This window comes from Ursus arctos, chromosome X (assembly GCF_023065955.2).
Source record: "Ursus arctos isolate Adak ecotype North America chromosome X, UrsArc2.0, whole genome shotgun sequence".
NCBI classification, from domain to species: Eukaryota; Metazoa; Chordata; class Mammalia; order Carnivora; family Ursidae; genus Ursus; species Ursus arctos.
Genome location: NC_079873.1, coordinates 117,952,887 through 118,097,065, shown reverse-complemented (window position 1 = coordinate 118,097,065; position 144,179 = coordinate 117,952,887). Strand labels below are relative to the sequence as shown.

General features: G+C 46.0%; 1 protein-coding gene across 19 annotated transcripts; it reads left to right on the top strand.

The window, feature by feature from the left end:
* The first annotated feature begins 45,866 nt into the window (after positions 1–45,866).
* On the top strand, positions 45,867–99,770 carry LOC113249099 (integrator complex subunit 6-like). Of its 19 annotated transcripts, none has more exons than XM_044380848.3 (19): positions 45,890–45,952; positions 46,288–46,373; positions 46,515–46,592; positions 69,203–69,352; positions 70,192–70,281; positions 70,511–70,694; positions 70,935–71,063; positions 73,224–73,387; positions 75,985–76,137; positions 79,034–79,166; positions 86,751–86,845; positions 87,814–87,924; positions 90,128–90,346; positions 91,198–91,321; positions 92,572–92,714; positions 94,453–94,555; positions 97,175–97,549; positions 98,333–98,426; positions 98,779–99,770. In XM_044380848.3, the coding sequence occupies exons 2-19, from the start codon at positions 46,302–46,304 to the stop codon at positions 98,885–98,887; spliced, it is 2,526 nt and encodes an 841-aa protein (XP_044236783.2). In that variant the 5' UTR covers positions 45,890–45,952; positions 46,288–46,301; the 3' UTR covers positions 98,888–99,770. The 19 variants fall into 19 exon arrangements, 16 of the variants coding, with proteins under 16 accessions (XP_026346433.2, XP_044236783.2, XP_057170905.1 ...); XM_057314922.1 differs by having other exon boundaries at positions 94,453–94,687; XM_026490648.4 differs by having other exon boundaries at positions 45,867–46,373.
* The last annotated feature ends 44,409 nt before the right edge of the window (positions 99,771–144,179 follow it).

Below are 144,179 nucleotides of genomic sequence, written 5' to 3'. Positions count from 1 at the left end.
TGAGGATTTACCATAGGTATCCCGAGACTTATTATAAAGCACAGTAATAAAGACAGTGTGGTATTGGTGCAGAGATCAGTGTGTAAATCAGCGGAACAGACTGAGAGACTATAAACGTAACCCTACATATATGATCGATTGACTTTTTCTTGTGGCAAAGTACACAGAACGTGAAATGTACCATTTTACCCATTTTCAGGTATACGATCCAGTGGCCTGGAACACTTTCACAATGTTGTGCAACTGTCACCAGTATCACGTTCCAGAACATTTCCGTCACCCCAGAATGGAAACACCATACCAGGAAGCTGTCGCTGTCCATTCCTTCTCTACCCCAGCCCTTCGCAACCAAAACGGTGCTTTCTGTCTCTCTGCCTCTTCTGGGCGTTTCATAAAAATGGAATCGTACAATATGTGACCTTTTCTGTCCGGTTTCTTTCCCTCAGCATAAGGTTCGGAGGTTCAGAGAGATTGTTGCTTGGGTCAGCACCTTGTTCCTGTTTAGGGGGTGAATTCTATGCCACCGTACGCATAGACCACTTCTGGTTAGCCATTCCCCCGGTGATGGACATTTGTGTTGTCTCTACCTTTTGGCTCTTATGCATAGCGCTGCGGGAACATTCGTGAACGAGTTGTGTTTGAACACCTGAGTTCACGTTTTGGGATCCATATGTGGGAGTGGAATTCCTGGATCGCATGGCTGTTCTCTGTTTAACTCACCGAGGAACCCCCACAGTGTTTCACAGAGAGGCCGCACCACTGTGTGTTCGCGCTAGTAACGTATGATGCTTCTGATTTTTCCACATCTTCTCTGATACTTGTTATTCTCCTGTTTTTAAATGATGGTCCTCCTCGTGGGTGTGAAGTGCTGTCTCATTGCGATCTTGATTTGCATTTCCCTAATGACTAAGGATGTTGAGCCTCTTTCCATTGCTTGTTGGCCATCTGTAGAATGATTCGTACCTAGGGATAAATTTGACAAACGATACACAAGACTGTACCGTGAAACCTCAAAAGAAATGAAAGAGCAGGTGTAAATGCGGAGCTGTGTGTGCTCATAGATTTGAAGACTCCGTATTGCTAAGTGTCAACTCCACGAAACTGACGTGTAGATTCAGTGCATTCCCAATAAACGCACAGCAGGACTCCTTAAAGAAATTGCCAAGCTGATCCCAACGTTTACACGGAAATGCAGAAGGCGGAAGACAGCCAAACGATTTTGAAAACGAACAGTTTCAGCACTTCACTACCTAGGTTCAAGGCTCACAGCCATCAACCGGGCCTCGTGCTATTGCAGAACGATGGAGATCAGTGCACAGAACGGAGAGTTCAGAATATACTCAGAACTACACAGACGATGGATTTTGACAGAAGCGTCAAGGCAATGCAATGGAGAAAGGATAATACTTTCAAGAAGTAGTCCTGGAAACATTAGAAAAGCGGGCCCGTGAGCATGCAACTTGACCCTAACCTCACATCACATACAAAAATTAACCCCAAACCAAGACATACATGGCAGAGAGGAAACCAGGGTATATGCCACCTGTGTTGGGGGGACTGCCGTTCTCAGCTGAACTGCGGGGTGGGCTCCTCCCCGATGTCAAATGCAAGAAAAAGTCAGACCCTATCACCCCGGGAATCACAGCCAAAGGGCTAAGGCAGATGCCCTGCAGGCTCACCTTGACACCTACGTCCCCCACCACCTTTTTGTGCCCCAAGACCTCCTTCCCTTCCGCTTAGGAAAAACTGCTCTGCGGGCTGCCTGGCCCTCTCGCTGAAGGCCAGAGCAACAGCCCCGCCAGGCGTTCTGATGTAGTTCAAGGGAGTGGCCAGCAGGTGGCGCTGCTCTCTCAGCGCAGCCCAGACTCGGGCCAGGGTAAAGAGCCCTGCACCCAGCTTTGGCAGAACTAGCTTCCTGTAAGTGGGTGCACAGTGAGGAGGAGAAGCACAGGTTTTCGAGTTACCCGAGATGCACGATCTTGAGCACAGAAGACCCGTGAACGGATGCTGGGCTTCCGATGCCATGCGTGCTACACCCGTGATTCTCAGGCACAGCGGGGGGAGCAGGGCGCCCCGTGTCCCCAGGGTCCGCTGAGAACACCATTAGTACCGGGAGATGGCTAGTCCCATCTTGAAGCGAGGCGCCTTGCGGTGCCAGCAGGCTTGCGAGGGGGAAAGCAGCTGGGTTGGAACCCTGGCTCTCCGGGTCACGAGCGGGTGCCAGGCCCCTCGTACTTACTCTCTGCCCTTCGCTTCCTTCGTGTGCACAGGGATTAGCAATTCCGAGGTTCTGCGAGCCATCAGGGAAGTCCTGCACGTCAAGGAATAAGCTCTGAGCACGGAGCCCGCCACCGGGAAGCCGGCGGTAACGGAGGCCTGGTCTTTATTAGCTGTGAGCCTCCTTCGTAGCTCGTCACACGGACTGTTCCGTCTCCGCGACGCCGAAAGGCAGCCCCGTGTCAGTGTCAAGGCCACGGACTTTGTCGTTGGGTACAGCAGCTGTAGCACTTCTCAGGGGCCGTGGAAACAGCCCCGGGCCTCCCTGAGCCCCAGCCTCGTGGCGGTAAAAGGAGCATGTGCCACAGCCTCCTTGCAGGCTGTCCCGGGGACCAGAGGCCGCCGTCTGCGGGCTGCGGGGTGCAGAGGAGGGGCCCGGTAGGTCACAGCTGCTGGGGCGCCCTGCACACCGGGGCACCGTCCACGGCGCGCCCGGGCCCGGACACGACTCCTTCCGTCCGCCGTGTCTGCACCTTGTCGGTTCCCTCTCCTCCGCCCGCGCTCAGCTGCGGGCCCGGGGTGCCGCAGGGATGCAAACGGAGAGAAAGGAGAGCCTAAAACAGAGGGGATTCCATCCGTCCACGTGTGTCCAGCTTCGGGAACGACAGCCGCCTACTATCTGACGGTTGTCCTGCAGCTGCGGTCCGCAGGGAGGTCCCCGAAGGTCCTGGGTTTCCTCTGCGCCCGGCTTTGCTGGAAACGTCCTGAGTCCTAGCGAGCCTCATCGTTGGCCCCCAGCAGCCACAGCAGCAAGCCTCTTGGTGCTCGCTCTCTCTCTCTCTCTCTCTCACCAGTGTCTCTGGGAGAACCGAAGCACAGGAGCCTGGCCTCATTCCGGCCCCAACTCTGTTCCTTCCGGTGACTTTGCCTTTTCCCCTGCCAGGGAGAAGTAGGCCTTGTCACACATCGCAGTTTCCTGTCCCCGCTTCCTGAGAGCTCTCCACACAGGGCCCGGTTACTTCCCACTTGTGTGTCCAGCCCAGCCAGCGAGGCTCTCCAGCCCGGCTTGTTTGTAGTGGGAAGAATTTGGAATCCCAGCATTTCAGAAACCAAAGATAATCTTTATGTTTCTTTGCTGTTGCTTTTCATTCGGGTTGGTTTGTTTTGGTTTGATCATCATCACTGATAATATTTATTGAAGAGGAACAACGCCCTGACCTAGGCACCTCATAGATGTGTTGGCTTCCACAGTGTTCTTTATGGACAATATAGGTGAGACCGAACAGCTTATGTCAGGCAAACATAAGGCATTCAAGAAATAATTAAGTTGTTTTTGTTTCTAATCTTTTTCATTATTTTTTTTATTTTTAAAGGTTTTGTTTATTCATTAGAGAGAGAGCACAAGCAGGGGGAGAGTAAGAGGCAGAGGGAGAAGCAGGCTCCCCGCTGAGCAGGGAGCCCCACTTGGGACTCGATCCCAGGATCCTGGGATCACAACCTGAGCCAAAGGCAGACGCTTCACCGACTGAGCCACCCAGGAGCCCCTGTACTTATGATTTCTTTAAAAATCTTTTTAAAAAAGGAATAAACGAGTCCCCCATTTAAAATATGGAGCTAATAAAAATCTATCTTATGAAGTTGTTGGGAGGAATCAGTGAAAATCATATATGTGCAATATCTTATGCATAGTAAATGTTCAGAATTTTACTGCTTCTTAGAATCCTAGATCAAGGGGCGCCTGGGTGGCTCAGTTGGTTAAACATTTGCCTTCGGCTCGGTGCTTGTTCCCAGGGCCCTGGGATCGAGCCCTGCATCGGGCTCCCTGCTCTTCGGGGAGCCTGCTTCTCCCTCTGCCTGCTGCTCTTCCCGCTCATACTCTTTCTCTTTCTATCTCTCTGTCAAATAAATAAAATCTTAAAAAAAAGAATCTTAGATCAATAAAATGTTGAATATTTTCTCAGATACATTCTATATTTATCATTCAGTAGTTCAAATGTCTGACGTTTAGAAATGTGAAGAAAACAAAGGCACAGCCAGTTTTCCGGGCGCGATAATGTGAGTGTACCTTAAAGTTGTTGAAGGACATTGTCCCACATATGTGAAAAATCCATTTTACCATGAAATCTGAATTATATGAAGTTGAAAACCTGAAAAAAGACTATCCCCAACTACCACTCATTTGTTTAACTTGCCTTTATATTCCATTTGAGTCAGAATAATCTTGATTCCAGTTTTCATTATATAAAAATAAAAAATCCAGCAAGACCAGAAATATGGATATATTTTCCTGGGCTTGCACAAGCAGGGTGAGGGGAGGAGGGGCAGAGGGAAAGGGAAAGAGAGAATCTCTCAAGCAGACTCCCAGCTCAGCACGGAGCCCAACGTGGGGCTCTATCTCACGACGCTGAGATCATGACCTGAGTTGAAAGCAAGAATTGGATGCTCAACGGAGGCGCCCCTGCAATCTCTTTTTCAATACAGCTTACAAACTCACCTCCATTTCCAATCTCATTATGCAGGTGCTCAATGGCAGAAAGATCTGCAATAAAAACATTTTTTTTAAAAGTCAAAGTTGTGAAACTAAGTCTCATTCAACAGGTTCTATGAGAGGGGAGGTAAGCATCTGGAAAATAAAATAAAGGAAGACACAGTAATTGGAAGTTTTTATCTGGAGTTTTTTTCAGAGCTCTTTGCCCCTTGCTTCATGTTTAAAGATGCACGTGAACTCAATGTTCTTGAAATTTCCCTTTTTGTCAATCGTCTCTGCACAACTCATGGACTTCCTTGTCTGGAAACCAATCTCTCATTGTTGTCAACAGCTCTCTCAGATAATGTTCCCGAATCGTGCCTGTTGCTTCTTCATCAAAGCAAGTGAAAGCATTTCTGATGACGGCTTCTGGATCTGTGCCATTCAACTTCTTAGCAAACGTCATGAGGAGCAAGGTGAAATTAACAGGCCCTAGGGCTCCTTCATCGCGGCATTGAGGTACGCCGGGTCCGATTCTTCCCTAGAGAAGTGAGCCTAGCATGCAAATTATCCTTGCTGATGAAACCGTCTCTGTGCTGAGCAGTCATGTTGAAGACTTCCTTGAATTCCTAAATCTGTGGCTGACCAAACACGGCAAACACATTGGATGCTACGTTCCCGGTGTTTGCCTTTTTGCTCCACATGCTGGCTGTTTCATTCCGGAGGTGCGTCCTTTATTTTTATTTATTTATTTATTTTTTCTTTTCAAGATCTTATTCACTTGAGAGAGAAGGAGAGAGCACCAGCGGAGGGGAGAGGCAGAGGGAGATGCGGGGCTCGAACCCAGGACCCTGAGATCACGGCCTGAGCCAAAGGCAGCCACTTACCCATCTGAGCCCCCCAGGCGCCCCTGGAGATGTGTGTCCTTTAGAAGCTATGGTTCGTGTTGTCTAAACTCAGTCTCATTACTGAGGATCTTCATAAATGAGGATCCAGTCAGCCATCATCATAGAAGTTGTTGACCTTTGGCTCAGGTCATGATCCCGGGGTCCTGGGATCGAGTCCACATCGGCCTCCTTGCTCAGCGGGGAGCCTGCTTCTCCCTCTCCCTCTGCCCCCCTCGTGCTTTCTCTCTCTCTCTCACATGAATAAATAAAATGTTAAAAAAAAAGAAAATTTCCATAACAAAAGTAGGTTAAAATATTACCTACCCCAAAAGGGCTGTAATCCAATGGTTTTCAAGCTCTGTAAAAAAAAAAATAAACAAAAGGATCCCCCTTTTTTTCAAATAAGATCTTAGGTGGAACCCTGATATGTAAAACACATCGAAGGCAAGCTGCTCTGGCTGAAGCTTGGATGGCTGGCCACTAGAGTTCGGCCTTTGGCCTTCCACCAGTACCAGCCAGTGAGCCACCCCCATCGGGCAGTCCTCTAGGCTTGCTCAGTACTCAAGTGCAGTCTGTGGACCAGTAGCAATAGCATCACCTGGGAGCTTGTGACTCTGAGGCCCCCACATTAGAATTTGAAAAGCGTGGCTCTGTGGTAGCTGGAGGCTCCAGGAAGGTTTTACAAATGAACTAAAGCGGGCTCATGGTGACAGGCACAGAGCCAGACAACAGGGAGCAGATGGGAGAGCCGAGGTGGGGGCTAGGTTGCCTGACCTTCAGCCCCACGCCTGTGCTCTGCTCTTGTCAATTGCGCCCAGAGGCACGTTTCTCCTCTGGTCCCAGAGGCCAGGCTCATGCTTTGTTTCTTTCTTTCTTTTTTTTAAGATGTTATTTATTTGAGAGAGAGAGATAATGCATGCACAAGCTGGGGGAGAGGCAGAGGGAGAAGCAGGCTCCCCGCTGAGTAGGGAGCCCAATGCGGTGCTGGATCCCAGGACCCTGAGATCACCTGAGTTAAAGGCAGATGCTTCACGGACTAAGCCACCCAAGCGCCCCTCATGCTTTGTTTCTGCCACCAAGCCCCAGCCTTCTGCCTGGTGCTGCTAACAGCCCCTGTCCCATGTCCTTGCACCTAAATCTATAACTTAATTCCTTACCTAATACCAAGTTCCTCCAGGACTGGGGACAAAAAGGTCCCCACTATTCCCCCCTCTCTACAAATTCCTCACCCCAGTCTTTGCTCAAAACCGTCACTGATGGGACGCCTGGGTGGCTCAGTGGTTAAGCGTCTGCTTCCGGCTCAGGTCATGATCCCGGCGTCCTGGTATCGAGTCCCACATTGGGGTCCTCCTTGCCCAGTGAGGAGCCAGCTTCTCCCCCTGCCTGCTGCTCCCTCTGCTTGTGCTCTCTCTCTCTGACAAATAGGTAAATAAAATCTTAAAAAAAAAAAAAAACTGTCTTTGATGAGTCAGGCAGCCTCATGGGAAAAATCCTAGGAGGGTACACATTTGGCATCAGGGTGTCCCCAGGTGGGTTGAAGTTTGAGATTAGAATTCCAGTTTCTGGCAGGTTCTAGGATGAGCAATGTGGGGACTTCTGTCTACTTCTTTGGCCATTCGATTACCAGTTGCTTCTGCCTCCGCCAAAGCTGTCTGTTAGGCAGGGTCCCTGCCACCGACAAGAGACATTTCAGCCCCGTTCCTTCTAAAGACCATTTAAAACCATAATGGATACACCAGAATATTCTTTTTTTTATAATGATTTTTTATTATATTATGTTAGTCACCATACAGTACATCCCCGGTTTCCGATGTAAGGCTGATGATTCATTAGTTGCGTATAACACCCAGTGCACCATGCAATACGTGCCCTCCTTACTACCTATCACCGGTCTATCCCATTCCCCCACCCCCTCCCCTCTGTAGCCCTCAGTTTGTTTCTCATAGTCCATAGTCTCTCATGCTTCATTCCCCCTTCTGATTACCCCCCCTTTCTTTATCCCTTTCTTCCCCTACTGATCATCCTAGTTCTTATGTTCCATAGATGAGAGAAATCATATGATAGTTGTCTTTCTCTGCTTGACTTATTTCACTTAGCATTATCTCCTCCAGTGCCGTCCATGTTGAAGCAAATGTTGAGAATTCGTGCTTTCTGATAGCTGAGTAATATTCCATTGTATATATGGACCACAACTTCTTAATCCAGTCATCTGTTGAAGGGCATCTTGGCTCCTTGCACGATTTAGCTATTGTGGACATTGCTGCTATGAACATTGGACACCAGAATATTCTTAAATAGAAAGCTTTAGAGTTTTGATTCCTGATCTCACAAGCACTCCCATGAGGCTGGAAATGCTTCCTGTAGCCCTTGTCTTGGGCCACGCTGGCCTGGGTAAAACCAGGAATAGGGCTTCCTGGTGTTGTGGTGTGTTCTGACCCAGGACCGCAGAACTGGATCCCTCCGTGAAGTCCTGGTACCCTGGGGCCCGCCACAGGCCGGTGCTCTATATTTAATCGGACTCTCCATACAGCCCTGAAATGCAGCACTCTACCAGCAGATGGAGGTGAGGAGGGAAGGAAACAGAGCCAGACCTCCTTCCCTCGTCCTGGGCTTGGTCCAAGTCGACTACATCAGGGCTCTTAGAAGCCACCGAGCAGAAGGGCAGGAATGGGATGCGTGGGTCTGGAGCAGGGAGGAGCCCACGACCTCTTGAAATGACCTGAGGCATTTGGGGCATGATTTGCTGGAGGTGAGTGACTTATGTTAAGAAGCTGTTATGAGCGGTGCGCCTGGGAGGCTCAGTCGTTGGGCGTCTGCCTTCGGCTCAGGGCATGATCCCAAAGTCATGGGATCGAGCCCCGCATCGGGCTCCTTGCTCTGCTGGGAGCCTGCTTCTCCCTCTGCCCCTCCCCCTTGCTTGTGCTCTCTCTCAAATACATAAATACAATCTTAAAAAAAAAAAAGAAGCTGTTATGAGCATTTCCGAACTCAAGTCCCTGCACATCTCCAAGCGTGGCAGTAAGAAAGAAGGCTGGCAAGGTCTGAACGTTCAGGAGGTTCTTTCCACACCCTTCACGAGGTCTCGCGTGCAGCGTCCCTCAATGCCAGATCCGTGCCTTGCGTCCTTCTGCTTGTGTGATTAGGTGACTTATTAGTGAGGTTTGAAGAATGTGAGATAAATCTCAGGATCTCAGGTGTTCCTGTTCGAGAACAGAGTGTGTCTGGGGACAGGGACTGCTTCGAGTCGTCTGGGTCAGGTTATTGGAATAACACAAGTATCTGCTGAGGGAAGTTCGCGAACAGCGATCCCTTGACTAGAGTGATTTCTCCAGGCCTCTGTAAATTGTGTGGGGCTATTCACACCTGGGGGGCATAATAAGCGTGACTTTGAAAAAACAATTCTTTCCTTGCCACCTGGTCACTTCCTTAGAAGGACCAAGAATGAAAGACTTCGGGTTTCCCTAGGTCCTAGAAGGTATTTGTGCAAACAAGCTCCATTATCACAAAGCCCCTTCAATATTCTGGATTAAGGATATCAGTTCTGAAGTGGGGCCTTGGCACGGGAAGGGGCGGGTCAAGGATAAAAAGGACAAAGGTCAGGAGTCTGGGAGCAGGTTAGCTGGGTCCTCTGCTTTGGGTCTTAAACCAGGCTGAAATTTTCATTTGTGGCTCAGGATCCTTTTGCAAAGCTCACTGGTTGTTACCAGAATTGTTTTCCTTGTGGGTTTAGGGCATTCTTGCTAGCTGTCCACTGGGAGTCACTCTCAGCTTCTAGGGGCTGGCCACAGCTCCTTGCCAAGTGGCCCCCGTATTTTCTAACAATCGAGAAATACAAAAGGCTTGGATAGCAGCAAGGGGAAGTCTGCAATGGCAGCGTGAGGGCCTTCAAAAACCTGCCCCTCCAGAAAAGCAATGAACACACTGGCAGAAATGGTCAAGGTCAACGTGTTCAGGACTCCGGATGTTAACCCCAGGCTTGCAACCGCCCGAGGAGCTTTTATTCAAGAAAAAGTGCCGAATCACAATAAGCACACAGGGTTTGTGGCTTTTGAACTTGGACTATTCCTATCCCCTTCTCCCCAGCTTCACGGGAGTCTTCAAATCCAGCCTTGTGATCTCTGTAGCTATAAAAACCACGCACCTAAAAAATAAGCCTAAAAAAAAAAAAAGGCCAAAACGGAAAGCAGTCCAAATATCCTTCCGTTAATAGTGATGATCTGAGTGGAGAGTGAGATTTGGGCGACTTTTGTTTTTCACTTTATAGAATTTCTATCCAGTTAAATTGTTAGAAGAGTATTACTTCAATTTTTTTCTTATTAAGTAAACTCCACCCTAACATGGGGCTTGAACTCACTACCTCAAGATCAAGAGTCGCATGCTCTACTGACTGAGCCAGCCAGGTGGCCCACAAGAGTGTTATTTTAAAAATAAAAGACTAGTATCCAAGATCTACAAAAAACTTCTCAAACTCAATACATGTGAAACAAATAATCAAATCAAAAAATGGGCAGAAGATATGAACAGACACTTTTGCAATGAAGACATACAAATGGCTAACAGACACATGAAAAAATGTTCAAAATCATTAGCCATCAGGGAAATTCACATCAAAACCACACTGAGATACCACCTTACGCCAGTTAGAATGGCAAAAATGGACAAGGCAGGAAACAACAATTGTTGGAGAGGATGTGGAGAAAGGGGATCCCTCCTCCACTGTTGGTGGGAATGCAAGTTGATACAGCCACTCTGGAAAACAGTGTGGAGGTCCCTTAAAAAGTTAAAAATTGAGCTACCGTATGATCCAGCAATTGCACTACTAGGTATTTACCCCAAAGATGCAGACGGAGTGAAGAGAAGGGCCATATGCACCCCAATGTTCATAGCAGCATTGTCCACAATAGCTAAATTGTGGAAGGAGCCGAGATGCCCTTCGACAGACGAATGGATAAAGAAGATGTGGTCCATATATACAATGGAATATTAGCCATCAAAAAGAACGATTTCACAACATTTGCTGCAACATGGATGGGACTGGAGGAGATTATGCTAAGCAAAATAAGTCAAGCAGAGAAAGACAATTATCATATGGTTTCACTTATTTATGAAACATAAGAAGTAGGAAGATCGGTAGGAGAAGAAAGGGATAAAGAAAGTGGGGGTAATCAGAAGGGGGAATGAACCATGAGAGACTATGGACTCTGGAAAACAAACTGAGGGCTTCAGAGGGGAGGGGGGTGGGGGATCGGGATAGGCTGGTGATGGGTATTAAGGAGGGCACGTATTGCATGGTGCACTGGGTGTTTTACGCAAGTAATGAATCATGGAACTTTACATCAAAAACTAAGGATGTACTGTATGGTGACTAACGTAACATAATAAAAAATTATTATAAAAAATAAAAATATAGTACAACTAAAGATCAAATGGGAATGGAGTTCCTGAAAATGGTCTAGTGATTAAGGGATGGTAGATAGAAATTGCACAGAACTGTTTATGACTGTTTCTAGCTTAAGACCTCTATAAAACATTGATGTTCCTTTTATTTGATAGGCCATCTTTCACATTTCATTTTAGTGAAATCCAAAAAAACGTTTCTAAGAGCTTTTAGAGACTAACAATTTGACCTTTGGTTCCTGACTCTACTTTGCCTATAAGGTTCTAAGTTTGTCAGGTGTAAATTCTCTTCCCCTGGTGGTTTTCAGGGAAAACTCTTTGCAAAATTAACTGTGAGTTAACTCATCTTTAATCCTAACAGCGACCCAGAAGCTTCTGGTTAACAGCGAACCAGAAGCCATCATAAGCAGATTTTTATGCCCACTGTTACAGGCCAGTCGGGAGCCTGAAACTATTTTTGACTGTGCAGAATAATGCATCCTGGGCCTGCAAGTACATTAGAAGGAAGGCTTTAGGCACCCACCTGCTGTGATAACATCCCCACAATTATTTAGAAGGCCATCTGTGTGAATGAGCCAAGGAAAAAACCTGCCATGAATAAAATTCCCCACCTCCCACTCCAGACACAACAATTATTCATGTTTTGTTTGAGACCAGGAAGTAACCTGCAGGGTTCAAATTCTCCCACAATTATTGGAAAGTATCTCTGCTTAAGACCGGGAAGTAACCACTGTGATCAAATCCTCCACAATTATCTGTTGACCGTGGATAGGATTCGGATCGTCTTTGATGGCCCTAAAATTGTAGGTACAATTTTGTGCTAATGTGACTTGGGAGAGGGTCCGCTGCTTTCATCGGTTTCCTGCCGTGGCTTGTGGCCAAAAGAAATATAAGATCCACTGATCTAAGGGTTTACTGGATTGAAACTAGGAAGTACCAGACCGATGAAAGGCATTCCTTTCCCCCCACCTCCCCCAAGATTCTTCAAAGACGGCTCTCAGTACAGGGTAATCCCTGTACCTGCAGTTTTTTGGACACTATATCCAGACAGAGGATGTGTAGTGGCCAAGGGCAGGCCGCCCCAGAATGTTCCACTTTGGCACTTGATCATTTTAAATAAAAGTTACTGAAGAGAGAGCCTGCGTGAGGACACTCAGACCCTCCTCTGTCTCCTTGAAAGCAGAGACTAAATTTCCCATGTGGAAGGTGCCCTTCCGGGACCAGGAGATAAAGAGAAATCCTTGTCCCCAGAGGTGGGAAATTCAGAGCAGAGAAGGCTGTAGAAACAACCCTTGTTACTTTGCACTAATGTACGACCCTGGCCGAAATTCTGTTTAGAATTCCTTCCTAACCGAAGCTCCCAAAGTTAAGTTTTCTTTTCTTTTTTTAAAATAATTTTTTAAAGATTTTATTTATTTATTTATTTATTTGAGAGAGAGAGCGCACAAGCAGGGGGAGCAGCAGAGGGAGAGGGAGAAGCAGACTTCCCACTGAGCAGGGAGCCCATTATGGGGCTCGATCCCAGGACCCTGGGATCATGACCTGAGCTGAAGGCAGACGCTTCACCGACTGAGCCACCCAGGCGCCCCACAAAGTTAAGTTTTTTTTTGTCCTGCCAGTGCCTCACAGATTTATCGTCTCTGTCTAAAAAGGATAAAAACCACCTGCCTTGGTCATTTCTTTAGGTCTCAATTTCATTACTGGGCCTCCGTGCACATGTAATAAAATTTTTGTTTTTGTCTCCTGTTAATCTGTCTCATGTCGATTTAAATCTTAGTCCAGCTGGAAGGCCTTGAAGGGTAAAGGAAGAATTTTTCCTTCCCTACGGATGGAGCACTGAGGGGAGCGCTGGAGGGAAGAAAACATGATAAGACCGAAGGGTGCTTCCGAGCTCCTGACCTGGAAGGGTTTTCAGGAAGAAGGATCTGTCTCAGCTTTGAGAGTAACCCCAGTCTTAGGCTGTGGAGCCTAGAAGAGAGGACAGCTGGATGTTTCTGGAGGTGTGGTGTAGGCAATGAGTAACTGCTATGTTAGGAACCATCATAGATCCTGTTGCTATTGGATTCAAGGGAATTGCCCCTGGAGCCAACCAAGATAGGGCCAAGGGCCAGGGCTATGGGAGAGAAGCAGCCCGGCCTGCAGTGAAACGGGCTGGAACAAGGCAGCGGCATCACATACAGGGAGCGCTGACCGGCATCCCAAGTTCATGGCTCACTAACTGTGTGCACTTGGCCCTTAGCCTTTTGAGATCCCATTTCCGCCTCTGCAGGCTGTGAGTTTGGGACTAATGACACTCCCAAGCACACATCTTTTAGAGTTTCAGGTTTAAAACCTTTGTTTGTTTCCAAAAGTCAGAAAAGTATGACTTAGGAGCTAATTTGTGCCAAGTAAGATACAACCAAGCTGATTATCTATATAGTGTATCGACCTGGGGCCCTGAGATGCCTCATGTCATGCCACGCCAAGGTAGAGTAGATTCTGATGTCTCAGGTGCCATCTCAGACCCTCCTGGTTGAATGAAATGCTCGAGAGGAAAGGCTGGAAGTGGCATGATGCTCAGGGCTGCAGCCAGAAAATCGCTGCCAGAAGATGAGAAATAAATGCATGAATTCCTCTGGTGGAGGACGCAGAATTGATATGAAAGAAACTGGGAGAAGATCCTGTTTGGGGATGCAACTTTATCACATGGATCAAAAAAACCTTTGGGGGACAATTCTTTTCTTTTTTAAAAAGATTTATTTATTTATTTGAGAGGAGTGAAAATTTTCCATACTTCGATTTTACTTTTTCTGATGTCTGCCAGTGCTTATGCCCCAAATATTTAGGCAGCATGAAAGTGTCAGTGCCTTTCAGCCAATGACCAGCAGGAACACACCTGTAGTTGAACAAGTTGGGTTAATTACTCATTACAGGTGAGGAAAAATGAACACCATGGGGGGAACCATGAGGTCTTTCAGTAACAGAAGTGTGGTGGGATTCTTCCAAGCAGGTAAGATGAAAGGGTAAGAGGGGGGCAGAAATTGAGCAAGAAAGTAATAGAAGGACTGGATTCTATCCAGGCAGTCCCAGCCTAGATAAGAAGTCATGTCACAGGAAGAGAATTTTGAGGGCACAGGGAAGGAGGACAGTGGTCAACAGCATTCCATACCAGGGAGATGACCAGAAAGAAAAGGACTGAATTTTGTCAAGACCAATATCGATTGAGTAATTGGGGTAGAAGCAAGATTGCGGCAGTTGAGGAGTGGATAGGAGAGCAAGATTTCGAGACAACAAATACAGACAATTCTTTTGAGAAGCAGTACCATGAAGGAAGAGGAAAGGACAATAGCTAGAGAGGGCCGGAGTCAAGATGTTGATTATGTTGGTGTTGTTTTAATGGGAAAGACTTGGGTTTGTTTAAACGCTGGTGAGAAACATTAAAGGGCGGAGAAGAATGTGAAAATGAGGGTAATGGGGTGGAAATGGAAGGGAGGAGTCAGGAGAGAATTCAGTCAGTCAGTCAACAAGTGTTTGAGGGGCTGCCATATTCCCCGCATTATGAAGATCCTGAAAATGCCATGGTAATCAAGACCCAGAGCACAGGTGGACAGACTGGGCTCAGATGGAGCACCCCGTCTTCCACCGTGACAAGGAGAGAGGAGACAAGGATGGCTGCTGAGGTGGGTGAGTTTTTAGTGGCAGGAAGGTAGAGAGCTGAGGGGCTTCTTGCCCAACAATGTCGATTTTCCCTGAAGAGTAGGAAGCAAAGTCCTTTTGCCACAGCTGAGGGTTAAAAGTGGAGAAGGAATTGTTCTTGTGGGGCATGGAAAAATGTGGTGGTTAATTTTATGTTTCAACTTGGCTGGGTCACTGTACCAGGATATTTGGTCAGACACTAGTCTAATTCAGATGAGATTAGTGTTTCAGTCAGTGGACTTTGAGTGAAGGAGATTGCCCTCCATAATACGGGTGAGTCTCATCAGTCAAAGGCCTTGAGAGTGAGACTGAGGTCCCCCAAGAAGAGGGAATTCTGCCAGTGGACTGCCTTTGAACTCCAGTTGCAACATCAAATTTTCCTTGGGTCTCCAGCCTGCTGGCTGACCCTGTCAAATTCCAGCTTGTCAGTCCCCACAGTCATGTGAGTCCGTCTTACAATTGCTCTTTCTCAATAGATGGATAGATAGATAGATAGTAGAGATGTAGCCTATTGGTTATGTTTCTCTGGAGAACTCTGACAGAACCTGTGGAGAGAGATTGAGTCTGCTGACTTGGGATATGGAGAAGGATGGCTGGATGGCATCAAGGACTGAGTTGAGGTCGGAGACCAGGAATCTGTAGTTCACCCATCCACGTGGTTGCAGGATTTTCTCTTGCAGTGCTCAGCAGCCCTGGGTAAGGAGGCAGAAAGAAGGCAGAGGTATTTGGATGGATCCAGGATCGGAGTTATGGAGAAATGGAATGGAAATACAAGGGGGATAGGACAGGGAGTCATCGAATGATGTACCGTGCATTTAGTCTAGACTGAGAAAGAATTGAAGACAGAAAGGCGTTAATTGAGTAGGAGAACATGGAACTGAAACAGGGGACTGAAATCTGGTGAGAGTAAAAAAACCAAACCAACCAACCAACAAACACACCAAAACAACCACAAACGGTGTGTTATGGGTTGAATTGTGTTCCCTCCAAAAAAGAGATGATGAAGTCCTAATCTCCGGGGCTTCAGAATGTGACCTTGTTTGGAAATAGGATCCTTTACAGAGGTAAACCAGTTCAAACGAGGTCACTAGTGTGGGCTCTGGTCCAATAAGACTTTATGGGTCCTTATAAAACGGGGAAATTTGACACAGAGACAGACAGGCGCAGAGGCAAGACGACATAAAGAGGCAGGGAGAACGCAGTGTGAAGCCAGAGGATTGGAGTGATGCATCTATAATCCAAGCAACACCAAAGATTGCTGGCAACCCACCGGAAGCTACTAAGAGGCAAAGAAGGAATCCTTAGAGATTTCAGAGGGAACACGGCCCTGCTAACACTTGAATTTCAGACTTCTAGCTTCCAGAACTGTGAGGCAATAGATTCCTGTTATTTTAGGCCGGCCAGTTTGTGGTGCTGGTTACAGAAGCCCTACGAAACTAACCCTATGTATGTGGAGAGTAAGGGAGTCAAAGAGCTTGAAGGATCAGAGTTGATTAAAGAGTTGATTCTAATTGGGTCCAGACCCCGGAGGCAGTTAGGTAATCTTGAGGGGGGTGTATAGAATAGTCAGTTCCCCCGGAGTTTCTGAAAGACCCAGATTTGTGGGGGCTGATGTGGAGTAACTAGGAGGCTTCATTGGAGCCACCGGACTCTTTCCTATGTCATCCCAAGTCTCACTGGTGGTCCCAGGGCACCCCAGAGCAAACCAGAATGTAGGACCTCCCCAAGGAAACCATTTTGAGATCAAATGAGCCCTGCGTTGCTTTCAGCAAACCTCGCTACGAGGCCATTTTGTGTGAAGCAGTAATGGCAAACAGACTTGCGGTTCACCATAGGGTGACTTCCTTTGGCCGTCACTAGGCAACAAATCAGGATAGATCCAGCTGTAGCCAATTACATGCTCTCCAGAACAACGCACTTTCTTTAGGAAGCAAACCTAAAAGTCCTAGATTACCAAAACCACAGCAGAAATCCTTTACTTTGCTAAAAACACTTTGACCTCTTGGAACTGCTTCAAAATGAAGCCAAAACTTCACGCTGTGCGCTGGGTTCTCAGTTGTAGTTGAGAGAGTCATTATTGTCTGAGAAGTGTCTGGTTTTGTTTTATAAAGCTAAGGTGGCAGGTGACCCATTTCATTGACCTACTTTCAGTTTAAATGGAAAGTAAACTAAAACCCACCTCATGTCATTTGCAGGGATCTGTCGTTCAATCTCAATGTATTAATGGAACATACTACTTCAGGTTTCCTCATAATTAACAAGGAATGCCTATTGGACATTGGCTCCAAAGATGACACAGGTCCTGGCCTCAATGATATGTGCTACAACCTAGTTGGGGAGACAGTACGCACAGATAGAAAAATAATAATATAAAGTAGCATGGGGGACTATTTCACTTAAGCCTCACAACGATCCTATGAGGGAGGTACTGTTATTGTGGCCATTTTACGGATGGGGAAATCAAGGCACAGGCAGGTTAAGTAAATCACCTAAGACAGCATAGCTATCAAATAGTACCTCCAGTAATTGAGTCCAGGTAGTTTGGTTTCAGAGCTCATATTGTTACAAAAAAACTCGAGTAAATATGGAGGACCTTCTGAATGGCAGCCCAGGTATTCCAAATCTTGAGCTAGGACAATTGAGAGAGAAAAACCCTTTGAACATCATTTCACATTCCAGTCCCTAGTTAATAATATGGAGAGCTTTTTCAAAGTACATAAGGTTATCATAGAGAGCCAGTACCAATCAATTATTATAAAAATGCCCCACACAGGTGAGAGTGAGGAAGGCTCTCGGTCATTCATACCTCTGTGGGGATTCTTCTCCTCTCTGGCTTCTCGCCTTCCTCATTTCCTCTGATCCCACTGTGATGGTCTGCCATCTGGCCAGTTGAGAAAATATAATGACGAATAAAGGACATACAACCTTACATTTGCATTGAGAGAACATTAGCTCTTATGTGGTGAGCGCTGTGAGGCGGTTTTCCCAGGCTCCTGTGAACTACGACTTAAAACGTTCTATCCACTATCTATTCTTCTCCAGGCTCACCTCTGCCAGCCTAGCTCAGGCTGTCATTTTCTCCCGCCTGAATGATCACTCGCTGGCCTGGGTAACCACAGTGACTCCCACCTTCAGTCCATCCCACAGGACCAGATACCAGAGTAATGGTCCTTCAACATCACCCATGACACTCACTCCCCCGGGCTGAACTTTTCAGTGGTTCGCTGGATTGCCAATACCAGAAAGTGTAAACTTATCGGTTAGCCTATCAAGACCCTCCCCCATCAGGCTTCGCCCCAGCTGCCCCCACGCCTTTATTTCCTGTAACTCATAACATACTTCTACTCTGGTCAGGCCAGCCCCTTTGGTGCCCCATGAACCTAGCAAGCTCATTCATTCACGGATTGTCGTATTACGATGGAATATTGTATTTGTTTCATTCAAAAATGTATTGCAGATGTCCTCTGTGCCCGGATCTTGATGAGGTCCTAGATCCCAAAAGTGAGCAAGCCAGTCCTTTGTCACCGGGTGGCGGTGACCGGCCGATGAAAAGGCAAGCACAATAAGTAATACAGTGAAGGAGGCCCAGGTTGCTGCGGGAGCCCAGGAGAGAGGCACTTAACCCAGACTTGGGGCGGCAGGGAAGGAATCAAGAAGTGGTGTCATGATCCTGAGACATGAAGGATGAGTAAGAGCGAGGCAGGCCGGGAGTTGGAGAGGACAAGTGACATCCCCAGTCCAAAGAGCAGCACTGACCAAGGCCTGGAGAGAGATCCTGACCTGTGCACGGAACCGCCCGTGGTTCTGTCTGGCCGGAGTGTTGAGAGCGGGAAGGTGAGAGTGTTAGGGGAATGCACCGGGGAAGCAGGGAACCGAAGACAACAGAGACTGAGGAGTCCGACCACGGTTCACGCAGTTTGCACTGCGCATGCGCCACGCACTGTCCGGGGCACAGAAGCAGCGCTCACGAGGGGTTCTTACTTGACCCTTCTGCCTCTCCACCTGCGAGGCCACCTAACGGATTCATTTTGGCCAAGGGATACCGTATTAGTCATGCTGCAGTAACAACGCCAAAGTCTCAGTGGCTGACTACAATAGCATTTAATTTTTTGCTCTCACAAAGTCCCCTGCAAGGGGAGACGCGCTGGGGACCTCTCTTCCACGTGGGGACTCAGTGATCGCTGCCGCTCTGATTTTGTGCTTCCACAATCATTGTGGGAGCGCGGAGAGAAAGGGCTGGGTCTCCCACAGCCAATTCTGTGCTCTAGTCGTGAAATCTGTCACTTCATCTCACCATCCATTGGCCAGAATGAGTCACCTGGCCCCTCCCAGCAGCCAAGGGGCGTGGGGAAGGGGACTCCTCCGATATGCTCCGAAGAAGAAGAGGACCGGTTAGACCAACACCAGCTGAGTGAGCGCTCTACTTCTCCTAAGCTGATACTACTTTCGAGCATTGTGTGCTAAGCGGGTTTGTGGCTTATTGTGTCCAGAGAGCCAAGCACTCAAAGGTTTGGGCTTTAATGGTTTTGTTACAGTTGTTGTTTTTCCTGACTGGAAATCATGCCATCATCTGTTCTTGGGTTTGGGCCAGCAATGCTAAATCATCTGGCAAAGTGATTACACTGCTCGAGGCACAGTATTAGCGATGCTCTTGTCACCATTTGGAAAATGTGATTGCTACGTGGCGTAAAGGAAGCAGGACAAACGGCTTGGTTGCAGACCCGCTTTCGCTACACTCTCTAGGTCGTTGTTACCTGATACAGATTTTCTTCCTCTGTGTCTTTTGATGGCTGATTGGGCTCTTTCCTTGGATTGGGCCAGGGTGCACCCTGAGTCACACCTATTACCCATTTGGATCTCTACTTCCTAGCTACAAACTCTACGAGGTAATATATACCAGACATATGTCTCGGTGTGTGTTCCCAGCATGGGCACCCGACATGCCAGGCCCTGAGAAATGGCCCTAAGAACTTTCTGCAGATATTCACAGGTTATACAGAAGAGCGATAGAGACCAGGTAACTTCCTCAATAGTGATGTTTCCTAATTTGCCCTCAATAAGAGGTTTAGCATATATTGAGATTTGGAACAATAAGGTATCTTTTTTCCCCACTGTAGTAGGAAAGGTTTAAAACTTCGATAGTATTGAAGAGGATGGACAAACCAGCATCCTCTGACTCAAAGTGAACATTGGTATAACATTTTCAAAAGGCAATTGGATGGCATGTATTGAAAGAGAACTTTTCGGACCCAGTGATCCAACATTTCCAGGGCTGAAAATTTAGCACAAATGTGGTAAGAAGAAATTTGCCACAAGCTTGCAAAGGTTTATGTGCAAGGATGTTTATTGTCTCATTTGTTTGTAACAGGAAACGTGAAAACAACCCAGGTGTCTATTCACCCAAGAACTGAGAAAATATAGAACGGTGCGTTATTTTCACTTTTACTTTTTTAAAGATTTTTTTATTTCCTTGAGGGGGGAGGGGCAGAGAGAGAGGGAAAGAGATCTCAAGCAGGCCCCATGCCCAGGGCGGAGCCTACACGGAATCGATCTCACAGCCTTGAGATCGTGACCTGAGCTGAAATCAAGAGCTGGATGCTTAACCAACTGAGCCACCCAGGTGCCAAATGGAGCACTATTTTTAAAAACTTAGGTAGATCTACATGGTTTGGGACAATGTTCCTGCTATATAAATCAGCGAAGAGAGAAAGCTTAAAAGTGGCATGAACAGTTTGTTTAAAAACTGTTTTTTCTTAATAAATGCTACTACGCAGACAAGACAAAATGTCCAGAGGAATAGGTACCAACTTCACAGTAGGTTCTCTCTCGAGGGCTGGGACTATGGGACACTTTCACTTTCTCTAACACTCACATAGTTCCATAACGTTAGAAAATTTTGGAATCAGGAAATGACATTCATTTTTTTTCCTAATTTAAAAAAGGATGTAAAACCATCCTCCAAGAAAACCTATAATAAAGTTCTTTGAATAAACCCCGACTTCTGAGAAAATCCTGGTTCGCTCTATAGCTCAGGGAATAGATTTGGCAGCTCTTAACTTGACCAGCCAAGTGTAACAGACTAGAGCTTAGCAAAGGGCTCTGAGCAATTAAAGCCGCGGAATAATTCCCGGCCACCAGAGTTTCTGATGGAACCCTGGCCTTTGCACTGTCGTCTTTGATCTGTTCTCAGGACCTACTGTTCTAAGTGCTTAGTGCTTTTGGAATGAGAGCACAGTGCTCATCGGACCACGCGCTTTAAGACTTTCCATGGCTACCAGTTACGTACAGAATAAATCCAAATCATTTAGCATGGCGTTAGAGGCCCTGTGCTGTTTCCCAGCCCTTCATCCCAACCTAGTCAAAGGGCTTATATAGTAAATGTTTTAGAGTTCAGGCTTTGGATGTGTAGCCAGATCTAGGATGGAATTTTCTGCTTCCTCTCCATTTCAAGAAACCCTAAACCATTTGCCTTTCAAAGCCAAGTCCACCTGTCCTTTCTCCATACCCACCGCCCTTCCAGATCCCTCTTAGAAACCATCAAACTGTCTTTCCCCTAAACTCCTGCATGGTTGTGTCTCTACCGCCTTCATGGCACTGAGACTTTCTTACAAAGTAGTTTTTTTAATGACCTTCCTAATAAGAGATGAGCTGCACGAAGGTCCCAACCCCCCAGAGTGTGCAGCACACTGCTTACACCTGCCGGGCTGACAGTAAATATTTGAATCTTTGTGGAATTGAATGAATGAACAAATAAATACATTTCCCTTTTAACGAGCACCCCACCAATTTACATATGCCGCCAGCTCCTCTGCCATTCAGCACACGGCTGCTCATCAGAGCCTAAAATCCTTAAATAAAAGAAAATAAAATCCTTCTGCAAGGGGAGAATTTCCAGTTTAAGATGATTTGGCAGAGTTGAAAGTGTTGAACTCACAGAGTCAGGTAACTTGGCCTTATCGCCCCAGATCCGCCACTAGCTAGATATGTGACTTTCAATTTCCTTCACTTTCTGGATCTGTTTCCGTGTCTTCAAAATGAACAGCAGGATGGGATGATTTCCAGAATTAGACATTCCATGACTTTCATAGTCTGCAAACTGAAGATAACTAGAGCTATGAGATCCTTGGATTGTGGCCACCATCATTTCTCATCTATTCTAGAATATACTTACGATCACAATAGGGACAGAGGCATTTCCTTAGAAATTCTCTCCAAATGCTCTTTCCATGTTTGGACATAATGGGATAACCGGGACCCCACCATCCCAACTCTCTGACTGGTATTGACTTGAATGAGGAAACTGGGTAATGCTCTTTAGACGTGGGAGGAAGAGGAGGATGAGGAGAGGAAGTTCAGCTCAAGAACCATGGGATCAGCGAAGTCCTCTAACAGTGGGAAGGAAATCTGTTGTGTTTATTTTGCACCCTCTGTTTTTCTTCTGTATAAATGTGTTAAAAAAGTTCTGGTCTGGGGGAAAGGTGTAGTTACTTTCTATAATTACTATTATAATTAAGCTGTTTGAAAAATTTTCAAACTGGGGTGCCTGGGTGGTTCAGTTGGTTAAGCTGCTGACTCTTAATTTTGGCTCAGGTCATGATCTCAGGGTCCTGGGGATTGAGCCCCGAATTGGGCTCTGCACTCAGTGGGGAGTCTGTTTCAGGATTCTCTCTCTCCCTCTGCCCCTCCCCCTGCTCACTCTTTCTCTCTCTCTCTCTCTCTAAAATAAATAAATCTCAAAAAAATTTTAAAACACAGTTCTATATTTATCAGTAAAACACTGTCTCTGCCTTCCCAGGTGGGGAGCAGACAGCTGAAGCCAGAGAACCAAATGGTGCAAAGTTTAGAGGCCAAGGTGGGTGCAGGTAGGCATAAGGACAAGAGAAATTCTTATCACCAAGGTCAGGTTTTAAAAGTAAGAAAGGACAAGGGCAGCTGGGTGGCTCAGTCGGGGTTAAGCATCTGGCTTTTGATTTCAGCTCAGGTCATGATCTCAGGGTCGTGAGAATAAGCCCCGTGTCAGGCTCCCCGCTGGGTGTGGAGCCTGCTTAAGATTCTCTCTCTCCCTCTCCTTCTGCTCCTCCCCCCCCAAAAAAGAGAAAGAGCTGCCAAGTTACTTAAAAAAGCTGTACCTAATTAGTGTTTTATTTTTAATTTTTTAAAAGATTTATGTATTTATTTTAGGGAGACAGAGAGAGCTCAGGGGGAGGGGCAGAGAGAGAGAGAGATGGTTATTATTTATTTATTTATTTATTATTACGTTCAGTTAGCCACTGTGTAGTCCATCATTAGTTTTTGATGTAGTGTTCAAGGATTCGTTAGTTACGTATAACACACAGTGCACATCACAACACGTGATATTGAGGACGGGGTATTAAGGAGGGCACGTGTTGAGAGAGATGGTCTTAAGCAGACTCCCCGCTGAGCTCAGAGCCTGACCAGGGCTCCGATCTCAGGACCGTGAAATCATGACCTGAGCCAATACCAAGAGTGTGTGCTTATCCAACTGCACCACCCAGGAGCCTCTAGTGTTTTATTTATTTATTTATTTATTTATTTATTTATTTATTTATTTAAGATTTTATTTATTTGACAGAGAGAGAGACAGCCAGTGAGAGAGGAAACACAAACAGGGGAAGTGGGAGAGGAAGAAGCAGGCTTCCAGTGGAACATGGAGCCCGATGCGGGGCTCGATCCCAGGGACATGGGATCGTGCCCTGAGCCGAAGGCAGACGCCTAACGACTGAGCCACCCAGGCGCCCCTCTAGTGTTTTATTTTTGATCAACAGATTTAATGGGTATTGCGTTCAAACTTATAAAGCTGCAATAATTTTTAAAAGATTTTATTTATGTATTTGAGAGAGACAACAAGTGAAAGAGCATGAGCTGGGGGTGGGGAGGCACAGAGACAAGCAGGAGCCCAACACAGGCTTAATCCTAGGACCCTGGGATCACGACCTGAGCTGAAGGCAGACGCTTAATGGAATGAGCCACCCAGGTGCACCTGTAATAAATTAATTTTTCTTTCTTTCTTTCTTTCTTTCTTTCTTTCTTTCTTTCTTTCTTTCTTTCTTTCTTTTTTGATAAAGAGTTGAACTTGCTGTAGAAGTCTGGTTCTAGCTCCAAGGGAAAAATCTTCTCCCTTTCCCCATTAGTGGCAGAGGGTGCAAGTTACAAGAGCAAAGATGAAACTTGGGGAGGGAAACTAACAGGTGGAAAAAATGCTTCTTAGTTACAAGGAGCAACTAATTTAACTTTAAGTGAACCAATGATATTAATGCATCGAAAGAAATAGAGAAGACAGCAGGAGAGAGATTCTGTCGTTGCATGTGCAGCATAGTCTAAGGGAGAGACAAACTGAATCTTATATAATATTAAGTGGAATAAACCAGATTCCAACCTCTATACACAATATGATCCATTGTCTTTTTATGGAGGTGTAATTGACATAACATTGTATTAGTTCAGTGTACCATTGTGTTTAATTGTAGTGCAGACACATAGAAAAAATGAACAGCAGACGTACCTGGCTGGCTCAGTCAGAAGAGCATGTGGCTCTTGATCTCAGGGTTGTGAGTTCAAGCCCCACATTGGGTGTAGGGATGACTTAAATAAACTCGAAATACAGAAAAAAACAAATGGCAGAAAATACACAAAATATGTTCATAGTGGTCATGATGGAATTCTAGGCAGTAAGAGATTTTCATTTTCTTTATAATTTTCTGTATCTTCTTCTTTATGGAACTTGCAAAACTTATAATTTAAGACATAAAATTAATGCCAAGGTCTGTTACGTGAACAGGAAAAAGACAGGTATGGCGAAAGATCTCTGGATCCTTAAAGCCCACCTTGCTGGCCAACCCCCACAGATTCCTGAAGGTAGGATATAATCCCAAAGATGCCCCAGGAAAGAGCCTACTTAGTACCGCACCTCTAAGTAATTAAATATCCTGGGAAACTGGCCTGCACAAGTGAGGTCAAGGGGCACCTCTTGCCCCTTGAGCTTCAAGAAATTTAGGCTGGAGGTAGGGCTGCCTTTTTCTCCTTGGCCCACTCTGGTTTCCTCCCTGGGTGGGGTCAAGGGTGCCTGCTCAAAACAGAGGTGACCCTGGTCTGTCTTGTAGCAGGCACCTGAGATGCAGGGGTTAAGGGAGAATGCAGACAGAACTTGCATCACACTGAAGATCTGGCTTCAGTCCTCTTCTAACTAAAATCGGTTTACTGTTTCCAGAAAAAGCTCCAGCCCCTAGTAGGGGAGGGGAAGGGCAGAAGCAGGGGCTGTCACACTTTGGGGACCATCCCAGTACACACATAGCACACACTCTCACACGCACCCGTGAAACAAAGCATTCAGCAACAATACCTTATAATCGGGGCCGGCTTCCTAGGCACAGGACAGCCTGGGGCTCCGAGCTCAGGAGGGGCCCCCACACTTGGTTTAATGTTCTGCTGTTGCTGTCTTGACCTTCTTAATAGTTTTATTTTTGAGCTTGTGTTTTGCAAGTGAACTCAGGTGGAACGGGGGAGCATGCCTGAGAGCAGATGAGATTCGGGCAGCCTGCATGCCTGCTGATGCCCCACGAGCAGGGAGCTCCGGTGAGCCCATGAAGCGGGGGTGGGGGGGAGTTCAGCAAGACTGGGGGCCAGCGCGAGGTCAGTGTGTTGCATCTACAACTGAGTAAGGCGGGGGTGGGGTGGGGTTGGGGGAGCGCTATTGGCGACAAATGAGAGGCCACACTTGCCTTTCCAACCCGAGCTTGTTTCCAGTGCAGAAAGAAGGCAGCGGAATTCTGGGGACATGAAGACCAAGGAACCCTAGCAGATCTTAAGTGGGTTGCTTTCCTGCGTGAGCTGACCACTTACACTGAACATAATGACACAGAAGGCAAGGATGAACCCACCCTTTCCCTTTCCTCTGTCCTTACCCACCGTAAGCTGCAGGTAGAGATGGTTGGTGGAATGCACATGTTATCAAGAAAGGAAATAACGTTTTGTCCTTGTGATGAGAATGGCAAAGCATGATGTTGTGCACTGAAACTAGTATCAGGTTCTATGTCAATTACACCTCAATCACAGAAAAAACAGTAACTAAAAATTTAGAACATGAAATCAGAATAGTTGAACGCATTTTGTGCAGTGTGTTCACTCTTCTGGTAAGAACTGAGTATATATGCATGTATGAGCTACAAAATATGAATTGTGCAATTTTGGTGATTCTGCATTTGCATTTTATTTTGTATTTTTTTGAAGGTTTTATTTATTTATTTGACAGAATGAGAGAGAGAAAGCACAAGCCAGGGAAGCAGCAGGCAGAGGGAGAGGGAGAAGCAGGCTCCCCGCTGAGGAAGGACCCCCCTCCCCCACGCAGGGCTCAATCCCAGGACCCCGGGAACAGGGAACATGACGTAAGCGGAAGGCAGACGCTTCACCGACTGAGCCACCCAGGCGCCCCTTACATTTGCATTTTAATCCGGTGTTGCAAAACATAATAAAGTCTAGTGAAATTCATGTTTTAGGGGCGCCTGGGTAGCGCAGTCGTTAAGCGTCTGCCTTTGGCTCAGGGCGTGATCCTGGCGTTCCGGGATCGAGTCCCACATCGGGCTCCTCAGCTGGGAGCCTGCTTCTTCCTCTCCCTCTCCCCTGCTGTGTTCCCTCTCTCGCTGGCTGTCTCTGTGTCACATAAATAAATAAAATCTTTAAAAAAAAAAAAAAGAAAAAGAAATTCATGTTTTGAATTTTAAATTTTATTTTTTTACTTAGGATAACAAATAGATAAATAGCAAATGGAAAAAAAAAAACAAACAAACACCGTGACAAGTCAAGCCAGAGACTGCAGAAGAAAGGAAAAACTTTATATCTGAGTGCCTTTAAAAACACCTTTTTCCTGCTTTGTGATGAAGGAGCCCCACATTTTCCATATTCTGTAGCCAGTCCTGCCAATAATGTGGGGGGGGACCCTGGATGCTTTCTGCTCTGGTCTTCCTTATTTGTTCTTAAATGCTGCTGGTCATCCCCTAAATTGATTTCATGACCCCAAAAACGTTGTGATGGGCAGTTGGAAGAACACTGCCCTAGAGGTTAGAGTGCCTGGTTACCATTCCCCCAAACATTTTTCTCCTAAGCTAAAGCAAAGGACTTAACAGCCCAGCCTGGGGTCAATCAGAGGTGGTATTGCCCACCCCCCTCCTTGGGGTTGATAATCTGAGGTATCGGAAAAGTCCTGCCAGCACCTTCACAAGACTGCTTGATTAATTATTGCCATGGCTTCTAGAACCAATGAGATGGGTAATTTGGTCCCTCAAGGCCTTATACTTATGTCTCTTTGATCTTACCCCAGAAGTCTCTGCAATCCATCAAAGTAATGCTTCAATTAAGTTTACCCCAAAGCTATTCCAGGTACTAGGTCAAGAAGTCACCCCCGATTGTATTTCCCACCTAAAATCAGGCACGACTCTGTTATCTCAATAAGGTCATTAGAGGGGGTTATGCAGTGTGTGCCCCAGGAAACCACATTTCTAACACAACTAACACGCTGCTTCTTCGGAGCATACGCATGGGAGTCAATTAGACACAGATACTTATCCCAGTTCTGCCCCTCTCTTGGGCATGTGGCCATCTTTCTGAGTTTTGATGACCTCATCTGTAAAATGGGAATATTAATACTTACCTCGTAGTGTTGATGTGAGGAGTAAATTGGTTAATGTGTGTGAGGCGCCTAATAGCACTTAATAAATAGCTCTTGGCAATTGCATTCCCAACAGAGAAATGTCAGCAAAGTTATTGAAGTTCCTTACATAACTTTCATCTTGAATTGTTCAGTCCGGCCAAAAGGGCCTTTCTGGAGTGCCTGTTCTGTGGTTCTCAATTGGGGGGGGGGGTGACTTTGCCGCACCAGGCGGTATTTGGCAATGTCTGGAGACATCTTTGGTTGTCACAACTGTGGGGGAGTAGAGTAGAGTAGTGGGTAGAGGCCAGGCATGCTGGTAAACATCCCACTATGCGCCATCCCTCCCCCCACCCCAACACATGACAAGGAATGACCCAATACAAAATGTTGATAGAGCCAAGGCTGAGAAATCCTGCCCTGGTTGAAGCCTGGGCTGTCTATAGGACCATGTATAGCATCTATGGGAGAGTGTATAGCTCCTTCAAAACTTCCAAAATTAGATCACTCCAACCTCTTACCTTCCAAAGTTCCCAGAGCTATCAGAACACACGGCACCTGGTGCAGTATCAAAGAAAAATAGGCATAATTACATGAAAAAGTTATTAAAATACTCGTCTTTTTTCCAACTACATATCTGTATGAGTCCTGATTCTCTTTGCGTACTGTAACCAAAACAACATGTGGCAACCGATTGAACACAGAAGCCAATATGAGAATCCAGCCGTCTTTTATTATCCCAGACACTGAAGAGAATTTCGAAAATGCAAAACAATGCCATTTTTCTCACGAATTCTTTTGGTTTTGGAAAGTGTAAGGTTTTTAAACAATTCACCACCTATCTGGATAGCTGTCACATCTGTGAGTCTTCTTCCGGAGAATCTAGCCGACTTTCATCGTCTGTTTTCTAGGGATAGACACAACCCGAGTGAAAATACGTGGATTCCTGGAAAACATGCCCCTGAAGTGGAGATAAAAACACAAGTGCGTTCCCATGGACAAGGCTGGAAGATTGTAAGGTTGGGAACTGATGAATCGAAGGGTAAATACGTACAAATGGACGGAAATTCGAGGTAGAAAATGGGGAGGTAAACAAGAGAAAAGTGAGTCAAAGCTGTGCCTTACTCTGTAACGAAACTCTAAGGAAACTCAGAGCCACAGTTAGCCACTGGGAAACTATTCAAACGTCCATGAACAGAAGGATGGAGAAACAACTCGGGATGTATTCTTGCAATGGAATGCTACTCAGCCGTGGAAAGGAATGGTCTGCTCTTACACGCAACACGATCTCAACAACATTATGATGAGTGAAAAAAGCCAGGCACTCAAGAATATATACAGTATGATTCCATTTATAGAAAGCTAAAGAACAGGAGAGGGTAGGGACCGACTGCTAAAGGCACAAGGGGTAATAACAACGTGGCTGGGTACATTTTTCAAAGATCATAAAACTGGGCACGCAGGCTCTGTGCCTTTAATTGAATTAAATTCCGCCTGAGTGAAAAAAGTAAATTCACAAACCAATGGCTCAATTGCGTTTCGAAAGAATCGTTTGTCACTGATCTCTCCTAAGACGCTTTTCTTTCCAACTGCGATGGCTGGAGCAAGGCTGTCTCCGCCTGCGGTCCGTTCTTGCGCATCGGAGACAGTTCCCCCTCCCAGAGTATGTCTGGCCTTACATGTATGTGCGATGTCTCACTTGCAGAGTATGGAGAGGGCCAGCATGGGGAAACAGACTCCTTTCTCCAGCAAAAACATCCCAACCATCTACTTCCCACCTTCACTACTCCACCCAGAGCATTCTGGGAACCTCCCCTGCGGACTCCCTGCTTCCAGTCCTGCCCTGCTACAGTCCTTTGCCTACGCAGCAGCTGCATCAACCAGATCATACCATTCCCTTGCTCGAACCTTCCAGTGGCTTCCCATCATATTCCGGAAGACACCCGAGCTCTTCCCTCTCTCAGACAAAGCCCTGCTTGAACTGTTCGTGCCTTCCTCATCAGCCACTCTCCACTTACTATTGTGTTCTGGCCCCTGGCTTGCTTTCAGTTCAAAAGCACCAAGTTCTTTCCTGACTCTGGACAATCACCCAAGGCCATTTCTTCTGCCTGGAAAACTCGTTTCGGTCCCTTTCCAATGGACTGACTCACACATTTTGCAAATGTGCTCAATACAGCTTTCTCAGAGAGGCCTTTTCTGATTGCCCAGGCTGTTCGATTCTCCTGTTACTCATTCTTAGAGCACATCATCTTTCCTTTCATGGAACGTCTCGCGTGATTTATAGTTACATATTTACTCATGTAGCCATAGACTTCTTGCATATATTCCCTACTAGAATGTTGTTTCTCCAGAGTCTAGTGCTTATTCACCAGTAAGTATTTGGTGAATGAACGAACGTTCCCATCCTGCTAATAAGCACCTTGAAAGAGTCTTCTGCTGGAGTACTTTGGAGGCTGCTAGGAAGACGGGCCGAATGAGAAAGACAAGGGAGCAATCGTAGAAGTACTCTGCACAGATTTTTAGAAACAGCAGTGGGGCAATAGTGAAGGGCATCTGTTGTTTCCATGACGGCCCTGGGGGATTCGGAGGCAGGTGGTCCTAAAAAACTCAAGCTTTAGTTGATACTGCAAAGACTTAACGAGCACTGGGTGCTGGGGAGACTGCCGAGATCAGGATAGATAGCCCCTGCCTCCACGGAGTCCTGTTCCAGTGCAGCGAATGACTGCAGAATGTGCATAGGACAACGTCAGGGCTCTGCTGGTGGTCCGGGGCTCGAGCTCACAGCGGCTTCTCGGACTCCATCTCCACCCCTGCCGCCGTTAGCAACCTAGCCAGGGCTGAGAAGTCCCACCCCGGCCCAATCACGTTGCTTCTCTCTGCTGTCTCCCTATGTTAGACTACATCCTGACCAGGTCACTGCCTTTCCTGTTTTCACTGTGTTTCCCAGCCATGGCTGCACAGTGGGATTGTTTAAGGAGACTTTAAAAATACTGATATGCTGGGCTCCCCTCCCCCAGATACTCAGTTTCAATTGTTCTGGTGTGTGGTCGGGACAGGCAGATATTTTCAGTTCCCAAATGTGCAGCCAAGGTTGAGATACTGCATTAGGAAGAAGACTGCAAGGCACAACAAGGGTGGACGTCTGTGATTTTTTTGAAGATTTTATTTATTTATTTATTTATTTATTTATTTATTTATTTGAGGGAGAGAGCGTTAGAGAGAGGAGGAGGAGGAGGAGGAGCAGAGGGACAGGGAGAAGCGGCGCTCAAGGCCAGGACCCTAGGATCACGACCTGAGCCAAAGGCAGACGCTTAACCGACTGAGCCACCCAGGCACCCTGGGAGAACCAATTTCTTGTTTCATTGATTATATGTAATATTTTCCTATTTGAATTTTATTGACTTCTGCTTTTTATTATTCTCATCCTTTTGTTTGCTTTGGCTTTATTCTGCTCTTTTTTTTTCCTCTGGGTTCTTTTTTAATTTGGATTTAGTTGAGAGAGAGAGAGAGAGTGTGTGTGTGTGTGCACGTGCAATGCGCTCGAGTGGGGGGAGGGGCAGAGGGAGAATGAGAGAATCCTCAAGCAGACTCCCTGCTGAACGTGGAGCCCTAAGGCCTGCTCAGTCTCTTGACCCTGAGATCATGACCCGAGCCAGAATCAAGAGTTGGTTGCCTAACTGACTGAGTCACCCAGGGGCCCCTTCTTTTTCCAAGTTCTCAAAGTGGGGGCTTAGATTTGATTTGATTCTTTTCTTTTCTAATGTAAACATTTAGTGCCATAAATTTCCCCTTTAGCACGGCTGAAGCTGGGTTTCAGAAATTGTATGTCGGATTTTCATTTTCATTCAGTTTCAGGAATTTTTAAATTTCCCTTTGAAACTTCTTCTTTGATCTATGGATTATTTAGAATTGTGTTCTGTAGTTTCCAAGTGTTTAAAAGTGTTCCTGTTCACTTTCTCTTCCTAATATCTAGTTTGGTCCCATTGCAGTCAGAGAACAAACTGTGTTGCTTTCAATTCTTTTAAATTTGTTGAGGTTTGTTATATGGCCCTGAGTCTGGTCTATCTTGGTATCATGTGTCACAGGGGCCTGAAAAGAATGTGCATTCTTCTGTGGTTGAGTGGAATAGTCTATAAATTTTGACTAGATCCTTTTGGCTGATGGTTTGGTTCTTCTCTATCTTTGCTGATTTCCTGCCTGGTTTGCCTATCAATTGTTGAGGGACAAGTGTTGAAGTTTCCACTAAAATCGTGGATCTATTTTTCCTTTCAGTTCTATCAGGTTTTGCTTCACGAACTTCTCAGTTCTGCCATTTGGTGCATACATCTTCAGGATTCTTAGCAGATTAGCTCTTTTATCATTATGTAATGCTCCTCTGTGCCTGATACTTCTCTCTGTTTTGTAGTTCCTGCCTTCCTGTAGGTTATTTGAACATTTATTTTATAATTCCATTTTGAGGTATGTATAGTGGTTTTTTTTTTTTTATGTATCTTTCAGTACAGCTTTGTCGTGGCTGCTCTGGTATCAACATTTTACCAGTTCGGGTGAGTGTAGAAAACATAATTTTAAAAACTCAAAAGATGACAAGTTTTCTAAACCGTGTTTGAGAGTTGAAGCAAAAATGAAAACACTACCTTAGGTTGTCAATTACCTAAGACAATTATATTATAAGTGGGGGAAGATCCAGGGAAGCAACGTTTCTGGCTGGGGCGGCTCCTCATTAGTGCTCTGTAGGGACGGTACTTCTGGCTCCTCCTATGGTCTCCACTGATACCTGCTTGGCTGGGAGAGATTGGAATGCTTCGTTACTGCTCCTTACATGCTCTTTGCCGATGTTTGGGAAGTGTGGGTGGTGCGGGGTGCCCTATATTCCACCACCAGCAGTGGTGAAGTCCTAACTCTTCACTAGGCCTTTTCCTTTCCACCCTAGCCGGGGGACGAGGCTGCTCTGTGACAGCCTCTTGAAGGGGGAGTCTGGGTTCTACACTGGGACTTCAGTGGCATGGCTGGGTTGAGGCCACAGTACTTTCCGTGGAGTTTGGCTGGAGTAGAGTGGTTGCTGTCTAAAAGGTTTCTGTCTTGCTAGGCTGCCCCTCTCCTTGGTCTTGGGCTAGAGAGAGCTTGGGGCTTTTCTGTCTGTGCCTTTTGGCATTCGGGGTTGCCAGCTTCTCCAGCACCCAGTGCGGATAGAATTCACTGCTGTCGAGTTCCTTTGTATCCCGAGTTTTGTCCTCCACCTGTCTTTTCCTTCCCACCTTTCAGTGTCTTCTTGGGTTTGTTTTATAAGTAATGTCCAGACTTTTTAGCTATACTTCATGGGAGGACAGGGGAAAGCACCTCTACTCGATCTTTCTGGAAACAGAAGTCTGCAGATAGGTTTTGAAATTCAGAATTTGGGGGATTTGAAGATGGCAGTGTGAGGTGCAGTGGTTCTCACACTTGAGTGTGCATCAGAATTGCCTGGAGGGCTTGTTAAAGCTCGGTTTTCTAGGTGCGCCCCCCAGATATTCGGAATGGTTACATGTGGGGTTGGGCTTGGAAATGTGTTTTTCTTCAGGGACTGCATCTAAGACCACTCCCTTAGGGATATCTATTTAGTGACTCTCACCTCTGGCTTCTCATTAGGCTCACCTATGAGCTCAATTAAAAAAAAAATGTCCAGCCCCACCTATCCCCCACCCCTCAGATACTTTTCTCCCATTGGTCTGAGGTGAGACCTGGAAATTTGGTAGTTTTGAAGGCTTCCCAGACCTTACTCATAATAGCCAAAAACTGGAAATAACCCATACATGCCCCACCTGAAGAATGGATCATCGAAATGCGTTATATCCATACAATGGAACAGCATTCAGCCCTGGAAAGGAATGAAGGGCTGGTCTATGCTACAGCATAGGTGAACCTTGAAAACATTATGTAAAGCAAAAGAAGTCAGATACAAAGGGCCACCCACATATTATGATTCCATTTATATGTAATGTCAGAAATAGGCAAATCCATAGAGCCAGAACTTAAATTAGTGGTTGTCAGGGCTGGTGAGATGGGGAAGAAATGGTGAGTGACTGCTAAAGGCCACGGGGTTTCCTTTTGGGGTTGATTAAATGTTCTGGAATTAGACCTTGGTGATGGTTGCAGGATTTGGTGAATGTACTAAAATCCAATGAATTGCACTCTTTAAAAGGATGCATTTTATGGTATGTGAATTCTATCTCAATTAAAACAAATTCCTCCTACGTGATACCCAGTATGTTCCAATGCCTGGAACAATGCCTCACACAAAGTTACGAACGCGGACAGGAGTCACAGACATTTGTAAACGTCTAGGTATAGCATTTGTATTTATTTCTGTATGTCACAAATGTAGTGTCCTAAACTTGTCTGATTAGAAGACTCACCTGAGAGCATGTTAAAAAGACAGAGTTCTAGGGGCACCTGGTTGCTCAGTGGGTGGAGCATGTGACTTGATCTCAGAGCTGTGAGTTCAAGCCCCATGTTGCATGCATAAAATGCATAAATGCATAAAAAGTTAAAACATATATAGAGTTCCAGACTCCTTTGGTGAGGATTTCTGGGTTATAATCAAATTCAGGTCTGGGGCAGTGCCTGAGTATCTGTTCTTTTAATAAGACCTGGAGTGATTTTGTTGTTCGGCAAGGTTGGTAAACACCATCTCTCTCTCTCTATTTTTTTTTTAAATAAAACTTCCTTTTTATTAAATTTTTTTAAAATTGAAGTACAGTTGACATGGAATGTTACATTAGTCCCAGGTGTACAACAATAGTGATTCGACAAGTCTATACATTATGCTTTGCTCCCCACAATGAACAAAACACCATCTTAAGTGAAGGGAAGCCACTGAAGGTTTTTTCTCTTTTAATTGAGAATTGTTATTTTCTGACATGTCTCATTGTTTCAGTAGCTTATTAGAATAGAGTTAATTTAATCAGAATTTTGATTTACCACACGTTTGCCAAAGAGCTATTCAGTACCCTTATATGTGAGCTATGTTAAACAATGGGAAATGGCCGTGTATTTGTAAAGCCCATTTGATGCTGAGTCTAATTATGTCTCTGTAGTTGGTTCCCACAGTTAGCAGATGTGAATTGATGTCAACTGTAGATCTCTACTGCTTGCTCATTGTTTCCCTGTCTTGTTCCTTTTTTCTTTTATCCATGCATAGCACATTTCTAACATTTACATCATTTATGCAGTGTTTCTCAAAATGGAAAATATCTTTCCTGACAGTATTAAACACAATTTTTTAACTATAAGGGAAAAAAATTAAAGTTCTCCAGACTTGCCTACTTCCCAGAAAGAACTTCTGTTAATGCCATGTTATATATACCTCCAGACATTTTATGCATATATACAGAAATGAAATTACACTATGCCTTCTGTCTTTTTCACTTTGGTGAACATCTTCTCATGACAGTGCTTTCGAGAGCTACCTTGTCCATATTAATGGCTATATGGTGCAAATTTATATGGCGCTGTTTGGGCTAGAGTGGTACGTGGGTGAAAATTGGTCCAACCCCATTAGAAGGACAATCTTGCATTCCCTATCAGTATTTAAATTGTCCACACCCTATGATCCAGTGGTCACATACCCAGGATTCCAACCACTTCAACTGAAATAGCACAAGTGCATCAAGACGTTTGCACAACAATACTCACTGCAGCGCTAGTTGGTAGCAAAATGTAGAAACAACCAAATGTTTTTCAATAGGGAAACGGTTCAATAAATGATGGTGGAGTATACTGTGTAACTCTTAAAATGAATGAAGTAGATCGGCAGGTGCTGTCATGGAAAGATAACCAGGAAGCAATGTTAGGTAAAAAGGCAAAATGGAAAAAAAAAAAAAAAGCAAAATTACAGAACATAATGTGTGCTGTGATCCTAGTTTTGTTAAAAAAAAAATCTTAAACATATCTATTGTATATGTGTGTGTAGCATATACCTCTGTGCGTGTATATATTTTTATATACCTAGGAGACCTAGAATACGCACATACCTAGAATATGGACATGCACCCTTAGAAAAATGTCTGGACTATAACAGCATTTGTATTGTATTGTATTGTATTGTGACAAATCTGTATTGTAACAAATCTGAATTTATTACAACGAACAAGCAAAATGTAATTTCTCTAAGTACAGATATATTCAGAATATATGTCTATTTGCAATATATAAATTGCAGCTGGAATTGTATAATTCCATGTGGAAGCTGTGCTTTTGTGAAAGTTGGCAGTTTTTGAGGAGTTTGAACATGATTCGGGCTGGGCTTTAGGTTAATCTGGAAAGACAAGCACCAAGGGAAAGGACAGACGGCAGAGACACCCTAGAAAGGAAAATCTATGGGACCTAAAGGCTAGTTGTATGCAAATGGAGAGCTCAGTCGCTGAAAGAACATGGGGGTACCAATTGCCTGGGTAGGGAAGCTAGAGAAGGAATTTTTTACATTTTATGTTATTTTAAGTAAGCTCCACACTCAATGTGGGGCTTGAACTCACAACCCTGAGATTAAGAGTTGCCTGCTCTACTGACTGAGCCAGCCAGGCACCCCACTAGAGGAGTAATTTTGAAGGGGAAATTGTCACTTCAGAGTCTAGACAGATGTGTCAGTTATCTGTTGCAGCAAAGTAAGTTCCCCCAAAACGTAGTGACTTAAAATAACAATAATCACGTATCATCTGTATGGTTTCTGTGGGTGGGGAATTCAGACTAGGCACACTAAGGGAAACTTGTTTCTGTCCCATGATGTCTGTGCCCTCAGCTGGAAGATTCAGAAGCCAGGAGCTAGAATCATCAGGAGTGGCTTTCTCATTCACATGTCTGAAGATCGATGCTGGTGTTGGCTGGGGCCTAGCTGGGACTGTCTGCCAGAATGCCAACGTGTGGCCTCTTTGTGTGGCTTCCTGACAACGTCGTGACTGAGTTCCAAGAAGGAGCATCCTGACAGATCGAGAGAGAGCACGCGCCTGTGTGGGAGAGGTCCAGGTGGAAGCCATATTGCCTTTATGACCTTGCCTCGGACATCTCCCAGCACTGCTTTCACTGCATGCCATTGGCCAGTGCAGTCACAAGCCCACATCCGCAGATTCAAGGGCAGGAAGCATAGACCTTATCTCGCAGTGGGAAGAATGCTAGCCACATTGTACGAGCACATGGTGAGATCCATAGGTGTGGCCATCTTTAGAAAATACAATCTCTCACACCTACATCATACCTTAAGGTGAATTAGACTATTAATGTCTCAATGGATTATCACTTTCACAGAGCTCTGTATTTAACTAAGAACCCCGTAGTCCCCCATGCCTTGACCTAAATGAATAAGTCACTAAATGTGGGGAGGCTACATCATTAAAGGTGGGAGGCATGATTTGAGGAAGAGTGCTTTAGTCTAATATAAAAGGCTTAATAAAAAATAAAAAAGACTCAAAGGTCTTGAACACGGCACACAAGGTTCTCTATGATCCGGCCCTTGCCTAATTTTTGGGTTTAATTCTTACAATTATTCCTAGATTCACACTTTGAATACAAGGTATGCCAAATTTCTAGAAGTTCATCAAACATACTATCTTGGGTTGGGTTCCCCAGAAGCAGAGCCTGAGTGAGACAAGAATCTGGGTGTTTCCAGTTTACTGAGGGAGAGCTCTCAGGGAAAAGGGAATGAGGAAAGCACCATGGCGCGGGGAATGGGGCTAAGTAAGGATGCGGTCTCGTTTGGAGTCTGGCTCTGGCCACATCCCGGATCACTATGAAGTGTGAGTGACGCCACAAGGTGATCCCATTCTGAGGCAAGGGGGAGGTGGGCAGGGTGCCCACATGCCATAGTGCCTAACCTCTGGGCCAATGTGGCTCTCACCCCTCAGGGCAACTTTCCAGAGAAGGGAGAGAGGCTGTGAGCCTTTAGCAGCCCACATTCATAGCCACTGTGGGATGGATGCACTGGTCACGTCAAAGGCCATCATGCACTTTAATCTGTTTCAGGACCTCAGACCCTGGCTCGTACTAGTCCTTTATCCTGGAATACAACCGCCTCTTTTCTTTGTCATGGATACCACCTCCTCCAGGAGGCTTTCCCTGATAACTAGCTGGCTACACCCTACCCTTTCGCATTCACATAAAACCCTACGTGACTCTCCTCGTAACTCAGCATTTACCACGTTGTACTGAAAGTATCTGCTTCTATAACCAGCCTCCCCCGTGGAGGAGACACTCACCAAGGCAGGAACCATGTCCTGTCCATCTTTTTGCCCGAAGCAGTTAGCAGAGTCCCAGGCGGAGCCGGCCTAAATAAATATCTGGTGAATTGAACACCAGGGAAGTGACTTCTTAAGGTGGTAGTGCAGGGCCAGCCAGCTCTGCTGTCGAGAGCCCTTCCACCGCCAGGTAGCAGGAGGGGAAAATGGGAAATCTAGTTAATATATCTGTGACAAATGAAGTGATTTATGACAAACAAACTAGCTATAGGGCTTCTCCCTACACCTAAGTACAAATACTGTCCTACTATTGTTGCATTTTAAAGAATATGTTGTTTAAAAAAAAAATAGCGGGGACACCTGGGTGGCTCAGTCAGTTAAGCGTCTGCCTTTGGCCCAGTCATGAACCCAGGGTCCTGGGATCGAGCCCCGTTTTGGGCTCCCTGCGAAGTGGGGAGTCTGCTTCTTCTTCTCCCTCTGCCCCTCCCCCCACTCTTGTGCTCTCTCTCTCTCTCTCAAATAAATAAAATCTTAAAAAATAAAATTTGAAAAATAGTGTTACGATGAGGAGGGCAAAATGATGAAATCTCTGCTTTAGCAGGAAAGGAAGTAGTTTTTTTAAGTGGCTACGGCTTGGTGTAAGCTGCTGAAGAATTCCTCACAGCCCTAATCCTCCCCAGAGGTCAAAAAGGGAAACTGAAGCTATGTCAGTCCTATCGGATCCTCAGATGCAAAGGGCCTGAGCGGAGGGATAAGGAGAGACATGAACTTGAGTCATGTCTATAAAGTAAAAGCTCCCTGGGACTCCCAGGCCTGGTGGATGCGGGGGACGGCAGAGGTGGAGGGCTCCAGGGTGCTGGAGGCAGGAGAGGCCGGGGCGGGCTGCCCTGCTGCTGGGCCTGGGGTCCCCGGGCGTGTGGTGCGCTGCCCGGGAGCACTACAGACAGAGTGAAGATGCTCCTGCCTTGTGACTTTCTGACTGAGGGTCCACAGGATGGGGGAATGGGGCGGCGGCCTCCGGGTGGTGAGGTGGAAGGAGGGGAACACCCCAGAAGATCCCAGCCCCTCATCCCAGAGGCTCCTACGCCCTGCCTGGCGACAGGAAGTTACCCAAGTGGCAAAACCCGCTGGGGAGCTTGTCTGGGGGCTGCCCTGGGCCAAATTTCATCACCAGCTATTTTTACTTTTAGCTTCCGCCAACTCTCAGAGTACCCGGGTCTATAAATGTCTGTCCGACTTGCTGTGTCTGAGCCCAGGGCAGAAGGGAGCAGCTGACAAGGCCCGTGCTAGGCCCCTGTGCCGGGCAATCCGCTGCCCTCGACTGGCAGAGGCCTGGCTCTCAGACGTCCCAGGGTTACCTCACCGGCCCTCCTGCCATCAGGTTTCACAAAGAAGGTTCCCCGGGCCTGGGTAAATCAACAGGTATCAGGAGGCAGAGCACGGCAAAGCCAGATCCCACACGACCTCATAGGCTGGGTTATCGCAGGCCAGTGTTTGGGGGATGAGAGGCCAGTCTCCAGGCCTGTGGTGCTGCCCGGGCCGGGTGGACCGCTCACACCCTCCTCTCTCTGGCCCCTCTGCATCGTGCTGGTGAGCTCGTCCCTGCTGGGCTGCCTCTCACACGTGTCTGGGCTCTCCGGCCCTCCGCTCATACCCTCTCATCCCGCTATTGTTCCTGCAGAGTGGGGAAGGAGCGCTTGGGCTCTGGGGTCGGGTGGCTGACCAGCTGAGGGACTCTGGTTTCCTCCCCTGGCAGGATGGGATGAGAAGGCCTCACCTCGCAGGACTGCTCCCCTGAGACGAGGTGGGCAAAGCACCAAGTGCCTTGCGTGGCATGTAGTGAGTGCTCCAGAAACGAAGCACCCACAACTCTGATGTATTCCCCCCAAACCTGCCAGAGTGGGGCAGCATCTCCTCCCTCGGAGGCTTATTTTTATCCTTTCTTAGACCAGCTTGCCTCCTACTTACACTCGGGTGTCCCTCCTTTATTTCCTCCACAGCGTTTGTCTCGTGTTAGGTATTTACTTGTTTATTTATTCTCCATTCCTGAGGGCAGGGATTTTGGCCCTTCTTGCCCACCGACGTCTGTGTAACTCCTGGAACAAGGCCCGGTGCGTAGTAGATGTTTAATAAACATTTGTTGGCTGAGCCACCCCCAAATTCCATCTTTTCCTTCATCCCCAGTCTCAGTGGGTGGCCCCACAGTTGCCCTGTTGCCCAAGCCAGAATACTGGCCCTCCTTGGCTCCTTTCTTTTCCTCACACCCACATTCCATCAATGGATAAGACCTGATTATCCTACCACCTAAGGGTCCCTCGCACCCATGCGCTTCCCCTCATCCCCTTGTTAGCATGACAGCCTGACCCACCTAGAATAAAGAAAGAGACACCTAATTTGTCTCCTGGATTCCATGTTTGCCGTCATCTAACCCATTTTTCCAAGCTGAAGACAGAACGATAGTACCCAAACATAATCCCTCAATGGTGCCTCATGGCTCCCAGAATGAAAGTCCAACTCCCCTGGCAGGACCTACCAGGCCCCACGCGGCCCGGCTTCCGCTCACTTCTGCGAGCTCATCTCCAGCCACCTCTGTTCCCATCCTGCTCCCCTGCCCTCCCTCCCCTTTAATACAGAACTTCCTTTGTTTTTCTACTGGGTCTCTTTCTATGTCTCTCACCATCTTGCCCACCTCACCATTCCCTGACTAGAACGCCCTCCCTCGTCCCCTTGCGCCGTGCCTCACCTCCACCCGCCCTCCTTCTCCAGGCTACTTTGTTTCTTGTGTGTCAGCTTCAAAGTCATCTCCTCAGGGAACCTTCTCCGTGTGTCCCCCTGACCTCTCCACGCCCTCTAGAGCGTATGCTCCTTCCCCGGAGGCCCATGACTACATGCTTTGCCTCTCTCCCAGCACTTCACAGACACCACGTCTACTCTTTGGGTCATTTTCCCCACTAGAATGTCATCTGCATGGGCATGGACTGTACCTGTTCTCACTTTGGTTTAACACTGACCTAGAGCTTACTCTGTGCTAAGCCCTTCTAGAAAATATTCATTCATTTGTTCCTCGTAACAGTCATAGGAGGCATGACCCTATTGCCGTTCTCCAGACAATGAAGCTGAAGCAGAGAGAAGTCAAGTAGCTTGCCCAGGGTCACAGAGCTAGCTGACGGCAGACCTGGGATTTGAACCCCCCAAATCCAAACTCTAAACCCCTGCAATAGACTTTTTTTCCCTTGTTCACCAAGGGATTCTCATTGCCTGCCATATAGCAGGTGCGCCAAGAATTATTTGGAAAAAAGAAAGAATGCATGAACACCCACAGGGGAAATAGCCAAGTCTTCTGTGGGGCAGTGGGGGGAGGGAAAAGAGGTAACCGCAGACGGAGACGGAGACAGCGAGTGAGTTTAGGAGTCCGAGGAGTTGAAAGCAAGTCTTCCAAGGGGTAAGGAAGATGCCAATAGAAGTGGCAGGTGACGAAAGACAAGCTGGCCTGGGAGGGGGAGTTCAGAAAGGCAGGTGACAGATAACTCCACAGCTGACAAAGGAAAATATAAAACAGACCATTGGATCTGGCCAGGAGCTGGCCCCTGGGGACCTCGGGGCAGTTTCCAAAGAGTGCCGGGAAGAGAAAGCAGGCTGCATGGGCCAGCCAAGGAGGGAGTGGGAGCGGGAGCAGCCCGACAGATCTTACTCCCCTCTGAGCCATGACTGGGTGGGACTCAGGAACGGGGAGTAATCAGGATAAGTAAGGTCTTTTTTTCAAGATGCCAAGGTGATTAGGGCCTGCTTAAAGGCAAGAGGCAACAAATCTTTGGAGAGTCAGACCAGCTCTCCCCAAAACAGGGATGGACTGCACCCCACACCATGGCCAATGCCAGGAAATATAAACATGGGACAAAGCGTGCTAACATTTGGTGTGAGGGGAGTGAAGGCCAGGAGAGCAGTGCTTGGGAGGAACTTTTATCCCGAGAGCTGTCTGGTAACCCCAGACATGAGGTAGAAAGGTCTGGAATGGGAGGAGTATGGTGAGGCATTAAAGTGAATTGATTTAGAGGCTACCAGTGAATGAAAAGCAGATAAAGGGCAGAGACATGAAGAGGAAAGAGGAACCTATTTTCAAGAGCTAGCGAGTTCAAACAGCATGAGAAAAGCAGAAAGAAGACAGGACGGTTAGTGCTGGTCATACAGCTACCATGAACAAAGCATCCCGTTACCTGCAGAGGGCTGGCAGCGAAAATGGGCCTGACATCGGAAAGCAGGCGGGGAGAGGGTTTGGCTGAGGGAGGCAAACAGTGAGCAGTGGCCCAAAGAAGAGTCGCTGAGGAGGGAAGCCTGCGTAGAACCACGGGGAAGCAGCAGGGTTTTTGGTTGGTTGGTTGGTTGGTTGGTTGGTTGGTTGGCAGGGCAGGGTGGGGATAATCAGCTCAAGGGCTTGGCCCGAAGGGGCCCACTGGTGCCCAAACCCCAAAGGGACAGGGAGCTGTCCTGCTTGGGTGGAAGGTGGTAGGCAAGGGCCAATAGGCAGGCCCACGAAGACAATGAAGGAAGGGAGAGCCAACAATTTCTTTCAACAACCATTTGCTGAGGCAGGCGTTGGTTATAGGCTCTGCCTGCTCTCCAGGACTTGACATTCCAGAAGGGGGCAAAGCCAAGACACAAATTAACCTATAACCTGAGGGGACTGATGGTCCGGAGCAGAAAAAGATGGAGAAAGGGCTCTGGGGGGGGCGGGGTTAGTGTTGATGTGTGCCAAAGAAATGCGATAAAGGGGTCTACGCACGTGCCAGCATGACAAGCCCTTTACTTTCCACCAGGGAATGAGGAAGAGAGGTTTCACGCTGAGGGCTGGGGGTTTGGTTCGATCTGGATAAGCCAATAAATCCACTAGATGGTTATTTTTTTTATATATATATATTGTCACTTTCATGTTTTATAATGAGACACAGACAGTTTTCAGATTCTATGTTTACATCATTTCAATTCCATTTGCCCTTATGCCGAGAAAGATCGATAATGTGTCCTGGGAGGCGACAAAAAACCCCATGAAAAGGCATTTACGTGCACAGGGAGCACAGGCTTAAGGACGGTGCTGTGGGGCTGGCATGCCCTCTACCTCGGGAGCTCGGCCTGCTGGAAGTATGTGCTTCCCCAGCACTGGGAAAGCATTTCTGACAACTGTTTCAACAGTATTCACCTGGGAGGGATTGTTTTGAACACTCTGTATGTCATTTTGTAACATAATCTCTTAGCTGATTGTAAAAGTAGGGCACACTCATTGTAGACAAGTTGGGAAGGAAAACATAAAGATTTTTTATGCCATCTCAAAATGCCATTGGTGAATTGGGGCATAGTTCTGTCTATCTACCTACCGACCTATCTATCATATATAATATAATATGATATATGTTTATAATTAATATATTTATTATATTTATTACTATAGGTAAATGTTTTTATATAGATACAAATGCATAAATAAGGAGTGTGATATGCCTCAATTCACAAACGATAATTATATATCAATGTATTATAAAATATATTAAAATGTAAAATATACAATATATTATATATATATGATACAAACTCCTAATAGGAAATATTTTTTAAAAGACTTATTTATTTATTTGAGAGAGAGAGAGAATGCACGCGCTTGTGTGTGTGTGTGTGTGTGTGTGTGTGTGTGTGTGTGTGAGTGGGGGGAGGGGCAGAGGGAGAGGGGGAGAGAGACTCTCCAGCAGACTCTCTGCTGAGCCTGGAGCCTGGCTTGGGGGCTTGATCTCACCACCTTGAGAACATGACCTGGACTGAAATTAACAGTCAAATGCTCAGGCCCCCCCTTAATGGGAAATCTTGTACTTCTTCAACCAAAGCATAGTCTAAGGAACCAATCAACCCCATGCATTGATCTCGAGGTCTGGAAGTGGTGTATTATTACTTGGAGTTGACTCTAACAAAACTGTGAGCTAGACAAAGTTTGTTTCTAGGTAACAATCCCACCCCCACCTAATGCTAGGCGGAATTCGTAGATGACCCCCACGATCTCCACCCCCTGGGGTTACTTCCTGTATAATCTCTCCTTGAGTGTGGATAAGACCCATGACTTGCTTCTAGTTAACTGAATATGGCAAAGGTGACGGATGTCACTCACAGTTAAGTTACATTATGTCAGGCTATGTCTTAGCAGATGGGAGCAAGCAGTGTCCCTGAAGGGCCTGAAGAAGCAGCCTATGGAGGGGGCCACATGGTGGGGAGCCGCACCCACGGGTAGACCTCAGGGTGGCCTTCAGCCAAAAGACAGCCACAGGGAAAGGGATTCTGCCTCTGTCATCCTGACTGAGTTTGGAAGCAGATTCTTTCCCAATCGAGTCTCCAGATGAAAACCCAGCCTGGCCCACATCTTGACTGCAGCCTTTGAGACCAAGCAGAGAATCTGCCTGCTCCATGCCCGGATCCCTGAGTCATGGCAAGTGTCAGGTAATAAATATGCATGTTGTTTTGAGCTGCTGACTCTGTGGTAATTTGTTCTGATGCCCCAACCAGTCCTGCACTTTTAGTGCCCTGGCTCACGTAGACATTGCCTCTGTCCAACCATATTTGTATCAGAATGGAAATGGAAGCTTCTAGTGCCTTTTTCATCCTGATTTCCTTATTAATTCCCACCGGCTGTATGCCACCAGACCGGCCTGAAATGCCCAAGCATATTACTATCACTGGCTGAATTTTTGTTCATACTATTCCTTCCAACCCAGAATCCCTCCCTTCTGCCTCTGTGCCCCATCCATGAAACCTTCTGAACTTCTAGACTACTGGACCATTGCCTCTGTTGCACTTTTTACTGGCATTGCTTGTTTGTCCCTGGTTCAAATACTGCCATGTGGCCTCCTCTGGAATCTTATTTTTCTGAAAATGTTATTGAATGTGTATGTAGGTATATATACACACACATATATATTACAAAGAACATATGAAATGGTAGAAGCTCATTGAAGCTCAAGGATTCCATGTTGTTTATAGCATACTGCTGGGAATCACACCTCTGTATTTAAAAGTTGTGTTACATGAAGTACTCAGCCAAGTGTGATTGGCTCCCTCCTGTGCCTCTCCATAGAGCCGGGACCTGAGAATATTCCTTTAAAAAAAAAAGATTTTATTTATTTATTTGACAGAAAGAGAGAGCCAGAGGGCAGAAGCGGGGTGGGGGGATGGCAGAGGGAGAAGGAGAAGCAGGCTCCACTCTTGGCTGAGCAGGGGGTCTGTTGGGGGGCTCATTCCAAGGACCCTGGGATCATGACCTGAGACAAAGGCAGACACTTAACCATCTGAGCCACCCAGGCACCCCTATTTTATTTTTTAAAAAGATTTTATTTATTTATTTATTTGAGAGAGAGTGAACACACAAGTAGGGGGGAGAGGCAGAGGGAGAGGGAGAAGCAGACTCCCCCACTGAACAGGGAGCCCAATGCCGGGAGGGGGGGCGGGGGCGGGGCTGGATTCCAGGACCCTGAGATGGTGATCTGAGCTGAAGGCAGAGGCTTAACCGACTGAGCCACCCAGGCGCCTCCCCCTTTTTAAAGAGAGAATATTCCTCATTGTTGCCCTAATTCCAGCAAGCTGCACTTTCCCTCACTGAAAATGGAATATAATGCCATCTACCATCATTGTTTCAAAGATTAAATAAAGCTAACGTGGATGCCTGGCACTTCATAGGTACTCAATAAACGTGAGCTGAATCAGAATCTAGGTTGGCAAACCTCCCATGTGTAAAGGCTGTGCAGACGCAACCATGGGTGGAATTATCACTGGCAGGCCAATACTTAAAAAGCTCAATGAAACTGAAGAAGCTTGTGCATTCAAAAGGCCGGTTTAGGTAACTGTGTTTAAGCTTTAGTTTTCTTTCTAAGTGGATATAAGTGGAATGCAAGGCCAGCAACCGCCTTACAAATACTGATCAAGAGTGGGGAGGCACTGAAAGGAATGCGAGTAGGTCTTGCCAGGAAAGAAGTTTGCTGCTTCTGAAATGTTTTGGTCTTAGCCACTGGCAGGACTGATCGATTGCAGTTAGCAGAGCGTTTTCTGTGCAGCCTGTCCAAGCATCTGCTTCTGTAGTGCTGCGCAACTGTTGCTCCAATTCACTCTCCCTTTCGAATCATCATCTCTGAAGAGCCAGGGAAAACCCTTCAAACCGCCCTAAGTATCCTAACAGCTTTCAAGTCCCTTAAAGGAGGGTCCTTAACATTTCCCCTTACCCCCTGCCTGGGTTCAAACTTCAACTCCCAGGGTTCGCCCAAGTCCCTCCCCTTGCCCTGTCATCTAATGAATATGCAAATACCACATAATTGGCAGCCAATGGCGTGGGTTCTGGTCACATGGTGCCCATGGTAGGTGAGCGGACAGAAGTTGTGTGTCGGTGAACAGAGACAGCTCTCAGTCTGGGGCGAGCGCTTGAGTGAGCGTGGACGGATGCTTGGGCAGTAGTCCCTGCGGCGGCGGCGGCACTAGTGGTGGCAGGGGAGGGGAAGGGGGAGGGCCCCGAGGGCTACACACGCTCACACTTTCAAGTTCCCTTGGAGGGAGAGGAGGTGGGGCTGCAGAAAGAGGAGGCCAGGAGCAGTTCATCCGTCCCGTCCCGTCTCCCCCTTTTCCTCTTGCTCCCTGCACCCTGGCTCTGCGAGAGTTGAGGGTTCGGGTGGTAGTCCGCGGCAGTGAGGGCAAAAGGGTCAGGAGAGTGGGGAGCGGAGCCAGGGGTGCGGGGGAAGATGCCCATCCTGCTGTTCCTCATAGACACGTCCGCCTCTATGAACCAGCGCACTGACTTGGGCACCTCCTATTTGGACATTGCCAAAGGCGCTGTGGAGTTATTCTTGAAGGTAAAGGGAGGGGAGGGGAGAGCTGGGGAGAGCTCCCGAGGGGTGGGGGTGGTGGTGGATCTAGGTGCTTCTGTAACGTCCGTATCGCCCCCTCCTCCCTCCTTCCCTTCGCGGCCCCCTCCGTCATCCCTCGTCACGCAGCTGCGCGCCCGGGACCCGGCCAGCCGCGGAGACAGGTACATGCTGGTCACCTACGATGAACCCCCGTACTGCATCAAGGTAAAGGGGCCATCGAGGGCGTGGGCGGGCGGGAAGTGGGAGCCAGGCGCCCAGGGCTGCCGCCCCCTGCCCCCGCCCGAGGCGGTGCTGCGATGCCCGGCGGAGCGCGCGGGCTGGGCGGGGGCGCGCGGAGGGCTGGCGGAGCGGCGGCGGCGCCGGGGGCCAGGGGACGCGGGAGGGGCGGCCGCGGGGCAAACGGCTTCGGGGTGGGGGGCCGCCGAGCTGGTGGCGGCGCCGACCGCAGCGGCCTCGGAACATGGCGGACATTTTGCTTTTGTATGAGCCAGAGAGGGAGACTGAGGGCGCTGCTGAGATGGAAGGGAGGGAAGGGAGGGAGGGGAGGGGAAGGAGGGCCCGAGACCCGGAGGGAGGCCGCGGGGTGGGCCCGCCCCCTCGGGGCGCACCGGGCGCGGCGGCAGCGGCAGCGGCGGCGGCGGCGGCGGCGGCAGCGGCGGCGGCCGAGGGGCCGGGCGGGCCGAGCGACTCCGCCCAGAGGTGCTGCGGGAAGGGCGCGCGGGCTCTCCGGCTGCCGGCTCCTCCTCTGGCCCTGCCTCCTCCCCCCGCCCCCCCGCGCCTCCCGCTCTTCCTCCCGCTGCCCTCCCCTTCCTGCTGAGAGCGTGGCAGAGCCAGCCGCCGGCCCTCGGAGAGGAGTCGGAGCCTGTGCACGTCTGTGGTCTCTACCCCACCCCGCTCGATGGCAGATCTCCCCGCGGAGCGAGCCTCCCCACCCCCAGACCCGGAGAAACTTCTCATTTCGCCCCCCCCCCCCGGGGGATCGGTCCGCTCCAGCCCTCTCGCGGGCACCTCCGCTACTGTTAGTGTTTCATTGCGGACCCCGCCGCCGAAGCCGCGACGGGCTGGGGCGGGGACTTGCCGATCTGAACTCACACGGGGCCGAGCTTTTTAGGGACCTGGCCTACCTATTTACATCCTAAATTAGGTTGCTGTTAGCCACGTAGGGATTTGTCCCGGGAGAAGAAAGGAAGGAAGGGGGAGGACTTGACTGCGCGCGGCTGCAGTAGCCAAATTCGATGATTTGATCCACGGCATTCTGTCCTGCAGGCGAAAAGTAGGGAGGATTTAACCTCCGTGGAGTAGTTAATTTATGTTCCGAATGGTGAGGTGATAAAGAACTGCCTCGCCTGCAGTGGCCCGATAAAGTAGAACGCAGACTATTAAATCAACCTGCATAAGAGTCCTGCTTGCATGTTGAAATTTCAAAAATGTATTATTACCATAATCCTTGACGTCTTTTGCTAGACGCCTTCTTTTTCTCAGAATTATCTTAATAGTGCTGGGGAGCAGCAGTCTGGATGTGTTGTAATCCGTTTTCAGGCGAGGAAAGTGTTTAAAAGAATGGAACCTACCGAACCGAATAGTTGGCCAGAGAGAGTGCGCCTTCAGAAATAAAACCAAAGGGAAGCTTTAATCCTGTAACTCGTAGCTTGGGTTAACAGTTCGATTAGTGGGTTCCCCTTCAAACTGTTCTGGTTTGGAGGCTTTGTTTTCCGTTTTCGATTTATCTGTATTAAAAACTGCAGGGAGTAGACAGCTTTCAAAATGCCTTAAGCTTTTAAAAAATGTCAGTTTCCCAAAAGGGTGTGACCATTTTTTTCCACAGAGAAAAGCAGATGTTTGTACATCCTAAGTCTGAAAGTCTACACCCTTTGAGTACTAATGCAGATAAGAACCCACCATCTGCAGTGTGGCCATTGGAAATTCTCCCTAATTTGAAGGAGTAAAAAGGATAAGCCACAAAGCAGTGTGCTTTTCTTTTTCTTGAAAGGATAACTTATTTAGCATTTTTGATCTAGAAACATTTCATGGCAATATTTACAGAATCTTTGGGAAGGAAAAAGAAAGTCTCACCCCCTTCCCCCAACAACCATCATGCATCTTAACCACGGTATACATATTACTTTGCTTTCCCCACCTATTTTGTCCCATGAATTATTCCGGGTTGCCACATAGTCTTCATAGTTAACATTTTTAGTGGCTGCGTAACTTATCCATGGTATTTTGGAGGCTCCAGATAGTTCTGGGAACAGAGGGGAAAAGTTGGATCTTGTTTTTAGTGGAAATTTCATCTGTTAGCTCATTTTATCCTGCCATGTTATAGATCACATTTTTTCCCCTTAAGGGGAAAAAAAAAAAAAGAAGCATCCTTCCAAGTTGAATTTGATCCTTGTTTTCTTGCGTAGGTCAGACACTGGAAGGCACTTTGTGTAATGCTTTTAATTACCCATCATTAGTTGCCTTCTGATTTAGGCTTGTTGCTTTCCCAAGGTTCGCTCAGGTTTTTCATTTTCATCTCGCATGATAACTCCATGTGCTCGAAAATGATGCTTAATGATCTTGATGATGTTTCTGTCACGTTGCTGTGTGTACCTGAATCACTAATGCTCCCCATCTTTGGTAGCATTTTCTCTTTCTGAGTCTCCTCAGCCACTCCCTCCTGCCTTCCCTCCCACCCCTCCCCTCCCCTCAGCATGTGGTAACTATTTGTTCTTTGGCTTTTAGGATCTAGGCATTTGGGAAGGCCTGAAATTTTAGAACATCTGGTGAATTTTTCTTAAAATTTAGTCGAGTCTTTCATTAGCTAATAGCTGGGAGCCAGAAAGGTCTGTTTTCCGTCCCACGGATTATCAAAAAGATCCTTCTCTGATGGTCAGTGGACATCTTCGTTCCTCCTCAAAACTTCCCTCTTCATGAAGAGCCTGGGTCCCTTCAGCCAAGTGATGGTACACAGAGGGCTTTATTGGTACCTTCTTTTTCTGCAGAATACTGCGGACTGTTATTTCGCAGTCGCTCTACGGTTGGAGGGCTATTGTTTATCTCTCCTCAGAATAACTGCTAATTTCTCAGGTCTTGGTTATATACAGCTCGGAACACTGCAGAGCGATTTCTTTTCCTACTAGAAGATTCAGTTCTGTTGGTGGTGTAACAGACAGGAGTTGTGCATTTGGTTGGGAGGGTTTTTTCTAATAGGCGTGGAACTATTCCCAGTATATCCACTTACAGGCTCTGACAATAAATCTTGTGAAAAGTTCCAGTGACTGGAATTTTTCTCGAATGTATACTGGTGCGTACATGAATATAGTGTTTCACCTAGGACTTAGTAACGTCTTACTGCACATCCCCTAGGAATGGCTATGTGCTCTTTTAAAATTAGTCATACCTGTTACTTGCAGTCGGCTTGGCAGGGATGGAATGAGGTTGGATTTGGGGACTGTATAAAAAGCATATGGAATGCAAGCATTTCGTGCTACATCTGTTTCAAGCGTTGCTTTGTAGACAAGTTTTATACACAGTGTCCCAAGTGTTAACACTACTTTTACAAACTGGTATCTTCAGTGTGCACAGCTAGGATGAAACCCTGTTGAATATTTTAAAATTTCGAGTGTAACCGTGTAAGACGAATACGGGGATTTTAAAAAGTGGGGCTTGTTTTGCATATTGGTTCTTAATAGTTTTGGCTGAGGTTCTGCTGTCTTGTATGTTTTCTTTTGCTATGAATCATAATTTCCTTTTATTCAGTGAATAGCTGAGGTAAGCTTGTCGCTGCTCCTTGTTCGGAGCAAAGTGAGGGCTCCGAGAAGAAAGTGAACCAGGAGACTGGCGGATATAGTAGATATTCAAAATAGTTTGATGTTTGAAGCTACTTTCTTAAAATGATTTCTTTTTTATTGAAGGAAATGCTTTTTTAACACAAAACGGAGTCACTTTTCTAGAAATAGCTGAAACCCATGTATAAATAGTGGGCAGAAGTTGTTTTTTTTTTTTAATAAATAGGAAGAGATGTTTCAAAGAAATATCCCAAGTCTAATTTGAAAACAGAGAGCACTTGAAAAAGTGAAATTTTCCCTTGAGTGTTGCTTTTTCACATCCTGTAGCTAGTTTTGGTCACTGGTATGTGCATGCCCGAGTCAACATGTGTCAGCAAAGGCAGCCGTTTTGCTTACAGATTTAGGAAGTAAACTTAATGCTTTTTTTTTTAAAGACTTTATTTATTTATTTGACAGAGAGAGAGACAGCCAGCGAGAGAGGGAACACAAGCAGGGGGAGTGGGAGAGGAAGAAGCAGGCTCATAGCAGAGGAGCCTGATGTGGGGCTCGATCCCATAACGCCAGGATCACGCCCTGAGCCGAAGGCAGACTCTTAACCGCTGTGCCAGCCAGGCGCCCCAAACTTAATGCTTTTTAAACGATCTGTGTTCCAAACATGTATTGGTGTTTTGACTAAGGCATCAGTTTTTCCTATGCCCCTGACTATAGGGGATGGGCCTTATTTGGACAAAAGAGTGACTTAGAGGGGAGCCTTTCAGTGGTTGGAAGCTAAGGAAGTGCTCTTGGGTGAACCGGTAGCAACGGAGCCTGTGAGAGCAACCTGAGACAAAAAGGTGCCCTTGAATCTCAAAATGCTGCAAAGGAGGCGCATCGACTGCTGTGATGAACTGTGTCTCCCCCCCTTTGCTTCCTTTTCGGCTTTCATTGGCCATTGGGAGCTTGCGATGATAGGCATTTTGAAATAAGGAGAGGGGAGAAGAGCCATTCACAAAATGAAAAGGCAACCTACTGAATGGGGAGAAAATGTTTGCAAATCATATATCGGGATAAGGTGTTACTATCCAACATCTATAAAGAACTCATCCATCCAACTCAGTAGCAAAAACCCAATCATCTGACTTAAAAATGGGCAGAGGAGGGGGGCGCCTGGATGGCTCAGTTGGTTAAGTGTCTGATTTTGGCTCAGGTCATGATCCCGGGGTCTTGCGTTCCACTCCTTGCTCAGCGGTGGCCTGTTCCTCCTTCTCCCTCAGCCACTCCCCTGCTTGTGCATGCTCTCTCTGTCCAATAAATAAATAAAATCCTTAAAAAAATGGGCAGAGGATCTGAATTAACGTTTCTCCAAAGAAGACATCCAGATGGCCAACAGGTACATGAAAAGATGCTCAGCCTCCTTCCGCATCAGGGAGATGCAAATCAAAACCACAATGAGATACCACCTCCCATGTGTCAATGACTATTATCAAAAAGAGGAGATAACAAGTGTTGGCGGGGACGTGGAGAAAAAAACTTGTGCGCTGTTGGTGGGAATGTAAATTGGTGCAGCCACTGTGGAAAACAGTATGGAGGTTCCTCAAAAAATTAAAAATAGAAATACCCTACGATCCACTTTTGGGGTATTTCTCTGAAGACGATAATAACACTGACCTGAAAACACCTGCACCGTCGGCCCCTTGGTTTATTGCAGCATTGTTTACAATAGCTAAGATACGGAAGTAACATGTAAGTTTCCATTGAGGGATGAATGGATAAAGAGATAGTGATACATAAATTATGCAGCCATACAAAAGAATGAAATCTTGCCATTTGCAAAACATGGATTATGCTCAGTGAAATAAGTCAGGCAGAGAAAGACTAATACCCTATGATCTCACTTACATGTGGAAGCCAAAACAAAAACTAAAACCAAGCTCATAGATACAGAAAACAGATCAGTGGTTGTCAGAGGCAGGAGTTGAGAGGTGGGCAAAATTGGTGAATGGATCAAAAGGTACAGAGTTCCAGTAATCAAATAAATAAGTCATGGGGATGTAATGTATGGCACGGTGATTACAGTTAATAATACTGTATTGCATATTTGAAAGTTGCTAAGAGACTAAATCTTTTTTTTTTAAGATTTTTTATTTATTTATTTGACAGAGAGAGAGACAGCCAGTGAGAGAGGGAACACAAGCAGGGGGAGTGGGAGAGGAAGAAGCAGGCTCCTAGCAGAGGAGCCTGATGTGGGGCTCGATCCCAGATCGCCAGGATCACGCCCTGAGCCGAAGGCAGACGCTTAACCTCTGTGCCACCCAGGCGCCCCTAAGAGACTAAATCTTAAAAGTTCTCATCGTAAGAAAAAAAGAAAATAATATTGTAACTGTGTATGGTGATGGGTGTTAACCAGACTTATTGGGGTGATCGTTTTGCAGTATATACAAATATGAAATCAACATGTTGTATACCTGAAGCTAATATAATGGTTCATCAGTTACACATACATACATACGTATGAAGTAAATGCTTACAGACTTTTGTCCACCACTGAACCTCGCCTATATTCCAAAACCCCATCACATCCTATGAATTAAATACAGTTTACTGGAAAAGAATTTTCTTTTCTTTTTAAAAGATTTTATTTATTTATTGGAGAGAGAGAGAGAGCGAGCATGAGCGGGGTGGGGGGGCACAGAGAGAGGGACAAATCGACTCCCCACTGAGCAGGGAGCCCTATAGGGGCTTGATCCCAGGACCTGGAGATCATGACCTAAGCCGAAGGCAGACTGAGCCCCCCAGGCGCCCCTGGAAAGAATTTTCTGAGTGAGGTACTTGAGTGGTCACACTTTTCCTTTATACAGGAATTAGAACTTTAGTGGAAGCTTATACAGAAAACCCTTCATCACTCAAGTGTATGCCACTCTATCTGTACTTTTGTTGGTGGTTTTTTTTTGGGGGGGAGCAGTGAATAAAATATTCCGTGTTAAAAAAAACACAACAAAAACAAGCAAAATTTTTGGTAGAAGACCAGATCCTTGGGCAGGGGAGTTAAGTGCTATCTGCAGACTAAGCACAAGCTCTCAGATGACGAGGGAGTACTGACCGAATTGCAATTGCGGAGTCTGGTCTGTTCCTTATCCCAAACCTCTCCTCTATCCATTCATTCTTACCTGCTCCTCCCTTGCCCCACCCCTCAGCATTCCGCAGCTGGACCCCTACTTCCGGTCTTGCTCCCCATCCTGGCTACTAAATTGGTCATTCTCAAAGTAAAACAAAGTCAAGTCATCCCCCTACTAAAACCCTTCTTCAGTGGCTCCCCAGTACATTTCTGAGTAGCATCCAGACTCCTCCAAGGGCACCAGGTATAGCTTCCCTTCGCAGTTGTGCCTTTCCACTCTCTTGTCTTCTCCTGGCCCTCAGGCTCCAGCCACAGCGAGAAAGTGGGCTGTGTTCTCCAGACTCACTATGCCTCTTGCTGTTCCCTCTGCCCCGGACACACTGGTTGGCCTGACATGCCTCCACTCTTCATTCTGTATTCTCCAAAGTCATCCTGTCCCTCTGTCCTACCTCTACTCCCAAGGCCATAACAATTCCCACTGTGATCCCCCAACACTGTCCAGACCTCAGCGATAGCAGACAGCATGTCATATGGTGATTCTCAGTGCTCATGTTGGCCTCCCTAATGTGAGCTCTTGAAGGGCCCATATTTGAAGTGCTCTCTCTTTGTACCCCGTTACAAACGGTTCAGATTTATAATACGGGAGAATTGTGTCTTTGACAAGACCAATGTATATGCATCCCCTTTCTTTTGTTGGTTGAAATATAACTTACATACTGAGATACATCAATCTTAACGACCTTTCTGCGTTCACGCAACCACCGCCTCAGGCCCAGCTACAGAACATTTCCATCACCCCAGAAAATGCTTCTTGCTTCTTCCTGCGATCCCTTCCTCCCCTGCAGGTAACCGTTGGTCTGACTTCTATCGTGACTGTGGCGATAGGATCAAAGTGGCGTTTCCAGAAGAGAAGTCTGACAGTGGATTGCTACCACAGCAGTCTTAGGAGCCTGTGATCTAGGCCTGAAAGACCTGGCCCAGGGGGAGACCAGAAGGGTCAATCAAAGTCATGGTCCTAGTCATCAAGGGTCATGAGAATGGCCCTTGGAAAAAAGGTGACTGGAGAATGTGAATGAAGGTATGGGCAGTGTCAAGAACAGTGGACTCTTAACCAACAGATTGGTGGTGAGGGAGGGGGGTGGGCAAGATACAGCGAGAATTCAGTTTCTCCAGTCAGGATTCTAACTAGCTGCGACTGGATCACAAAAGGGCTTTGAAACCTCCAAGCTACAGTGTGTACATTTTTCCTGGGATGAAGAGCTAGGAGATGGAGTTGAAGAGAAATGGGGCCAGGTTTGTCTGTGTGCTTGTTTGGGGATGATTCCCACTAGGGGAGGATGACATGGGCAGGGGAGAGGGACGAAGGAAAGGTGGGAGGGGACCCAGAAGATGTGGTTGAAATTGCCTAGTTTTGCATTAGTGCTGACCACCTGAGAGCTCTTGGCCTTGAAGTTGGGATTGGGGTGGGAGGGATGGGAGAAGGGCAGGGCTCATGGAAGGAAAGGGCAAATCCTGCCCTCCTCAGGTTGCCTGTGCTTCAGGGAGATAATTAGAACTGCTTCTGAGACAGGGCTCTTAGTTTCACAGAGTGGTCAAAGATGGCTGCTTCCTGGAGAAGGGCAGGATCAAAGGACCCTCTGTATGGGGGAGCCTCTGTATGACAGGTATGAAGATGGGACCCCACTGATTTAGGTCCTTCAGTGAAAACCTCTTTGTAAACATGGTCTCCAGTTCCCTTTTGCCCAGAGCATAAATGAGAGATCCAGGCAGTCCCTTTGTGTGTGTGTGCGCGTTGGAAGATCAGAACACACTACCTCCTGGATACAGTGTTCCAAATGGTGATTAGGTTCCCAGACCTTCCTCCCCAGGAAAGCCTTTTTAACCCTTAATGTCACTTAGCCAGAGAACTATTGTGTTTGTTATTGTTTCTACGGGGAAATGGGTTTGGGTTTCCAGGGTGATTTGTTAAAAACACATCCTTCCCCTCTTCCTCACAACTCCTGGTGACTAGTGGTCCCAGGGAGGGGTGGGGACACTCTTAAGGGGTCCAGTAAGGAGGATGAAGGGCTGAGGTGGCAGTGAGGGTAGGCATAGCTCTTCAAATATACCATTCATGTTTTATTTTTTTAATCTTTTTTATTCATTTATTATATATATATATATATATATATATATATATATATTTTTTTTTTTTTAGAGAGGGAGGGAAGGGAGGAACAGAGGGAGAGGGACAGAGAGAATCTTAAGCAGTCTCCATGCCCATCAGGGGCTCGATCTCACGACCCTGAGATCCTGACCTGAGCCCAAGTCAAGAGTTGGATGTTTAACCGACTGAGCCACCCAGGCACCCCCACCATTCATGTTTCAGATTGGCCATATTTACACCATTCGGTACAGCACGCACTGGGCACATGTGGTGAAGGAGCACTTGAAAGGCGGCTAGTCTAAATCAAGACGTGCTGTAAGTGTAAATTAAACATTTGATTTTGAAGACTCAGTACAAAAATATATAAAATACCTCATTAACAATTTTTGTTGATCACAAGTTTAAGCAATCATACTCTTCATGTATTGGGTTAAATAAAATATACTATCACTTTCACCTATTTTCTGTATTTTTTAAATGTGGCTACTTGAAAATATAAAATGACGTATGTGGCTTGCACTGTATTTCTGTTACCCAGCGGTGTTAGTTGATGTTTTTTCTTAAGATACTTATGACGTTCAAGTCCTAGAAACTATTTGCTAAGGAGGTTCTTTTCTCTTGAAGGTCTGTTTAAAATTAACACCATAATGGACTCATTTGTGCATGAAAGGTTATCATACAGTTCAGAGTTGATGGGTTGATAACCCTTGGCCCTGGGGCAAAATATGAAAGCATCCCATTCTTGTTTAAATTGAAAGCCAGTTTGGTTGCTTAGACTTTTGGATGCAGTTGGTGATCCAACTGGTTGGGTTAGAAGTGTTTTCCTAGGCTAAGTACAATAGAATGTATGTGTGAACTCCTAATGTAACCACGGGAATGCAGAATTCTGCTTGTAATATGTGTTCGCCAGCGGCCCTAAATGTTGCATGCTTTCAGTGTTATTAGAAATATGTGACACAGCCCTGATTCGATTTATAGAGCTTCTTGGCTCAAGAATCCTTAGGAACAGCATTCATCAAGAAAAGTAGGATAAAGGATAAATTCTCTAGCTTGGCATAGTATAAAACCTAAGAAACAAAGGGGGGTTTGTATCCCTGCTCTTATTGAAGGCTTTCTCGATGTTTCCTAGCAGAGTCCTTGTCTTATATCATGGGGTGTCATCAGTAGCATTAAAAGGAGGGGGGAGGCCCCGGTCCACATGATAGGAGAGCTCGCATGGTTATTCCTCTCTCTAACCTTGGTCCTCCTAATGGGGGCTATGGAAGTGACTACGTTATTTTTTGCTACTGTAATGACTCCCATTTAAGGAAGAAATAGCCATGTTCAATTCCGAGTCTGGACGAAAGTGCAGAAGTACTGCTGAAGGGCTTGTATTGTATAGCCCTGGTTTTGGGTCCTCCTAAAACCCACCGTGTTGTCAAAAGTGTCATCTGGCTTTTACAGATACGATTGGCCTTGTAACTACTTTCTTGTAATTGTGAGCAATAATACAGTCGCTTTCTAATAATAGCAGCTGACGTTTATTGAGTAATGCCTATGTACAGGGCCATGTGCCAATGAATATAAAGCACTTACTTCATTTATCTTCCCAACCAGCCTAACTCAGGGAAACCGGGGCGCAGAGGTTACTTACAACACAGGCGAATCGTAACCCGGGTCTGTCTCTACTCCAGAGTCTGCAGTAAATGAGCCACTTCACTTTTCCTATCAGTCATGGGAGAACATTCCTTTGAATAACTTCTCACTGCTATTTTCTCATTATGATATACGTCCCAGAGCCATGTTTTTTAGACAGAATTATCATGCTCTTATTTATAGTTGTTCTTGATATAGCAGTGCTGGTATTAGAGCAAGCGCTCAATGAATGAAAATTATTACTAGTTTTATTTATTTGTTTTTTCCCCTGACTATTTCTAGGTGAATATCACGGTGCATCCGTTTGTGAAACAGTTTGGCTTGTGATGGGCCACGGTTCTGCCCCTACCCAGGACGGTGGGCGGAGGTGGTGGAGCCGGGGATAGTGGCTGTATGTTGGGGGTGGAGCTTGAGGGCGGGGCCTCCGGGCTGAGTCCGCCCTATAGAAAGAGCGGTGGGCTTGAAAAAGCAACCGGGTCGTCCTTGCCCATCTAGTGGCTTCCAGGATCCGATCTGCCGCTTTCACTCTGAATCTCCTGAAAACATGTTTTTCTTGTAAGGAAGAGAAAGATGTTCAAGATAAGCCACAGTAACCATTTCGTTTCTTCTAATCCATAACCTGTGGGGAGGTAGAGTGGTTTTGTAAAAGGCTGGAAGGCGCCAGAACCACCTTTGCCGTGTTTTAGGTGTCAGCCTGTGCCTTACCTAATGGTATCTTCTTCGTTCCCTCCACATCACCCAGTCTCCCCAGGCCCCCCACCCCTGCCAAACCCAGGTCGCTTGTGTTTCCTCCTGCTTAGTTAGGTTGGGAGAGGTGGATTTCAGAGAAGGAGTGGAGATCCCCCCCCTCCCCTCAGCCACTGGAATCTTAACCAGAGAAAAGGGGAAGACTTTCGTGCTGATGTGCCCGATGTTCACCCGATTATACTCGTCATTCATGGCATTTGCTCTTTCATTATCTATATCCTGCCCTGTGAGTTGAATAGTTCAGTAAACTTAGTACCAGGAGCCAAACTCTGGACTTGAATGCTAATGAACAAAAGACCAAAAGCATTTATGTTTGTGCAAGTAAAGAACAGTACTAGCGAGAAAAGTAAATATGATTTCTCAAGGCCTTGGGATTCACTATATAGCTACTTGGGCCAATTGACTCATGTTTATTCTCTTTGCCCTTGACTACGTTTGGAACTGTTAATACTCCTTCCTTCCAGAAACTGCCTCCTCTATATTCTTTCCCTGTCTTCCAAATCCACTCCCTTGGTCAATGCATCTGACCTCATTCGTGGTTTCCAATATTTCTTCCACATGGATGCCTCTGCATCGTCAGTTTCGTACCCAGGCATCTCTACTTGGCTGTCTGTCCTGCCATCAGCTCAAAGGAAGCATGTCACGGAGACCCTGTGGCCCTAAACCTATCCCCTCTTCCATACTCCCCGGCTTTTAGTCACCCAGGGTTGAAAGCCAGACATTATTCAGCTTTGACCCTGACCTTCCATTTCTTCTAAGACCTGTCCGTCATCCCTTTGAAATGTCTCTTACATATGTTCCTTCAGCTCAATTTCTGCTGCCTTCACTTGAGGCCCGGTCCTGACCTTTTGAGCTTTGACCACTCTAACAACTTTTGACTTGGTCTCCCTGGTGCCTCCCAAATTCCCACTCTTCCCACACTGACTGCTGACTTTCTAAAAAAGCTGGTTTCATCATACCCACTCCCTTCCCCCGCCCAGGCCTTCAAAGACTCCCCACGCCTGTGGATGGCATCCCGGGCCCTCTGGGATCTGCTCCGTTCGTGTGTATGAAACTTATTCCCCGTCATTTCCCCACAGGAGCTCCGCGCTTCAGCCAGACTGGTCTCTTCCACCCCCTGAGTTGGGTCTCCCCATTCCTGATGCCAGCCCTTAGAGCATCAATTAACCAAAGGAAAGGGGGATCGGAGCCCAGATAGCTGGAGGCTGGGGAGGGGGGAGGAGAGAAAGTGAACTGGCAGCATTCCAGGAAGGGTGTGACTTGAGGGGGAGGATGTGACGGAAGGTGCTTTATTATAATGATGAGAAGTTGCAAAAGGAAGAGGGAGGAGGGCGGAGTATGACCTTTGGAGGTTGATTAGCCTGAACTAGACCAAGATGTTGTGATTTAAATCGGCCTGAGATGCCCGGAGGCACGGCTGTGTCCTCAGAAGCCCCTGCTCTCTGCATTTGTCTGTGCCCAAGAGAGCCTGCATCGGTAGACAGTAGACAACAGGATTCTGGGGGGAGAATAGCTAGGCTTTAATACGAACGCGGCATTGGAAAGGGGGGGGTCCCTCCTGGTTTATTTCTTGTAGGAGAAAGCTGAAGACAGGGCAATGCTCTCCATTTTTCTTAAAAGCTCACACGTCTGTGCTGACATTGTGATCTCCACCTCATACCGGCATTTCCGAGCTGTTGTGTTAGAAGTCTGGTTAAGTCTAGGTGCTTTTATAAAAACCCGTTTCTAGAAAGTGGTCATGGTACATCCTGTCTGGTAGGTCACCCCACCCACTGTCACACAGCCGCAGTCTGCTGCTGATTAGATAGATACATGACCCTGGGCAAGTCACTTGCCTTTTATAGGGTCAGTTTTCTTATCATCTGTAAAATGAAGGGATTAGACTAGATTATTTCCACTTTTCTTTCCGGGAAGAAGTACAGACAGACTGTATAACCGAAAGGCGTGCAAAGTAATAACTGAGCCACGGATGGAATTCAGGGTGATTTCAAAATTGCTTTAAATTTTAGAAAAATGGATCCTGTCCATGCCTAATGTGCTTTCTCGCACACTTAACGTTACGTCCATGAATGTCACTCCATTTTATGGGTAAATGTCACTCCATTTTATGGGTAAATGTCACTCCATCTTATTGATGTCATTTCTGTTTGCTGCTAACAGCTCAGTGATTCTTGGCAATGGTTACCTCTGAAGAGTGTGGAACTGGGAGCTTGGGGGAGATATTGACTGACTTCGTATTTCTTCTTTTTTCTCTTTTTTAGATTTTTATTTATTTGAGAGGGAGAGAAAGAGCGAGCATGTGCATGCACGCGTGAGCTGGGGGGCAAGGGGTAGTGGCAGAGGAAGAGGGAGCAACAGACTTCCCGCTGAGTGGGGAGCCCGAGGTGGGGCTCAATCCCAGGACCCCGGGATCATGACCTGACTGACTGAGCCACCGAGGCTCCCCTTGACCATGTATTTCGGTTGGGATTTTCAACAATGAATGTATGTTACTTGTATAATGTAAAAAAAAATTGCATATACAATTTTTTGAGAAAATAATTTTTAAAAAGTCTAGGGGTGCCTGGGTGACTCTTGGTTTTGTCTCAGGTCTTGATCTCAGGGTGGGGGCTCTACGCTCAGCAGGGAGTCTGCTTCTCCCTCCGCCTCTGCTGCCCCCCTCCCCCATGCGCTCCCCCCCTCAAATAAATAAATAATCTTTAAAAAAATTAGTCTGGAGGAAAGAGATGCTATGTAATCTTTGGAAAGTCGTGAGTGGCCATTCTTCAGTCTCCTCTGTTCAGTTCTTTCTGCAGTGTTTGGGTGGCTTCCATCCTTGTGTCTTTCCAAGGCCACCTTTGTTATTTTTATTTTGTGCATGTGTTCATAAAAATGTCTCCTGTGGGAATCCAAAGTCTCAACAGTTGAACATGTGATCTGCACAGTGGCTTTTTTTTTTCCTGATAATAGGTCAATAGCTACAGTTGAAACCGTCTGAGAGTGAGAGGGGTAGTAACATTTAACACCATATCTGACCAACTTTGGCAAATTTTTTTGCTACTCTAAGGTATTTTTCCTTTAGTAACAATGCAGTTGAGTTTCAGGGACAATTTTCCAAAAGTTCCGTTTCTATGTGTTAGCATACTCTGGTGAGGATCAAGTTTTGATCTTACCGTGCTTTGAAGTGGGAGGTGTGCTGCTTCATGATTTCATCCTGATTCATGATTTCATCCTGATTCCCTGGGGTAAGAATTGAAAACTCATAAGTGAATTTTACAGGTATTGTAGACTAGTCTTTAGGATAACAATCCTATCCACTAAAAAATCCTATCCACTAAAAAAAAAACAAAAAACAAAAACCAAAAACCAAAAAAAAGCACATCTCATACTAGGTATTCTTAGGAGACCAGTGACACAAAATCGTGAACTTTGTATCAGTAGACTCAAACTGTGAATCATTTCTTTGCCTATTACTTAAAAATAGATACTCATGGTGGCACATGGGTGGCTCAGTCCTAAGTGTCTGACTTTGGCTCAGGTCATGATCTCGGGGTCCTGGGATCCAGCCCTGTGCTGGGCTCTGTGCTCAACACGGAGTCTGCTTGAGGATCTCTCTCCCTCTCCCTCTGCCCCTTCCCCTGCTCATGCTCTCTCAGTCTCTCTCTCAAATAAATAAATAAAATCTTGAAAAATAATAGACTCTCACAAGGGCCTTTAGCCATCTGCTGGGAAAACGGTCCTGCAAGCCACAGACTGTCAAATATATTTCTGCAATGCACTAGGGGGACAATTTCTTAAGAACTTTTTTAACAAGTAGAGGACTCAACTAAGCCAGAATTCTTGTATGTGGTCTTGACTGGTAGTATTTCCTGAAGCATGTGGATGGAAATTAATTGGTGGACAGAAACACAGAATGGTAGCATTCAGAGTTCTCAGGGAGAGAACTGATTTAATCAAATAAATGCACTTTGAGCATTTTAGCAAGTGCAGGACACTAAGTACCCGTGGGGAAGTGACTTCGACAACAAGGAATCCAAGAGAACTGGATATTCTTTTTTTTTTTTTTAAAGATTTTATTTATTTATTTGACAGAGATAGAGACAGCCAGCGAGAGAGGGAACACAAGCAGGGGGAGTGGGAGAGGAAGAAGCAGGTGCATATCGGAGGAGCCTGATGTGGGGCTCGATCCCAGAACGCCGGGATCACGCCCTGAGCCGAAGGCAGACACTTAACCGCTGTGCCACCCAGGCGCCCCGAGAACTGGATATTCTTAAAACCAGTAATTTTATAAGAAAAACCTATATTAGTAACACAGAATGATTGACCACCTCTTTTGAACCTGGAAGTGTATTAGTACCTTGAGTCACCAAAAAGTGAAATCAGCCCAAATCGCTTGAGTTTTGAGGGGGGGGGAATGTGTCAGCATCAGAAAATATAATAACAGAAGAGAGTTTTAAAGGAGATCCAAGAGGCAAGACAATTCCATTCTTTTAATGACTCGGTGTCTTCCTAATGTGTAGTTCACCATTTTAACAAGCTCCTTTCTAAGTGTGCGGCCTGCAAATACAATTTAAAAAGAAGTTTGAATGTCTTAAGGTGATTCGGCTATCACAGTGGTCTGTTTATGTAGGAGAGCAAGAAAACCTTGTCTTATATCTCTCAGAATTAGAGTCTGTTTTCATTGTGCGAAGAAAAGTCCAGAAGCTTTAAAGTTTTAACTCGCACAGATATTCCATATAAGGCTAAGGGCAAAGACCAAGGGAAAAGTCATCTGTCTCCTCTGGAGACAGAGTTGATTGGAAAAGCAGGTCTTCCTACTCCTCACGTCGTTTTGTCTCGCTGGTCAGTTTACCAATACAAGAACGGGATGCGATGACAAAGCTGATAGAACTTCGGAGGGGAGAAGAAAGGAAGTAGGTCGAAAAATGCAGTGGAAATTGATTTAGTCCGATTGTCTGAGTTGTTGCAGAACCAGTTTGCCCCCAAGCAGATGGAAAAAGGAAAATAGTTTATCTTTCAACAAGAGAAATGGTGGCCCTGCTAAATTTAAACTCTTCGGCTTTAACTTGCAACATCTGGGAAAATACTCAAATCCTTTCATCATCTGGTTTGTAACCACCTCGAAGAAGAGCCCGAGGTCCAGGATAGCCCTCTTATATGGGATTATGAAGGGCAAATATTACCAGGCTGATTTCATTTCCTTTTGTAAAAGACAAAAACAAAAAAAGTCTTATCAAGGAGAGGGAAGCAATGTGTATTGCCTCTCCCCGGATCCCAGGGAGGCCTTTTATTCGTCACGGAGGGCTTACTAACAAGCTTGGAAGACTTGGGCTGAGCGGAACTGTAGCTTTTCAGGGGAGTGTCCAAATGGGCTTTTGGGTGTGTGTGCCTAGAATGGGTCGGTGCAGTGGCTCAGCCTGAAGGGACACAGCCAGCGGGACACAACCAGAAGGACACACTCTTCCAGTGAGAGAGCCTGGCTTGTGACAAGCTATATTCCTGCTCTTTGAAAAGATTCCCTGCGATTCCCTTTCAATAGCTCTCACCCTAGAGAATTGGAATTTATTCATTTATTTCTTGATTTCGAAGTATTCCCTTTACATAGTTTTTAAGGGAGCGGTTCTCTTGTGGACGGTTAGCTGTAGCTTCCCTGAGTATGTTTTCCAGTTCCCTTAAGAGGCGGAGATTCACAGCCTGTTCATTAAGTTTACACGTGAGACTAAGCCTAACAAGGTCATTTATATTTTGGAAAAGAATTACAAGTGCCCTTTAGAGATGGAGCAGGGCTTTTCCCAAAGGGCTCTAGCACCACTCCCACATCTCCTTCAAGGACATTTGATCTGCTTTTATCTCTGTGACTTGTTTACGCTTCCTGGCATGATTTCGATGGAGGAAAGGGTTCTGTTTAAAAAAAAATAAAAATAAATAAACATCAGTGAATCAGAGAAGTGATCTAGCCAAAATGGGTTGAAGTTCGGGAAGGACAAGTGTCAGGATGGTGAGGTTTGGAGGACCCACTACACAACGCCCCCTCCTTTTCCTCCTCCGTTGAAACCAATGACGAAATAAGACACGGGAGCCAGCCAGAGTTCTGAATAATGGCTGTCTTCCTGAGGAAGGCTAGACTGGAGGACATAGCCTAGGTGCGTGTTCCCGAAAAGTTCCCAGATGGTTCCCATGTTGCTAGACCTCCCGTATAGTCTGTTGTAGGGCCAGAGCCTACCTCTTAAGCAACATATGTCAGAACATACCAGAAAATTAGAAAAAGTTTCAGCAACAGGCCTACAGGGAGCATGCCAGCTTCCTGTTGCCAAAGCCAGCAGTGAGGTAAGAAGATGGAAGTATTTCTCTCAGGCTTTGCCCTTCTAGGGAAAGGAGGGCAGTTTCTCTCCTTTCCGTGGTGATCCGAGGGGGGCAATAAATAGCAAGTGGCTAGTCGGTAGAGTTGGGACAGAGCCCAAGACACTAATAGTCTGAAAGGCCCATGCTTTTTCTCTTGGTATTCAAAGACGTTTTCAGTTGACTATACAAATTTCAACCAGGACTGAATTAGCATATTTATTAAGATGTGAGGTGTTTTCCTTCTGTAAGTCAGATTTATATAGCAGTATGGAAGTAGGAGATATGAAAAGTCGAAGGGACCTCAGAGTTGGGTTTTCAGCCTTTTCGTTGCTTAGATGAGGCAACAGCCCCAGTAAGGGGCAACCGACTTCCTCTGGACTAGTTGCTTCGCTAGTTGGTCACGGCCAGGATAGCCCAGGTTTCTTCCAAGTCCTAGCTCACTGCTCCCCACACCCTACTGGTCTGCATTTAGACATCAGGGAAAGTCAGCTTCGGTGAAATGAGATTTGGAAGTTCCGTTAAATGTATGACCTCAAGCTACTCTAACAAGGCTTGTCTTTGAGGTGAGTATGTGGAATGGGTAGAGTATCCTCTAGTAGAGTGGTTGTTTTTTTTTTTTTAAGATTTTATTTTATTTATTCGACAGAGATAGAGACAGCCAGCGAGAGAGGGAACACAAGCAGGGGGAGTGGGAGAGGAAGAAGCAGGCTCCCAGCGGAGCAGGGAGCCCGATGCGGGGCTCGATCCCAGGACCCTGGGATCACCCCCTGAGCCGAAGGCAGACGCTTGACGACTGAGCCACCCAGGCGCCCCTCTAGTAGAGTGGTTTAAATTGCCGGGCTCTAAACTTAGGCTCCCTGGGTTCAAATCCTGGCTGTGTCATTTACTGGTTGTTCGCCCTGGATGAGTTGCTTATCCTCTCTGCGCCTCAGCGTGCTCATCTATAAAGTGGAAATAAGAGAGCAGCACCTGCTTGATGGGGCGGTGGCGGCGCCCAGACGAGGAGGATACTGTGCTTAGTAAGTGAGGCCCTGACACATCGGCCCAGACACGCGTTTCCTATGATTAGTATTCAGCACCGTCATCATTGCCATCACCATCATCATTTGACTTCTGCGAGACTTTTAAAACTTGAGCTGTGAAGACAGTAAACTCTTAATTTAGGATTTTACTCATCCCAGGCTACTCCTTAGTCCCAAACCTCTGTTTCTTCGGTGTCCCGGGCTAGAATTTCTGTCATCTTTTGCTCTCTCTCTTGGAGGCCCATGCATGGTCTCTCTGTCACAAGGTCCTATCTTGTTGGTTTGAAATGTTTCTCAGTGAACCCCTTCCTCTTCGTTCCCGTCCTAATTCGGGTCCTCATCCCCTCAGGCCTGAATTACTAATTCAAGCCTCCTGGTTTCTTTTCCCTGACCATAGCTTCTCCTTCCCCAGTCTGTCCTCTGTGTCACTGCCAGACTGACCTGCCTAAGACACTGCTTTATCCTGTCTCCCCCTGCCTCAGAGTCTGTAATGCATCTGTTGTCTTCCGAAACCAGGCCAGCCTCTCTTGCCTGACCTCCAGGTCTTTCTAGAACATCTCTAGCCAACAGACATATAATTCCAGCCATGTACAAAACCTAACATTTTCTAGTAGCCACGTTAAGAAGTAAAAAGAAACAGGTGAAACTTCTAGTAATGCATTTTATTTAATGGCGAATATTCAAAAATGATCACTTCAATATATCATCAATATAAAAATAAACACCGAGCTGTTGTCATTCTTTTTTTTTTTCCTTCTAAGTCCTCCAAATGCCACCTGTGTTTTTACACTCAAGTCAGACTAGCTCAGAGCTACCAAAGTAAGTGCAACCTCAGAGTGTGACTCGCTGCCCCTGTCACCCCTCCCCAAACAAGACCTACTTAAGTCTTCCTGCTTCCTGGTTTAGGAAAACAAAATAGGGATGGTAATACCATGCCTGTTTTATAGGGTTGTCCTACACGAATGTGAAATGGGAAAGTGCTTTGTAAGCTGTAAAGTTCCATAAGAATGAATGGAACTTGTCCTGAGTCAAGATTTTATGGACATGAGAGTAGGATACCTTTGGAGTAAGTTGAAAGAAAAGACGATATTAAGAAGGTAAATGGCTCGGGGGCGGGGGGGGCGGTGCCTGGCTGGTTCAGTCCGTGGAGCATGCAACTCTTCATCTCGGGGTTGTGAGTTCGAGCCCCATGTTGGATGTAGAGATGACTTAGAAATAAAATCTTAAAAAAAAAGGTAAATGGGCTGTCCTGAATTCATTTATAAAAAAAGTCAACTCCAAGCAATGAAGAATAGAATGAGAATGAAGAATATAAACATCTACTTTCTGCCACTAGCTCTTTATAATGATCTTTGGGGAAGAAATTTGTCACATGAATTGGGTTTTCTAAATATTGAGATTAATCCATAGACTTGTCCTCCCCCCCCCAGGACTGTGAGGAATTCATTTAGAGACATTTGGTTTTTCTCTTGAAGGAGCTAGACTGCTCCCAAGACGTTTACTGCTTTGGGTAGTACGTGTGGCCCCCACACTTTGTGATACCGAGGGGGGAGTAGCATCCAAATTTCTCGTACTGTTCCATTCACTGCAAAGAATTGAAATTGACCTAAAAACAGAATGCCAGTGATTGAGGCACAGAAACGATTTGTAAAATGCTTTCAATCCATATTATAAAGGGAAATTCAAAGGGCGATTATTCCGACAGATTGATTAGTAAGAGCATGAGCAATCAGGGCACATTGTTTTAAATATGGATGAGTTACAGGGCGTTTGCTTACGTGGTACCCATGTCTTATCCCAGCCCTTTCCCAAATCAAGTAGTCCGCTGATTTTTCTTTGGTCATGCCTTAAACTGCTTTGTAGCTCCCAGGAGTTCAATGCTCACTGTAGATCTAATGCCGAGTTTATGGTGTGGAAGTAAGATTGCTCAGTGAAGTAACTCCAAAAAAGAAGTCAACTTTATTTGGGGGTGAACAACGGGCCATTCTCAGGTTTGCCCAGGCCACAAAGCTCAACCTAATGGAGGACCTTCCTCTGTCCCCCAGCCCTTCTAATTAGCTCCGAAGACCTTATGATTGGCCTCTGAAGTACTTCATTCATCGGCAGCCTCCTTTCCCTCCCCACTGCTCTTGCTCGGGGTTTCATCACTCTTCCCATAAGCTATTGCAACAGTTTCCCAACCAGTTTCCCTGCCTGGAGCTTCAGCCTCCCCTCCACCCCCCAATTTATTCTCCAGCTCCCCAGCAGAACGATCTTGCTAAAATCCGGATCTGATCGTGCCACTGCCCTAATTAAAAACCTCAAGTCATTCCCAGAGCCAACAGATAAAATCCAAACTACCGAGCACAGTGTACAAAGCACCATACAGTGAGAGCCCCACTTATCAGCCTCGCCTCCCGCCACTGCCCAGAACAACGATAATCAAAGTATTTGTGGTTCCCCACGAAGCCCTAGCCTTTTATGGACTCTCGTTCTCTTCCTGGGTGGGCCCCTCCACTCCCAGCATCAGGGCAGGGTGTCCCACGCTCTCCCACAGATTCCCTGTGCTTGGTGAGAAGCCCTCCCTGACTTTCTGGCCGCTCGTCTCTTTCACCACAAAGAAGAAAGCTTATTTTTGAATTCAGTGTGATTTGTAACCTGCTGATATTTCTAGGTATTTGGTGAGGACAATTTACACCACAGGCCTTCCCTTTAAGTAAAGTTGAGTTTGTCTAATCCAGTAAGATTTTCGTGGGGCCACAAAGAATTACTCTCGTGCTCTGCTTTCCGGCACTGGAAGTCATGTCTACAGTGTGGCCAGAGGAACACGTGGAAAGGTTTTACCTTTAGATCCTTTGATCTATAGGATATGGTAGGAGTCTTTTAAAAAAACAACCAAGCACATCTTTAATTTCAGAGAGTCTCAGACTGTTGGACTAGACTGGATCTTAACCAGGACCACCCTCACCTTGCATGGTTATGCAGGTTCTAGACTGTTCAGCTGAAGGGGGCGCCATTCTCATGGATTCCAACGGGAGTGACTCCTCCCTCAGGTTGCATTTTGCACCGCCTGCTTGCCTAACCCTCTTCATTTGTGGAGAACACAATTTAGGTCCTCAGGGCCAACAGGTTTGCTCCAGGTCACGCAGACCCTGCCCCCTTTCTGTCTCCCACTCATCCTGACCCAAACTGCTTCTGGAGGCTGTGAAACTAGCAAAGATTGCGTTTGCTGTACTTGCGTGGATAATGGACAGTATGCTTTCAGTGAGACGTGACATTTAAATGCTTTACTTTATCTCTTCTTATTTGCTTTTGCTTCCGCCTCCAGCTGTACTGGCCTGCTTGGCATGACCTCAGCATTCAGCCTCTCACACTGCTGCCCTCGGGGCTACGGAGACTCAGGTGGCCATTCATCCCACCGAGTTGCCACTCTGTGCTGTTTGCTCTCTCGCTTGCTGGCCGTCTCTGTGACCCGCTCTTTGGTCCTTGGCTGTTGTCCATTGCTGCTGGGGGTGCCTAGGGGACGCTGCTTCTTTGCCAAAACTTTTTAAATTGCTTTCTCCCCCTTTTTCTAGATTTGGGGCTTTCTGAATGTTTGAAGATGCCAGAAGGGTTGTCTTCAAATAGTTGTGGCTCTATTCCTAGAATTCCCCGTTGACTCTTATTTAAAGTGAAAATATTGTTTGGGAGGATGAATCCTGGTTAGAGAAGTTCAAGTCGATCAGACATTCTCGAGCGAGTTGTCTCTATCAAGGACAGTGCATTTACAAATAGTCCTTCCTCTCCTCCTTACTTGATGCTGAGGTGTTTGGGTAGGTTCGATTGGACCCGAACAGAAGATTGGACTTCTTGAGGCGGAGCCTTCCAGCTGGAATGGATGAATGCACTGTTCGCATCTTTGCCGTTGGTCATTAATGCTGACAGATCTTTCTGACACTGATGGCTTCAGTTCCACTTGGTCAGTCAAGACATAGACTAGAATTAGATCGAGGAACTATTCGTTTGTTAGAGGTTTGATACTTGCTGTTTAGCGGTTGCTTGCACTTTATATATTGTTCATTGTATAATCGGGAATTTCTTTGTAAATGTTTGGTTTTCAGGCTGGTTGGAAGGAAAATCACGCAACATTCATGAGTGAACTAAAAAATCTTCAGGCTTCTGGACTGACTACTCTTGGTCAGGCTCTAAGATCCTCATTTGATTTGTTAAATCTCAATAGATTAATATCTGGAATAGACAATTATGGACAGGTAAAAAAAACTTTGAGTGAGTACAGCTAATTTATTTTGGTGACTTGGGGTAAGAGTTTAAAATTGGGCGTGGTTACCAAGTTTTCTGCTACTTTTCCCAACTGCCAAAAGGAAGTCCGTAACTTTTAAATACCTGCTTTAAAAAAGATCCCTCTTTTGGGGTGGGTGGGGGGTCCTTGTATGTGGCTTGATCATAAAATATGTAGTGAAAATTGCCTCCCCATCAGATCATCAGATATCTGAGAATGGGATAAATAAATTGCTGAGAAGTATTGGAACGAGGCCATTAAAGAGAAATTTTCAGTGTCCTGAACTCCCTCGTGTCTCCCAATTCAATTGAAAAGCTCTAGAATAAAACAAAGGCAAGACAGCATCTGGTGCTCCTGTTGTCTTTACTCTAGAAAACTCAGCGCACAATAACCAGCGTCCCTGTCTGAGCTCCAGAGCATAAGTCACTACTGTCCCCCAGTCCGTGCCAGGACTCAGGTGAATTGAATTCACGGGTGTGGAAGCTGCTGCCATTATAATCTCTTTAATCTCTTTCTTTCACGATTACTTGGAAAGCAGAGGGAGAGGAGTATTTGGAAGTTATAGTTCGGGGAGCTCCTGAGTGATACGAGTTCCTCAGTGTATTCTGAATCTTAACCTCAGCAGGGATCCTTATTTTGATTCCCACCCGTTTCAGTCCCTAATCTTTTCCTTCTGATTTATCCAGGCAAATTTTATCACACACCTGAGAGATCCCTGGCAAGGCAAATGTAAAAAAAAAAAAAAAAAATTTTTTTTAAATACAATTTTATTACTTTACATGGCTCTAATACTTTTTAAATGTATTTTAGGGGAGAAATCCATTTTTTTTAGAACCATCTATTTTAATTACCATCACAGATGGAAACAAGTTAACAAGTACTGCTGGTGTTCAGGAAGAGGTGAGATTTCTTTTCTTTTTTTTTAAAGTTTCGTTTAAATGGCAGAGAACATGCCGCTATTTCTGGGGGAGGCACACGTTGCCAGTTAAGAACACGTTTGATCAAACCTTCCCTCTCCACTAGCCCTGAAAGATTAGCAAGTCCATGAAGGAAAAGTGACCCTTTTAACTCTTTCTTCGCTGTTGCCCGGGTTGTTATGATGAAAACTTCTCAACTTTTGCCTTACCAGCTTCATCTCCCTTTGAATTCTCCTCTGCCCGGAAGTGAACTAACCAAAGAACCTTTTCGTTGGGATCAAAGGTTATTTGCCCTGGTGTTGCGTTTGCCTGGATTGGCTCCCACGGAACCAGAGCAACTAGGGAGTGTACCGACTGATGAGTCCGCCATCACACAGATGTGTGAAGTCACAGGAGGTATTGGCAATATTTCATTATTTCTAAAGGAAGAATCCAGAGCGGCAGGGTATGGTTTCTCTCAAGCGCCATATTCTGTCTGGTCTTGCTTTTTCCTTCAGAATCGTCTAGCTCTGCCGCTTATGCTGCCAACGTGGTTATAATCAGTTCAAGATATATTTTAGGATTTCCGATGCTTATATTGTTAAGTCGTATTTTATTTGATCCAACTTACGCTGTGTGTTCTTCCTTCTGGTATAGGTCGCTCCTACTGTGTTAGAACGCAAAGGATGTTGAATCAGTGTTTAGAATCTCTAGTCCAGAAAATTCAGAGCGGTGTAGTTATTAACTTTGAAAAAACGGGACCAGACCCACTTCCTGTTGGAGAAGGTACAGTAGATGACCGTTTTTTGTTTTTTTGTTTTTTTGTTAACCCTGGAGAATGATCTGAGATGGGGAAGGCGTTAAACTAATCATAGACGCAGTCTTTACTATCTGTACACATTCATGGGGTTGCAAACATCCATCCAGACAAATGCCTTTCATTCACTGCCGGTGTGGTCAGATTCTAACAACTTTAATTCAGTGTCAGATCTTATGGAGATTCTTCCTTTTCCCCCACGCTTTTCATATCCCCTGGTCTCAGTCTGGGGATACGCTCTTTTATGCGCTTCTTGATTCACGAAAAGCTGGAGAATTACTTTGGAGTGCCACTTAACCAGTAACCTGGTTTTGTGCCAAGTGATCTTTCTGAAATCTGTGTTTGTCACCGCATGTCAGCAAGAGATGGTGAATGTGTGTCCAGAAACTACTAGCATCCTATAAGATCCTACACCGGGATTTTCCCGGCCACTTTTTAACAGCCGAAACTTTCCTCTTCAAGTGACATTTTACAGAAAGTTCAACCTCTCAAAATAGATGATCGCAGAAGTACTTTTGTATAGGGGAAGGGTCTTTTCCCTCAGGTCATCCCTGTGCCGCAAGGCTTCCCGGGAGCACTCTGTAAGGCTGCTGCTTCTCCTCGTTCCTGTGCGCTCACACACATCATTACCCGTGCTGCTTGTCTGACCTGATCCATACGTTGTCATTGCGTGGCCACAATCAGTGGCGGCTGCTCAGAAAGACACACGTTTCGGTCTGAAGCCGTGGATCCTGTGGTTCCTGACCTTTTTGATGCTCAGTTCCCAGAACCCTGTAAGAGACAGCTCTCCCTAGAATAGTGGACATAGGCCACACAAATACAATTTTGTATTTACTTCTAGGGTTTCTCGGACTCCACTTTAAGAACATCTACTACAGAAGACTGAGGCCTCACAGCCTCTTTGAAATTCATTAAATTAACTGAGGACGGACATACTCTATTGCTAACAATTGACTGCTCCATCCGTACTTTTGTGCTTGTTACCTTACTGTGAACTGGGAACTGTCCTATGGAAAGCCTGTTGGATTTGGTGTCCTGTAAATAGCTCCGATTTTCTTTCTAGCTCCATTTCCCCTTTGTCCAGGGTTCTTAGCCTTTGAGATTCTGACAAAAGCTAAGAACTATCTCCTCAGAAAGATGAACATCCCCAGAGTTGTGAGCTCAGCTTCAAGGGGGTCTCTTGCTCCCCTGAAGCCATTACATATATTCCCTAGAGATCCATGGACCCTAGTAAATCTCCTGGTGTAAAGTAATTACTTGTTTAAAGTAATGTTTAAGTAAGTAAATCAAATGACCTGTAATTTTAGAAATATGACTCAAATCATTAGAACATCTCTTTTACAAATATAGACTATGGAATTATTGCATTAAAGGTTATATAACTCTGCCTTGCCCTCTTTTGGGAGGCAAATGAAATATGCTAGTTCAGTAATATTTATACATTCTGGATACACCCTTCGGCGTTATATAATGCCCAGTTTCCATGGAATTTTAATGGCGGATGGGGAAACTATAATGAATTAGTCCGTTATAAACTTGATGCATTTGCTTTATAAAGTTCCTTCCCCCAACCATATATGTAGATTGTATTGTCAACATTTCTTCTATCTTTGAGTGACTCTGGATTGTTTTTATTTTGCCTTTGTGGTCACTGGGTCTGTTTAGTAAAGAATACTTTTTTTTTTCATCTAATTGGGAAGAGAAAGAAAATCGAAATGGGATTTATGACCTATTTTGTCAGATCCCAAAAATGTAAAAACTATAGCAGGGGATGAGCAATTTCATTTGCCTAATTTGGAAAAAATAACTCTAGTGGTTTGTTGTGTGTAATTTATGTGTCCAAATTCAGAAAATTGGAAACTAATTTTGTAATAGTTTTCCATATAACTAGGTTTCTGGGGAAGAGTTAAGGATGGGGATGGGGTGTTGGATTAGAGGGCTGGATTAGATGAAAAATGCTAGAGAGAACATTCAGAAATCCTGGTAGAGTCTTTTCTTTCTTTCATTTTTCATGAATTACCGTTTTGGCTTGTTTTGTACTTTGCTTTTAGGTGAAAATTTTGTGCAAGGAGATCAGCAGCTGTAAAAAGAAACTGATGTCTTAGTGTCTGTCTTTGTTTAACTTTTAGATGGACTTCTGGATTCATCCAGGCCAAGCAATTCATTTGCTGCTCAACCATGGCATAGTTGTCATAAGCTCATTTATGTACGACCTAACTCTAAGACTGGTGTTCCTGTTGGACATTGGCCAATTCCAGAATCTTTTTGGCCAGATCAGAATTTACCTTCACTAGTAAGTGTCATAAAACAAAAAGGTAAACATCATTCTGGATTTTCAGTTTGCTGATTACAGTGACCCTTGTAAAATGGCTTTGAGGCTTTTAAGCTATACCTTTTATCTCTTGCTGGAAGTCTAAGCTTGTACCTAAAAGCAAGAGAGGACTTCTTTGCTCTTCTGGCATTCTTTTCTTTTAGTTGCCTTTTGCCACTTGAACTGCCCACTTTGGATGTTAAAGCATTGTTATTTTGGATGGCGCCGCCATCTGTGTCTTGGTTTTTATTTCCGGGCGGCTGAGTTGATTGACATGGGAAACACCATGTCCTAAGAGTGCTAGCATTGTTTTTCGTGTACATCCTCAGGAAATGAAAACTTAGCTTGCACCTTGTATAGGTTCTAGAAACATATTCAGAACAGAAGCTCTTCTGCTTCCCCCTAGGGAGTCATTAGACACGTAGTGGAACTTTGTGGACCTGCTTTTCATCTTTTTGTAACCCATGGACTTGCGTTCCTTGGCAGTGTACCTTTCAACGATGGATAATTGAGCAATATTTTAAAAATGATCTCTAAGCGAGGACTTTTCTTTTTGTTCACTGCATTGGGGGAAGAGGGTTCGATACTGTAGTTGCTTCTGGTACCAGATGAATCGACTTTCATCTGGGGGAGATGGGTGTCTGCTAATGAGGGAAAGCATATGAAACCCATTCTCCCTTCATCTTCCTCCCCCCAGCCTCTGCACAAAGGCCAGAGTGATCCTTCTTGTGTGGGGGGAGGGGCACCAAACGATCACTGGGCCTTCAGGTCAGCACCTTCCTGGTTCAGCCAATCTACATTCTGTGTACATTTTAGAAATTTCTGACATGAATTGTATTTTCTTCTGGATTACTCTTTCTAGGCTCCTTTTTTCAGGAGACGCCATGAGAATGTAGGACTGAAGAGCCACTTCCGCCCCTGCTGTGGGTGAGGGTATATCTCCTCCGCCTTCCCTCAGGGCTCCAAGGTGACACACTGGTCAGGTCTCAGTGCCCAGTTGCTCTTAGCTCCAAACCCGAGTGAATGTTTTAGTTACGAATTTATGTCATTATTGCTGGTGACAGGGCTTCACTTGTGTCTTTATGGCTTTTATAAAATTGATTTAAATCTAAGAAGCCAGAAACATTTCTCAGGTTTAATTAAGATGAAAATGGGGGGGGGTGGCACCTGGATGGCTCAGTCGATTAAGTGACTGACTTTTGATTTCAGCTCAGGTTGTGATCTCACGGTTGTGGGATTGAGCCCTATGTTGGGCTCCACGCTCAGTGCAGAGTCTGCTTGCCCCCCCATGCTTGCATGCTCTCTCACCCCCAAATAAATAAATAAGATATTAAAAAAAAAGAAAATTGGGAAAAACTGGAATAAAAGAAATTCCAGCTAACTCACACATCACCCCTGTTACCATCCCTCCAGCTTTAAAAGCACATTTGAGGGGCGCCTGGGTAGCACAGTCGTTAAGCGTCTGCCTTCGGCTCAGGGCGTGATCCCGGCGTTCTGGGATCGAGCTCCACATCGGGCTCCTCCGCTGGGAGCCTGCTTCTTAGAACTCTCCCACTCCCCTGCTGTGTTCCCTCTCTCGGTGGCTGTCTCTCTGTCAAATAAATAAATAAAATCTTAAAAAAAATAAAAAAATAAAAGCACATTCGATGGCTGTCAAAACATCTTGTAGGTATGTAAATCACAAAGGCAAAGGAGCATGTTTTTCCCCTTTATAAGGGAAATGGAAATGTTTTGTCCTATTCACATTAGCCTGAGAGATCTCTAGGCAAGAAGAAGGGGAACCACGTCGCACCCTTGTCCCTGGGACTTGTCCTATCTCCTCATCTCTTCGGCTTGCTCTTGGCTGCTACCATTTCTCTCCTCAGTGCTGTCCATCCCCACAAACTAAACCTGTTAATGCAATGGCTGCCCCACCAATCTGCTCTGGGACCCCAGGCACATAGGCCTTTGCAGCCCAGCCCAAAGCCTCCTTGGCTCCAGCTGTCCCGAGGCAAGTGTGCGGGTGTGAGAAGGGCTGTAAAAATGCAAGTTGAAAAGAGATTTCCACTGGTCCTGGGTGTTGTGACTGGCTCTTTTTTGGTACCTGTCTTGCCCTTTCCATGGCTTTACAATTTTTCTGCTTGCTCGTTAGTGGCTCTAGCCCTGTCATTAGCTCATCAGACAGCTTCGTGGATTTCTTCTTCGCTAGCTAGCAGCGTCGGGACAAGCTCTAACCTCATGGTATGAAGGAGTAAAGGGCAGGTCATGCTTGGAGGTTGCAAAGTGGATCTGAAAATCGGGGTTCATCCTATGGATCATTAGTGACTTCCTAACCGTGTTCAAAGCACTTGTCATCTTTACTTCACTGAAATTGTAGTTACGAGTGTTCTAATTTACCTTTCCTCCTCCCAATGCCAAGTAGACAGAGTCAAAGAGTCTCTGTGCCCTCCCCAGATGGATGCTGTTGGCGATGCCCTCCTCTTCAAAGCACTGGGGTATAGCTCAGCGATGGTTTCACGAAACATGAAAGGGGTTGCGGATTTGTCAGCAATGTAAGCTCGCTTTGATAACGGACCGTATCTTCCCCTCTTGTCTTTTAGCCTCCACGAACATCTCATCCTGTTGTGAGGTTCTCCTGCGTAGATTGTGAGCCAATGGTAATAGACAAACTTCCTTTTGACAAATACGAACTTGAACCTTCACCCTTAACTCAGTACATCCTGGAACGAAAGTCTCCCCATACCTGCTGGCAGGTACTTACCCTTACCTGTTGGCCGAATGTCTGTACCCACTCTGGGATCTGGGAATTGTTTTCAGAAGTGTCAGAGGTTAATGTGGGAGTCTGTTAATAATTTTTCTAACAAATGCTATCAAATAAGCAACAGGGCCAAGCAAATAATTTCAGAGTGATGCGATTCATTAGCCTGCATACATTGCTGTTTGAGGTGGGGGCTCTGATGACACCTGTATCTTTGGGAGGCTTTGGAGGACCCGCTGAAGCCTACTCAGGGATCCCAGGTTAAGAAACCCTAACCTCAGTGGTGTAATTCTATTTAGTTACAGCTTCCGCAGCTGAAGTTTCATATGAACTTGACAGATTGGAAGTACAAGATCAATTTTTTTAAATGTTTTTCTTTAAACTACGGGTAGTTAACAGTACAGTGTAATTAATGTTCGTTTCAGGTGTACAAGATATTTTTGACACAAAAAACGCCGTAAGCCCTGAAACTACTTTTTGTGTTAGTGTCACGTAGTCACACTTCTCTTCCTGTACAAAGCACAGTGGCATGTGTAACGTGGATTTTACTGGGATGTGGCAAATGCCCGTGTTACCGGCTCTCTGAGCGTTATACTCCAGCCCGAAGGGCTTGCTGATTTATTAATAGACTCACCTTCGGATATTAGTTTGTAAAAATCCAGACCTGGCAGTCACACAGCCCTTTCATTTGGATATAATAAGGAAGTCCTACGCTGGAAGTATGTTTGTTCTATTTCTAAACGCCAGCACCATATAGCAATCAGTAATTGTTAGGTTCTATTTACGCAAGAAACGCTTTTAGACTCCCATCTGTTTCATCCTAAAATGTGAGATTATTGCTCCTCGTTGTCTTCAAGCTACTTAAATTCCCCGGAGATGCTAAAACAGGGTAGGGGAAGAGGAACACACTTGAAGCAAGAATGTACAAGTGTAAGAAACAGAACAATCTCGTAAATATAATATTGAGCGGAAAAAGCCAGACATTAAAGATCCCATATTGTATGATTCTGTTTTATCTACGCCCGAAAAGAGGCGAAGTGGGCTGACTGTGTCAGAAATCGGGTTGGTGGTTTCTCCTGGGGGTGCAGAGCAGTGTCCAGCAAAGGACACGAAGGCGTTTCTGGTCACGTGCTGTTTCTTGATTCGGGTGCCGTTGACACATGCGCTTTCACGACTGAGCTATATACTTAGGACTCATGCACTTTTCTGAATGTATGTTTATATTACAGTACAAGGCCCCGGAAATGTGCTGAGAATGTAGAGATACGGATGATAGAATGTTAACTCAAAACCACGATCGGAGGTTGACTTCATGGACTGACACAAATTTTGCAGTAAAAGCAAATACAATTACAGATCCTACCTTGCCCCTAAAAATAAGCCCTCTTTTCTGTATGGCACATTTCTTGTAAAGCTTCTCCCAAGGCACATAAGAAATCCTGCCCTCGCTTCCTGCACTACCCCTCAAATGTGCCATATGCCTATCTCCTATACCTTATGTGACTTTGGTTTAGTTCGAAGGCAAGGAATTAGTGGGAGTGAGAAGGAGTAAGATGAACCAGGAGCCAAGAAATGTGGCTAAATTGTAGTGGAGCCTGGATTCCAACCCTAGCTCTGACACCAATGACGTGGTCCTGGGCTAGACACTTACTTTCTCTAGATGAGATGGCCTCTAATGATCCCTTTGAGCCAACCGCCTCCCCTCCACCCCAGTTCTATCTGGAGGTGATAAGGAATTTGGAAAAACTCGGGGCTTATTAGAAGGAGGGGAAGGAGGGAAGAAAGAGAGAAAGGGAGAGAGAAGAACAAAAAACACTGTTTCTCCTCTCTTGGGCCTCCTAGGTCTGACCCCCAATGGCGGTGTGTAACATTTTTAATCCTTTATGATGATTTCCCCCCTTCTTCTGTTACATATACTTAGGGAATAGGGGAAAATCCACCACGTGTTATTATACTACTCTGTTTCTATTAAGGTTCAGATTATGGCATGAAATCTAGTTAGATGAGTCCTGTTTTATAACACCAGCACGACTCATTGTTTTGTGGGGTCACAAATGACACAGGAAAGATTTATTCTTAGCTACAACTAAATATAGCAAGAATTCAGTCAACTGGTAGGTGATATGGCTGGCACCAGGAATTAGCGAGGTGAATGGATTCTGTTCACCATCAGGGTTTGACTTTTGTCTTCAGTGATCCTGCTGGAGGACTCGGGAAAAGGCAAAGGTCTAGGTCCCTAAAAGTATATACCGGTGCCCTAACTTGGACCAAAGAGTAAGCAGGGAACAGAGAGAAAGCATGGTAGCCAGAGGACGTGAGCCCAGCCTATTGAGTGTACGGGACCTGACCGTATAATATCTATCGAATCAGGAATCATCAGCGAGGAATAAGACGGTAGTCACACGGAATAAAGATTACTGTTTTGATCGTTACTGAATGTTTGCTCTACCAGCATCCTTTATAAGAGAAAATGCCTTCCGGATTGAACCAAAGCATCTCCTTTCTGCCTCCAAATAATGACCACTCCAGTCACCACTTGTTCTTTTGAGAAGTCTGTTTGTTTTCATGGCTGGTATCACTTAGTGGTATTTCGGCCTCGTTTGCCATTGTGCTTACCCAAGTAAATATTTGGGCATTGTTGATGTAGCCCGTGGTCTCCAAATGGTGAGCGCAGAGCCCGGTTTCAGTTCTTAATATAATGTATAAAGAATTCTAATCAGAACATTCTTATTTAGTATGGCCTGTGTGGACATAACTAGGCTGAAAGCACTATTGCTATTTTTTACATTACAGTTAAGCTGCACCTTAGGTGTCGTTCTGGAATGTTGCTGGGAGCTTGGTTTCACATACAATCCTTATTGTCATCACTGTGTCTAACTTCATGTTCTTAGGTATTTGTGACTAGCAGTGGAAAATACAATGAACTTGGCTATCCATTTGGTTATTTAAAAGCCAGTACGACTTTAACTTGTGTAAACCTCTTTGTGATGCCGTACAACTACCCGGTTTTACTCCCTCTTTTAGGTAAGTAAAGCATGTGCCACTTCTTCATCTTTAAAACGCCACAGAAATGAAAAATAGGAGAACGCGCTAAGCATTTTAAACGTAGTTGAAGAGTAATTGATATCGGGTTATAGAAAAAGTTAACATGGGTTTGGAAGGATAGAATTTGCACACTGTTTTCTGTTCTGTTTGTTTTGTTGCTGTTGTTTTTGCTTTTTTTTTTTTGTTGGGTTTTTTTGTTTTGATTGTTTTTTTTTTGTTTTTGTTTTTGTTTTTTTTGCATCAGACCTTAGAGATACAGCCTCTGGCTAGGCTCGTGCTGCTTTTTAGGCTGCAAGCACGAATGCTGCCCCCACCCCCGCCCTGGGTTTCAAGCGACTTGGTTTTTTCGTGGACTAATTTGGGACCAAAAATTCCATTGATCGGAATTAATGTTCCGAGAATCTGATGGTTTTCTCCAGGAAAACAGGGCTCCTCTGGGGGGGGGGAGTTGTTACTGGCTCACACTCATTCCCCCATAAAAGAATCTTAAATGCTCCGGAAGCATCTGTGTTAGGCAAGTTAAGGAACGAGGTACGAGAGTCAGTTCTGCAATTACTGTAGTCGTAGAAGCTGTCGTTTCCATGGTGAAATTCTACAAGGAACAACTCCAGACGCTGGTACCGAGATATCACTGGAAATGTGTGTAGAGATTTTTTTTTCTCATTGAAAGAGCCGCATCTGTTTGGAGCAATATAGTCGTACCACGTGGTATCCTTCTAGTTGTAAAATTGGGATCATTTTTATTTGATGGGGTTTCTTAATTTTTGCAAAAAGTTTCAACCTTTACGTTTTAATCTGGTCGTTAAAAGCTAAGATTTTTAGTGCTGTAAATCGTGTTTGTACTAAATGTACTGAAACATGTTGCAAGTTAAGCAGGTGAAGAATGGGTCAGCATGATTGTTCTGTGTAGTCTACCGATTTTCTTAGTCCGATCTAAAAATATCCTCTCAAAGGTTATTGTCACTGATATAAAATATAGGTTATGTCTTTGAGGTTAATAAGGGTACCGGTAGAAAGTACCTATATTTTGTGGATTTGTTGAAATTATTTATAAATTCAAATAAATTTATTAGTTATTAATGATTTCTTAAAAAATATTTTTACATGGGTGTAGTTGACACACAATGTTACATGAGTTTCAGGGGTACAACATAGTGATTGGACAAGTCTCTTCGTACTGCTGTGCTCCCCACAATTGTGGCTGCCATTTGTCCCCGTACAGCGCTGTTATAATACCATTCTCGACATTCCCTATGTTGTGCCTTTTATTCCCGTGACGTATTCATTCCGTAACCGGAAACCTGCACCTCCCTTTCCCCTTCACCCATGTTGCCCATCCCCCTGCCCCCTCCCCTCTGGCAACCATCAGCTTGTTCTCTGTAATTATAGGTCTGATTCTGCTTTTTGTTTGTTTATTCATTTCTTCTGTGTTTTCAGATTCCACATATGAGTGAAATCATACAGTTTTTCTCTTTCTCGGTGTGACTTAATTTCACTTAGCATAGTAGCGTCCATGTCACAAATGGCACGATCTCAGCCTTTATGACTTCAATTTTCCAAACTAGGAAGTGAAGGATTGGACTAGATAATCTCCACTTAAGACTGTTAATGGTATTATTTTTCTATTTTTTAATAGAAATATTTTTAATTTCAGATAATTGTAGATTCACATGCATTTGTAAGAAATAATAAGAACACTGGGGCAGCCGCTGGGGAAGACAGTATGGAGATGCCTCAAAAAGTTAAAAATAGAAAAAAAAGTTAAAACTAGAACTACCCTATGATCTAGTAATCACACTACTAGATCTTTACCCAGAAACTACGAGAACGCTAATTCAAAGGGTACGTGCACCCCTATGTTTATAGCAGCATTATTTACAATGGCCAAGATATGGAAGCAGCCCCAGTGTCCATAGATAGGTGAATGGATAAAGGCGGTATGTGCACACAATGGAATATTACTCTGCCGTCAACAATGACATCTTGCCATTTGCAACCACGTGGATTGACCTGGAGAGTATTATGCTAAGTGAAATAAGTCAGAGGAAGGCAAATACCATATGATTTCACTCCTATGTGGAATTTAAGAAATAGAACAAATGAGCAAAGGGAAAAAAAAGATAGGCAAACCAAGAAACAGACACTTAACCATAGAGAACACACTGCTGGTCACCAGACGGCGGGGGGTGGGGGGCTAGGGGAAACAGGGGATGGGCATTAAGGAGTCCGCTTGTTGTGATGAGCAGTGGGTGTTGTATGCAAGTGTTGAGTCACCAAATTCATACCTGAAACTAATATTAACACTGTATGTTCACTAACTGGAGTGAAAATGAAAACTTGAAATTTAAAAAAAGAAATGAGAGAGAGGTGACACCAAAAGCACAGGCAATAGAAGCAGAAATAAACACATGGGGCTCCATCAAACTTAACAACTTTTGTGCAGCAAAGGCCGTGATCCACAGGATGAAAAGGCAAGCTACGGAATGGGGAAAGTTTTTTCAAATCACAGATCCAGTCGTGGTGGTGGTGGTGGTGGTGATGGTGGTGTGTGTGTCTTTTGTCATTCAGATTGGGTGATTTCTCTTGTTCTCTTTCCAGTTTACTCATTGTTTCCTCTGTCCCCTCCATGGTGCTTTTGAGCCCATCCGTTGAGCCTTTTTTTTTGGTTATTGTATTTTTCACTTCTAAGATTTCCATTGGGTTCTTCTTTACATCTTCTGCTTTCTACTTTTTCTTTGATAAGGCTTTCTGTTTTCTCGTCGTATCACGCCTGTTTCTCATGGCTTGTTGGAACATGTTTTGTACCGGCTCCGTTTACAGCTTCATCGGATATTTTTAACATCTCTGCCTTTTCAGTGTTGGTGTCTCTTGATGGTCTTTTGAATTTGTTTTGAGATCTTTCTGGTTCTTGGTATGATGAGTGATTTTCAGTTGAATCCTGTGCCTTTTCGGTATTATGTTATGAGTCTCGATCTTACTTAAACCCTTCTGGCTCAGCTTCCTCTCACACTCCTGGCAGAAATTGCCAGGTAGTACCTCGTTAGTGCCAGGAGGGGGTAGAAGTCCAGGTTCCCCACTTGGCCTCTGCTGACACTCAAAGGGAGGGGAGCGGGGTGGGGGTTCTGGATCCTCACTAGAGTGATACCTCCCAGGCTGGGAGAAGTAGGAGTTCCTCGTTACTCCTCCCCACGTGGTCTCCATTGACACCGCGGGGGTGGAGGTGGCCCTGTTACCGCAGGGCAGTGGAAAAGTTCTATAGAACTATTAGGGGTTGAATTCTAGGATCTCATCTTTGGTTTAAACTCAGCCTGCCTTCCAAATTATTATATAAAAGTGGCCCTAACCAGAGTAGCTGGTCTCCCAGTAGAAATTGAGATGTACAGCTCTTCACAATAGCGAGACCCGCCCTCTAAGCCTGGGCTTTGCTGGTCTTGCAAGTAATAGAGGTCAGATGTGGACATGGCATAATGGCTAAGAGGAAGCATTCAGTCCTTCCTTTGTCTAAACTTGCCATGCCTAAGTAGCCACTTGTTGCCCACTCTCACACTCCCCAGTACTAGGTAAGGTCAGCTCCTGGTGCTGTCTGCTTGGTCACCTGTTAGTCTGCCTCTTCCCCAAATACCAAGTTCCCCTTCTCCCTGCAATGTCTTCTGTCACAAGGGATACATGTGCCACATCTGTCCCTTGTCCTCCTCAACCTATGACACCGAGGATCCAGCCCTGCCTAGGGCATCACCATCCCTCTGCAAATATCTCAAACCAGAAACCCCAGAGGCCACACATCCATTTGAGGGTCAGTCTGTCCTTGACTCAGTTCCCATTCTGCCCTTTGGCTTTAAATATCCATTTCCAGGCTTTTCTGTAACCTGTGTCTTCCCAGGGAGCACAGGGTTTTTCACACCCTTTGAGGCCGGAAGTCCTTGTGCCCCTGAATCCCATACTTGGGTTTCATGTTGAGTTCTGAAATAGTCACTCTCAACATTTCCACCATTACTTCACTTCCTGGGTTGTGTAGCCCCATAGTGTTAAGAGTATGGACTGTAGAGGGGCACCTGGGTGGCTCAGTTGGTTAAGTGTCCAACTCATGATTTCAGCTCAGGTCATGATCTCAGGGTCATGGGGTCGAGCCCAGCGTCAGGCTCCTCACTCAGTGAGGAGTCTGCTTGAGAGTCTCTCCCCTTCTCCCTCTGCCTCTCCCTCCTCTCGCAAATAAATGAATGCATCTTTAAAAAAAAGAGTGTGGACTGTAGAGCACGGCTGCCCTCATATGGATTCTGATTCTGCCCTTTGCTAGCTTTGTGACCTTGGATAAGATACATAGCCTCTCTGTGCCTTACTTATTTCATCTGTAAAATGGGCATAATGATAGTATGTATCCCAAAGGTATTGAGTTGGGATTAAATGAATGAATGCATTTAAATTGCAAATAATAACGGCTCAGTAATTGCTATTAACATTGTCATTACTGTTGTCATTATTGATGTCTGTGTTATTTTCATAGCTCTTGAAGGCACTGCTATTCCATATGAAGCACATTATATAAAGATGTAGGACAGTTTTGCAGTCTGGTGGACAGGGCATTTAGTAAAAAGACAAGTTAAGTCACACTTCCGAATGCCAAGAGACATCACTGTATTACTGCTTCGTGTGATAACTGTCCCTAAAGGTCACCCTTGTTTTTTTTCCTTATCGATTCAGGATTTCCATCAAAAGTAGTTAATAGAGGTTTAATTATTTAAGCACGAAAACTTACCTGGAATGGATAAGTGAGGCTTAATTGGATCAGTGAGCCATCATGAGAATCATGTCAGTAGGGTGGTAACCAGAATATCACAGTGGGCAAGAAGATTATCTCTCAATAAGGATTTTTTTTTTTATTGAAGGCCAATAACTACAGAAATTAAGACATCTGTAGCAACTTTTTTTTCTTAACTATACCACGTTCAGTTCATCTGTTTTTTTAAAAAACATTATTTATTTATTTATTTTAGAGAGAGCGTGGGGGGAGGGGCAAAGAGAGGGAGAAATCCAAGCAGACTCCCCACTGAGCACGGAACACAGAGCCCTAGGTGGGGTTCGATCTCACGACCCTGAGATCATGACCCTGAGATCACACCTGAGCCAAAACCAAGAGTCGGATGCTTGACTGACTGCGCCACCCAGGCGCCCCTGTTTGGTTTTTTTTTTTCAATTAAGAAGTGGGATTTGTGTAAAAAAGTAAAATTCAGCTCCATATCAAGACCAGTTCCGATCAGGAGGACAAAAAGAAACGGAGGCACAAAAAGCCAAAGTGGTTTCTCAAAGCTCAGTCTGCTAAGTGTGTGGCTGAGCCTGGCACTCAAACCACCTCTTCCCCCCATTTTTTGCAGCAGGAAATGGGAAGAAATGAATGAAGGGAAAATGTTAGTAGTTTTGGAGGTGTGGGCAGTATCACTTCACTCTCCTGCCCTCTCATCTCCTCAGTCTTTCAAATGTCGACTAGCTGAGTGTAGATGACATCTTCCCTGTCCCATCCTAATGCCACCTAACGCCATGGAAATCCTTTCCTGCCCTGCGGAGAATGTGACTCAAGAGGCCTTACCCCAGTAGCTCTCTACTCTTAATCTAGACTGTGGAACATTCTCTTTCTTCCTCCCCCGTTTCAGAAACTCCGACAAGAAATAATTAGACTAAATTAGACTAATTGGTGGAATCATTGCAATCGGCATTGTTTGAAATTCTAAGACTATTCTTGACTCTCATTATCTAATCTATTTATATCTAAATGTCTCCCCAGTCTTGTGGTATTTCAATTTGTCAGTTTCCAAAAATCTGCTTAATTCCCAACAGACTCCACATAAAGACCCAAGTATAACAGCATATTTCCACCGCGTCTCATTCCTTTCTGTCAAGATATGAATGGTCTTTAAAGGACCTGCATGTTACAATGAGCCAGAAATCTCTTCAGATCTGTTTTTCTTTGTTCCCTCTACCCTGCGCCAAAAGAACAAAAGACCCACGTTTTATGACTTTGTAAATTCATTTAAATTAGTTTCGGCAGGGGTGAATAATTTATTATAGCAGTAAAAGGAAGAAAATGTGTAGTTGCTTTTCTTAACTAGAGTAATTGAGCATTTCAAAGAATAGGCCTATTTGTAGAGAAATTATGCATATGGCATAGGGACGCTTTTGTCCTTGGAAGTAAAGCATTTGGATTTTTTTGGATAAGAGCCAATGAAACCTGAAGAAACAAAATAGAAGATGAATTTAAAATATCTTCGGCATTTGTATTAAGCGTGGCGGGTTCCTGTTGATGTCTGGTGATACCGGTTTTGAATTAATATATAAAAAAATATCTTTTCGTACCCTCAGAAGGAAATAATGACATGGTTTGGAAATTTTCCTGTAGTGTCTATATGCCTTTAGGTTTTTCAAGCGATTAAATTTAAGTGTGAAAAAGGTAGGGGATGTCCACTTATTTAAGGACAGTGTCTTTAGGGGTATTAACGCACATGGTATTCAAGACACATATTTACTTGTACAGTTTAGAATTTCAACTTAACACTACTAGCTTGTACTAGTCCCATGACCCAATTGTTAACTAATGTTTGACAGACCCAAAGTTTGGCTCGAAATGCTGCACCCCTGAAATGGAAGAAAAATGAAAGGGGGGAGGGAATAGGACTAAACAAAGCCTAGGCTGATGAAGGCAAATCCAAAGCATAATTTAGAGCCCGCGTCATTGCCTGGAAGTGAGAAGCTTCGCTTTTGTTCTCGTATACTTTGTAAAGTCTCTTTACAACACCCTCCATTTATTTATTTATTTATTTATTTATTTATTTATTTCTGACATGTAATCGACACGTAACATTACATTAGGTTCCTGTGCACAACATAACGAGTCAGTATTTTGTACACATTGTGAAAAGAACACTGCGAACGCTAGGTAACACCCCTCACCATGTATGATCACAAATTTCTTGCGATGAGAACTTTCAAGATCTGCCGTCTTAGCAGCTTGCAAGTTTGTAGTACAGTACATCCCCAGGACTAACTTATTTTGTAACTGGAACTTTGTGCCATTTGACCACTTTTAGCCATTTTGCCCACCCCCTGCACCCCCACCCCACTTCTGGCTGCCACCGATCTGTTCTCTGTCCCTGTGAGTTCGGGGTTTTGTTGTTGTTGTTGCTTTAACACCGTCCGTTTGAATAAAAGACATCTTCCATCCACCAGTGACCATGGATTCCCCCTCAGGTGAAAATTAGTACAGTCGCGTTACCCGTATGTAGCAGGTCAGAAAGATACTTCACCTGCATCAGAGTCAGGGCTTTCATATTATATTTTATGTAGCTTCACAGATGGCAGAGGAATATCTAACCTGAGAATTTTTTTCTTCTAGAAAAATACCCTATATAATTGGTAAATCGTACCAAAAAAGACAATCCAATCAACAAGAGGTTCATCTCATGCAATTAAAACTTGAGATTTCTAGGAAATGATATCACAGATGCGGTTTGCTTGATAGAGATCTTGGAATTTAGGGCTGGAATCACGTAATACTGTTTGGTTTTTCTCTTACAGATGACTTGTTTAAAGTTCACAAGCTTAAGCCAAATCTGAAGTGGCGACAGGCTTTTGACAGCTACTTAAAAACTCTGCCTCCGTACTACTTATTAGTATGTATTTATGTGTATATATGCATTAACTGTATCAGTGATGATTCTTGTCACCAGAAATGTCAGTGAACCAAAAACTGGACCCCTGAAATAAGCTCGATATTTTTATTGCTAAATATTTGTATCGCCACTGTCTTCTCAAATTATGTGTAAGAGAATCGTTTCTTTGTTTTATTGCCTTTAACTGCCATGGTGAGTTTTTATAACAACACCATCTGTCTGTGTTTCTCTTATTAAAAGTAACCTTATGAAAGTGGAATTTGGGGATTTAAGAAAAATAGATCTGGATTCGTGTATGATACCAATTTCCCTTTTTAACTCTAGAAATTTTCAATATGGGGTTTCCCTCTGAAAAACAATTCTGAAGGCCGTATATTGACACACTGCCTGTTAAATGTGTCCGAGACACAGCACGAAGCAGGGGTGCTGGTTGGGGGAGGGGCATCCCAAAAGAACAAAAAGCTACTTGGCCTCATTTGGGTTCCTACAATTTGAGAAAAATCGTCATGATGATTTCGAACTGGTGGTATAATGGAAATCAAAATGATCAAAATCATTCAGAGGCAGATGTTTCTAGAGGTGAAAAGGCAGAATCTTAAAGGGTACCATTGGTGTCACTGGGAGGAGAAATTGGGGTGCGTTAGTATTTACCATGGCAGGAATGGGGTGCACGATAAAATGCAACATGAAATGATTTTTATGACTTGGGAATTAAGCCTGAAAGCAATTTACCTGTTTGAATTTGCTGTTTCTTGCTCTTCTTATCCCACTCTCTTCTGATTTTGTTACTTTCTGCTCCTTACTCCTCTGCTATATTCATTGCCACTTTTTAATGTTCCATGTTTGGTTTTATGTGCAGCGCCTTGACTTCTAAGAAATGAATCATGTCCCTTTGCCCCTTATAACTGAACTTTGAGTATTTTAAGATTTATTCTATTCTTACTGTTGTGTATTTTGTTTCCTTATAGCCATTAAAGAAAGCACTAAGGATGATGGGAGCTCCAAATCTGATATCAGATAATTTAGATTGTGGACTTAGTTACAGTGTTATCTCTTACCTTAAAAAACTCAGCCAACAGGTAGTATTGGTGAAAACAAACAAACAAAAATCCTTTGCCCTCAGAAGTGCCTTTCCTTATTCTTTAGTGTAATTGTAATTTTTCAAATTAAATGTGTATATATTTCTCCACTTTATGGATTAGTAATAATGTGATTCTCTATGGCTTTTAGCTTCACCATTAAACTGCAGTTAAGGGTCTGTCAGTGTCATTGGAGGCTGTGCCGTTTCTCCTTTCGCCCGCCAGTTTGTGCTACCCACCAGCTGGTTGATATCTTGTGGCCTAAGAGGGGCAGAGGCTTCGTAAAATTATCTCATGGGTCACAGTTTGTCTGTCCTCAACCTAGTTTCTCCTCAAGTCACATTGGGCTAGAGCACCCCCCCCTTTTTTTAGGTCAGCACACGGAGGCGTGGTGGGATTCAACGTCTTGCCTGACATTCGTGTTTAGGCAGTAAATATCCAGATGGCTTTTCTTGGAGACGGGGAGATGAGACCAGGGTTCCTCACGCTGGAGGGTGATAGGCCCCGAGGGGACCTGAAGAGTGGAGTTCAACCTCCTCTCTTCTTGCCCTCCACCTGTTCCTTTATACCCCCACCTCATTTACCATTATTCACCTTGTCCCTTGCCTGCCCCTCTATTAGTACCTCATCCTCCACTCACCCCTACTTATCATACTTCTCACCTCTACCTAGCCCATTCTTGCAGGATGGAAATATTTGAGAACTACTGAGTTAGAGCTTTACTGCCATACAAATGTGTTATGTTATATGACCAGTTGATGCAGCCTTTTACTCTCTTCTTCTGCACAAGGGTATTCCCAGGCAGGGAGCAGTACTAGCATTTACGGTGGCCATCAGGCTTTAAGTCAGATATGTTTGGAAGCTGGGCCTGTAGGAGACAGACAGTAGTAAGCAAAAGAGTGTCAGATTTCACTAAAGAACCAAAACGACTCCACAGTTGGGAACGCTGACCCACCTTGTGAGGCCCTGGCACTGACGGAAGGGCGGTCTGGGGCTTACCAGCTCCTGCCCGGCCAGCGTGCTCATAAATGCAAAAGAAAGTAAAGGCAAACCCAGATTTCTGGTCTACCGCGTGTCCGCACGACCCCCTTTCCTCTCTGCTAATAGATTTTTGTTGTGGTTGTTAATGTTTTGTTTTGGTTATTGATTGATTGACCTGTTGATTTATATATATTTTTTATTTGATGTCTACCTTAGGCCTTTAAGGCTGTGTCAGCAGGGTATGGCCACAAGGAAGAATAGTGAGCAGAGTTGAAACTCATGCAAGTTCTGGGACCTTCTGGGACACGTTGCTTGTGTAGTTTTCCAAATGAGATTTCAGGACCATTTCTGGAAACAGACCCTTCATGTGCTCTTCTCCCTTATTTCATACTTAATTTTTTAATAAGTGTACTTCATTCCAATCGTAGTGAGAATTAGTGAATATCTCTGACCTAACCATAAGAAACTCAAAATTCTTTTGGGCTTACTGGGTATTGGTGGGATTCCTTCTTTTAGAGAAAAAGAAAAGATTATTACTAATTTATAATCACTCCAATTACTAATTTAATTACTAATTTAATAACTATGTCTCCAGTGTTCCTTGAACCACCTCAGATGTCTGTAAATCACAAAATATGCCCACTATATTGCTACAATACGCTGTCAAGCAATATTTATCAATGTCGTTTAACAGTGTCTAGTAAGAGGATTTTTTCGTAAGTTAGCTAGAAACTTACTGAGTACACATTACATGTTATTTACATGGTAATGTTTGTTAAATTAAGCATTACTTTTTGGGGGCGGTCCGATATTAGGAATAAACAGTTTAATTTTTTCCAGATGTAATACCCATCTATGTAATCTGAATTTTAGCACTAGTTTACGTTTATAAATACAGAGTCTTAAACCTTTATGTTTGGGTCTGAAATAAATATGTTGACTTAGACTAGATTCTGCAGCAACAAAACGTGATAGTAAGTGTCTAGGAACGGAAGTCTTAGCCAGTTCCCATTTTCTCCACGATTCGATCATAATTTTGACACTAGACAAGAGAAAAAAATGCAGTAAGTTATTTACCTTTCTAAGCCCCCTCCCTGTTTGCTGTGATTTACGATTGAAAGATTGTTCTGTGGGGGTTCTTAAAGTATTACCTTTCTTAAGTAGTGAAAACAGCAGTGATCACGTAGGTCTTTTCTTAACATACTATCTACTTTCATTTTAGACCAAACTAGAGTCAGAACGAATACTAGCATCCGTGGGGAAGAAACCTCCCCAGGAAATTGGAATCAAAGTGAAAAACCATTCTGGAGGTGGCGTGTCCTTGACACACAGTAAAAATTTTAGAAAACTATTGAAAGAAATCATAGGGGAAAGTGCACCAAGACTGACAGAATCGAATACCAAAGAATTTGCTGGCTTCCGGTTAGGGCTCTTAAACAAGGTAAACGGGGACAGAAATCGTTCGTGTGTGTTTGAACTTGTCTGATACGTGTCTGTCGTATGCTTTTAATTTTGAAATAATTACGATCCTGTTTTGGACTTCATGGTTATCCAGATGGACCAGTTCAGGAATTGGCCTGCCGGCAGGTGCCCATACAGAATTTAATGTACAGGATACGTTCGGGGGTGGGGGTAATGTCTGTGAAGGCTAAAGGGGAGGGAGGACAGGAGTAGGCGGGGAGAGCCTTCAGGCCATGCTGCTGATGAGCACCTGTGAGAGCAAAGGACAAGGAAGAGGATCGGGTATGAAGAGTCTCAGGGGTACAGCTGCGAGACAGTCTTGGGCACCCCCGTAGGGGCCCCTGGCCCCACGATTTCCCATAGAGGAAGTCCACATGGGGCAGAACGGGCCAGGCCAGCTGACATACTCGGAAAAGGATATTCCCAGTGCTTTGAATACTTTGTGTCCGTATTGGAATTCAGAACAAGGCCATCGAAGGCAAACTTGCCACTGGCCGAATTCTGCTATAGTTAGTTACATTGAATATCCCCCATATTCACTAACATTTTTTTTAAAAGATTTTATTTATTTATTCGACAGAGATAGAGACAGCCAGCGAGAGAGGGAACACAAGCAGGGGGAGTGGGAGAGGAAGAAATAGGCTCCTAGCAGAGGAGCCTGATGTGGGGCTCGATCCCAGAACGCCGGGATCACGCCCTGAGCCGAAGGCAGACGCTTAACCGCTGTGCCACCCAGGCGCCCCATCACTAACATTTTAAGAGAGTTAAGAATGACACCGCTCTGTCAAAAGCCTCAGGAGTGACTGAAATGATTTGTTCCCTTTCGAATAGGATTTGAAACCTCAGACCTATAGAAATGCTTACGATATTCCACGGAGAGGTCTTCTAGACCAGTTAACCAGGATGAGATCCAGTCTGCTGAAGACACACAAGTTTATTGTGGGACAAGATGAAGGTAAACGAACAAAGCAGTACTTTTGGTTGGTTAGGAAAACGTCAAGCCTGACGTACATGAAGATGCTTCCTGCATAACCAGTAGGTTATTTTGTAGTATTGTAAGGCTGAGAATGCCCTGTGTGAATTGTGCTGAATCCCTACACTCCCCAGGCACAAGTTGCTTGTCCTGGGGGTTGAGGGGAGGTGTGCATTAATCGGCATATATCCTGCGCTACCCATACTTCAGCTCTTGTAAGCCTCACAACAGTCCCAAGAGAGAGAGACTGTTTTTATGCCCGTTTTATGGACATGGAAACTGAGAGTGAGCATTTTTTTCCCTTTTTTTGAAGTTTTCATTTTAATTCCAGTCTAGTTAGCGTACAGTGGAAAATTCGTTTCAGGTGTACAATTCAACACTTCCGTACGAACACCTGGAGCTCATCCCAAGTGCGCTCCTTAATCCCCATCACCTGTTTCACCCATCCCCCACCCCCTCTCCTCTGGTAACCATCAGTTTGTTCTTTGTGGTTAAGAGTCTGTTTCTTGGTCTCCCTCTCTCTCTCTCTCTCGAGCATTTTAATAGCTAGTCCAGGTTCCGTGAGTTGGAAAGTGGCAGGACCTAGGTCTGTCAGATTTTGGAAATTGCACAACCGGCCTGCCACGATGTCCAGAATTCCTCATTTACGTGAAAAGAATGAACCTGATAGTGTCTAGGATAATTGGTGATGGTGTACAATTCCCCTTTACTCCCTTTTGTTCATTTTAAAAGGGGTCATTTGTCCGTTAAAATGAGCACATCTTAGCCTGGCCCGTCTCCTGAAATTATACACCCAAGTTCTGAGGCGAGGAGGAAGCTTCTCTAGGAAGAGAGCCCGTAGATACAATCACATTCTCCCAAGAACATAAGGCCTGCTAACCAAAGTTTTCTGGATGATAAGAGATAACCGCGGAGCCTAGGCTCTTGGAAATGCAGAACAAACATGGTGCCTGAAATTGGGTGGGGGGATCTTGGATGTCAGCCCATTTTCCAACCTGGTTGGAAGCGGAGGGGAGTTGTGGTGGGCCTAGTGATTTGAGTTTGTAGGCAGGAGCGATGGTACCCTGAGTAATGAGTGGGATGAAGAGAGATGCTTTTGGATCTTGGAATTTGAGATTTTAGGCTCTTGGATGCCAAGGTCTGCATCGTTAAAGCCAACTGTGATCGTGTCCTCTCAAAAGGATGGGACACTGAGCTGTGGAGCGTCTGTTTCTCTCCCTGTGATGTTACAGATTCCCTTCATAGTGTTCCAGTCGCACAAATGGGTAACTATCAGGAATATCTAAAGACATTGGCTTCTCCTCTTCGAGAGATTGATCCCGATCAACCAAAAAGACTGCATACTTTCGGCAATCCGTTCAAACAAGATAAGAAGGTAAGATGCCGATTTCTGCGTCTGCCTACCTTGTGATATCCTTGCTATGATTCCTTTCTTCTGGACAAGATGAATATAAATCAGAGCTTCTCCCTCTGTTTGTTTAAAAGATAAAATAGCACTCTAGGGCTCTTTGTGAATGGAAAGCTGGAGCCTTCTGGTGCAAAGGTCTGTTGCTGGCAGAAAATAATAGGCCTCGATTGAGTACCGAGTAGGAGCTGGTGTTTTAAATGATCACATTTCATGCTCGTAATGCAGTTGAGTGTTCCCATCTGCCCCTTTAATAAGAAGAAATCAAGGCTCGCAGTGGTCAAGTGGCGTGCCCTGAGTCACACGGCTGATAAGAGGCAAGATTTGAACCCACGTCTTTCCGGCTCCAGAGTCTGTATCCATTCCCACCGCTACACACTAATTCCTTTAATATTGAGATCACCATTTATTTCCTGTTTCCATGACTCAGATCTCTAATGCTGTATCTAGACCGTGATGAAGTGTTCCTCTTGAAATAGGAAGTACTAGGTGATGTTGCTTTACTTGGATTGTGACGTGTGTGTGTGTATAAGAGAGTGAGAGCGAGAGAGCGAGAGGAAGATGCTGACTTGACCATTTAAGGATGAGGACACATGGGGATTATGTCTGCACACATGGAGAAGACAATTGGTATTAAGTAAGGTGAAGCCCATACAATAATCTCTCTGGTAACAAAATGAGACTGGAAGGTATTCCACCTCACCCCCATCCTCAATTAATTGGAGTTTTTCTTAATTTTCCTGTGCCTTGGTCTCCTCATTCGTAGCACTGGGGCTGTTTGTTACACTTAACTAATAGAGCCCTGTGGAGTATCGAGTGAGTGCATGTGATTCCATTTTGAACATCACCTGACATGTGGTAATGGTCAAGGAATGTGCTTTCCCCTTTCTGTACTGTTTTGCTTTGGAAAGTGCCTTGGAAATGTCATTTATCATGATTTTATGAAAATATTTTCATATTCTTGGATGAGAACAGCTTTTAGCCACCCTTCTGCACTTTTGCTCTCATCCTTTACCCCCGAGAGTGAAAAGCCCCCACGGCGGCCATGTTTGAATCTCTGCGAGGTTGCTGTCTGGGGAATGACATTTTCCATCTGCCTGCCGTCCACCATCAACATGCAGCATTCTGTACAGTGATAATCAGTATTTCCTAATGATGCGTATAAAGCACAAAAGCACACAAAAGGGAATTGTTTCCCTTACCCAGGGTTGGTTCAGAGTGGTTTGTCCTTCCTCAGAAGGGTCACTGTGGGTTTATTCCCATTTCCGTTGATGAGAGTTGCTCATTCCTCAGGCTTTCTGGGTAATCACGACTGTGCCGTGTTTGTTGTATACTGGTGGTTGAATCTAGAGGCTTAACCAGATTTGGGGTTATTTATTTATTTAATTTTTTAAAAAAGATTTTATTTATTTATTTGACAGAGATAGAGACAGCCAGCGAGAGAGGGAACACAAGCAGGGGGAGTGGGAGAGGAAGAGGCAGGCTCCCAGCAGAGGAGCCTGATGTGGGGCTCGATCCCAGAACGCCGGGATCACGCCCTGAGCCGAAGGCAGACGCTCAACCGCTGTGCCACCCAGGCGCTCCGGGGTGGTGCTTTCTGAGCACCGGGTCGGTGTGGGGGGCGTGGCAGGCCTGGCCCGTGAGCAAGGTCTGTGTCGGCGGTGAGACGCATGATCTTTAACGGAACACGTTCACTGATGTCTTCTAGGGAATGATGATTGATGAAGCCGATGAGTTCGTGGCAGGGCCACAAAACAAAGTGAAGCGTCCCGGAGAAGCCAGCAGCCCTCTGTCACCTAAGAGAAGGCGGAGTATGTCCCTGCTGTTGGCGAAACCGCAAACACCACCTACTGTAACTAACCACGTGGGCGGAAAGGGAGCACCCTCAGCCTCGTGGTTACCATCTTATCCAAACCTCCTAAAACCCACCCTTGTCCGTACAGGTATAGAGTAGTGGTTGTGGTTTCCTTATGGCTCCTAGAGGACTAAGACACTAAGCAACTTTAGTTTCCTTTGTACTCATTTCGTTTGTATTCGCTTTATGGTCGTTAAGTAAACCGGTAGGGAATCCGCTATGTGGTAGGTGCAGAGGTGCCCCGTGGGGAGTGGAAGCCCTGTTCGTAGAGGTAGGAGCACGTTGCTGTGTGAGTCAGAAAGAGGAAGCAGGTGCCCGAGGCAGCAGGAGCGAACGGGCTCAAGAAGAGCGTGGATGGGCCTGCGCTGGCTCTGTGGCCTTATTTCCTCTTCCTGCTCTCACCATGTGCAGTCCGGCTCTGCCGCTCCCCTCCACTGCCACGGGGGTCATCGGGGTCCCCCGTGTCTGCCGCATGTTGCCATTGTTCCTTCGTGTCACTTGGCACAGTTGTTCGCTCCCTCCTGCACGGAAACTTTCTCGGGTTCCCAGACACCACGAGCCCTGGTTTTCTTTGCCTTTTTATGGCAGCCCCTCTTCATCCTCCTTTTTTGGTTCCTCCCCTTCTCTCCCACCTGTAAATAGTGTAGGGACCCGAAGCGCCATCCTGGCCCCTCTCCCCTCCCCCAGGTGATCCCGTACAGTCTTGGGCTTTCCAGGAGATGCATATGTCAACAATTCGGGTATTTACCCCTCTCGACTCCAACTTGCTCCAAAAGCCAGACTTAAATTTATCGATGGACATGGTATCTCCACCTAGGTGTCCGATAGGCAGACAAAACTCGGTTGGTTTCACGCGTTCATTGGAAAGCCTCACCTCCGCCCTCTCCAAAACATCTCTCCCCGCAGCCGTCCCCAGTGTGTGACACTTAATCTTAAGTGACACCATCCGGCAGTGTGTTGGTAAAGCTGTGTGTGACAGCCAGCTGTCGGAGGGTGTGGGGGTTGGGAGGGTGAAGCCCTGGATTATAGTGTCTGCGGGTTTCCACAGTGTAAATAATGCCAGCATTATCGATGTCAGGCCATCAGCCTGAGGTCACTGAGCCAGATTGGGAAGAGGAGGGTGCAATCCACTCACGAGCACGTGGGCACCGGCCCCTGGCCAGCCCTGGCACTATTTTTTCCCCAGGGATTCAGGTGAAAAGCCTTGGAGTCACCGTGATTTCTCTTATTTCTTCTCTCACTTCCTTCCCTTGGCAAATCCAGGCAACCTGACACCCACTAGAATTCCTTTATCGCCCCCCTTTGTCTCCATCCCTTGAGTCTATGCTGCCACCATCTGTCCCCAAGCTACTACAGCAGCTTCTCATCTGATTTCCCTGCTTCCCATTCTAGGCCCTGTCTAACCCAATCACCGTGCTGCGGCCAGAGTGACCGTGCCCACACAGAAACCAGGTTGTGTCACGTCCATCCCGAAGCCCGTCATCAAGCCGCCCCCCCCCCCCAGCTCTCAGAACAGAGTCTGAGCTCCCAGTGCTGGTCCGCACACCCTGCACGACCTGGCCCTGCCATCCTTTCCTACATGTGTCCTCTCTGTGTCCTTCTAGCTCTCTCTGCCTCTGTCCTCTGCTCCACGGCCCCGGCTCGTCCCCTCCTAGGGGCCCTGTGCGGCCCTCCCGGCAGCTGGAACTCCTCTGCGTGTGCACAGGCCGCCTCTGTCTCCTGCTCCCGGCTCTGCCCAGGGGTCACGTCCTCAGAGGGCCCTGCCCGACCACACGGTCGTGGGGGCTTCCCTCCTGCTCTCGCTCAAATCCCTGCTTCCTTCCTTCCTCACACAAAGTCAAACCGTGTTATTCCCTTTGCCCATTGTGCACGTACCGTCCGACTCCCCCAGGAGGATGTAAGTTCCATAAGGGTAGGGATTGTTTCCGTCTGTCTCATTCCCTGCTGATCCCCCGGCTTTGGCTCGGTGCCCGGCCCAGAGGAGGCTGAGCATATGAAGTGTGGAGATCAGACTTGGGAGTAAAAGGAAACCCACTTCTTTGTCACAGAGAGGAATGATGAGAATCATACACAGACAAGGATTTTTGGTGATGGAGTCCATATAGAGCCTTGAGACCTAGTGGGCACCTCTGTTTCCTCAGAACTTTTGAGGGAGAGAGGAGGAAGGTTGAAGGGGGCCCATGCAGTGTGGTGCCAAGGTCAGTGAAGCCGGGCAGACATTTTATATGTCAGTGACAGGAATCATGAGATCAAGTGAGACTTGCTGCTTTTCAGCTTGTAAAGTGTGGGCAGCCGCTACACCATGGATGCCAGGGATCTGAGAAGGCTTATTCATTGTCCTGTCTCGCTTGGTTTCCATATGTATTCAGAGCGCCATGAAGAGAAGAAAGTGGTTTTGTGGTATTATCTTCCTGAGCTCAGTTGCAGGGTGGGGGGGCTCTTCAGACTCCATCTGTACACCTTCTTGCTCTCTGAAACGAAGAATTTCCTCACAACTGAGGAGTTCTGGGGATCTACCTGTGGGCTGGATAGAACGCACCTACCTCACAGCTCAACTTCTTAATTTGCTTTCCAGATGTCACTGTCATCCCTGAGGTCCATGAGGAGAAGATGGAAAATGGTCAGATCCCACCTGATGGCTTCTTGTCAAAATCTGCTCCGCCCGAGCTTATGAATATGGCTGGAGATGGTGTTCCACACAACCAGTTGGATTCTCTGTCTGATGACTTTGCTAGTCTGAGGAAGGATGGCGTGATTCACAAACCTGGGGCTAACGCACTTCTAGGTGGAAGCAGAAACGGTGGCGTCTCTGTAGAAGATCGAAAAGTCTCAGTAACGTCTGCTTTGGGAACTGTACCAAACACTTTCCAAATAACCCCTGCCATGGCACAAGGAATCAATGCCGATATAAAACATCAGCTAATGAAGGAAGTTCGGAAATTTGGACGAAGTAAGTAGTGAAAGAACATGAGTCAATAATATAACGGAAGGTCCTCATGCTATGATTCGTGCTATCTCTTGAGGTACATTTTGGGGAACTTTTGGGTTTTCACTTCATTTAAAGTGATTTCCTCTTGCTTTAACTAAAAGGACCCACTACACCTTTCTGATGCAGTGGTGGAAGTCAGAATCCTGAAATTATTTTCACTGGGCTAAAAGGAAGGCTCTGGCAGGCCAGCGAGCCTTCTGGAGACTGTAGGGAGAATCTGTGCCGGTGCCCTTTCCAGCTTCCGCAGGCTGCCTGCACTCCTTAGCTCCTGGCCCCTTCCTCTGTCTTCGAGCCGGTCACATTAACGCCTTCTCTCCTGCCTCGCCTCTTCTCCCATCCTTACATCTTTTCTCCCTGACGCCAACTCTACGGCTTCCCTCTTCCTCGGGTGTTTGTGACTATGCTGATGCAGAAGCCTGGATAATCGCCCCATCTCAAGAGCCATAACTTAATCACATCTGCAAAGTCAAGTCCCTTCTGCCATACGCGATAACGTATTGCACGTTCTGGGAATTAAGGCGCAGACAACTTTGGGGGCCATGACTCAACCTACCACATCTGTGCAGTGTTCACGAGAGTTTCCTTAGTAGCTAATGGGTGGATGTTTTGATTTGAGTGGTTAAAATACAAATTAGATATAACTTTCCACCCGTGAAGAAGGACTCCTGAGGATGTGTAAAGACTGAATTTTATTTCCCATTCGTTTTTTTTTTTAAATACTGAATTTTTTTTTTATGTCTTCAGAGTACGAAAGGATTTTCATTTTGCTTGAAGAAGTGCAAGGACCTCTTGCAGTCAAGAAACAATTTGTTGAATTTACCATCAAGGAAGCCGCAAGGTGGGTGTAAAGAGGAGAATGTCTTTTTTTTTTTTTTTTAGGCAGTCGGGCCCAGTGCAGGACAGGGGGAGGAATAGTTTGGGTGGTCTCCAGAGGCATTTAGATTGATAGTGTCTGAGTCCCACTGAGTCACCCAAGTCCGCGGAATCTTCTGGGCTCACCACAGTCTGAGGTGGGCTTGGACCCTCCCCCAGTTGGCACTGTGAGTACTTGCTAAACCCCATCTTTACACGGGGGTGCGTTTTTGATCCCCGTGGAGCTCTCCATCCCCACTTTGTCCCCCGCACGGTGCCATGCATGTTGGAAGTGCTTTTAATATCTTCCAGTTAATAAAATTTCTCTCTCTTTTTAGGTTTAAAAGACGAGTCTTGATCCAGTACCTTGAGAAGGTCCTAGAAAAAATAGACTCCCACCACCACCTCAACAACATTAATCACATCAACAGCAGATCGTCGTGTTAATGCAAAGACCAGGGAGCAAAAAGGGCGAGTTCTCCGTGCTGTAGGATGGAACGGGATACTGTTAAAGCTTCCTAGAATGTTTTAGCCAAGGGAATTGCCTTTCTGAAGCTAAGAAAAAGCCATGGAGCTTTTTTTTTTTAATTAAAAATTTTTTTTTTAATTTTATAAGTCTCTGGAAGTAAAAGCTGGCTTTTGCCCTAAGAGTTTCCCTTGAAAGTATTAGTTTGTTATTTTGTTGTTTTTTCCCAGTTAGTAAATCAGCAGGTTCAATTCAGTAAACACTGTCGCCCCTACGAGATGTGATCAGGGTTTCTTCCGCGGAGCTTTGTTGTTCTGGGCATTTCCAGAGTGACTAGGGGCCATCTGTAAGTGGAGCTCTGCTAGTGCCCTTACTCCGTCCTCCAGAAAGAGTAGGTGTCCAGAAGCCAACTGGTCATCTTGTGTGTGCCGAACAAAGTTTTCAACAATTCCTAGTCGTGCCTTCTAAACCACGCAATATGCAGGACAGTTTGAATCAAAGAGTAAGAAAGCTGCTATTCGGGTAACTTATTTCTCTGTGGGAGGGGACAGGGAGAGTCACAAACGATCTACCTCCAACTCTCTTCTATTTTGTCTAGAGACATCACCAAGTGCACCTGAGGCTGCCCCAACCCTAACATTTGTTCTTGCATGTGACGCCAGAAAGTCTTCAGGTGGACTTGGACATTCTGTGCTTTGGAAGCACTAAAAGAAAAAAAAATAATGTATATATTTCCTTTAATGTTTATACAAAGGTTTATATGGAACAGTATTGTGATGTCTGTATTAATTTGCAAAAATTTAAGTGTACAAAGAGACTTTGAGTTTGCATATATAAAATAAATCATTTTATGGGTTTTCACAAGTTTGGTAATGCTACAGAAATTTCTAGGTTTTTGTTTTTAAAGATTTTATTTATTTATTTGAGAGAGAGCACGAGCAGGGAAGGGGCAGGGGGAGATGCAGGCTCCCCACTGAGCAGGGAGCCTGCGGTGAGACTCAATCCCAGGACTCTGAGATCGTGACCTGAGCCAAAGGCAGATGCTTGACTGACCGAGCCACCCAGGGGCCCCGAGAAATTTCTAGTTTTATCTTTCCTGTGATGTGTTACTCCTTTCAGAAAACCGTGCACATTGTTAAATGAAGATATTAACATTAGGATTTAAGCTTCAGAACATCACTCACAGAACCCAGTGATGTTGGGGAAAATGGCAGAGAACTGTTCTCTGGGGGGGTCAGCGCCTCTCCAGACACACTGAAAAACCTGTCAGAATGAAGATAGCCAAAGATTTATAGCAACCAAGCAAACGCTGAATCAGGAGAAAAGCCATCGAAACATGATAAGAGTTTTGGGACATTTGAATGTATTCTTGGGGGCATTTGAACCCCCTCCCTGGTCTTAAGGATGGCAGCTTGCATTCTACGTGTGGGTTCCTGATTCTGGAGGGAGGAGAGTGGACCTTAGTCCCAAGGAATTGTATTTGTCTGTTTCAACCTGTCTGGGGGCTCCTGGAAGGACTGACACAAGGGGAGTGATTGCTTCTGTTTGGCCCAGCTCCTGGAAGGAAACACAGGGGAATGAGTTACCTTGGAGAATAAGGGCTTTGACATGCTGCCGTGTGTACCTGGGTATCTAGAAAACCATGTGCATGCCCGGGGCAGGGCTCAGAGTCAGAAAAGACCTGAGGAGACCATAAGATTTCACCTCTGGTTAAGCTTTAGGCTTAGCACGATAGTGGATAGAGCAAGTAGTCAGAGGATCAGTAAGGAAATAGAGCACTTGAACAACACTGTAAATCAATTAGATCTAACAGACACCTGCGGAACACCCACCGGACAACAGTAGAGTACATATTCTCAAGTGCTCACGAAGTACGTTCCAGGACGGCCCATATATTAGGCCATAAAACAAGTCTCCATGAATTTTAGAAGATTGAAATCATGCAAAGTATCTTTTTAGAAAAGATTTTATTTATTCGTTGAGAGTTTGTGCAAGCAGTGGGGAGAGGGCAGAGGGAGAGGGAGAGGGAGAGAGAGAATCTCATGCAGACTCCCCACTGGGCGCAGAGCCCAACTCAGGGCTCGATCCCATGACTCTGTGCTCATGACCTGAGCCAAAATCAAGAGTCAGACGCTTAACTGACTGAGCCGCCCAGGCGCCCCTACAAAGTATCCTTTTTGCCATCGTGGAATCAAACTAGAAATCAGTAACAAGTCGGATACTCACTTCATACCATAAACAAGAATTAACTAAAATCAATAAGAGCTAAAGCCATAAAACTCTTAGAAGGAAACTTTGGAGTTAACTTTCATGACCTTGGATTTGGCATGGTTTCCTAAATACGGCACCAAAAGCACAAGCAACAAAAGAAAAATATAGATAATTTGACTTCATCGAGATGAAAAGCTGTGCATCAAAGGACTATCGAGAGTGAAAAGACAACCCATAGGGTGGGAGTGTTTTAAAATATTTGCAAAGCATACATCTAATAGGGGTCCACTATCCATGATATAAAAAGAATTTTTTCAACTCAACAGCCAAGAGGCAGTCTAAGGAAAACAGGCCAAAATTATTTTGGAAAAATGTAACTCCAAAGAACATACGCAAATCAAAACCACGATAAGATGACACTTGACACCTACCAGGGTGATCATAATCGAAAAGACATAGAACAAGTGTTGAGGATGTAGAGAAACCAGAACCCTCATACACTGCTGGGAATGGGGTACCGACACACGCTACCAACATGGGTGAACACTGAAAGCATGATACTAAATGAAAGAAGCCAAACAAAAGACAAGACGGGGCCTATATGTATGATTCCATTTATATGAAATATCAAGAACTTCCCAGTCCATAGAGACAGAAAGGAGATAACTGGCTCCGAGGGGCTGGGGAGAGGAGGAAATGGGATGACTGCTAGTGTAGTTTCCTTTGGGGATAGTAAGAAATTTCTAGAACCAGATAGTTCTGTGATGGTTGCACGACGTCGAAAAAGATTTTATTTATTTATTTGACGGAGAGAGAAACAGCCAGCAAGAGAGGGAACACGAGCAGGGGGAGTGGAGCAGGGAGCCCGATGCAGGGCTCGATCCCAGGACCCTGGAATCAGGCCCTGAGCAGAAGGCAGACGCTTAATGACTGAGCCACCCAGGCGCCCCTGACTTGTACCTTTTAAAGTGGTAGATTTCATGTGTAGTTTACAACAACAACAAAATGCTCCAGAGCAGTCCAGCTGCCATCTAATAGCACTTGATGCCATATGGAGCAGAACGAGTGCCATCTTGGCCCTGCTCAAATTCCTGACATACAGAACTATGAGATGCAATCATGTTTTTTTTTAATTCCAGCATAATCAACATACAGTGTTATATTAGTTTCAGACGTACGATACAGTGATTCAACACTTCTATACATGACATCACGGTAAGTGTGCTCTTAATCCCCTTCACCTATTTCAGCCATCCTCCCTCCCACCTTCCTTCTGGCAACCACCGGTTGTTCTCTAAATTTAAGAGTCTGTTGTTTTGTCTCTTTTTTGTTTTGTTCATTTGTTTCTTAAATCCCACATATGAGTGAGATCATATGGTATTTGTCCTTCTCTGGCTTCTTTCACTTATGTTATACCTTCTAGCTCTGTCCACGTCGTTGCAAATGGCAAAATTTCATTCTTTTTGTGGCTGAGTAATATTCCATTACACACACACACACACACACACACCACACACACATCCCCCCCACACACCTCATCTTCATCTTTATCCATTTATTGATGGATGCTTGGGTTTCTTCCATATCCTGGCTATTAAAAAATGCTGCAGTAAACATAGCAGTGCATGTATCTTTTTAAATTAGTGTTTTTGTTTTCTTTGGGTAAACACCCAATAGTAGAATTACTGGATCATATGGTAATTCTAACTTTTGATTTTTTGAGAGATGTAATAACATTTAAAAAAAATCATTGACTTCTGGTTTCTGGTCCTGCATGTAAAGAGCTTGGAAGTTATCACTCGATCCCAACAAGTGAGAGGCTGAACAGACTGAAAAACCAACAACTCTTCTTGGATCTGTAAGTGAAGGGAAGACACAGGGCAGACCACTGCCCCCAAGATTGGAGAGATGGACAAGCAAATAACAGGGGGTCATGGTTTATTGGAGCAGAGATTAATGATAGGAAACCACCATGAGAATGAGGGCCAGGGTAGAAAAACCTGAACTGTGGTCAGCAAATTGTTGGATGCTTTAGTGTGGACAAGTCTGAGAGTTAAAAACTCCAGTCTTTGTCAAGATGTCAGTTCTTCCCAACTTGATCTGTAGATTCAATGCAATCCCAGTCAAAAATCCCAACAAGTTATCTTCTGGACATTGATAAACTGTTTCCTAGATTTATAAGGAGAAGCAAAAGATCCAGAAGAGGAGGAAGGAAAAGAAGGAAGTTGGAGGACTGACCTTATCCGACTTCAAGACTTACTATAAGCTGCAATAATTAAGGCAGTGTGGTATTGGCAAAAGAATAGACAAATAGATCAATGGAACATAATAGAGAACTTGGAAATAGGACCATAAAAAATAGTCAACTGATCTTTGCAAAGGAGTAAAGGCAATACAGTGGAGCCAAGGCAGTCTCTCTCTCTCTCTCTCTTTTTTTTTTAAAGATTTTATTTATTTATTTGACAGAGAGAGACAGCCAGCGAGAGAGGGAACACAAACAAGGGGAGTGGGAGAGGAAGAAGCAGGCTCCCAGCAGAGGAGCCCAATGTGGGGCTCGATCCCAGAACGCCGGGATCACACCCTGAGCCAAAGGCAGACGCTTAACGACTGCGCCACCCAGGCACCCCCAAGGCAGTCTCTTCAAACAAATGGTGCTGGAACAACTAGACATCCACGTACAAAAAACAAAACAAAACAAAAAAAACCCCAAGTCTAGACACAGATCCTTCACAAAAGTTAACACAAAATGAATCGTAGACCAAAATGTAAAATAGAAAACCATTAAACTAGAAGATCACATAGGAGAAAACCTAGAAGACTTTGGGTGTGATGATGACTTTCTAGGTACAGTACCAAAGGCACAATTAATGAAAGAAAAATTGACAAGCTGGACCTCATCAAAATTAAAAGCTTCTTCCCCATGAAAGGCAATGTCATGAGAATGGGAAGTCAAGCCACAAACTGGGAGAAAAGATTTGCAAAAGACATATGTGATAAAGGACTTTTCTTTTTATTATTTTTATGAAAGATGATCCACATCCTTTGCCATTAGAGAATTGCAAATGAAAACAGCAAAATCCATAAGACTGACAACACCAAATGCTGATGAGGATGTGGAGCAACAGGAACTCTCATTCATTGCTGCTGGGAACGCAAAATGATACAGTCACTTTGGAAGACAGTTTGGCTGTTTCTTACAAAACTAAACACACGCTTGCCACACCATCTTGCAATCACTCTCCTTGGTATTTTACCCAAAGTAGTTTAAAGCTTACGGCCACACAAAAACCTGCACTTAAAGTGTTTATTGGCAGTTTTACTCTTAATTGCCAAAACTTGGAAGCAACCATTGTCTTCCAGTAGGTGAATGGATAAGTAAACTGGTACATCCAGACAATGGAGTCTCACTCAGTGCTAAAAAGAAATGAACCACCACACCATGAAAAGACATCGAGACACCTTAAATGCATATTAATAAGTGAAAGCAGCCAATATGAAAAGGCCATTTACTGCATGATTCCAACTGTCTGCCATTTTAGAAAAGGCAAAACGCTGGAGACAATAAGATAGCGGTTGGCAGAGGTTGGAGAGATTGAGGAGAAACGAATGGACCAAGCACAGATTAAAAAGATTTATTTATTTATTTTGTATATATAGAGAGAGCATGGGGGGAGGGGCAGAAGGAGAGGGAGAGAAAGGGTCCCAAGCAGACTCCACACTGAGTGGGGAGCCTGATGTGAGGCTTGATCTCGTGACCCCGAGATCACGACTTGAGCCAAAGCCAAGGCTTGGATGCTTAACTGACTGAGCCACCCAGGTGCCCCAGTACGGAGGATTTTTAAGGCAGTGAAAATGCTGTCTCATAGTATAATGATGGATCCATGTCATTAGACATTTCCCCAAACCCATAGAATGTGCCACACCAAGACTGAACCCCATATAAACCCTGGACTTTGTTGACCATGATGCACTAATGTAGGTCCATCAATTGTAACACGTGTCCCGCTCTGGAGGGGGATGCTCATGGTGGCGGAGGCTGTGCCTGTGTGGGATTGTATTAGGAGGTCGGGCCTTTGGAGGGGTGACTTAGTCACGGGGATGGGACCCTCCTGAATGGGATTAGTTCCCTTATGAAAGAGACCCCAGAGAGCTCTCCTGTGCTCTTTCTGCCCTATGAGGACACAACGAGAAGTGCGCAGTCTGCAACTTGGAGTAGGGCCCTCGCTAGAACCCCATCGTGCTGGCACCTAGATCTCGGGCTTCCACCTTCCAGAACTGCAAGAAATAGATTTCTGTTGTTTTTAAGCCACTGTGTCTATGGTATTCCGTTACAGCCACTTGACGTAAGACACTTCCAATCAATAATGGTGTTTGTTTATGCTGGAGTGGGAAACGTTGAACAACAAATTGTAAAAAGTGAAATTCAAAGGTGTTTCTATCTACAATATATCAGCCCAGGGAAGACTACCAAACTTTAGAAGCCAGTGGTATAATGAGGCTTAATAAAATCTAGTCATCCTCCTGTCTGCATCAGTCGACTAGAGATGCAGAAAAAGTGGGGGCGTATATGCTGTCACTGCTGCTGCTGGTGACGCTGGTACAGAAAATTGGTCTTATTTATTTAATCGTGGAATGTGGTTAAGCTGTCTCTGGAAGGGTGCTGTCACCTCAACTGGGATAGGGGGGTAAACTCTTGGGCTAAAACCCACAGACTTGACTGGGAAACCCATAAGAACAAGCAAGCGCCTCTGACCTTGGTGACAAGGGTATCTGCAGAATCCGGGGCCCTGCTTCATGGGGCTAAACGCGAACATCAACGAGATAGAGAAACCAAGGGAGAATCCAGGAGAAGGTCGAGACATTCTGGGCCCAGCTGCCGACTCTGGGCAACAGGTGAATCAGCAGACCAGCAGTAAGTAATGTGTGCGAGCTACGAAAGGGTTTTGGCTTCTCTTCCGCCATGCCCTTCGATCTCTGGAAACCTCCCTGTGGCACGCTTTGGCTGGAAATGGCCAGGGGAAGTGCCTGTAATGTGTGCCGTCTAACCAAGTGAACACATGACAGTGGGTGCCCGCTTGTCAGTTTGGCCCCTGTGAACGTCTCTTTAAACCACACTTCATCTTTGTGTGAAAGGCAATAACAAAACCAGATTCCTGGCTAACACGATACAAAACTCCATGCTTATGACTGAGAATATGTTAACCCTTTTCCTAAAGAGAGTACAAAGCTCAATTTCTGCCTTTAGGTCTTTGCCATTCCTTGGCTGCCTAAATGACCCCTGCCTTGATCTTTTTTTTTTATTTGTTTGAGAGAGAGAGACTGTGTGTGATTGTGTGTGGGAGGGAGAGGGGCAGAGGGAGAGAGAGAGAATCTTAAGCAGGCTCCACGCCCAGCACAGAGCCCACTGCGGGGCTCGATCTCACGACCCTGAGATCATACCCCGAGCTGAAACCAAGAGTCAGACGCTTCACCGACTGAGCCTCCCAGGCGCCCCTCCTCTGCCTTTAATATCCTGCATCTTAAGTACTGATAAATAAAGTTAGCCCACATTAATACATTCTATGTTAGTAGCTCAGGGGATGAGAGCGGATGAACCCCAAAAATATCTGGTGGGGCGCCTGGGTGGTGTTAAGCATCTGCCTTCAGTTCAGGACATGATCTCAGGGTCCTGGGATCGAGCCCTGCGTCAGGATCCCTGCTCAGCGGGGAGTCTGCTTCTCCCTCTGCCTCTCCCACCCAGCTCGTGCTCTCTCTCTCTCAAATAAATAAAATCTTTAAAAAAAGTTAAAAAAAATTTGGTTGCTATGTATGTAAACCTATTCATATCAAAATAAGGAGGTAACACTCATAATTATTACAGTCCTTGATTCTGCAAATGGCTGCGTGGTCATTTCTCTCATTACCCATTCCACATTCCCTTAGCCCTCAGCAAACACCTTGCCTGGTGGTGGTCCTCTTTGCGTTGGGGTGACCCAAACCTTTACTCCTGGCTCACCGGCATAGCAGTCCTGAATGAGTTAGCTTGGTGTAGTTCCATTGACTATAGGAAGTGGACGTCAGAGGATTGACGTGGGAATATCTCTTGCATTGCACACAGCACCTGCTTACTCCCCTCCTGACCAAGGGTCCCTGAATCAATCAAACCCCACACTTGACTTGGTTAAAGATCCAAAAACTCGTGTATGAAGGGGTGGCTTCTTAAGGAAGGACCCCTGTAAACCAGTTTCTCTTATTATCTTTCTCCCATGCATACCCAAAGGGGCCTGCAACCCTTTGCTAGGGTGACTGTCCATCGGGGACGAGAACTAATCAGATTGGTCCCTGATTACAGGACCCCGGCTCCGAATCGGCACTCCTGTGAGGCCACGGGGCTTTGCATGAGCACGTGGCCCCAACCCATGGCTCTGACTCCTGCCGCCTTAACTTCTTTCTCTTGCTTGGAAGGACTCTAAGATGTTCCCAAGGACCTTTGCCCTCTGGCATTCTCCCATCCTTTTTTTTTTTTTTTAAAGATTTTATTTATTTATTTGACAGAGAGACCACCAGGGAGAGAGGGAACACAAGCAGGGGGAGTGGGAGAGGAAGAAGCGGGTTCCCAGCAGAGGAGCCTGATGTGGGACTCGATCCCAGGGATCACTTCCTGAGCTGAAGGCAGATGCTTAACGTACTGAGCCACCCAGGCGCCCCATGGCGTTCTCCCATCCTGACAGCCCAGGACAAGAGTGACTTCTCAGAGGGAACTGAGATGCCTAGTCTCTTGGCCTTTACAGTGGGGTGAATGGGAGTGCCCAAGCCCCCTCCTGAGCCTTGGAAGCAGAGTCTCCTCCAGCAGGTAGCACCAGTGCCTGGTGTGTTAAGAAAGCACGAGAAGAATTTGATGTGTCATTGCTGACTTGGAGATGGACAGAGCCACAGGAAAGAGTGGCCTCTAGCGGTGACACTGAGCCCTAGGTAACAGCCTGTCAGAAAGGCAGGCTCTGTCTCACAGCACAAAGGACTTGAATTCGGCCAACGATCCGGATGCACTTGGAAGCGTGTCCCACCCCAGATCGTCCAGATGAGAACCCTGCTTGGCTAAAATCTCGACTCTGGCCTTTCAAGCCCTGGAGCAGAGAACCAAGTCAAAACCATCCAGACTCCTGAGCTAGAGGACCGTGAGAGAAGAAAGAACAAATACTTCCCCCGGCCTCGAAGTTGGGTATAATTTTTGAAGCCACGGAACTGGGGGTAATTTGTCACACAAAATAAAAAATGAATGACTACCCTCTGGGAATGGGGATTGAGAGTGGCTCATGAGGATTTCGCTAAAACCGGTTTGACTAGAGAAGCAATCCATGAAGCCTGGATTAGAGATCCTTCTTCCCGATGGGCAGGCGCTGCCGACACTAGCTTCCTTCCAGAACAAAAAGAGAAACAGTATAGATAATGCACAGTCCACTGCACTGGATTTTATACTTAGTATAGTACGTAGCCTGTACGACGAGGCACTTCTGCGCTGGTGGAGGACGGGCCTGCGAAAATCCACTCCAGCACACAGGCAATGAGAACACGGGCAAATCCTGTCTAAATAAATGGTTTCCAAACTGTCCAAATTCACCCAAGCCCGGCAACAACCGGAAGAACGTTCACTCAAGAAAGATGGCTCCATCCCCACAGGGACAGTGAGCTCTGGGCTGTTGTGACCAGCACTGTTCCCACCGCCCTCTCCTCAGCTCCCTGGTGGCCTTGAAACCAATGACCTCATGTCCACACAAGCTCTGAACACCAGCGACCTGCCGGCTCTGGAGGGAACTAAACTGATTTGTGTTCCCCACAAATCTCTATTCCCAGACAATTGTCACTATTGGACGTGCCTGGTGACTCCCTGAAAAGCACCTCTCCTGGGGCTTGTCCGTCACTGAACAGTCGGAGAGCTCGCTCTGTGGGCACAGCCCTGTTCACCATCTTAAGGTGCCAGGCAGGACCCCCGTAGGGCCTGTTGAATAGAAGGGACGACAGTGGGCAACCTTGTTTCTGATCCCACAAGCAGTACTTCTATTTCTTCACCTAGGAATAATGTGTGCTGAAGATTTCTGTAGATTTATTTATTTTTTATTTCTGTAGATTCATATACTTAACAAATGCTTTTAACTTTTTCTTCACTAATAGTTGTTGCTTTTTCCCTTTTTTGATTCTTTGGGATGATCATGTGACAGTCCTCTTTTAGTGTGTTGATAAAGTGCCTGATTATATTGCCTGTAAGCTCCAAATTGACTCTTGTCCTGCTCTGTGGGAATGTTCTGGGGCCTTTGTATCTTTCTCGTAGCTGGTGTTACCGAAGTTTGTCTCTAGAGGGCGCCAGAGTCAAGGGAAAAATTTTGCTTCCTGGTTCTGGGCAGCCGGCACAGCAGGCTCCTGAGGGGTATGAGGGTTCTCCAGCACCAGGCTCCGCACCGCACACAGCTTCTCGGGGGGGGGGGGGGGCGGCGGGCTGCTGCAGGACAGTGTGGTCAGCATCACCCCATGGCCTGCAGCTGCCCTTACACCTACCTCCCTGGGGCAGTAATAATAGATGAGCCTTCTGGCCAGACGCCTCGCTGTGCACACTCCTCCCAGACCATCCAGGGGGCGTATTTCCAGCAACTGCCAGGGGGCACATTTCTAGAAAGTTCCACCTGAGAGGCGCCACAACTTCACTGCCATCGTGTGAGTTGCTTCCAGGCTCCTGGACAAGGTCAGGATTTTCACCGTGGGAGTGCGGGTTCTTCTCCCTGGGGGGGTCTCTCTGTGCCCTGCAGGTGCCTCTCCCTTGGCTGCGGTGTCTTCCTGGGGAATCTGCCTCAGTCTGTGGAGACACGTGGTTGGGTTCTGATATCAGCACAGGGGGAGGCATTTTCGGGGAGGCTTATTTCAGCCACGTTGGAGAAGAGGTTACTGGGGGCTGTAACAATGACCATAGACTGGGTGGCTTAAGAAACAAAGGTAGTTTATTTCTTCCAGGTCTGAGACTGAAGTTCAAGACCAGGGTGCCAGCAGGGACAGGTTCTGGTGAGGGGCCTCTTCGGGGTCACAGACCGCTGACTTCTTATATCCTCACATGGCAGAAAGAGAGCCTCTGTTAAGGGCACTAATCCCACTCCCATCAGGGTGGAGCCCCCATAATGTAATTACCATGGAAGCGGAGCCCTTACGATGCAATTACCTGTCAACGATCCCGCCTGCAAATACCACCACACTGGGATTAGGATTGCATGTATGAATTTAGGGAGCTGGGCACAAACAGTCAGCCCATTGCAGGTGCTCTCTTTCAGTTCTGGGGACAGTAGCTGCTCCTCATAGCCCCTCTTCCTCTCTTTAGAGTTCTCCTTCCTTCTTACTAATCTCTTGTTACTCTATTCCCCCCTGTTATAGTTAATGAGTCGTTATATTAAACATTTACTGTTCAAATTACCCTGTGGTTTCTCTCTACTGATTGGACGCACTCCAAAACAGAGCCGGTGGGGTGGGTAGGATGGTCCCCGAGGTACACCCCTTAGGATGAGATTTTGGAGTTGGTTTGGTTGGGTCTTTGGGCTTGAGGGCAGTGCTTTGCTTCTGGCCAGTGGTAAATGGGATAAAAGTAATCCGTGGTGTGTGGTGACGTCACAATTTGTCAAACTGTCACAACGGTTGATGGTGATAAAGTGCCAACTGAGGCACAGGGGAACCAGTGTATCAATCTGGTTCCAGAAATGCAGGAGAGTTCCACTTACATCAAATTCTCACAAATTCTCACATGGTCATAGTCTGTCTGCAAGTTTAGCCATTCTGGTGGGTGTTTAATGGCATCTCACTAGGGCTTTAATTTATGTTCTCTGCTAATTAAGGAGTTATACTTATTTAGATGTTCAGTGGCCATTTGGGGTTGTTCTTAGGAAGTAACTTTTCAGGCATTTTGTCCATCTTTTTGGGGGTTTCCTTTTTCTTGCCAATTTGTAGGAGTTCTGAACTCAAATCCTTTGTCGGATGTATATATTACGAATATATAATATATCTTCTATGAGTCTTTGGTTTACTTTTTCACTCTCTTAATGGTGTCTTTTGATGAAAAGAAGTTCTTAACAAAGTCCAATTAATCAATCTTAGATTTATTTTTGTACCCTGGTTAAAAATCTTTGCTTACCCCAAAGTCATGAAGATGATGTCCCAAGTTTTCTTCTAGATTTCTGATGCATCTGAAATAAATTTTTGGGTAGGGAATCTTGTAAAGATCAAGGTTCATTTTTCCCCTATGATTATCTAGTGGACATATAAAAAGATTCTCAGAGAGCCTGGGTGGTTCAGTTGGTTACGCGTCCAACTCTTGATTTTGGTTCAGGTCATGATCTCAGGGTCGTGATCTCAGGGTCATGAGATTGAGCCCCTTGTTGGGCTCTGTGCAGGGCATGGAGTCTGCTTAAGATTCTCTCTGTTCCTCTCCCTCTGATCCCCCCCATATTCTCTTTTGCTTTCTAAAAACAAACAAAAAAAAGATTCTCATTTCCACACAGATATGCAGTTCTGTTTTTCTGCGAATTTGTCTATTTCGCCTATGTTCTCAAAGTTAATATAAAGTTCACAGTATTTACCATCCCCTCTTAAAAAATCTTTGCTAGATCCATAGTTATATTTCCCTTTTCATTCCTAGTATTATTTATTGGTAGATTGTCTTTCTCTTGATCAACCTTATTAAAGGCTTGTCTGTGTTTTTGTTGTTTTTAAAGGACAAACTTTGGATTTTGCTGATTTTCTTTATTGCAATTTCTTTTTCTATTTCATTAATTTCTGTTTTATCTTTAGTAGCTCCTTCTTTCTATTTTCTTTGGGTTTATTTTACCTTTCTTCTTCCAACTTCTAACATTGGACACAGATAACTGATTGTCAGGCTTTTTTCCCTTTTTATTTTTATTTTTTAAAAAAGATTTTATTTATTTATTTGAGAGAGAGAGAGCGCGCACAAGCAGGGGGAAGGGCAGAGGGACAGGGAGAAGCAGACTCCCTGCTGAGCCTAAAGCCCTATGTGGGCTCGGACCCAGAACCCTGAGATCGTCACCTGAGCCAAAGGCAGACGCTTAGCCAACTGAGCCACCCAGGTGCCCTATTTTTTTTCCTTTTTTTTAAAAATTTTTTAACAAAAGAGCATAAGAAAGGCTACACCTTTGAGGTCCACTTTTCACCGCATCCAAAAAGTTTTGTTATGTAATATTTTCCTTATTCATTTCTATGTATTGGTTTAAAAAAGTGTTTAAAAACCTCTTAAATACACTTTCCTTTTGCTCTTGACTTCTAATTTAATTTCTTTTTGCTTAGAGAGTATGGGCTGTAGGAAGCTCTGTATTTGAACACTGATGAGACTGTGGCCATTTTTCTAAGTATGCTTGTGAAGAATTTATACTGATTGTTGGCCATAAATCAAACTGGTTAATTGTATTGTAAACATTTACCCATTTACTCATCTTTTGTCTGTTTGAACTAACAGTAATGTAGAGAATTGTTAAAAATCTCCCACAACGGAGGTGAATTTCCTTCAGTAGTTCTGCTTATTCTTGCTTTATGTATTTTTGAGGCTGTTTTATTAGGTTCATGCAAGTGGGCAATCGTTAACCATTTCAGGTGAACTAAAATCTGATTATTTTATAGCGGCCTTTGCACTGTAATAATGCATTTTTAAAGTCTCTTTTATCTGATATGAATATAATTATCTCAGCTTTCTTTTGGTTAATATTTGCCTGGTATAAAAATATTTGCCTGGCATAAAATATTAATTTTTTAATCTCAATCATTCCATGTTCTCATATTTTAAATGTTTCTCTTTTAAAGAACGTACAACTAGAATTTTTAAAAAATCCTACTGGCAATCTTCCCTGGCAAGTGTAGTTTATTTATATTTATTATTACAGGTAATATTTGGACTTGTATTTAGCAAGTTACTTTATGCTTTTTCTTTGTATTTCTTTATGCTTACTTTCTCCTTTATTTTTAATTTTTTGAAGATTTTATTTATTTATTTTTCAGAGAGAGAGCGAGAGAGAGCAAGCACAAGCAGGGGGAGCAGCAGACAGAGGGAGAAGCAGGCTCCCCCCTGAGCAGGGAGCCCAATGCAGGACTCGATCCCAGGACCCCAGGATCGTGAGCTGAGCCAAAGGCAGGCCCTTAACCCACTGAGACACCCAGGTGTCCCACTTGGGGTAACTTCCTCGGCATACCATACCTAACTTTATAGATTAGGGGCTTATTTGTGGACTCTCGGGTTTGTCCCTCTGGCCTATATGTCAATCCTTATGCCAGTACCACAGTCTTGATTACTGTAGCTTTGTATAAGTTTTGAAATCTGGAAATGTGTTGATATTGCGTGTAATAGACCAGTTAACTATAGGGAGATTGATCTGCTAAAAACAGACAAGATTTTGTTTAGGACATTTGTTGATTATGAATCAACTAGCTCACATGTTTATTGCATGAGTGAGTTATTTTGTAATACTGTAATGTTTAGAATACCCATTTTCACTGAAACCCTTCATCTACCCAGGTACACATTTATTTTTCTCAAGCATAGGGGAGGTGTGGATTAATCATCACATCGAGTGCTTCCTTTTTTAAAAAATTTACATTCAATTAATCAACATATAATGTATTATTAGTTTCAGAGGTAGATAGAGGTCAGTGATTCATCAGTCTTTTGTAACATCCAGTGCTCATTACATCATGTGCCCTCCTTAATGCCCATCACCCCGTTACCCCATCCCACACCCACCTCCCCTCCAGCAACCCTCAGATTGTTTCCTATGCTTAAGAGTCTCTTATGGTTTTTCTCCCTCTGTGATTTCATCTTGTTTTATTTTTTCCTCTCTTCCCCTATGATCCTCTGCTTTGTTTCTTGAATTCCACGTGTGAGTGAGATCATATAATTGTCTTTCTCTGATTGACTTATTTTGCTTAGTACCTTCTAGTTCCATCCATGTCATTGCAAATGGCAAGATTTCATTTTTTTGATGGCTGAGTAGTATTCCATTGTACATCTTTAAAGATTCATCAGTTGATTGACATCTGGGCTCTTTCCATTGTTTGGCTATTGTGGACATTTTTGCTATAAACATTGGGGTATAGGTGCCCCTTTGGATGACTACATTTGTATCTTTGGGGTAAATACCCAGTAGTGCAATGGCTGGGTAGTAGGGTAGCTCTATTTTCAACTTTGTGAGGAACCTCCATACTGCTTTCCAGAGTGGCTGCACCAGCTTGCATTCCCACCAACAGTGTAAGAGGGATCCCCTTTCTCTGCATCCTCTCCAACATCTGTCATTTCCTGACTTGTTAATTTCAGCCATTCTGACCTGTGTGAGGTGGTATCTCATTGTGGGTTTGATTTGTATTTCCCTGATGTCGAGTGATGTGGAGCATTTTTTCATGTGTCTGTTGGCCATTTGTATGTCTTCTTTGGAGAAATGTCTGTTCATACCTTCTGCCCATTTCTTGATTAGATTACTTGTTCTTTAGCTGTTGAGTTTGGTAAGTGCTTTACAGATTTTGGATACTAGCCCTTTATTTGATAAGATTTTTGTAAATATCTTCTCCCATTGTGTTGGTTGTCTTTTGGTTTTGTTGACTGTTTCCTTTGCTGTGCAAAAGCTTTTTATCTTTTTTATCTTGATGAAGTCCCAAAAGTTCATTTTGGCCTTTGTTTCCCTTGCCTTTGGAGATGTGCCTAGCAAGAAGTTTCTGCAGCCAAGGTCACAGAGGTTGCTGCCTGTGTTCTCCTCTAGGATTTTAACGGATTCCTGTCTCACATTGAGGTCTTTCATCTGTTTTGAGTCTATTTTTTTTTCATGCGCAGCTAGTATCTTTATAATCGTTACTCTGAACTCTAGCTCTGACATCTTACTAATGTCCATACTGACTAGGTCCATGGCACTTCTCCTTTTTTTTTCTTTTTTTAAGATTTTATTTATTTATTTGACACAGAGAGAGACAGACAGCAAGAGAGGGAGCACAAGCAGGGGGAGTGGGAGAGGAAGAAGCAGCCTCCCAGCGGAGCAGGGAGCCCGATGCAGGGCTCGATCCCAGAACGCTGGGAGCCGAAGGCAGATGCTTAATGACTGAGCCACCCAGGCGCCCCTCTTGTTCTCTTTTTTGAGGTGAGTTTGTCCATCTTGTCATTTTGTCCAGGGAAAAACTGATGAACAAGGGACCAAAATACTAAAATGGCAACAACGACCCCAGAGAAATATGCACTAAGCAAATCAGAAAAGACTGGAAACTGAAAACAAAAATTAAAAAAGAATATAATCAGACAGGTGAATGGAACAAAGCAGTACACTGGATCCTGTGTGTATTTTGGTCTGTTTGTTAGAAAACTAGATCCCAAAATTGTAAAGAAAGAAAACTTACATGTACAAAAATGAAATTAAATACGATGAAGGGATAGAATGTAACTATACAAATGAATATTAAAAGACAAAAAAAGAGAAGGAATATAAACAGACAGGTGAACAGAACAGAAAAATCCACTATATTCTGAGTATATATTTGGTTAAGTATATAACAAACTGAGGTTAGAAGAAACTACATCTCAAAATTCTAAGGAAAGAAAAATTTAACATATATACAAAAACAAAATTAAATACATTGAAAGGATAGAATGTTAACTGTAAAGATGAAAGCTAAAAAAGACTTCAACCAAAAAAAAAAAAAAGAAGAAGAAAAGGAAAAAAAAAAAAGAATATGATCAGACAGGTGAAGAGAACAGAGCCTTACACTAGATTCTGGGTGCATTTTGGTCCGTTAGAAGAAACTGCATCCCAAAGTTGTAAAGAAAGGAAAGCCTATATATATAGGTGTGTGTGTGTGTGTGTGTGTGTATTCTATATGTATATATATGTGTGTGGAGATATATATAGGTATATACATAGGTGTGTATATGTAGGTATATATATGTGTATATATATATAAAATTATATATAGGTATATATACGTGTATATATATATAGGTATATATAGGTGTATATATATATAGGTGTGTGTATATATATGTATATATATACACATACACACACAAACATAAAATTAAATACAATGAAAAGATAGAATGTAACTGTAAAAAATGAAAATTCAAAAAGATTTAAAAAAAGTTGATAAAATCAGAAATTGTTTGTAAAAGGAAAGAGAAGACAAATTAAAATTGAAAGACTAAGGAATTGTGGGGGGAAAAGCTGTGAAATATGCTATATTCCCTTAGTGCTGGGGTTTTGCAGTTCTGTATGATTGGTGAACTTGATCTTGGCAGGATGGTCTTGCTGATGTGGGGGAGGGGCCCCCTGCGCTGATTCTCGGGTGTCTTTGCCCGGGGTGGATCTGCACTGCCCTTGCCCGGGCCAGCCTAAGTAAGCGGCTTCCGATTGCTCTCTGTGGCTTTTGTTCCCTGAAGGAAGGAGGGAGGTGGGGTGTCACCAGTTCTGCCACTTGTTGGGCCCCTGCTTGGACAGCGGTCTCCCTACTGTGCTGTGATTCTTGGTTTATGGCAGCCCTGAGCTGGGAGCCCACTCCTGGGCTCACTGACTGCAGCCTGGTTCCCCACTCTGATGCTGGGGAGCCCTGTGGCACTCGGGCACCCCTAGTCTTCCTGGGACCCTGGGGATCCTAAGACCACACTGTCCCACCTCGGATTCTGCCCCGCTTCACCACCTGGGTGCCTTTTAGGCAGGGACACTGTCCAATGGAGCAGACTTCTAAAAGTTCTGATCTTGTGCTCCTCTGGTCTATCCCTATCCATAGCTAGCTTACAAAGGCTCCCTCCCCCCACGGTCTATTCCGATACATCACCTTGGATTCACTTCTCCGCACCTCCTACCTTGCGGAAAGTGGTTGCTTTCCTATTTTTAGACTTGCAGCTATTCTTAGATCTCTGGTTGAGTTCACAGGTGTTCAGAATGATCTGCTAGCTCTCTAGCTGAATTGCTTGAACCAGACAGAAACTAAGGTCTCCTACCCCCCTCTCCCCCGCCATCTTGGGCTATCTCCCATACAGGGCCCTCTTCATGCTTTATCTCGTAATCCTTAAAACAGCTCCATGAGGTAGATACTGTTTCATGCTCATTTTATGGTAATAGTAGTTCCCCCAGGTTTAGCCAGTTGAAAAGTGGCAGAATCTAGATCTAGAAGATTCCAGAGACTGCATACCCCAACACTATCTCACACTGACTATAGTTATGAGTTCAGCAGAGAATTCCTTATTTATATGAAAATAATTTAACTGATAGTATGCAGGATAATTTGTGTCAGTCTCTAATGCTTCTTTGCCCCATTTTGATGACATTAAGTGGGATCATCTGTCCATTAAATTGAACAGATCTTAGGCTGGACGCACCCCTGAAATTATACACCAAGTTTTGTTTGTAAGGCAACTCTCCTAGGAAGACAGTCTGTAGGTTTAATGAAATTATTCAAAGTTAAGGTCCTCAAGGCTCTCTGGACTATAAAACAATGTCATGGAAACCAGGCTTTTCCAAATGGGGATTATATATGGTCTTTTAGCTGGGGTGCTGGTATAACGGCTATCAGCCCATTCTCTAACCTGGTTTGAGGCATAAGGGAGTTTTCTGGGTACCTCGTGGTTTTAGCCTATAGACAGTAGTGATGGTGGACTGAGTAATGACTCAGATGAGGAGGGATGATTCCAGACTCTAGAATGTGATAGAGATCCTAGATAAGAGATTCTAAATTCTATTTAGTGCCATGGTGCACGTCGCTAACGCAGTGCTTGGCCATGTCCTCCCTAGAGGATCGTACATTTGAGCTGTATAGCATCAATTTCTTTCCCGCTGACTTCCCACTTTCCCATCGGAGTGTTCTGCTCGCACAAATAATTAACTATGAGAAACATCTGAAGACAACGGCTTCTCCCTCTCAAGAGACTGATTCACGACAACCTAAAAGACTTTATACTCTCAGCTACCTGCTTAAAAATGATAAGAAGGTAAGATAACTATGACTACTTCTGCTCAAATTGTGGTATTTTTGGTATAATTCTGTTCCTCTTCGAAGGATGAATGTGTAAGGCATAGGCTTTACTCCAATTTATTTAAAAGGTGAAATACGATAAAAGTATTCTTCTGTGAACAGAAAGTGGGGGCCTCCTGACCTGACAGTGTGTTGGTGGGACAAAAATAATAATAAATTTAGAGTAGGAGCTGGTGTTTTAAATGAGCACATTTGATGCTCACAACTGTTCTGCAGACAAGTGTTCCCATCTGCCCTTTAATAAGAACTCAAGGCTGACAGTGGTCAAATGCCTTTTCTGAATGACACAGCTGCTAAGAGATAGAGTCAAGATTTGAAACCACATCTTTCTGGCTGCAGAGTCTATATTCTTGCCCACCTCATCTCCCAGTAACCCCTCTGATGTTGAGATCAGAGTCTACTTCCTCTGTTTCTATTATTCAGGTCATTAGTGCTCTACCCAGAAAATGGCTAAGTGTTCCTCTTGAAACTTGAAGTACTAGATGATGTTGCCATGATTGGATTGTCCTTAGGGACCTCTTAGGGTGAGATGTGTGTAGTGTCTATGAGAGAGACATACTGACTTGACCAGTGAAGCACGAAGACGAAGAGGATTGTATCTGCTCTAGTGGAAGAGATCACTGAAAGAAAGGCATAGAACATCTCTTCTGTAAGAAAACGAGACTTAGACTTGTCCTACCTCACTTAGTTAGAGTTCTTCTTAATTTTTCTTAATTTTCTGTGCCTTAGTGCCCTCGTTTTTAACAACAGAGATAGTAATCACACCTGACTCGGGACTGAGTTAATGTAAACATTGAGAACAGTACCTGGTGGAGAGGAAACGCTCAATGAAAGCATTTTCACCCATTCTGGATTCCTCTTTTATGGGAAATGCAAATGGTTTGGGAAAAGATTTTTATCTCAACCGTATTCAGGTAGTGGAGGGACATATTCTTGGGTCAACCTTTGATGAAAATAGCTTTTAGCTAATTGATTACATCCTTGATTTCATGTTTGATCCACCACCGATACTGAAAAGCATTCCCTACACCCACCCAGCTCCAAGGATGACAAATTTGATTCTCCATAAAGCTTGGCATGGGGAGATTCACATTTTCAATCCATTCTACCTCTTACCATCTACGTGTATCATTTAATGGAGTGTTAATCAGTGTTTGTTAATAGGTTTAAGGCACGAAGGACAAAAAAAGGTATTTTTTTTCCTCCCCTAACAAAATGTGAAGCAATATGGTGTGTACTTCTCCAAAGAGAGAATCATGTGTGTCTAATTTTGATTGATGAGAGCCACCCATTCTCCAACGTTCTTAGCAGCCATGGATGTCCATGTTTGGTTTTGGACCCAAACCTTGTGTTTTACCTTCTCCTTATTTCACGTAGGTTAAATTAAAATTGCATTGCATTTTCTGAAAACACGGTGTGGGTTGGGTGAGTATAAATCTTTGGCTGATGATTAACACGTACACTGATAATATAAACGCATGGCTGTATGGGTATATGGAGAGTGCAGGTGTCCAATGATTGGATTTTGTCTTTGATGGAATATGTTCACTGACGTTTTTCAGCAAACAGAGAACAATGAAGGAGATCAGTTTGCAGCAGGGCATCAAAAGCAGATGAAGCGTCCCAGAAAGCCCAGCAACCACTCACCAACTAAGAGAAGACGGAGTACGTCACCCTGGTTAAGCAAACGGGGGAGTGCGGGAACCCCATCTTTAGCGCTCAGCCATGTCAGGGGAAGTTTGTAGTTATGTCCTTGAGGGGTGGACAGATACGAGCATGCTTGCCAGTGGCGGGGGCGAGTCTCTCTGCTAGGTCCTGCCATGTGGAGTGGGGTGAGGCTTAGACTATGCAGTTCCCGAGGCAGAAAAAGCTGATGGGTTTGACAGCGGGCTGAGTCTGCTCATGTTCTGCCCGTCTTCACATCGTGCTCATGCTCTAACCCAGGGCATTCTGGCTGCTTCTCACACTATTCCAGTGAAGCCGCTAGTGTCCGGGTCCCCGGCGGCTGCTACACTTTGGCGTGAATTTCTTAGCAACACGTGATATGCTTGTCCACTCCCCGCTCCATGGAAAACTTCTTGGGTTTTCCAGAGCCCACCTTCTCCTGGATTCCATATCCCCTTCCTAGTGACTCCTTTTCCTTCTCCCTTTTCTCATTTTCCCCTCTTCTTTCCCACCTCTGATATTTCAGGGGCCCAAAGCTGGATATCGGGCCCTGCTTTCTTCAACCCACTACCACCTGATTCCACACGGTCTTCGGGTTTAAATAGGATTCACACTGCAAGAACTTTTGGCTTTGTACCTTTAGACTACAATTTGCTCCTGAACTTCAGTCTCCAATCAGTGTCTACTACGTATTTGAATGCAACTCGTTCTACGTGAACTTCTGACCCTCCCCCTCTTCAAAAATGCTCTACTTTCAGCCTTCTCGATCTCAGCTAATAATACCATTCATTGGTGGAACATTCATAAAGGTGGAACAACCTGCTGCCCGCGGGTAGGGGAGCTGTGGAAGGGTCTAGAAGCCTCAATATTTCGATTTGTAGATACCCACAGTGTGAATTGTCCCAGCCATGGCCTAGTTCAAGCTACCAACCTGAGGTCACTGGACCAGCATCACGAGAGGTTAACCACACCTGTGACTCTTGTGAGCAGTGTCCCAACAACCTGCACACACCTGTACCATCATTTCCCCAGTGGTTCAGGCCAAAACTCTTAGACTCACTCATGAGTCCTCTTGTTAATTCTTCCATTCTTCTCTCGCTTCCATCCCTTAGCAAGTCCAGGCAACCTGACACCCAACAGAATTCCCATATCGCCCCCTTGTCTCCATCCCTCTAGTCTATGCTGCCACCATCTGTCCCCAAGCTGCTACAGCAGCTTCTCACCTGATTTCCCTGCTTCCCATTCTTTTTTTTTTTTTTAAGATTTTATTTATTTATTTGAGAGAGAGAGAGAGCACAAGCAGGGGAGTGGCAGGCAGAGGGAAAAGCAGGCTCCGACGTGGGGCTCGATCCCAGGACCCTGGGATCCTGACCTGAGCGGAAGGCAGACGCTTCACCAACTGAGCCACCCAGGGGCCTCCCCTGCTTCCCGTGCTTGGCCCTGTCTAACCCATTCACTGCCCTGCGGCCAGACTGACCCTGCCTGCACAGAAACCAGATCGTGTCACGTCCATCCCAAAACCCGTCATCAACCCCCCCAGCAGTCAGAACAGAGTCTGAGCTCCTGACACTGGTCTCCATGCCCTGCACAACTTGGCCCCGCCATCGTCTCCTGCCATCACGGTTCCTCTCTGTGTCCTTCTAGCTCTCTCTGCCTCTGTCCTCTGCTCCACGGCCCTGGCTCGTCCCCTCCTAGGGGCCCTGCGCGGCCCTCCGGCAGCTGGAACTCCTCTGCGTGTGCACAGGCCGCCTCTGCCTCCTGCTCCCGGCTCTGCCCAGGGGTCACCTCCTCAGAGGGCCCTGCCCGACCACACGGTCGTGGAGGCTTCCCTCCTGCTCTCGCTCAAATCCCTGCTTCCTTCCTTCCTCACACAAATTCAAATCGTGTTATTCCCTTTGCCCATTGTGCACGTACCGTCCGACTCCCCCATGGGGATGTAAGTTCCATAAGGGTAGGGATTGTGTCTGTCTGTCTGGTTCCTTGCCGATCTCCCAGCATCTGGCAAGGTGCCCAGCACAGAGGAGGCTGAGCATATGAAGTAGAGGTGTTCGACTTGGAGTCAAAGGAAATTCACCTTTCTGAGACAGAAAAGACAAATGACGAAGATCATAAACTGGCATTTTTGGTGATGGAGTGCCAAAGTCAGACATTTTGGCATCAAGTGAGATGTTCAGCTCTTGACCTTGTAAAGGGCATCAAGGAGACAGTAAATCACGAGTGCCAGGGCTCTGTGGATGCTTATTTATTAGCTGTACTGTCCAACTCCATTTCAGTGTGTATTCATAGTTCCAGGAGAGAAAAAGTGATTTATTGTGTGATCTTTACAGAGCCCTATTTGTGGGATCTGACATTTCTGCTTGGTACACACTCCCACTTTTATGAAATAAGTAATGTTCTCAAAACCTGCAGAGCACAGAGACGTCCCTGGGAGGGTGACAAAGTGCACCTACCTCGCAGCTTAATTGCTTCATTTCGTTTCCAGGTGCCACTGTCACTCACGATGTCCGTGACAGGAAGATGGAAAATCATCCGACCCCACCTGATGGCTTCTTGCCAAAAGCCGTGGCACCGGAAGTTATGCATAGGGCAGGAGCTGGGGCTCCCCCCAACCAACTGGGGTCTCCCACTGATGACTTCGCTCAAGGGGGCCTGATTCCCAAGCCTGGTAGTAATTCACTTGGAGGAACCAAAACCTGCAGTGCCGCTGACCCGAAAGTTCCAGCAATGTCCTCACCAGGAGCTGTGCCAAATATACCACAAGTAAGCCCTGCTATGGCGAAGAAAATCAATGATGATATAAAATATCAGTTAATGAAGGAAGTTCGGAAGTTTGGACGCAGTAAGTAGTCAAAGAATGGCTCTGAATAAAACCACGGGAAGTCTCCCTCATTCCATGATTTAGAATAGCTTCAACCCCCCTCTTGAGCTCATCCTTTGGCCGAATTGGGTTTTTACATAATTTAGATGATTTCTCTTGAATTGGTCTCACAATTCCCAATACACCTCTTAAAAGTGTACGCTTTGCTTGGTTAGTGTTTGTAATAGTTTCCTCAGTGAGCGTTCAAAACGCAAACCCTACGTAAGCCTCTAGCCCATGAGCAATGATTACTGAGCGAGTGGATGCACTAAGACAGAGTTCTAGACCATCTTCTTGTTTTTTAAAATACTGAATTTTAAAAACTATTTTCAGAGTACGAGAGGATTTTCACTTTGCTCGAAGAAGTGCGAGGACCACTTGCAGTCAAGAAACAATTTGTTGAATTTACCATCAAGGAAGCCGCAAGGTGGGTGTAAAAAAAGAACTTTTTCTTTCTTTCTTTCTTTCTTTCTTTCCTTTCTTTCTTTCTTTCCCCTCTTTCTCTCTTTCTTTCTTCAGTTGTGTCCAATGCTGAACAGGGTCACAAACATGTTCTTTTCCCTAGGCATTTTGGTGGATATTATCCTAGCCTAACCCATTCTTCCAAGCCCATGAAATGTCCATGCTCGCCATAGCCTGGGGTGGGCACGGGCCCTCAATTGACACTCTGGGCATTTTTCCAAGAGGATGCATTTTTCTATTCCCATGGAGACTGTAAGCTCTATTGGGTACCCGCTACTGTCTCTTACACATCATAGATGCTTTAGAGAGCTTCTGGTTACTTATATTTGTCTTTACCTTCAGGTTTAAAAGAGGAGTCTTAATTCAGCAACTTGAGAAGGTACTAGAAAAAATAGAATCCTGCCGCTGTCTCAAGAAAGTTAATCACCAGAAAAGCAAATAATTGTGTTCTCGCAAAGACCAGTGAGAAGCAAGGATGAATATTCTATGCTGTACGATGGAATGAGATATCACTGAAGCCTTCTTAAAATGTTGTAGTCGAGAAAATTGTTGTCAAGAAAAGGCAAAGAAAAAAGCAGCGGAGCCTTTTAATTGTATGGTTTGCTGTCTGTAAAAGCTGGGCTATAGCCCTAAGAATTTTCTATGAAAGTAGTTTGTTGTTTGTCTGTTTGTCGTCTTACCTGAGGAGGGGGATGTTATTAACTTACCAAACTGAATGATATTACCGTCCTGTAGCAGGTCACATGGTCGTAGCTGGACTTTATAACCACTTCCTTTCACTGCTCACCTCTTATTCCTTTTTGTCCTGAGACAGCGCCTCGGCTGGTCATGGTGCTTTGTCTGGTAGAGTGACTCAAGGCTTCGTTGCTGAAGAGTCTGGGCCATTTGACATCCTGCCTTCCATGGCTTGTTGCCATTTTCCACAGACTCGAAGCACAAAACGCGAGGGTAGTAAGAAGCTCTCCAGGCACATTGGGCGTCCCCCTCCTTAGCTCCGTGTGTAGCGGGAACCCAGATGCCCTTTGATCGCCAGCCAGGATTGATTGCCTCTGGATTGAGAGGGCTGAGGGGACCAAAAGGGCTAGCTGGCAGTCCCCGCTCCCTCTCACTGGCATCACTGGTGCGTTCCTTGGTGAAAGCGTGTCTCCCTCTGGGATGAAGACCTCTGGTTTGGCAAAGCCTAAAGTCATAAATGTGGGAAGGCTTTAGGGATAAACTGTGACAGGAGGCTCTCCCAGTTCCACTCCTGGACTTCAAGACGCATGAACTCTGACTGCAGAAGAAAAATCAAATTATGTTGGATGCTGATATACATCAGACACTGCTTCTGAGAAGTCACAGCTTCTGGAATAATCTTCGTCCCTGCCACCTTAGCGACTTTGCACTTGAGCCCGCTGGGGATGATACAAACGCTGTAGGAAGAGGCTGATTGTATCTAGGTACTTTATTCATTAGATTATTACACTTCTGCACCAGCAAGGTCATTCTTTGCTGATCACCCACGCGACACACTTATCTTCATACCACATGTCTGTCCGGATGGGTGTATCCACATACCTCCTTCCCAGGCCTCCTTGTCACAGATTTTCAATCACATACCCTCAAAGTCCCTGAGCTTTCAGCTAAAGACTCCAACACAACCTGTGCAGGATGATATGCTTGTACCTCTACTCAAATCTACCCTCTGGGAGGCTTACCCTTCACCAGTGTCCTTCAGCGCTGTTCCAGGTGGGACTGTGTGGTAGGCAAGTGTTAGGGACTAAATGTTTGTGTCTTGTCCTCAAATTCCTATGTTGAAGCCCTAACCCCCGCCGTGAGGGGATTTGGAAATGGGGCCCTTGGGAGGTAATTAGGTTTCGATGAGGCCATGAGGGTGGAGCCGCCATGATGGGATTAGTGCACTTATAGGACGACACCAGAGAGTTTGGTCTTCCCCTCCATGATGTGAGGACACAGTGGGAAGGTAGCCATCTATTAGGGCAGCTATAACAAAACACCATAGATTGGGTGACTTGAAAACAACAGAAATGTATTTCTCACCATTCTGGAGGCTGGGAAGTCCATGACCAAGGCACTGGCAGATTCAGTGTGTGGTGGGGGGCTTGCTTCCTGGTTCACAGACAGCTGTCTTTTCACCATGTCCTCACACGGCTAAAAGAATGAGAGAACTCTCTGGAGCCTCTTTTATTCTTTTTTTAAAAAGATTTATTTATTTATTTGAGAGAGAGAAAGAGAGACAGATATCCATGAGTGGGGGCAGGGGCAGAGTGAGAGGGAGAGAGAGAGTCTCAAGCAGGCTCCCTGCTGAGCATGGAGCCCCATGCGGGGCTTGATCCCATGACCCTGAGGTCATGACCTGAGCCGAAATCAAGAGTTGGCTGAAAAAGAGAAAGGACCCAAATAAATAAAATCCTATTCATGTGGATCTGCGAAAGGCCCCATCTCAAAGTGCAAGACACTGATGTGGAGATGAGTAGCCATCCCTTCCATCTACTGACCCCCTGCGTGACTCGAAACACCAACCAGGGACAGTCCCTCCCAGCCACCGAGCCCAGAAAGACAGGCCCCTACCTCAAAGTACCATCATGTTGGGGGATTAGGATTTCAACACAGGAATTTGGGGTGGGGGCCACAAACATTCAGACCGTGGCAGCAGCAGCTGTCTGCACGCCAGGAAAAGACCCCTCACCCGACACTGAACCGGCCAGCACCTCAATCTTGGACTTCCCAGCCTCCAGGAGAGCGGGAAATCGGTTGCTGTGGTGGAAGCCTCCCAGTCTGCTGTACTTCGCTAAAGCAGTCTGAGCAGACTAAGACCTCAAGATTCTAATCATGCCCTCCCACATTCCCATCGCGTCTACCAAACACATGTATACCATGTATGAGCACCGTTCTGGTGGGATTTTGCTGGTGTAATTAAGATCCCAAGTCAGGTGACCCTGAGATACAGAGAGAATGTGGGTGGGCCCGACCCGCTCAGGGGAGTCCTTTCCAAGCTTTCCCCTACCAAGGAATGGAGGAGGAGGTCAGAGAGACTCAAAGCACAAGCAGCACGGGCCACACAACGACCAGTATGAGGATAAAGCAGTGCCCCCAGGAAGGTGTGGGGGTGGCTGTAGGAGCTGACAGCTGCAAGGAGATGGGGACTTCGTTCTCCGCCCTTCAGGAGGTAGACCTGCCGGCAACCTGAGCGAGTGGAAGTGCATGATTCCAGAGCTTCTAGATAAGTACCAGCCTAGCTAAGGCTTTCAACTGGGTTTGTGGATCATGCGGCAGAGACGCCAGATGAGCCTTCTGGGTCTTTCGATGTGCAGAACGGTGAGGCAATGATGTGCAGCATTTTAAGCTGCTCCACTTGCGATGACTTGTTGCGTAGCAATATAAAATCGATACGGCCTTGCCGCCTACCGGGAAGGAGCACCAGCAATCCAGGCCAGAGGCTGCTTGCTTTGCTTCTCCAGCCACCTGCTTGTAGGAGACTCCCCTGGAGGCCATAGGTGCAGGAGCAGAAGACTTTCTCATGTCCTACGCCCCACTCAAAACTAGCGGGTTTTCAGGTCACTTGACAAAGGGCTCCTCATACGCAACAGTGAGGAATCCGTTACCACCAGAACTAAGTCCCACTTCTTTTCCTGTCCCTTATAATGGTAGGAAAGGATAGCTGTCACACACTGTTGTTCACCATCGGACATGTCCACACCACTCATTTCACATCTCCAATTTTAACTTTTTTACCCTGCACTGATATTAACCAACAGTCGCTCTGCTTTTCCAGTGTCTCATGGAAGAGCCGTGAGAAGAGTGTCCAGTTCACTGTTCTTTCCCACCTACATAAGCAGCTGGCACTTAGACGGTTTCTACCGAATATCGAATGAATTCTTTCTAATCCTCACGACCAGCCTGGGAGGTTGACGCTGTCAGGAGGCTCCGTTTGCAGGAGGGTATGTGGAAACACACAGAGGTTAGGCACACAGCCCCAGGTCATGAGTAATAAGGGTGGACCTGGACCAATCGCTCAGACCCTGGATCTGGGACATTCTCTGCTCACTCTCCCTCCCTGACAGGGGCTGCCAGGGAAGGGAGGGCCTAGCTCTCATCTGCTTCAGCTGCTGCCTCAGCTCTTCAGCCCTGAGGACCCCCAAGAAGAGCTACCCTGTCAGACAGGCCTAAACTTCTGTCTCTCAGTGAATCCCTGGCCCAGAGGGGAGTCTGCTCTCTGTGTGTTCCTCAAATGACATCACTCACCATCAGTGAATGACCCACCGGGCACTTCTCTCTGGCCCAGATCCTGTTACCTCTCCGAGGTACTGGGCCATGACTGTCTCCTACAGGCAGCACAGAGACTGAGCAGAACCTTCCCAGAGCCCCTGAATGGGCCAGGGTGGGCTGTGGCTTCTTCCCATCCTGCTCACCTCAACCCCACAGCCACCTTATGAGGCAGAGGCCTCGATTTCCACTGAACACCTGAGGACACTGAACCCCCAGAGAGCATGGCCTTGCTCCAGGTCAGGCAGCTGCCTGGGAGCTGAAGCCAGAGTGAAACCGGGAGTCCCTCACTCCATGGCGAGTGGTCTTGAGAACAGTGCAGCACCGTGCCCCTGCTTCACAAAAGGGAACCTGGATTCCTTACTCAACTGAGACCTAAAGACTAACAAGGGCGAGGACTTTGCCTTCCCAAGTGAAGAAGTTGTGAACCTTAAAAATAAAACTGTCGAGGCACCGAGGTGGCTCAGTCGGTTAAGCATCTGACTTTGGCTCAAGTCATGATCTCAGGGTCCTGGGATCCAGCCCAGTGTGGTCCATGCTCGATGGGGAGTCTGCAACTCCCTGTCCCTCTGCCCTCTCCCTGCTCGTGCTCTCTTTCTCTCTCAAATGAATAAATAAAATCTTTAAAAAATAAAACTGTCAGTTTTTTGGCCAACAAAATGCATTTATTTGGGACTAGCAGAGAATTGCAATCCAGGACATACAAGGTATACCAAAACCATACGCAAGTCCAGCAAACAAAGGAGAAGAAGGCTCACTTACAGAGGAGAGTGGGCATTTGGAAGGGATGTTATAAACAAAAAGGCCACTGCACTAAACTGGGATTTGAAAGTATAGCAGCTTCTCATTGGCTGAGCTGTGACTGTGTCTCATTGGCTGAGATGTGACTGTCCCTCATTGGCTGAGGTGTAACGGTCTCTCATTGGCTGGGCTGTGACTGTTTCTCATTGGCTGGTCTGTTGCTGGGGTGAAGGGGGAAAATCTTCCTCCTGCTGGGATAGTAAAGCAGTACCCGACGTAGTTTGGATTTGCAAGGCTCCTCTCTTCCTGTTGGATTCACAATGAGCCACAGGTGGATGGGCATGAGAGCACCCCTTGTGCCTCTGGACCCAAACATAGTGAAGTTGCCCTATGTTAATTTTCATGAAGTGCATGGCAAGACCCTCTTTGATTTCCAAGTGTAGCATGAGGCCTCCGGGGTTCAAGAGACGAGCACAGAAGGTTGAGTTCTCCTTGGCAGACTGTTTCTGCAACATGGAGTGGATCAAGGAAGAAAGTCTGCTGGAAGCGAAAGGCCACACCCTCTTAGGGACGGTGTTCCTGCACCCCACGAGCGCGTCGGCCTGTGGCGTAACTCTGCGCGTTGACAGTATCTCCCTTGTACTCTGGGTTCCCCAGAGTTCGTCTCCATGTAGTTGTCACACAGCGTTAAGGAGCCCAGCGATCACTCCTCATCACCCTCAGCATGAACCCACAAATTTCTGGGTGCCGCTGAGTCCAGGCCCTGAACACACTCGGAATGTCTGAGTTCTTCCACTCCTGCACAGGATTCTTGGAGTAGAGATTATTCAGCCCTTGTGTCGTGAGGAGATTCTGGCCAAGGCAGGTGAGGGGACAGGCATGGTGGCGCTCTCAGGAAGTGGTAAGGCCAACTCTAATGATCGGGAACAGAGAAGCAGCAGGGCCTCTGGAGCCAGAGAATGGTTTTAGGAGCCTTGATGAGGGGGGTGAGATTAACTCTGGGATGCTAATCTCCCCACCCTGCTTCCATGACAGTTTACCCTGATGGTTCAGGAAAGAGCTTCACATAACAGGTAGATCATCTCTGAAGATCAAAAATCCGGGTCCCGCATTATTGTGCCCTTGGATGTGCAGGTCTGGACTTAATACCTGATGGTGGGTTTCAAGTTGACTCTCCACAAGTGCATTATCCAATTTTGTAATCAATAAGCGTGATGCTCAGGGAAGATAAAGACAGGAATAGAGTTATCCCCTTCTAGCAGAAGTCCCTTGTGTGGGCAGCAGCGGGCTGCACAGACCCCTGTTTAAACTGTTTTAAGTATGACCTTGAGCCATTGAACCAGGAAGGACTGACAGGTGCAATCACAGAAGGGCCAGTTGAAAAGAGACCTGTATCTGTCCAAGCACGCTCGGGACCCCCGTCTCTCCCCGCATCCCTACACTGCAGCCACCCCTGCCTCCTACTTCCCAGCACGTGGCATCCTGCACCCATTCAGGGCCTTTGCAGCTGGACTTCCCACTGCCTCAACTCCCCTTCTCACGTCCTGCCACCTCCTCAAAGAGGCGCCGTGTCACCCCATCTAAAGCAGGACCCTCAGTAGTATAAACACATCTTTGCACCCATTTGTCAAAGAAAGACAAATAACGTGATTTCACTCATAGGTACAATTTAAGACACAAAACAAATGAACAAAGAAATAAAGAGACAAAGCAAGAACAGACTCTTAAGGGTAGAGAACAACCTGGGAGTTACCAAAAGGGAGGGCAGGTGGGTGAAACAGGTGAAGGGGATTAAAAGTCCCCTGATCATGAAGAGCCCTGAGTAATGTACGGAATCGCTGAGTCACTATATTGTACACCCGAAACTAATATAACACTGTACTAATTACATCGGAATTAAAATAAGTAAAAATATATTTTGAAAAGTCATTGAAAAGATATTGTAAAATTGAAAAGTAGGTGTACCTTCACTGACAGTATTATTTTCAATTTGAATATTTTTGTACCCAAATATAGAATTTATTATAATTTGACTTTCTGGCTTTCGTGGGGCTCATGAATCATATTTTCAAACTATACTTCTTCGCCAATGTCCTTTTTGATGAGCAAATTTCCAGGTGTGCCAACGTCTCTCGCCAGTGATGATCTCTAATGATTTTTTTTAAAGATTTTATTTATTTATTTGACAGAGAGAGAGACAGCCAGCGAGAGAGGGAACACAAGCAGGGAGAGTGGGAGAGGAAGAAGCAGGCTCCTAGGGGAGGAGCCTGATGTGGGGCTCGATCCCATAACGCCAGGATCACGCCCTGAGCCGAAGGCAGACGCTTAACCACTGTGCCACCCAGGCACCCCTCTAATGATTTTTATTTAACTTCAGCTTACTGAAAGTTCTTTGCAGGATGCTGCTATGATTGGTGGTGTTCATTAAAAAATCTCAAGGCTACTCCTACATTTGGACAAGAGTGGACAAAGGAAAATTTGTGAGTCAGAGTTATAAGATCCAAAGACAATTCTGATGTGTTACAGAGTCTAGATATTGTCTTTGCTTTCAACTAATGGCTATCAATGAAATTTCGACAGAACTTATATGGGCAGCACATTCATGAATCACATCAGTCGCTTCTTTTTGGAAATCAGATGTAATCATACAAAGTAACATTTTCCTCATTAAAAACTGTAAACCTTGAAGACACTTCATTTAATTTGAAACATCTCTGTTTCAAATGTGAAATTAATACATTTGTAACTCCCAAATTTCTATTTGATATGTACTCTCCCCCCTTAATAACTGAATCTGTCGTCTGGTGATTTCTGCATTTCTAAGGTCTATACTTATCTTCCCTTCACCGGATACTCAAGAAATACACTCCCATCTTTGCTATGGCTACACGGTCATCAAACACACTTTCAAAGTTACTTTCTTTCATTCGTGCAAGCAAGGGCATAGACTTCCCTTTAAGCAAATGGCTTTACATACAGTCATGGTTTATGGTTGTGGAGCTGTATTACCTTCCTCTGCTTTGTTCATAATATCATCCCACCTATATAAGTTATGTAAGAAACTGTAGTCCATTTCACGATATGCTTTTGCTTTGGTATAATGTCTTTATTTCATTTGATATCATATCTTTTAAAAATTTGTACAAGTCTTGGGGCGCCCGGGTGCTCAGTCGATTGAATGCCCGACTCCTGATTTTGGCTCAGGTTATGATCTCAGCATCATGAGATGGAGCCCCGGGACAGGCTCTGCATTTAGCAGGGAGTTGGCTGGAGATTCTCTCTCACCCTCTCCCTCTGCGTCTACCCCCACCCCCACCCCCACTCATGCGCAGTCTCTCTCTCTCTCTCTCTCTCTCTCTCTCTCTCGCAAATAAATAAATAAATAAATGTTAAAAAAATTTCTGTGGAAGTCTCTAATTGGTGTGCAATAGTGTCCTGATTCCATTTGGTCTGATGCCTTATTGTGTCTCTGTTTGTACTTAAATACAGTTTTTTTCACAGACATAAAGAATATTCATTGATCAATTGTCATCAAAAAATGAGCCCATCAAGATACAAATTTGGCACAATCACTCTTGCAGGCATAAGGGCCTCTCTGCACACTTGTATGTACCTGTCCTACTCGGTCCTGTACCGTGTCCCTGGCCTGAGCATTCTAATGCCAGTGTCATCGTCTTACAATGTATGAACGTGTTTATCCGCTAGGCTATAGTCAGCTTTTTCTCTTCATTTCAGCCAAGTCAATAAAACTACTTACTGTTGAGACGTTATCTTCAGTGTGGACATACATAATAATCAGAAATGTTGGTCAGGAAGAGCCACATCTGGTGTATAATCAAGAGGCAAGAACATACATTTTGCTTCTTTTATTCTCAACACGTGCCACATTTAAAGTATTTTCCTAGAAGCATGAAACATTTGATTCTAATTTTAAAGAGAAGGATGACACAGAAGTGTTCTTTATAACCAGCTAAGTTAGCAGTTCTATCAACAGTCTACAATAGAATTATGACCCCCAACGTCATATTGACCTCTGAGTTCAATTCAATTGTAAAATAGGAAAGCACTGGGACGTTCAGTCATCTCCTGGGATCTTTTTAGAGGTCAATCATTTTGTGCACAAACACATCAACCACCAAATTCATTCCAAAATATTCAACCGCGTTGTTCTCTACTTTGACACCTTCTGCCGACCTTCCTGTGTGAAACTACACGTTTGCAAGTAAGGAGAGTTTTGCATGGGGACGATGGGGTCTGTGCCCTCGCCACCCTGAAGATGATGGGGCCACCCGAGGGGGACCTGACGGCAGGCTCTGAGAGGTGAGAGTGGCCTGCAGCTCAGGGCCGTCGAGAACCCAGGGACGATACTCACACGTGGCAGGAATCTGGGTTGTGCCAACAATGCTGACCGAGTGTGGAGGCCACTGTCACCCCAGGCCTTTCACAGGACAGCTTGGCTTGGCCACACTCGTGAGTCAGCTTTTTAAGCCCCGAGGCAGAGACCACAGTCAAGATGATCCCGAATTTGGGGCTTCAGAAATGTGATAGAAGAAAGAAGAAATGGGTGTTGTTTCAGCCACCGTGTTTGGGGGAACTTTTGAAGCCACCGAATCTGGGTAATTTGTTACACAAAATTAAAAACCAGTAACATTCTCTGAATCTGCACCCACGTCCTCATGTGCATTTCAAGGAACCAGTTGGCTAGAGAAGCAATCCGGGAGGCCTGGTTACAGGCTGTTTTCACAATATGCACACACTGGATATACTAGATTCTTTCCAGAACAAGAAGAGAAACAGTATAAATAATGTACAGTAGGATGTACTGGATTTAAACCTCATTTAAAATGTAGTCTATACGAGGAGACACTTCTTGGTTGGTGGAGGAAGGGCCTGTGAAAATCCACTTCAGCCAACTGGCAATGAGAACACTGACAAATCCTGTCTAAATAAATGGTTTCCAAACTGTCCAAATTAAGGCAAGCCCGGTAACAACCGGAAGAACGTTAACTCAAGAAAGATGGCTCCATCCCAGCAGGGACAGTGAGCTCTGGGCCGTTGTGATGAGCACTGTTCCCACCGCCCTCTCCTCAGCTCCCTGGTGGCCTTGAAACCAATGACCTCACTACCACACAAGCTCTCAACACCAGCGACCTGTCGGCCACTGGAGGGGACTAAACTGATTGGTGTCCCCCACAAATCTCTATTCCCAGACAATTGTCACTATTGGACGTGCCTGGTGACTCCCTGAAAAGCACCTCTCCTGGGGCTCGTCCGTCACTGAACAGTCGGAGAGCTCGCTCTGTGGGCACAGCCCTGTTCACCATCTTAAGGTGCCAGGCAGGACCCCTGTAGGGAGTGTTGAATAGAAGGGACGACAATGAGCAATCCTGTCTTGCTTTCACTTTATGTGCAAGAAATATTTCCAATGTTTCTCCCCAGGAATTATGTGGAAGAGATTTACATAGGCAAATTTTATGAAATGCGTTTAATTTTTCCTCATGATTATGATGATCAAATAATCCTCCTTTTTTCTGTTAAAACAGTGGGTCAGTTTCTGATTTATTCAATCGGAGCCTCAAACTCAACCCTTTCGCTGATATATAAAAAAATGTTTTATTACTGGGGCGCCTGGGTGGTGCAGTCGTTATGCGTCCGCCTTTGGCTCAGGGCATGAACCCGGCGCTCTGGGATAGAGCCCCGCATCAGGCTACACCGCTGGGAGCCTGCTTCTTCCTCTCCCACTCCCCCTGCTTGTGTTCCCTCTCTCTCTGTCAAATAAATAATTAAAATCTTTAAAAAAAATCTTAAAAAAAATCTTTAAAAAAATCTTTTATTTCCTGAAATATTTTCCTGTGGCGTGTGACCAAGTTCTGCCTGTAGGGGGCGTCGGAGACATGGCGGACAACACTTGCTTCCTGCTTCTGGCACAGCAGGCTCCCCGGAGGCATGGGGCTTCTCCAGCACCAGACTCTGCACCGCACACAGCTTCTCGGGGGCCGGGCTGCTGCAGGGCAGTGTGGTCAGCATCACCCCAAGTCCTGCAGCTGCCCTTACACCTACCTCCCTGGGGCAGTAATATTAGATGAGCCTTCTGGTCAGACACCTCCCTGTGCATACCCCTCCCAGACCATCCAGGGGGCGTATTTCCAGCAACTGCCAGGGGGCACATTTCTAGAAAGTTCCACCTGAGAGGCGCCACAACTTCACTGGCACTGTGTGAGTTGCTTCCAGGCTCTGGGAACAAGGTCAGGATTTCAACCCTGCGAGTGCGGATTCTTCTCCCTGGGGACTCTCTCTGTGCCCTGCAGGTGCCTCTCCCTTGGCTGCGGTGTCTTCCTGGGGAATCTGCCTCGGTCTGTGGAGACACGTGGTTGGGTTCTGATCTCAGAAAAGGGGGAGGCATTTTCGGGGCGGCTTATCTCTGCCATGTTGCAGAGGAATCTGTCCTTGGTGGTGTCTCTGAGTTCCGTGAGGGATGTTCTTTGTGTAATTCTCTCCCGGCTGGTTCAGGGACGCATCTTTGGGTGCTATCTTAGTCCTAAGCGGGGGGCGGGATTTGGGGGGCAGCAGGGGAACGGGGTTTCAGTGGGGGGTGTGGAGGGGCGGGGAGTGTTTCCTGGCTCTCATGTCGAGCTCTGTGGGGAGGATGTTTCCTCGGGTGCATCACCTCAGCCCTGGGATTCCTCTCCCTGCGGGCTTCTGCCTCAGCCTGTGAGACACTCTCCTTGGGGGTTAGCTCGACACGAGGGCGCACTTTGCCTTGGGTGCTCTGTCTCAGCCATGCTGGGGCTGGGCTTTCGTGCTGTTCCGCTGGTCCCTGGTGGGGACTCTTAGTCCCGCGGAGACTTTCGTGGGTGCTCTGCCCCCTCCTATGGGGGTGCTGTTCCTCCGATGCTTCAAGACGAGAGGGAAACTCTCCCTGGGGGGGGGGGGGCTCTGAATGAGCCGAGGCAGGGGGAGAACTTCACCGTGGGCGCCTTCTCAGCCCTGGGGGTTTGGGCTCTTTCTGGAAGCTCCCTCTGAGGTCTGGGGAGCTGAGACTCTTCCTCAGGGTCCATCTCTGCCCGGCAGGGGGACTGTGCCTTGAGCGCTCTCTCTCAGCCCTGGGTGAGGAGGGTTCCTTGGGCACTTCCCCTCCCTGATGTAGGGGGGCTCCTCTTCCCTGGCTGCTCTGACTCTGCCGTGGCTGGGGAGCATTTTGGGGGCTCTGGCTCTGCCTCAAGGGGTGGATTGTCCCTAGTGTGTTCTGTCTTAGCCTTTGGGGTGAGGTCGTAGTTGGCTGCTCTCATGCACTGTGGGGTGGCCTGTTCTTACTTGGATGCTCAGCCTGGGGTGGAGTCATTTTCCTTGATTTCTGTATGTCAGTCTTGCAGGGGTTCTATTTCTAACCTTTTATGTGTGACCTTGGTCATCAAGGTGGGAATCTTTGGCGACAATATGTGAGAGTTGGTTGCATTCTGTACTCACAAACACTTGCTATATAGGGAATCTTAATCTCAGCCACTCTGGGGGGTGTGCACAGAACTCTCATTATTCCTAAATGTGCATTTTCTAGTGATTAATGTGGTTTCTTGGCCATTTATATGTCTTTTGAAGAAATATTCTAGGACTTGCTCCCACATTTTATTTTATTTTATTTATTTTATTTTTTTAAGATTTTTTATTTATTTATTCGACAGAGATAGAGATAGCCAGCGAGAGAGGGAACACAAGCAGGGGGAGTGGGAGAGGAAGAAGCAGACTCCCAGTGGAGGAGCCCGATGTGGGGCTCGATCCCATAACGCTGGGATCACGCCCTGAGCCGAAGTCAGAGGCCCAACCGCTGTGCCACCCAGGCGCCCCATGCTCCCACATTTTATTGAAATATTTGTCATTTTAAAATTGATTTGCTGTTTAAAATATATTTTTGTGTGTCTTCTGTGATCTGTTTTGTTTTGTCACTCTCTTTTTTTTTAGAGAGCGAGAGAGAGAAGGCATGCACAAAAGAAGGGACGAAGGTCAGAGGGAGAGAGAGAGAGAGAATCTTGAGCAGGTTCCATGCCCAGCTCAGAGCCCAACGTGGGGCTCGATCTCACCATGCTAAGATTATGACTTGAGCCAAAATCAAGAGTCAGAGGCTTAACCAACTGAACCACCCAGTCACTCCCATGTCACCCCTTAATAGTATATTTTTGATGCACTGAAATTCTCAGTTTACTTAAGTCTAATTCATCAATCTATTCTTCATGGTCAGTGCTTTTATTCTTTTCAAAACCTTTACTTTTCAAAAACCATGAAGATAATATCCTAAGTTTCCTTCTAGATCACCTATTCATCGAGGATCATATTGTAAGGATGGGAAGGGGATCAGAGCAGAGGTGCAGTTCCCCGTAGGGAGCAGGTGGACTTACTGAAAGGACCACAAAGGTTTGCAGGTCCCCGTGTCAGCCATCTAGCACCTGCTGATTCCAGATGTATGTCTCGACTCTGTCCTGTGGCACTGGAGTATCCGCCCACCGTTGCTCCAACACCACAGAGCTGTCGCTGCCCCTCCGTCACGGTACGTCTGCCGTCTGGCAGTGCGCGCCTTCCAACCTGCTGCTTTTGCTTAAACGTGGTCTCAGCTGTTCTAGGCCCTTTGATATCCACATGCTGTTTACTGTCAGCTCTTGTACTTCCCCCAAAAGTAACAGGATGGGTTCACTTAAATTTTAAATAAATATTTACTTATATATTTAATATGATGCAATACTTTTTCTGGGAAGAAATGACAATAATGACGTAACGAGTCTTCCAATCCACATGGTATGTATTTCTCTCCATTTACTGAGGCCTTTCATTTCTGTCCATGAGGGTTATATTTCACGTGTCGTGCTCAGCACACCTGTTGCTAGGTTTATCCTATGGGTTTCTTTTTTTTTAAGATTTTTTAATTTTTAATTAATCTCTACACCCAATGTGGGGCTCGAACATACAACCCCAATATCGACAGTCCCACCGTCCACTGACTGAACCAGCCAGGTGCCCCTTGATGTTCTTGACACTGCTCTAATGGTATTCGAAATATCTTTTTCTAACTGGTTTGTTATTACACAGAAATACACGTGTTTTTGATTCTTGCTGTTTATCCAGTAGCTTGACGCTTGTACACTTATTAATTCTCAGGATTTTAATTCCTTTTGGATATTCTATGTACAAAAACATGTCAACTATGAACAATTACAACCTCACTTCTCCTCCGGTATGTTCTTGAAAACACAACGGACAGCTTTGTCTTCTGTCACCATTAAATACGGCACTTGTGTACATTTTTGGGGCGGGAGAGGTATCTTTTCTTAGGTTCAAGAAGTTGCCTTTCACCTGAGTTGCTGATGATTTTTACCATGAATAGGTATCCAACGTCAACCCGTTTATGAAAACGGCCCTGTGTCTTTCCCCTGGTTTTTGCTGTTTATGTAGCACGTTTCACTGATGAATTTTCCAGGGTGAACCCAGTCTTCCTTCCAGCAAGACACATGACCTTTGGATTTTTATGTCCTGTTTAATTTCACTTGCTAACCAATTGTGCTGTGTGTCTATATTCAGGAGAGAGATCTGGGTCTTTCGTTTTCTTTCTTGCAGTGTTTTTGGTACATGTTGGTAACATGTTTATCTTGGCCTCATAAAATGAGCAGGGAACTCACACCCTTTCTCCTCTGTTCCGAAAGAGTTTGTGTAAGTCTGGTCTTATTTGCCTCCTGAATGTTTGAAGGACTCGTCAGGAAAGCCTTCAGGATTGAAAGGCTCGTCATTTGGTGCTAAACGTCGTACCGCATACAGGAGCCTTCAGATTTTCTGTTTCTTCGTGGTGAGTTTTGGAATGTTTCCTTGTTCTAGAAAAGCGTCTATTTCATCTGTTTCCAAATTTGCTATAAAGTCATTCTGGGTGTTCCTCCTGCTTGGTGGCTAGTATTATTTATCTGTGGCTGAATTGTCGTCGATAATCATGCCAAGGAGCCGTCTCAGTGTGTGCAGGCTGCCATAGCAACATTCCAGAAATTGGGAAGGTGACAGGGACAGAAATGTGTGGCCCAGGGCCATGGAGGCCGGGATACCAGGACCAGGCTGCCGGCACCAGGGCGATCTAGGGAAGGTCCGCGGCCTGTTTCAAGCCAGGCACCGTTGCTCTGCCCTCAGTGGTGGGAGGGCTCGGGCTCTCTCTGCAGCCCCCTTTCTGTAGCACTGATCCGATTAGCAAGTGGGCCACCGTTTGGACCTCGGCACCTGCCAAGGGACCCTAATATCTCCTAATACCAGCTCTCCTGGGGGGTTGGATTTCAACGCATGGTTGTGGGAGACACAAGTGTCAGAACACAGCATAGACCTCACTCTACTTTCCTGGGATCTATTGTAATCTTTTCACACCTTCCTCCATGGACAGACCTCATTCATTTGCAGCAATGTTTCTTCTCTAACAAAATGTAAAGCTGTAAGTTTTCCTCTCTGTTTGTCATTCCACGTGTGTTGCACAGAATCGGTCATGTGATGTTCTCCTAGAGTTCAGTAATAAGTATTGATTTAGAGTATGTTGTACAGTTTTGAAGGACCTTTTGTTGTGTTGCTAAGAAGCACTTCCTTGATTTCATTTTCTTTAGAGAACATGGTGTGCATGAAATTAAGGATTGGGGTTTATTGGCAGGGTTGCCAGTGTTTGCCTGCTCGAGAAGAAATGATATTCTGATGACTAAATACAGGACTCTGTGTGAGGCCATGATCAAGCCTATTGAGGGTGGTATCTTTCAATCTATGCATTTGCTATCTGGGGGCTGAGCTCACCAAACTGGCACATTCTGAATGGTGCCCCGGAGAGCAAAATGATTGCTGGAGGTGGACATGTGCACAAAAGGATTCCACCCTGCAAACCTTAGGACGTCTTCTGGGAGCGCTAGGGAAGGATGTATCCGCACTCTCCTGCTACACAGGACTTGAGTAGCACAGAACTGAGGAGCCTGGCAGCCACTTTGCAATCATGAGGAGGAGCCAGAACTGGGATGAAGTGGCTTCTAAGAACTAGAAGAGAACCTGGGGAAGGGACCCGGCATTTGGTCATATTATTGGAACAGGGTTCAGCTCATTTGATGCTAGTCTCCACTTAGCTGTTGGCTTCGTGTACCATTTTAGCCCAAACAGGAGAGGTTTCTGCTCCTGCGATTGAAAGCAACCTATGCAAATAGTGTTCACCGTGGCAAGTAAAAGAGCAAAGACAAGATCCATCTGGAAATAGCAGAAATTGTACCAGCCGGCAACGACCACTTTTCACATTCAGCATGACCGCAGCCTGGCGTCTTCTCATAAATTGGCAACGTTCTTAGGAGATTTGGATCTTAGTGTGAAGAACGTCCGTTTGCCAGCGCTGCCCCAGGGTGCCCAGACTCTACTTTTAACAACTGAGAGACTACAGAGCAGCTGTGAGAGGGACAAGGGCTCTCTCTGCACTTCTGCAGGCGGGTACCACGCGGGGAGCCAGGCGGGAAGCCTGAGAAACTAAAAGAGGGGCAGCCCCTGGGCTGGACCGGCCTCGGCCTTGAGCACGGTTCAGCCTCCCACGCGGCTCGCCCCTCACGTGCTCCCGTTCCTCCAGGCCTGACCTGCAACATTTCTGGTTCCAGTGCAATGCACATTTTGCACGTAAAGTGAAATGCAATGAAACTTGTGCCGTTAAAATGTTACTAAGGGAGCGCGCGGGGGATGATAGTTCCCAGGACAAAGGGATTCACAGCCAGCAAGGTCAGCAGGCACAGCAGGATAAAGAAGCCTGTCAGGGGCAGGGTGGGGGAAGGCGCCGCAAGCCCACTGCACTGCTTCTCTGCCAGTGGCTCCTGCTTCGTGGTTCCTTGTGAATGTGGGGAACACAGCAGCTGGGGCTCAGGCCACGGATTTCAGTGCCCGTCCGCCCTCCTTCTGGCGGCTCTTAACTTGACCTGCCCCATCCTCATCTCATCGCTTTCAGGAGCTGCTCCTCCCCCGAGTGAAAGCATTTGATGAAGGCTGACCCTGCAGGCTGAGGGCCGGCGAGCCGGGGAAGGCACCTGTCGCCAGGCCAGCCACCCCTCATGGGAACTCTATGCTCGCTGATTGCCCCTGAGCCCCGCATCTACCCTTCCTTAGCTTGTCCCTAGTTTTTGCCAGAATTCAGCTCTTGTTGGAGGACTTCTTAGGAGAATGTGACCTCCTGTTGACCCCAAGTTGGCCCCGGGCCATCGGAGGGCCTTCATCCCTTCCCCTGGCCTTGAATGTAAGTTCCTCTCCGTCCTAGGAGCTGGTACAAGGTCCAGCTTCAGAGGGAGGGTTGCTGGGCCCGTCGGGACGGTGTCTGGGGTGAAGCCCACGTAGACGACTACATGAACGTTTAGGGTTCTGGCCGGTGGTGCACAGACCTCCTCGTGGGGCGGCCCAAGACCAGGCTGGTATGTATGTTTCTAGCTTCTTCAACCTGCCAGGACCCCGTGGAGTGGCCTGCATCTTTCGTGGTCTGTCCTTGTGCTCCCTGTGAAGGGCCCGTGGCTGATTTCACTGAGAAGCTCTGCAGGCAGCTCGCAGGGCCAGAGGCCAGGAGCAGAGACATGTGTCTGGAGAAGGAGGCATCCTTGGAACATCCCAGGCGTGGCCGTCGAGCTGTGTGTGGGCGAGTGTGGACGTCCGTCCGAGGCTTGCGGCCACCCTGACAGCCCCAGGCATTCTGACGCGCTGGTGGGGGGAGGCGCGGCGGGTCACCCCGACAGGGACGGAAGCCCATGGCTGTGGGGCAGGCCGGCCTCTGCTGTGGACAGACAGGCGGCCGCCCGGGTCCAACGACAGGCTGCAGCTCGGACAGCAGGCTGGAAGAAGAGCCGCAGGTGGAGAAGGGCATGCGGGCCGCACCACTCCTTGGGCCTGGGGGTGGCAGACAAGGCGGGGCTGAGAGGCGCCACCTTGGAGACCGTAGGCGCCTGCTTTCGAGGTTGCGGGGCACGAGCTGCCTGCGGACTGCGGTCCGAGGGCTGGGACAGAGCCTGACAGCCTCTCAGAGGGAGGTCTCAGGAGCCAAGAGGAGGAGGCACTGGCCATGGGTGAGGACAGGCACTGCGCCCCGTGCCCTCTGACCCCTAATACAAAGGGAATGAAATTCAGCAGCACAGCCCCAGGCGGGGGGATCCCCAGCTGGAGAAAGTGCTGGATGATTCCTCCTAGGCCCGCTGAGCTCACTGACATAGCCGCCCTTCCCAGCCACAGGCCAGGGCTCGCCTCCACGTGTGGCTCCCATGGCTGTGGGATCCGGGCCGAAGGCTGCTGGACGAGGGGCCCGGAGCCCTAGGCAGTGTCAGGCGTCTGCTCTGCAGGGAGGGTCACTGGGGTGTGGACACTGGAAGGTGACGGGCATGATCCTGAATAAGCCCTCGTGCGGTCAGGACACGTGCAGAGACATTTGGGATTGCCTGCCAGCCGCCCTTTGCGGGTTTCCACACTCGGGCTCCTAAGGCGCTGAGACTGCCGGCCCTGAGGAAGCCGACGCGCCGGCTGAGCCCTGGCCCCGGCCCCTGCCATAGATGCCACAAATGGCGAGCCTGGGCAGGCCGGCCACAGCGCGGCTCCAGGCACAGTGGGACTGGACAAACGGCGACTTGGTTCATGCAGCCACAGCCCGGCTTGTGCGCTCTGAACAGTGCCCCAGACAAGTGCCAGAGAAGTCTGGACTAGTCTCGATGGTGGAGTATGGGAGGAGGTCAGGGAGGGGACGTGATTGCTGCTGCACATGCGCCTATGGGACTGATGTCAATTGAGGTCTCCGTAGAAACTTGGAAGGGTCTGGCAGGTGGGTGGGGTGATCTATTTCTCCCGCCAGCCAAAGACAAGCCTCGTATGTCAGTTTCCCTGCTTTTCACACCTGCCACCTACCAATCTGGAAGGGGGCCGTCTTTATCAGCCTCTCACTGCCCTCCATGTAGGGGGGCCAGGTTCTGATTTCACCCAGGGGAGTCTCCCGTGCTGCCAACTCCCAGGGTGTGGACGACTAACTGAGTCAGTAGAAGGAAAGCATTTAGAAGAGGATCTGGCTGGTCTGAAACGCTCCATGAAAATCATTTCCCCCTTTTGCAGTCCTCCTTAATGGGAACTGTCCATGGCTCCGAAAAGGTATTCGTATCCCCAGTCGATCCCAATATGGTGGGGCCAATGTGGGGGTTATCCTTGGAGGAGAAGACCTTTCAGCTAGTCCGTCATACAGACACGTCCCATTTGATGTACGAGCACCATGGACAAGCGGCCCTCACATGGCGCCTAGACGCCCATATGTGGATCCCTGCATGGGAAGCAGGCGGATTAAGGTTTCCCCCCTCACCGTCTACAAGGGCCCTTCCCTGAAGACTCAGTCAATACCGATAATGTTCATTTCAATCCAATCAGGAAAGGAAATGGAGTTATATCCCCTGAGAGGGTTTTCACAGGATGGTTAATACTTCCTCAGAGAGGTAATCATGTGTTTTCTCAATTCTGGCTGATCGCTCCACAGGCTGTGAGCAGTCCGATTCATCCCGCAGCGTTTGCCCGTGGACTACACTTGTACGCTAGCTCCCTCCATTTCCCCATAGGCTGCACGGAAGTTAGGCCGGGTGTCCTGAGAACAGAGTGTTTGTGCGGCAGAGGAAACCCTGGCCCCTGATAAAACTCATGTTAGTAACGCAGATGCACCTTGTAGATACATATGCGGAATGCCGTTCTGGAATGCTTGCACTGTTTTCAAGTTTTTATTTAAATTGCAGTTAGTGAACACACAGTGTACTATCAGCTTCAGGTGCAGAATTCAGTGCGCCCACACGGCCATACTTCCCCCGGAGCTCATCACGCAAGTGCCCTCCTTCACCCCGTCACACGCTGAACCTGTCCCCGTGCCCACCTCCCCTCCAGTAACCCTCACTTTGTTCTCCGCAGTTAGGAGTCCGTTTTCTGGTTTGCCCTTCTGTTCTCTCCCCATGTTCATCTGCTTGGTTCTTAAATTCCGCATATGAGCGAAATCCTTCGCTGCTTGCTTTCTCGGACTGACTGGTTGCACTTAGCATGACGCTCTCCAGCTGCACTCACGTCATCGCGCAGGGCAGGAGCTCATTGTTTCTGATGCGAGTAATAGTCCGTTGTATATGTACACCACGTCGTCTTTATCCATTCGTCAGTCCACAGACATTCGGGCTCTTCCCGTAGTTCGGCTCCTGTTGCTAATGCTGCTGTAAACATCGGGGTGCACGTATCCCTTCAAATCCGTATTTTGAATTCTTTGGGTAAATACCTAGTACTGCAAGTGCTGGTTCATGACATCGTTCTAGTTTTCACTTTCTGAGAAACCTCCGTACTGTTTCGGAAGGGTTGCAGTTTGCTCAGTAATGGGACATGTTTCTTGTTGCTCCTCAGGAAGCGATGAGTGAGAAAGGAGAGGAGTCCGCTGTTGGGCCCAAAAGCCAAGTGAAACGTCCTGGAAAAGCCATCACTCCACCTCCGATTAAGAAAAGGCTGAGCATGCCGCTGCTGTCAGTGGAGGAGGAAGGAGAGGGACCATCCCACGCCGGGGGCTCAGCCGTGTCCGTGGAAGATGGTGAGGATGCCTGGCCTCCCCTCCCCTCCCTGCCCTGACCCAGGGCAGCCCAGCTTCTGGCTCCTCCACGCCACGGGCGCAGTTCCCATCAAGGTCACTGACTTTGGGTGATGCTGCCATTAATTTCTCAGTCACGCTGGACCAGGTGGTCACTCTGTCCTTCACGGAAACATTGCTGGCTTCCCAACCACTGGACTCTACTGGTTTCTTCATAGAAAGATATACCCTCATTGTACTTTCTGACCTTCCTTCTCTCCTCCTAACACCGTCATTGTTCCCCAGTCCCACCGTTACACTGTCCCTCATCGCACACCATCTCAGGACTCAGCAAGCCGCTCCCCTAGCTGCTGAGCTCGCATCCTGCTTTTCCACGTGACCCTGTGCAGCCCATGTGTTCCGTGAACCCAGAGTGACCGTGGCCACACAGAAATGAGATCATTACATGAATATCCTGGAACCCCTCATCAACTCCCCTGAG

Excerpts from the sequence above, each read along its gene's own strand:
- LOC113249099 (XM_057314916.1), top strand. The coding sequence starts at position 46,263 with ATGCCCATCCTGCTGTTCCTCATAGACACGTCCGCCTCTATGAACCAG. Across the intron at positions 70,695-70,934 it reads GATGTGTGAAGTCACAGGAG|GTCGCTCCTACTGTGTTAGA; the intron begins GTATTGGCAATA and ends CTTCTGGTATAG. Across the intron at positions 71,064-73,223 it reads CCCACTTCCTGTTGGAGAAG|ATGGACTTCTGGATTCATCC; the intron begins GTACAGTAGATG and ends TTTAACTTTTAG.